The sequence below is a fragment of the Pholcus phalangioides genome, unplaced genomic scaffold, assembly GCF_987345545.1.
Source record: "Pholcus phalangioides strain wild (caught in Gottingen) unplaced genomic scaffold, Ppha-v1.0 ptg000007l_1, whole genome shotgun sequence".
Lineage (NCBI taxonomy): Eukaryota > Metazoa > Arthropoda > Arachnida > Araneae > Pholcidae > Pholcus > Pholcus phalangioides.
This window is the reverse complement of record NW_028301600.1, coordinates 57,313,635-57,431,141: the sequence shown is the minus strand read 5'-3', so window position 1 is coordinate 57,431,141 and position 117,507 is coordinate 57,313,635. Positions and strand designations below refer to the sequence as shown.

The following is a 117,507-nucleotide window of genomic DNA, read 5'->3' as shown; positions in this document are numbered from 1 at the left end:
ACCACCCTTCCCTGGCCTGCTCTATCCCCAGATTTGTCACCAATCGAGCATATCTGGGATCATTTGGGACGGCAAGTTGGACACCCTACGAGGTTGGTCGAACTAGAGGCGCATTTACAGCAACTGTGGAACGAGATGTCTCAGGACATCATACGGAACTTGTATGCCTCCATGCCCGCTCGTATCGCATCGTGCATTCGCGCTAGAGGGGGTCCAACAGAGTACTAAAACTTCTGTTCATCTTTACTTTTTTCTGCAATAAATGATCCTTTTTCTTGGATTTTCTTATCACTTACTTATATCAACGTAGTACTTAAATGTGTAAAATTTCGTTTCATTTTGACGACTTCTTCTGGGTGCGCAAATTTTTATGGCAATGAGTGCAATTACAGATCACTTGAGTGGTGCGTGGCACAGTTCCCAGAACACTTAAGCGGCCCAGACACATTTCCAGATCACTTGGATCCGTGAAACATTTAGAGATCACTAAAGTGGCTGTGTAGGGCACTTATCAATAGGGGGGGGGGATATGTTACTTCAACTGCCCACAAACTATCGAAAGGTTTTTCTCATTTTTGGCGCACCGAGTAAGATGCTATTAAAAATATTTCATATTTTCATAAAGGGTAGTTGATGACGTAAGCATTATCCAAACCCCCCTCCCCCCTTGCCATCAAAAGTCAGCAAATCGGAAAACCCCTTCTCCCCTCCCCCCCAATCAATGATGACGTAATACTTGAACGGCCCCTAAGCACTATGCATGTAGTTAGGGCTTTCTTTCATGAATAGGTCCGCCAGGGCAATGCCTATTTCCGGGACCGAAACTAGATGCTTGGTCAGTCGGGGTAAGGAAGCATTTTGGCACAACCCTTTGTAATGTTGAAGGAGATTTTAGAAAAGAAATTTGCACCCTTCTGGTCCGGCGCCCCGACGACCTCGGATATATAGGAATGAGGATCATGGCCCCCACAAGGGTAGGGCTGAATGGCTCCAGCCCAGGGGCCCGGAACGATTATTATTTTTTCACGCTATAAATTTACTACAGAGGCCCGTGAAAAGTTTGGCCTGGGGACCCACCAAAGACCCTAGCCTAGGGACCTTCTGCTGCAGAAAGTAGGAGCCGTGGTGATGGACATTTTAAAGCATGGACTACTCGGGCATAGCTCGGAGCCTCAAGTGCAAAGAAGGTCTTCTATGCAGAACCGCCCTCAGGGGTGTGCGACAGGTGCGGTTGCACCGGGCCCCGCACTTACGGTAAATTATTGGGGCTTTCACCAAGTCTTAAATTATTTCTTGCATTTATTCTTAATTTTCATTAATTGCGGAAGTATTAATTTCATTAATTCTTAATTTTCTTGAATCAAGGCATCCCCCCCCCCCGGTAGTACTGAATTTTTATCAATTCTGGAATTTGGAATTGTTTCTTTCATCAGTTTTGGAAGTACTATTTCTATTGGTTTTGAATTTTTGTTAATTCTGGAATTATTCCTTCCATTAATTCGGAATTTTCATCAATTCTAGATTTTTTTCTTCCATTAATTCTGAATTTTCATTGGCATTGGAAAAATTATCCCCACAAAATATATAAAATCGGGGCAAAGGGGGTCCTAAATATGTGTGATGTCCCAAAATTATTGAGACGCACTTGGCTCCACAATTTTTTTTTGCACCGGGCCCCGCGTGTAGTAAGTGCGGCACTGCTACTATGATAATGAGACTTGGTTGTATTTTTCGAGTGCAAGTAATATGATAAATTTGAAAAAAGGCAGTTACAGCCAGGTGGGTCTACAAAAAAATTACTTTCATGGAGTGGCTCCCAAGATGCTGTTAATAGCTACAAGATGCTACTCTGCTAATAAGATCTAGTACTGTGATTTTCAGAAGTATGTAAATTGGTAAGGGCTGGTACTTCCACTCGGGTGTAGGGGCCCCATGACCTCCCACATCCTGGAGCAGGGCCCCTAGGCTGGGACCTTTCATGGGTCCCTCTTAATAGTGAATTTATAGCGTGAAAAAACAAAAAAATAATGAGAATCGTCCCGGGGCCCCAAAGCTGGAGCCCTACCCTTGTGGAGGCCATGAGACCCCATGATGTGAGAAGCACCTATTCATTGACTAACGAAACATATTAGACCTTAATCACAGGGGTCCCAGAAACTTAACTTTTTCCGGGGGGACCCGTATGTCAGGCCCTGTGGCCTCAGAATCAATTTGCGGGGGCCACATGATGCTGTGTATATTGTCCTATCTGCAGGGCCGTCTTAAGAGCATCGCGGGCCCCCGGGCCAATTGGTTTTTCTGAGGCCCTACCTTGCAAATTCTAGAAAATTTCAATCGGATCTCATTTTTGTGAGGCCCCCGGGCCGTGCCCGGGTGGGCCCATGCGTTAAGACGGCACTGCCTATCTGTAGTTGAGTATAATACGATTCCAAAGCATGAAATACTCATACAAATGGAGAAGAAACCACAATATTACCCATTCTTATACACACATATAGCGCTTAGAGGAAATCGTTTTTTCTCCCGCTAAATTGCATTGGACATTAAAAATTTTCAAATGAGATCATCTTGGTAATATAGTCTATCTGCAACATTATTTGGCATTTAAAATTAACTCGAAATTTAAGAGAGGCTACCGAAGTTTAGAAAATTCTCATAGAAAAGCATTAAGCACTTGCAATGCTTGTGCTGAATGGAAACGCGATAAATGCCAGGAAAAGGCAACCCGAAATCATTTGATCTTTGCCGCGTTGCCATCTCTACTAGGAAACGTTTGTTTATTTTCGCTGTGCTTACCTGCTACAACTGAATTATACTGCTTTCCCTGTCTGCTAGGGCTTTAATCCTGCTTAGTGAAATAATATTGCCATGTTTCGGGTTAAGGTGAAAACAGAGTTGATATTGCCAGTCCGGGGGCAGGGGCCCCCTTTAACGGCCGGAGGAGCGAAGCGGGACGCGTTCGGGTGGGGACGAAGCCATTTGCGGGCCCCAGGCCCACGCCGAACGAAGTTACGAACGCACGGCTACAGGTGTATTCACTGATAAAGTATTCGGAAACGTTCTTTTTTGTGTATATATTACATTATATACCCGAAAATATATATTTGCAATGTACATTGTATTCTGGTATTCATTTTCTTAAAATTAATATTCGGAGTTGAGACGTCATGACAAAAGTAAAATTCACATCTATGGTTATAGCTGTAGGAATTTTACTACGTTCCCTCTTACGTCTTATTTGCATATTCGCATTCATCTGTGTTAGCGATTGGACGAAACATTTTCTGCGCTAATGCATTGTTGAACTACGTGTCATTTCACTTCCATCGCGCGTTGTTGCAGGATATTCCGCTCACAGTCGCGTTTCAGCACCGATTTTTTTTAAACTCTTCACACTATTAAAGCTAAATAATACCAAATAGCTTCTCTTGGACCGAGGCCTAATTTATTTACTTTATTTATACAATATTGTTGGCCCTTGGGCCTATACAAGAGGATGAGATTGAGAATAACAAAGATATTGTTTGATATTGGATAAAAAACTAGTGGTAGTGGAAGATTCAACAATAGAGCTTGGGAGTTTGTTCCATTCACCAATAATAACTACAGTAATAACTACAAACAATTCGGAATTTATTTTCCAGGTGATTTTTGACTTCGTATTTTCGTGGTTTTTTTTTTGAAATTCGTTAGTATGAGTTTACCAGCCGTTATGGTGGCCGAATGGTCATAATGACGGACTCGCATCGCGAGGACTCGAAACCGACCATGACCCCCGTTCTACCCCCATAAGGGATATAAGCTGGTCACCCAGAGGGTTTGGGCCATGGTGGAAGAGCGATGCAACGTCTGGAGCGCTAAGCACCGAAAGACCACCAGCGGGTAAGAAGACAAAAAGTTGAGGTTACATGGGCAGGTGCATACGCACGTCGCCAGCATGCTCATCGCGAGGACCCGGGTTCAAACCCCACCGTCACCATAGTGGTGGTCGGCTGAAGTTGATTTTCTGTGGTTCCCAACTTCAAGGCGCGAATGCAAGCCGATCTCCCCTTTAAAAAGTCTCGCGACAGAGAGCAACAGACCTACAAACAGTACAAATGTAGAAATGAATTTTGGGTTTGATAATACAATTGAATAATCAAAGTTAGATTTACCCAAAATTCCAAAAAAGTACACGGCTATACGCGTTTCGGAACTATATGAAATTCCTTCATCAGTAGCAGAAACAAAAAAGAAAGAAAATATTGAAAAAACTCCGTATATATAGCGGGAGTTTTTTCAATATTTTCTTTCTTCTTTGTTTCTGCTACTGATGAAGGAACTTCATATAGTTCCGAAATGAGTATAGCCGTGTACTTTTTTGGAATTTTGGGTAAATCTAACGTCGATTATTCAATCGTAGTACAAATGTAATTCAATCATAATACATCACTCACTCCTTTTCTGAAATATAGATGGCAGCACTGAAAAATCAAACACAACACTACATATGTACTCAGACTGTCAGGTACACACAGTTGCACCTCCGGCACAACTAAATAGGTAATAAATCGCCCATAGATGGTGACAGACTTGAGTTGTGCTCGGTTTGAACGAAAGGAAGTACGAGTTTACCGCCCATTCGATTCCCTGTGGATTATTTCGATTTATAACGTGCATTTTGTATTATTTTCACATGTATGTGCCCTAAGGATTATTTCGATTTCTAACGGATGTCCGGTGGAGGATGGGGGGGGGGGGGACAGGTGAGCAGTGAAAAAAAACTTTTTTTATTTCCCTTTCTCCTTCGCGGGGTTACAGTAGACTCGTTGTATACTGCTTTGGGGCCGTTCAAGCAGCATTACTTATTACTGTTATTATTACGTCAGAAAATTTTTAGTCAGTTTTGACCCCTTCCCCCCTCTTGTCAGCACTGCCCCCTAGTTCCTAATGCATATTGGTAGGATAAAAAAACGTATGGGGGGGGGGCCTCGTGTGCCTCCCCCCGGACGGAAAAACTTTTTTAATGTAAAAAACATTTTTAAAAAACTAAAATTTCGAAAGAAAATACCTTTATGTTATTATAATCGATTTCTGTTAATTTCAATGCTATTTGAACGGTAAGAACTAAAAATTTCTGTTTAAGAAATTAATTGCGACCCACCCTTTAAGCCATACACTTAGGGTGACCATACGTCCCGTATTTCCCGGGACAGTCCCGGTATTTTCTGTTTTTTTGGCTGTCCCGACTTTTTAGCAAAAGTGTCCCGTATTTTGCACGAAGCCTACTTGAATTTTTATTCTTTATTGAAGTCAAAGATTGAAATTATTTTCAAGTTATAAATTATATTATGATAACTACAACTATAAATGAATCTCCCACATTTGTCTTAGTGAAATTTTTTTTTCGTGGAATTCATTTTAATCCACTGCAATTAGCAGTAATGCTGCATTTCCCGTCATTGTGATTTCTCCATTATTTCAACAATATTTGGCGACTTTGTTCGGTTTTGGCGTCATTTTTGGCAATAATTGGCGATGACCCGTATTTTCCCGTATTTTGAATCCCAATGTCCCGTATTTCTCTTGAGGAAATATGGTCAGCCTACATACACTGTAAACCCTTGACAAAATGTGGCCCATGAAGGTTATCTGATGTGGCTTGCCCCCCTCAAACCCAATTTCGTAAAAATAAACTAAGTAGCACATTTACAAATCGCTTAAATGATCCGTGGCACAATTCCAGAGCATTTAAGTGGCCCATGGCACATTTTCAGATCACTGAAGTAGGCCTCAAAGATCACTTTCACATTCAAAGATCACATAAGTAACCCGCGACACAGTTCCAGAACACTTAAACGATCCGTGGCACATTTAGAGATCCCTTGAGTGAAATGTGGCACAATTTTAGAGCACTTAAGTGGCCTCCCAGTGCGGTTCTGCATCACTCAAGTTACCCGCGGAACATTTCCGGATTACTTAAGTGATCCGCGGCATAATTACGGATCACTTGAGTGATGCGTGGCACAGTTCTAGAGCACTTAAGCGGCCCGGATGCATTTCCAGAACAGTTGAAGGATCCGTGAAACATTTAGAGATCACTAAAGTGGCTCTGTAGGGGGACTTATCAATAGGGAGAATGTTAGTTCAGGTGTGGCCAATAACTATCGAAAGGTTTTTCCGTTTTTGGTGCACGGAATAAGATGCAATTAAGAATATTTCATATTTTCACAAAGGGTGGTTGATGACGTAAGCATCATCCAATCTCCCTCTCCCCGTTTCATCAAAAGTCAGCAAATCGGAAACCCCTCTCCCGCTTCCCCCATCGATACTGACGTGATACTTAAATTACCCACTTTTCACCAACCGTTGCCAGTCTCCCAACTTTTTTTGTCCTATCGCCTCCCCCCCCCCCCACCCGCATCTAACCCATAGAATCCTATGTTTTACCCGTAGCTTCTACCGTCCCCCGGAACATTCCATCTCCCCCGGAGGGGGGCCTCAACGCCCACGTTGGAGTCACTGACCTAAAGCATCATTTTTGACAATAATCACCTATTGCCCGTATTTTTCTCGACGACATATAGTCAGGTTATTTATGGGTACTCTACTTCCAACCATTGGTATGCATTGACGTCAGTCGTTACTGACAGGAAGTTACTCCATCTAAATCTATCTATCTCAAAAACGTATTTTGAAATGGCGTTGAATGTCTTGATTCGAGGTTATAATAAAGTAACAAACAGCACGTTGGCGGGAAAATACTGAATGCAAACAGCTTGATTTGTTTTGAAAGTGAGTAGAGTATTAGAATATCGAAGGTTTTTGTATGAAAAATCCGAAAGAATGTCAGAGAATAAGGGTCCGGGTACTCAGATGAAAATCGACGCTTTTTTAAAAGCCGCGACAAAACCGTTAGCGGAAAATTCGCATGCGCCCGACAATGAAACGGAAAACACTAATGAAGAAGATCCCGAAATGTACACGATGGATGAAGTTCTCCAAATGATGCAGATGGTAAACGCAGGTCCCGAAATGGACACGGTCAACGGAGGTCCCCAAATGGACGCGGTCAACGAAGGTCCCCAAATTGACGCGGTCAACGAAGGTCCCCAAATTGACGCGGTCAACGAAGGTCCCCAAATTGACGCGGTCAACGAAGGTCCCCAAATGGACGCGGTCAACGAAGGTCCCCAAATGATGTACACGCTCAACGAAGGTTCCCAAATGTACGCGGTCAACGAAGGTCCCCAAAGGGACATTGTCAGTGAATGTCTCCAAATGATGTATGAAATGTCCACCAACGAAGAAGGTTCCGAAACATACACGGTCAGTGATGCTGAAATAAATGCGATTTTTCGGATTTTGTTTCGCTTCAAACTTTGGCGGGATGGTTGTCCTCTTTTTTCAGACTCTGATGATTCCATAAATTCAATTAAGAGAGAGTGTCAGTTGTTTAAACATCTACGGAATGGTCGACCTACAATCGCTCTATTCAGAGATTATTGGCATGCACATCAAAAGGATAATGAAACACCTTTGCCTCTAAACGAAGATCGTTGGTACGTACCAGAGAAAAATGCTGCAAATACAAGGGAGTTCGATACCGCAGTTTTGAGTCTCCACGACGATTCAGACATAGTGATAGGTCATTCATCTGATTGTGAAACAGGTTCTATGACTTTGAGGCCAATCCAAGATTGCCCAGCTGCTGAGGAAACCACTAAGTACGAGAGTGTGAAGAGTTCCATGGTTTTGACCCCAGATGCAGAACCCCTGCTTCCTAGGGAATCTACTTTGTACAAAAGACGATCAGATTCTATGGTCGTGAGACCGATCACAGATACCCCAGCTGTTACGAGTCCCAGCAAGTACAAGAAACTCAAAATCTCTGAAGAATGGCCAGTTGCACCTCTGGGAGAATTGCAACCAATTACTTACTATGCTAGTAGAGCAAATTCAGGTACGGATGAAGCTAATCGTTCAGAATATAATGATTGCTATTCAGGTTTCGCGAAATATTTGGAAGAAAATGGTGAAATGGATAACGAAAATAGTGTTGCTATTATGAAAGATTTTGAAAAACATTCAAAAAACTTCAAATTTTCTTTAGTCATGGAACAGGGACTCAGAGGAGTTAATAGTAACGATGACTCTGAAGTGGATGATTGCGATGAAGGTAAAACGAGTAGACTATGTATGGGATGTCACACAAATGAAAAAATGTGGGGAAATGAATCCAGCTATTTACTATACAAATATGGATATAGAGCATCTGATAATGATTTTCAACAACAATTGAGCTACAGGGAAGATGAAGCTGAGAAATTTTATCCATCAGAAAGAAAAATAGACGATGAAAATAAAAATGAATATCCTGTAACACATTCACAGTACAATAGTCATCTTCAAGATGATAAAAAAGAAACAAATGTGGAATCATTTGATAAATCTGATGAAGTGCTTGCAGCAAAACAGCCTCATAATGGTGATTTTGAAATGACAATCGCCAGGAAAAATATTTCTACCAATGTGCCAATTGTGAGGTGTCTTCAATCTCTTGAAGATTTGACCTTGTTATGCCAGAAAGAGGGATTAAAGTTCAAGGCTGATCCACAGAGCTATCTAGATACTTGTAAGAAATCACCTGGTCGTAAGTATTTGGTTACTCATATTTTGAAATCAAACTTAAAACATAAATGATATAATTCCTTTTTTATGAGAAAAAAGTTTCAAATTGATGAAAAAGGTCAATTCAAGATGGCCGCCAAAGAACATATGCAATTGGACGGCTTTTATACAAAAGGAACCAAGCACCATTAAATCAAAACTGAGAAAAAGCTATTTAAAGTTATCTTTGATTCAGTTATCTCTTCAGTTTGGTAGTTGGTTCAAGTGCACACAGACTGCATCACAGCCTACTCTTAGTTCTATTTAAATAAAAAAAATCCCACCCCTTTCAATAGTTCAGATGCCTGTATATTAGGGTGGAACGAGACAGGGTGTTTTTTCACTTTTTTTGGAAATTGATGTTGCCTTGGTATTAAAAAGATGCCTTTCAAGGTTTTAAGAAGTTATACCAAAATCTAGGAAAATATTTTAATATCTTGAGGTTCCTCACAGACCCTAAAGGTCGAGCAAAAAGACTTTTCTAAGTAGGCCTACACATTATAAAAATCTTTTTAAACATAAACAAAGTTGATGATTTTTAAAAACCATTCTCTAAAAAAAGGAAAAACACTTAATTTAAAAGTTATTCAGTACATGAGGCAAAACTGAATATATATATGAACCCAGAGAAATACAAGTTAAGAGTTCCAACTGACAAGCGTATTTGCTTATTTGCAGCGGTCATGGCAGTTGAAAGGAGAATTTTTCAAGCACTCCGAATATAATGATTGATAGAGGGAGATGAAAATAAACCCTTTTTTTTGGGGGGGGGGACAGAACTATAACCATGTTCCAAATTTTAAAAAAACATAGTTTGACGATATATGTGTCAGGAGAATACCTCTATTGCTTTCTCTGTTATCACACTGTTATTACAGTTCATTTTTTGCAAAATAATCCGTTTTTTTTTTCAAACAATGGAAGAGTAAGTTCCTTGATTTTATTCTGGCTTGAATGAAGCATTCACGACTCTCGGTTGTTGATACAGCAAGAGATGTTTCAGTTACGCACCGTTCAACTGCTTGTGTGTGACACGGAAAATTCGGTATAGATGGAAAATCAGGTTCAGATTATTTTTGTGGGTCCATTTCCTGATTTTTATAATAGGTGGTTAAGTCACTCGCACTTGATCCCATGTAATTAGTTCCGAATATTGCATAGCAGAAAAGTTTATTTTCGGAACATAGAATGTAAGGATTTCTGCTTCTGATAATCCTTCATTTCTAATTTTCAGAATTTTCTTGATTCCCAGTTTTTTGTAAATGAGATTCTCATCTGAGAGTAATGAGAGCAATAAATTCTGTGTGTGTGGGTGGACGTAGAAGTTTTTTCTCCCATCGCCCCCAACAGAATCTAATCCATAGTATCCCATGTTATACCCATAGTTTTTACTGCCCCCCAGGGGGTGTTAACTCCCATGTTGGGAATCACTGATCTAGATGCTTCACAAGATCCCTTAGAGGTAACTCATTAAAGTGAAAAAAAATAAATAAGCCATTGCAAGGGATGGTCTATTTCTTTCTCTATTAATTTGATAACACCATTTTTATAACCAGTATTGGTAACAGTTCCGTCGCATCCGATCACCATCAATTCTTTCATATCAAAATCTTCCTTCAAAAAGTCTAGGATTGATGACTTTATATCCCTGGCTCTACTGCTCTCTTGAAGTTGTAACATTAGCTAAGGTTTTTTCTTTTCGACCATCAAAATACATTTCTTGCACATTTTGTTCTAGGAATTTTATCTTGCAAAAGAACTCTGCGATGCTCTTTCACGCCCTATTTTCATCCGGTCTATTGTCATATTTGGCTTCTTTTTCATCAATAACCCAACATTTTCCAGCACAGCATTCATAATAATTGAAGCTGATCGATCAGACACACCAGTTCTATCACAAGCAAGAGGAACATTTGGTAATTTAGTTCTCATCTGAGAGGATGATGGTAGAACTTCAAAAGCAAATGAAGTACTTGCTTCGGCATCGATTGATAGACCAGCTTCAGTACTGGTAGATGGAAATGCTAACTTCAACGGTAAACTGTTTTGGCTCATATAGATTACTTTCCTCAGACTCGTTGGATATAGATGAGTTTTCAGTGGTTGATGAACTAGTAGTTGAGATGACTTCAAACGGGATACCATTTTCATTTTCTTTTGTTCATTTTTTTCAATTTCTTTGTTGTTAGGACATCTACTCGACCAATGACCATCTTGCCTGTACTTCTTTGATCTTGCAAGAAATCTCGCTCTAAATTTGGGACCTTTCTCAACTTGTCACACTTAAAGTGCATGCTGCAATGTCGAACAATTTCTGTGCTTCGCACTGAAAAGATTTCAAGTTCAACTTGAAAGTTTGAGAATCTTTCCTTGCTTTCATATTTTTCTAAAGATTCTTGTATTTATAGTAAAAGTCTTTGAAAATTTTGCATATCCGTTGGTGAGAAACCGTAGGAATTTTCTAAGTATTTTTATCTTTGGCACGATAATTTCAAGAATGTCTGCAATAGCTGGATCTTTTCTTGATTGTTGTGCCTTCATATTGTGTTGAGTCAGCAAATAACTAAGCTTAACATTGTCATAGGTGGGCGAGACCCGAGAATCCCACTCTTTAGGGGATTTCCTAAAATTTCACAACAATAAAAACCTCTGGTCATCATTTTGATTGCTATACACCCTCTCAGTTAAGGGGTAAGATTGCAAATGAATACTGAAAACAAGGGAAAACATTGAGGTCACTGAATGAATCACGTGTTCGGGGAATAGGAAAGCCTCTGCCGCGGTGTCATGTTACAGAATTCCACACGTGCGTAAAACTTCAGGGGCGATGAGGAACCTCAAGAAGTTTGAAAAAAATTTGGAATGGCATTTCTTCACTTGAAGACATATTTTAAATTCTATTACAATGTCGAATTTTTTTTTTTCATTCCACCCTATTGTATATCTCAAAAATGTTAAAAATGACGTTTGGTTCCTTTTATATAAAAGCCGTCCAATTGCACAAGAAAATCAATTACACGAAATCAAGCTTATATGCGGTAATGTCTGATAATCAATTGAAATATGTGCAAAAATTATACACAAACAATTGAATTAACAAAATATGTGGTTGATTAATGTGGTTCCATAAAGGGTTGCCAAAACTAGAAAACACTGTATCGGCTATCAAGGTTGCCAATTTTGGTTCAAAAAAAAGTTGCTGCTGGCTTATGCTTATGTAAAATTAACCTCATTTTTAACGAAAAAAAGTAAATTCATGCCCTTGGTCCAAGGCATTGCCACCAGATCCCATACCCTAGTTACAGCGCTGGGGAGGGGAACCACACAAACCCTGATAATGTTCTTTCAGAGATGCCACTGTACTCTAATTTACCTGGGTCCCGTGACCCATGTTATTTGAAAAATCAGGGTCCTTATTGAGTGAAAGTGGGTCTTTCTCAAAAAAAATTTATCTTGAAAAAAATTAAGGCCCCCATAATTCACTGGTATCTCTATGAATTTTCTTCCAGCATGCCCCAGGTCTTTAATCACCTGCTTATATTTTTTCGTTGAGACAGCGGTGGGCCATGTTCTGGGTAGGAGAAGGAGGTATCTGTGAATCGAGTATTAATTCATTTCTAAAAACATGTGTTCTATCCAAAGGTTCATTTACTTTCATTGTTTACTAGTAAGAAAAGCTCGCAAAGAAGCTCATTAGCATTGAGAATTTAACGTATGGAATTCTGCATATGTAATAAATCTAAAACAAAAATATCAGTTGATCCCTCTTAAAACGTTTCTCCCATTTAGAACTTTTTTCCACTTGGTACAACTTATTTTCATGGTCCTAACAATAACTAATTCTCATTAAGGTTTCCCGTTTAAAGTGTTTTCCTATTTACAATGTTTTTATGATGGTTTTTGGAAAACGTTAAAAGCAGGATCCACTTTAATTAACAGTTGGAGGCACACATGTATATATTTGCTGATAAATCAATCTATAAATTCCCTTCTGATTGATTTTACATTTCGTTAAAAAAATCTTAGCGCTTTCAATATCTTCTGATAAAATTTAAAGCAAATTAGATTCTCTCCTCTCTCAGACACTTATCTTCTGATTCCCAGTCATACTTTGCTTTTCCTGGTAAAATGATTTTATTTTCCTTCCCTGATGGTCCACCATTCTGATCTGTCGCCATTTATATATGTCTGTCACTACATATTTTCACACCTGAATATGAGAGCTATGTCAGAGATTTGTGTTGGAGAAACTTAACAGTGTGCTTATGTGTGTGTGTGCACCTAGCATTTGGCATGTTTTGTGTTCAGTAGGTGGTGCCATCTATCTAGTGCTGAAATAGATACTTTCTCAAACGGGGGCAAGCACACATTTTGGCACACCCATGTGATGTAGAAGCAGCAGTTATAAAGGGTGAATTTGATGCCCCCTTTTCTAGTCTAGAGCCTGGGATACTAGACTCATCTGTCCCTCCCCACCCCCTAGTTGCAGCCCTGCATCTATCCTCCAAACTGGCAATGCGTGCATTTGAAGTTTAATGTATACATATTTGTGTTGTAGGTCTGTGTGATCGCTGTGGCAGCTAGAAGTTTTTTTTGAAAGGAATAGCCAACTCAAAATTTGAAAACCACATTTTTAGCCGATTACCATTGCGCAATCGCAGGTTCCAAAACCGGATTTTCACCAAAAGCAAAATTTTAGGGGGTTATAAGGGGGCCTTCCCCCCCCCCCCAGATCAAAAATTAAAAAAAAAAAAAATTTGTAGAGAATTAAAATATTGGAATAAAATAATTTCTTTTATACTGTTAATTTAAAATTGTTTTTGAGTGTTAGTGACCCAAACTTTCCGTGAAGTATTAGATCCTTGTGCTCCTCCAAAAGCCAACTCTGCGTACACAGCCTTGATTTTCGCGATGTGAAACGGTGACTACCACATAGCAATGAACGCCAGGGTCTCTGCCACCGGACTTATCCCGTTGCCGAGATGTCTTCCAGCCCAGCTTCGTGGCAGAGTCTGGATCAAAGTGAGTGCACCTAACAGTCTGAGTAATAGCTAGTGTTGTGTATGATATTTCAGTGCTGCCATCTATACTTCAAATTGTGAGTGAAGTGTAATGATTGAATATTTGTAACGTTGTAGGCCTGTTGCTCTCTGTGGCGAGACTTTTTAACGGGGAGATCGGCTTGCATTCGCGCCTTGAAGTTGGAACCACAGAAAACCAACTTCAGCCGACCACCACTGTGGGGTTCGAACCCAAATTCTCGCATCGCGAGTCCGTCACTATAACCACTCGACCACCACAGCGGCGACTACCACATAGCAGCTTGATGACAAAACTGCCAATATTCAAGGTCCAGTTTTTATAGAATCGGTTTTTTTCCACGATCTTGGGAAAGTTTTACAATTTGAACTGGAGTTCCGATCCTTTACAATTAAAAAAAATTCGCATGCGCAATATTCTAGGAACAAGGTGAATTTAAGCCTTATAGACACTGTCCTTGAATGACAGCAGATAGCCACGAAAGTACCGTAATTTTCGGCAGGAGAATAAAAACTCAAAAATTTGACAACTTCACAGCCTCTCATTCAGGGAACCAACTGGATATCCCTCATCTTATTTGTCAACAACCCGCATATATATCGATACAAGTGTACAAAGTAGTAAAACCATTTTTTCAAGGTTGCGCGATCATGATACATGGAAAAATTTTGAAGGTTTTTCTCTGCTTTTTCTTCGTAGAACTAGGAAAGACAGCATCCCTAAGGACGCTTGAACAAAATTTTTACGTGTCCTTTTCCGAAATTCTGGGTATTTGGTGTGTTATAGCGCGTCAATGCCATCTCTGTTCTTTGCCGGAGATTGGCTAATCAAAAATATTTGGGCCCCAGTTTTCTAGTTGGGGACAAAGTTTCTTGCTATCCCGTGGAACATCACGATTTTTTCTCAGTGATCAGATTGTTTAACCACTTAACAGTTTTTTGTCCGAACACTGTTCGAGTTCTGCAAAAGCCAACTTCAAGTAAAAATGTAATTTTCTTGATATCATCATAAATCAATAAATTCAGTATGTGTAACAGTCTTGACTGCTGATTTGAATTCATAGATCTGATTGAATACAAAATTATTTATCAAAAAATATGTTTGTTTTTGGACAATAGCCCTAATGGAAGAAAAAGAAACTTAAGGAGTTAATCAGTGGTCTTGGACCACGAATGATTTAAAACGCTGCTAGATTCTGCATTCAGTCTAGAACATTGTTCTCTCTGCTTTCATCTGTTTTTTTATGTGACATCCTCTTTTTGCCTTTGGTGATTTTGTATGATCCTTATTCCCTTGCGAAAACAAAACATTGCCAAAAAAGAGTTACTATAACTGTTCCATGAAAAGTAGATGGCTGAGGTAAGTATCATCAAAAGCTATATTGAAAGCAGGTTTTTTTTGTATCCAAATCAACTAAAATTTAGTTATCGGAAAAATAGAGGATATTTTTAAGAGGTAAAATCTTTTTTTTTCTTCTTTGCTCAAAAACATCTGTACTTGTAAGCAGGGCTTGACAAATCGCAAAATAATTTGGCCAATAGCCCAATTTTGTAGAAGTCAAGAATTTGTTTCTTAAAAAAATAGTCCAAAATAATATTTTTTTCACCCTTTCATAACTTGTTGACCTCCCTCACCTTTCCAAATTGAGAGATATGCTAATATAAATTCCGAAAATCTTGTGTTGTCCTCAGACCTCTATTCAATAATCATACATAAAATTTAGGCGCCTATCTCATTTTTTTAGTCGCTGTGGGGACCTGGTGCCTGGGATTTGTCAGCCCTGCTTGTAAGTAAAAAAGACGCGATTTCTTCAGGCTAAGGCCAGAGATACAAGTACATTACTGTAGGTAAGTCTCTTATTTCTTGGCACATTTTTAGACTAATCTGGCACTTTTTTTTTCCAAGTTGACATAAGACTACATTGTAAAACTAATATTTTCAAAACCTTTTTTGTATTTTCTGAGCAAAAATGAATACACCCTCCCAGGAAAAAGAAAATGTGCCCAAGTAAAACTTGATATTTTGGATTGAAACGTGATTCAAATCAAATGTTCAAGATTTATAAATGAAGAAAAAAGTTTTTTGTAAATTTTCTAGAGTTTTTAAATGTTTCTCATCTGCATTATGTTTATTGAATATTTCAATATCATTTTATTGAGAATAAGGACTTACTGTTAGACTGTGGTCTGCTATTTCTTTTGACGTTTCTCTCTCAGCTGTAGCACACATCTTCAGAGGCGAGTGTGGTACTACAGAGTGCCAGTGAGGTGCTCTCATCAACTTTTCCAGCTCCACTTGATATACTTGTAGATTGTTGTGATTGGCTGGTTTCTTCATGCTCATTCAGATTGGCTTTTCTTAAAATTCCATACAATTGAGCTCATAATTTTAAAATTAGCGCCTTCAGTTTCAAATATTCATTTCAGTTTTAAATATACACCCAGTGCTTTTAGTTGAAAATAAAATTGAGGATAATTTTAAATTACACAAATTGATCTTATACGATTCATTATTTTACTAAATATATCTGTATGCTAGAGGTAAAGGGCACCATGTTACAAAAGGAAAATTTTACAGAAAAGCTGTTCAAAGATTTTTTCTCAATATGTCTTTCTATGGAGCTCGCTTGTTTTATAAAGTGAATATCTTGGTTATTCATTGAAATAAGACTTAGTTTCCCATACCTATATGTAGCGTAAAGAAAAAGTACTGCAAATTACTAACGTTATTGCAATATTGATGAAGATGGACATCACACCAGTAAAATGACCTGGAAAATTCAGACTCATATATCCATGTGTAATATGGTGAAAGACAACAAGTAATTTAGTCTTTTGAGCTCTTAGGCCTTCCTCACATGGGGAAACTAAAGTCTGGCAACTTATAAAAGAAACCGTTTCCTGAAGACGAGTATGTATATCACTCTAGACGCTCTCACATGAGGAAATTGGTGTATTGGCGACTATCGAATGTGACTCAGTCACTTGGCAACTGGCATGCTAGTCGCTGCCAACTTTTGTTGAAGAAACCAACAAACCGCCTCTAGCATTCCTTCATATTTTTGTCATTCGAGTAAATTTAAAACTAATCCAGAGTATATATAATTATAATTATCAGTTTTGAAAGGATATAATGAAATTTCGACAGAATTTCAGCGCACGGGTAAATACACGATTTCTTTATTTAAATTGGTATTATTTTGAAATTATAATAAAATCAGGGGCGTCGGAATTGTTTCGAAACTGTGGGTGCTCGTATTTAGTTTTATATCGAAAACTTCAATTTCTGAATCAATTCTAAGGGTGCTCAGATCCATGCCACAAATTACCACAAATTACCAAATGGTGTTATAACCAGAGGTGCTTGAGCACCCCTGGTTATGACGCCAGAGAATGAAATAGTAAACCAGGCCTGTCATTTCAACTTTTTCCGGGAGAGGGGGGGGGGCAAAGAACACATACTCACTGTATATATATTTACCATTTCTAGTGTATTTTTGAAAGTCCGGGGGGGGCGGCGGCAATAGCCCCCAGATGACGGGTCTGTGGTAAACACATGAGCCCACTCAGGCACGCCCTCCCCCTGGGCATTTCAAAAGAAGATGGGCATCACGAAAATTAGATCTGGTAAAAAAATTTCAGGAGTAACCAAGTGAATTTGCCAAGTAGGGCCTCAGAAAAAAAAAAATACATGGCTCGGGGGACCATGATGCTCTTAAAAGACGGCCCTGGGTAAGCACCTCTAGAAATTTTCAAAATACCGTCTACTTTCACATGTACCAAAACAAGCACGTGTTCTGTAGGGATGTTCCCTGATTTTACCCTTTGCTTGGAATGTCTGTAATCTAGGTCACGTACATGCACATCTGTGTGTGGGAGTATTCAGGGAAATCATTCCCTTAAACGTAAACAATTCATGTTTGTCTCTAGTTTTGCCTACAGTTTATTTTTTGTCTCTTGGAACCGTAGCTTTCGCTGTTTCATCTAATGGAACTACTCAAAATCCTATGTGACAATATTTAACTAATAAACAATAAACTTATATAATAATCAATCCAACGTATACGTACCCGAGAGGCATACTTATTGAGGAAAAACAGCCATTTTATTGCAATTTTTTTTCCATTGAGATCACTCAAAGCAAATGAAATTATACTAAAAAATTGTATAATTTTTTACCATTTTATTTTCATTTCAAAATGATATCATTTTGAATAAAGAAATTGCGTATTTACCTGTGAACCAAAATTCTGTAGTAATTTCACTTTTAGAATAGAAACTATTTTACTTATTTCTTTGTAATGATTTTTATTTAAATATAAATAAATTTCGATTTTTCCTATCCCGGTTAACAAGATAGTACCGGAAGATAAGAAGGAGAACTATAGACTGCTGGTTTTACTCAATTTCCCGGGCTTTGAATATTTTTTTAGTAGCACCGTGTGAGGGAAAACGGGCAACTCAACTCTCAAGTTGAGGCAACTCGGGTTCGATTTTAGTTTACACGTGTAAGGAGGGCCTTACTTTTTGGAAATTGTATTTTCCCACTTCATGAACAGACACACATTTATTACATAGGCCTAGCCCTATCTAGTTGTGTTCCCAGCTAGATGCAGTGCATCACAATTTAGTTTTCCCTGTAAATTACTTCATCCATTACATTCGGTTTGAATGTTACTGGTAAAACTTTTTAAATTTCTCTGCAATTATTTTTTTGCCTCCTCCTATCCCCTGCAGCTTAACGATGATTAACTGCTGTCACCAGTGAAGTTTATCCCTCGTCAAACTGCAAAGATCATTGCAGAGAAATTAAGCACCCACTATTTGAGTTTCTAGACACAAGTGATAAGCGAGTTCCTCATGAGCTGAGCTCAATGAACAAAACATAATTGATAGGAAGTTTGCACTTCTTTTTACTCTTTTTTTTCTAAACTGAAGTTTGATCATTTTTGTTGTACCATAGTCATTTTCTGCACACAAGGGCTAATTAGACCGAGACCTACAATTTATTGTCAATTCTGAACAGCTTTTTTTTACTTACGGAGCGGTTGGTGCGCTAACCCTACAGAGGGCAAGGTTGCCTTTATAACCGCTAGCACTGCAGCCTCTTCTCATCGCAGATGGCTCTTTCTGCTATGCTACTGCATAGCAGTGCTTTTGTGTCATTCATGATTTTTTCCCTTTCAGATGGTCTTATGTTTAGACCAAGCCTAAGGGCAACTCACTCGTCTGCATCGGGAGGCTTGTCTAGGTACATTCTGCGGTGTGGGAATTCAGCAGTGTAATAGGACATGTTCTATTGTTTCCTTGCTCATCCTGCAGGGAGAGCATGTGACATTCATGTTCGAAATGAACTTAGCAAGACGGTGGTTTGTGTCCAGTGAGTGACTTCGAGCCTTGAAGTAAAGTGTTGCTGCAAGAGATCTGTCATACGTGCTCTCCCAGGAAATAGGCCAACTTCCTGGAATAGTAGTTTAGTGATGATTTCTGTAGAACTTCTTGTCTCCACAATTCATGGGCCTTCTTGTGAATCGATGTTCTCATCTTTCGAACAAGTTGCTGGATGTTTTGTAGCACTGGTGTATTATATTTTTTCCCAAGGAAATTAGTCTTAGGCCACCAGAATGTACTTTGGAGGCAGTAGAAAGAGTGGATGAAGAGTTTCTTCATTCTATGATCATCCAGTGACCAAAGTCGGGCAACATATGATAGCTTTGCTCTTGCTTCGTTTCCTTCAAAGGTGGAGATATCAACTTCACCCTGAATTGTGCACGTTGCTGCCAATGGGCACGTCTCTCTGAGGGTGAATCTACAAACCGAGGTCTGAGCAGCTTCCAAAGCCCTTCTGGTTGTTTGGTCTGAGACCAGGACGGCATCTGTACAAGAAAGAGATGGTGGACTCTCTTAATGTGGGACTCCCTGTGGTAGCAATCTTTTTCTGTGATCATGTCGCCATTTCTGTTGTACCTAGAGAAGTAAAATTCTTGAGACTAATCTTTAGGAGAATGTTGTCATCTAGGAGAACATTCATGAATATTCTCTGGAAGGACTACTATTATAAATAACTTGAGAATAATACTGGAGAATATTCTTTGAAAGGTGACTATTTTATTTAAATAACGTGAGAATATATTCTTGTTATTCTCTTGAATATTCTCCAGTTGTTTTTATAGATGTAAAATTCTCTGTAATAATCTTTTGAAAGATTCTAGAGAATATTCTTGAAGTTACAATAAATAACTTCACCTTATTTTCACTTGGTAATGAATGTCTCTAAAGTTAAAAAAATAATAATATACATGTTTATAATATGCCAAATGTTTTTGAATAATTAAAATATTCATAAACATATAGTGACATATACTTATTGAAATATATATACAGGGTACATAGCAAAGAGTGGTTATGGCATTATACTGGCGAACCATTAATCCCAGAGGTATACTTCCAATTAGAAAAGTTTCCAATAACATGTAGTTCTCCGATATGTCATTCATGTTTCAAGGGGTTGTATAGTTATTAAAATAAAAAATTAACTTTTTATATAGTCCCTGTATGCCTCAAAACCCAATTAGGAATTTTTTGCCTGTCTCTCCTGATGCCAAAAAAAACCCTGTTTCCAAGTGAAATATTCATTGAGATATTTTAATTCAAGAAATGGAGGAAATTTGCAGGAAAATAGCGTTGGGCGTGGTAGGCCAGGTCGATAAGATGCTTGCCTAAAGTACCAAAGGATGTTTAGAGGTGTCGTCGGGAGTTTGATATCCTGTTAGAAAATATACCCTTGTCAGAAAACTTTCCTGACACAGGGGTACAACAAAAACAATGACAAGACTGCAGGAAAAAAAAATTGCTACCGCAACGAGTCCCCCATCGAGGAGTTAGCACACCAACCCATCGGCGAGTATAAAAAACAAGCCTGCCGTTCGGAATCTGCAATAAATTGTAGGTCCCGGTCTAATTAGCCCTCGTGTGCAGAAAATGACCGTGGTGCGACAAAAATGATCAATGATCAATAGCGTTAAATGCGGGTGAAACGGTTTTTTTGCATTTAGCACTGTTTTCTCCCAAATTTCCTAGTTTTCCGAATTTGCATATCTCAATAAATGTTGCACCTTAGAAACATTGAATTTTTTTTTGTTGGCAGAGAGAGAGAGAGCAAAAACTTTCTAACTGGGTTTTGGGGCACACTGGGACTGTATAAGAAGTTAATTTTATTTTAATAACTATACAACCCCTTGAAACAGGAATGACATATCTGAATACTACAGGTTATTTGGAAACACTTTCTGATTGGAAGTATACCTCTAGAACCAACAATTCTCCAGTAAAATGCCAAACCCCTGTTTGCTATGCACCCTGTATAATATCAAAAAATAGTAAATTGATTATATTTACATTTGTGAAAGAAGGATTTTGTCATTTTCTTGCAAACAAAAGTACTATACAAAAAATATCCCCATTCTCAGAGGACACAGAATTGTTGAAAATGGGTATTCAGAATAATTCACAATAGCTTGAATGGAGTATAGAAAAAGCAATGATATAAAGGCAAAGGATGACAAAAACCTTGATATGTTCATACATAACAAATTAGCTAACTTGGTACTTCAAAGTACCATCAGTAGGTAAAGGGTTAAGCAAAGATAAGCATGGATCAGAATTTATTCACCATTTGGCAACTGCAGAAGATATGCCATGTAAGAGGGAATTCTACCCAAATACTCAGAAAAATAGGACTTTAGGACTTTCTAGAAAGATTAATGTTATAGGAATGCTGCAGAAAACATTGGTGCTGTTATGTGGTGGAAAAGAACGTATATTGGAATGAGTTTGATAGAAGTTGCATTTTAAATTTACTGCAAGAGCTTTCAGAACCTCATGCAAACAGCATAAAGGAATTGCCAATGGAAAAAAGAGGAAAATTATATAAAGTTAGCAGCCCAAAATATTAAACTTTTAAATCAACATGGAAAATGAAAACAACATGGCTGAATTGAACAACTTGCAAAGAAAGAGTGATAAAAAAAAATAATATTGAGTCTATGTTCATTGCGTTTATTGAAGAAAATGACACCGTTTTCTACTTTAGAATGAAGGTGATCGTGAGAATAACTCTCTTTGTCAATCAACTTTAAATTATTTTCTGCTTTGAACTTATTTCTGAAAATTTATCTAATTTTAAAAGAAATTTTTTGATGTTTCAATATTTCCAAAATCTCCATAACAAACTTTTGTTTTGAAACCTCTCACCACATGACAGAGAATATTCTTAAATTCTCTGTAAAACTTGTCATTATGAGGTGGTTATAGCAAAATATATATATATATATATATATATATATATATTTCAGGCAATGAAAACTGAATTATATTTCATAATATAAACAAAATTAGTAAAAAAATTTCATTTAAAAGAAAAAATAATATTCTTGGTTATTCTCCAATTTTTACTCCCAGGAAAATATTCCCATACTCTGAAAATATTCTTGCATCACATTTCTAGTTGTACCCCCGTGTCAGGAAAGTTTCTGACAAGGACGTACTGGTATCGAACACGTGACACCTCTAAACATCCTTTGGTACTTTAGGCAAGCATCTTATTGACCTGGGCTACCACGCCCTCTAAACTGAGAAGTGGCATGCACCTAAAAACTAATATTGTATGTAAGTAAAATTGAAGAAGGTAATGATGACTGCATTCACTATTTGTTCTTGAAATGTGATGAAACTACTTTGGTTGCTTTGCATCTAGCTAGGAACACAAATAGTTTTTAACAACCCCCCCCCCCCACAACCATCACGGATAAGATATGCAAATATTGATACCAAAAATGCAAATGAAAGTAATTCATTCCAGCTCTTCCTGTTGTTTTTTACATCTTTTCCCATGACCGCTTTGTAATCTTATGAGTGGAAGTTCACTGCCGTCCCTGTTCTTTCTATACTCTTGTTAAGAGTGATTCCCCACTAATAATATTATATATATATATATATATATATATATATATATAACTATACTATATATATATAAAAGAGAAAGATAATACATGGAGGAGGGTGAGTGCGAAAGAAATCTACTTAGCTGTTTTTCTCCTTCTAATTATTTTTTTTCTATATTTTTCTTTTTCCTTCTTTCTTTTTCTAACATAGGAAAGGTCCAAAGGTGTCACCCTCAAAAAAATTATGAAAAAATTATATTATGAAAAAGTACATTCATCACTCAGAAACAAAAAAAAAAAAATTAGAGGTGGAATGCAATTAAAGCTATAAAAAATGACAACAGTTGGCCACTTATCACCTTTCGTGTTTCTTGGTGATATCTATGAAAAAACTTCTTTTCACTCTTTCCTCAGAAGCGGATAATACTATACTCTTGTTCTTTTCTCCAGCATTTTCCCCTTACAAAATCTCTAGTTATTTTTCTTTTCTTTCTTTCAGTGTTTGTGCTAAACCTAATCATGTGTTGTTTAAATGATGTCACTCTAAGGCTGTAGGGTTGCAGGATTTTAAAATTCATTTTTAACCTATTGGCATTTAGAATATTAATATTTGCATTTTTGTTTGAGTGACCCATAATAATTCCTCCAGATATTTTTATATTTTTGTGAATGGGTCATTCCATGTCAAATCACCCAGCCATGACACCCATAGTCTCAGATTTCAATGATTTTTTTTTATTTGTTGCATTTACCATCCTTATCAACCATGTGAAATATTATTTGCATATCTCTGAAAGTTTTTGAGAAAAAAAATGTTGAAATTTATCAAAAACTGATGCAGATGACTTTTCCGAGGCTCAATTTTTAAGTGGCATTGTTTGAGAAAATAAATCATAACTTTTTCAATTTTCAGTATATTCAAGTGAAATTTTCACTAAAGTGTTCACAAAAACATACAGAAAATTAATAAAAATAATTCATACACTTACATTTGAAATTTACATGCAAAAAAATTATTTAAACTTTGTTTTTGTGGAATTTTTAGTTAGAAAAAATACAATTTTTCAAACATATTTTTAGACCAGAGGCACAGCAGTTACCAAAACAACTTTTATTTTAAATTTCTCCTAAATATATGAAGTAAAATACTGGAGAAAAAAAATAATGGTTTTTTGACCGTTAATATGTTCATTCTGGCTCGCAACACAAAAGTCATCGAAATAAGGCTGGATCGTTCCGATTTTTCAAATCATTCAACTAGATACTGAAATGCAACCCATCATCCCGGATTCCAATTTTAATTTTTTGTTCATTGCTTCTACCATGCTTGTTGACCATGCAAAGTTTCATGTACATATCTCAAAAACTTTTTGAGAAAAAAAATGTTTTCTAACCTCACGAATGACGTCTCTTAGGCTAACCCCATTCAAGCAATATTATTTGTGAAAATATATCATAACTTTGCAGATTTTCAATACATTCAAATGAAATTTCCACTAAAGTGCTCACAAAAAAATTCAGATTATGAATAGAAAAAATGTAAACCTTAGAGGAAAAAAGTCAATTGATAAAAAAATTAAATTAAATTTTTATTTTTATTTTTAACAGAATGTTTTAAACACTTTTTTTTTTGGATGCACAGCATGAATTTTCAATTTTTTTTAAATTTAATCCTATTAATATATTAAGAAGACTGTAGAAAAGTAAACATTACTTTGACAATTAATACATTTGAGTAACAAAACACAATTGTACTTATGACTACATTAATTATATTTGTACATTTTGACTTAATATAATGATTCATGCTTAGTAAAAAGAAATGTATATTTTATTTTTCATATACACTTATACATTTATTACAGTATTCACTAAATTAATTTTCATGAGTAGTTAATGCAATAATTCAAAACAATTAATAAATTTTAAAATTCTAGGATTAAATGAATTCATGAAATAATTAGAAATGTTAATGTAATGTGTCAAATGGGAGTTGGTGAAAAAAAAAAGGTTTTTGGTGAATAAAATAATTTTTTAAATTAAACCTTCATGTTCAGATTCTTAGAAGTGTTCAAATTCCAAATAATTAATTTCACTTTTAATTGATCTATAAATATTTCTTATGATGCAACCAAGACAAACTTTTGCAATCTGATATATTTTTGCATAAAGAATTCATCCATTCATCATTGCAAATCCAGATAATATTAATCATATATATATATATAGATTAATTTTTGAAGTTTTTTAACATGCTTAATTATAAAGTTATTTTACCCCAACAGTGTTAAATTTTTTTAAAATTACTTTGACTTTTACAGTATATATTTTAATAAACATATATTTAATGTATATGATAAATATGAAATGGTTATACTTGTGTGAAAAAAAAAAATCTACATTATAATATTTAACACAAGCCTCTATATATTTTTCCCAAGAAATAATTTAAAATTGCTGATAAAAAACCAGAATAAACTGCCCCCCCCCCCCATCAAATGATGCAAGTCTCAATTATGATCTTGCTGAAGACAGAGAATGTGCTCCATAGAGTAGCCTACTCCGGGGTTAGCAAATTTTTCTTATGATAACACAATTTCCATTTGAGCTAAATATTTTATATCATCATTTTGGAATTCAAAGTAAAATGTGTCAGAAAAGACACTTTAAATTTATAGCGTTGGAAAAAAAACTGGATCTGACTGTCATAAAAAGTGTTACGGAAAAGTGTAAAATCTGTTATCCATTACATCATTGGACCCATCGGACATCAATATTGAGGAGTAGAGCAAGTTCTGAACATTTATCTACTGTGTGTTTAAGCATCATAGAGCTTTTTTCTCAAAGTATGAAATATATCCGAAAGCATACTTTAATCCTTTAAAATGTCATAAGAAAAAAATAACAAAAGGTTTAAGGATAGTAAACATGTATTTTTCATGTATAAATGAAATAAATGGTTGTACAAAAATGGTTTGTACATTCCAGGGAAAAAAATATGCCATGCCTGTAGGGACAGTGAATATAAACAATAAATTAGGTGAAGAAACTGAATACTGTGAAAAGATGAACAGTGATAGTAATGTAGAGAAGTAACTTGGAAAAATGTCAATTATTAAACAAGAAGCACTTGAAGAAATAAATTCATCTCTACAGAACATAGAAGAGTCACCAATTAAACTTCATAGGGTAGCTCCACAGTGCAAGTCAAACAATGCCAAAAAAAAAGTTGAATCTGCTTGCAACACTTTAAAATCAAATGTTTGTAAAGTTTTTGAAGAATTACCAGAAAATGAATCTCAAAGCACACTTAATGAAGATATTAAACAGAAAGCAAATATGATTATTTTGATAAAGTTAATTAGAAATAAGACTCAATTTAACCATCACAACAAGGGGAAAACTGCAAATTTTAACTCTGGCCCCTGCGTTAAGAAAGGGGAACAAGGAAAAAATCTGAAGAGTTCAATGTCACTGAATATGCTGTGCATAGTTCACTCATTTACAAAAGCAAGAAAGCTTTGTAAATTTCAAATGTAAGTGTATGAATTATTTTTTATTAATTTTCTGTATGTTTTTGTGAACACTTTAGTGAAAATTTCACTTGAATATACTGAAAATTGAAAAAGTTATGATTTATTTTCTCAAACAATGCCACTTAAAAATTGAGCCTCGGAAAAGTCATCTGCATCAGTTTTTGATAAATTTCAACATTTTTTTTCTCAAAAACTTTCAGAGATATGCAAATAATATTTCACATGGTTGATAAGGATGGTAAATGCAACAAATAAAAAAAATCATTGAAATCTGAGACTATGGGTGTCATTTTGGCATTTTGCCGGGTGATTTGAAATGGAATGATCCGAATATTTTAATGAGTAGCATTAGTGGTAATTTTTTTTTGAAACTTTTTGAGGATAACACCTTTGGACCCTTTCCTTGTAAGATGTAAACAAGAAAACCAGTTTTTTTAGAATTATCAACATTTCTACTTTTAATAGAGATCACCCAATTTTCTAGCCAAAAGCCTAAACATGAAGGGTTTAAAACATGTCTACAGATCTTTCTACAATGAAACTTTATAAAGAAACAGGAAATCTCTCTCAAAAGCTTGCAAAAATATATCAAATTTTACTGATTATATTGGCATAATAATCAAAAGAATTAAAAAAAGCGGTTTATGTTGCTTATGATAAGTTTTATTTAATCATATTGAAAAATTTTAAAGGAAACTCTAAGAAGGATTGTGAAAATATGAAAGTTATAACATCCTGAAGTTAACTGGTTTCACTCATCAACTGGATATTGTAATTTTTGTGATAATTCAAAAACTACTAATTTTTCTATGCTTATTAATGAACAAGGGTATGTATTTTTATATGTCAAAAACATTTCTCTGCATATTAGTTTTGTTTTTGTATACTTGTTAAGTTTTATATATATGCAGTATGTATATATTTTCTCACAGCTTTTTATGAAGTTGACAAGATAGTGGATGATAAAATAAAAAAGGTACGTATTATTAATTTATGTTTTAAAATGTTTGATATTTTCAATGCTTGTCATGGAAATCCTATTGCTACTGGTTTTTGTGAACCCTTTGATTTTAAATGATAAATGATTGTCTATTCAGGTAATTCAGAAAAAATTGCCAATCAGATGATCTGTGGCTTGTACTATACATGGAAGAAACTTTTACAAGGCCCTATATTTGATCGGAGTATATGTCATTAAAGTTTCATCTCGTACAGGAAAAACAGTTTTTCCATTTGTTCAATCGATTCTTTAGATTTGGTGTCTGGAATTTGTCATACCCTGACATAAACAGCACAGTGATACCTTGGCTAACAGAGATAATTCATTCGGTTACATTCATAAGCCAAAACGTAATGTTACATACGTTTCTATGGAAAATCATTAGATGAGTTCCAAGTAATGCTCAAAATTTAAAGATAAGTTCTATATAATACTCACAAGAAGCACTGAAAAAACTGACAAATGACTGAAACTGACCCAATGACTGAAACTGACCCAATGGCACAATTGGATGTACAGTATCAGATGCACCGACATGAAGAAAACATTGACGGGGCTGAAAGTTGTCAGTTGTCCCATATGCATGGGACTGTACCCCGTATGTAGGAGGGGAGGAACATGTTTCATTGAAATTCATTAATTAGTATGGGTGGGGTGGGGGGGGGGCTGAAATAGCCTCCGGCACCTATGTACAGGATATGAGAATTTATAATATGATGAGAAACTGAAGATCTTTGATTTTACACTATGTACATAACCAAGTTAGGTTTTTTGGTGTCCCCATCCATTTGCGTTTTGATCAGCTCATTTCTGTATCTCATACTTCATTTATTTTAAAATTAAATGATAAAAATCATGCTTATTGTCCAACAAGATTAATTTTCCTTGATAACCAATGAGTTGATTTGCATTAAAAAATTTGATTCAAATTAATCAGTTATTAAAAAAAAAATCATGATTTCATTCCCTGAATCATGTGAGTGTCAGAGATTTGTGTGACTTGACCCCTTAATTTTTTTCATTAAGCAATTCTTGAACTTTTTGATCAAACCCTATAATTTTTAAAATAAATCTGAAGTGCTGCAGCTGTTTATTTGGAGATAAAAATGTATATCTCAGTTTAATTCATCTTTTTTAAATCTTTATATGTATATATAAATCTTTTCTATAATTCTGTGTGTTTCAGGGTAAAAAGTATTATCTTGTTAAGTGGATTGGATATTCAGAATATCATAACACATGGGAACCAGCAAAGAACCTGATAGAATGCAAGGATTTAATTCACTCTTATATCGAGACAAAGAGGTGGGCTACATCAATCTCTTGCTATTTTCAAATTGAGTGAAGATACTAATTTACTATGTTACTTTAAGAGTGGTAAATACTTTTTATTAGTGAAAATATCTGGTGCTGCCGAGAAAAAAAGAGGTAGCTGCACGCAGTCCAGGCTCTATCGACTACAGTCAATTTTAGCCATTGCCCTTGTTAGGCCAGGTCAACATTCACTGCACTATGCAACAGTTCAGAACGCAAAAAACTGATAGCAATTGTTTTCACGTGGAGCAAGTGCTAGTACTGATTATTACTCTAAACAGCAATGCGTGTCGGATGAAGAAAATGCTATCCAAATCGAATGAGCCAAAAACTTTTTTTATGTACTTACTCCCCTTGAACCATGCTCTGATGAGAGCAGGAATATGTGGTGTTGCACTCCTTGCCATCCATATTGGCTGCGCTATGCACATCCACGCTGTTAGCAGTGTCGCTCAATAAAAACCCAATTTGAATGAAAAAGTTTGTTGCTTTGGGGTTAAGCCATTGCAAGGTCTCTACTTGGCATGTCATGTTGCTGCGTATGTTTTAAAGGAAGAAAGGTCATGTCTTTGTGATATAATGGTCAGTGCACTTCCCAATTTGCAAGAAGTCGTTCAAGGTTTGATTCTCAGTTGGGGACAACATACTTTTCTTCCCCACATTCACCTCAACATAATATCCAGAAAGTCTCTTGATTTGAAATAGTATGGAAATTTTCAATTTCAGTGTTTCAAATAAACTCATTGAAAGGGGTGTTCCATTTCCTGCATATGTAAAATATATCTGATATTATGCCAAGGTGAACTAGGACAGGAAGGTCATCTGGTCTCTGCCAGACTCGAACCCAGGCTTTTTCACAAACTGGGCATGCATGCTACCATCTAAACCACTGGAGACATGACCCTGCCTTCCTTATTTCATGCTAAAGTAGAGGCATTAGTCGCCTCTTTGAACTTTAGAAAATTGCCCCCCAAGTGGAGGGACGGTAAATTGAGATAGTTTTTTATAGGGAAAAAAAGAGCTGTTTATCTCTATCTGTGAGAATTCGAATAGAAATAGATTTAAAAAATTTTAATATAAGATACTTACTCTGGCCCAGTGAATACGATTTCGCCGCAGAAAAAATATATTTGCATATGCAAAAAATGAAACTCTAATTGTTAAATCTAACTCTAATTACTAAAAATTATTAAAATGCACTTATATATATTCAGATTATTATTATAGAATATTCAGAATGTTATTATATTCACAGCTGTAAAGGATAAACCATTGTCTCATTTGTAATGGTATCTTGATTTAAATCACATGATTTTTTTAAAAAAAATCACTGATTTAAATCAGATACTTTTGGTATTTCAAACAATTTTAATATTATTTTTTTCAACTTTTATGATTAATACAAGCAAGAGATAGTAAGATACATACTTTAATTATTTATTAACATAAATTAATATTCAAATAAATGTAAAAAGATATTCGTTTTTTGGGTGAAGAGTCAGGTTGTTAGAATTAATTCAGTTTCCTCTCAAAAAAAAAAAAAAAAAAATGATGATTTTAGAGACAGGTTTCTCTAAAATCGATTCCAAGAACTCTTTCCCATGGAAAAAGTGAAGTTGTTAAAGAGAGTTTTTATCCCAGGAATTGAATTTTTACTAAATGCTTTTCAGAAGTAGAATTTTACATTTCATGAATTTTTGCTGCCCTGCAAAAACCCAACCCTGGTAGGAATAATTGTCACAGTTCGGAAACAAGATATAATAAAAACTTTTTCCCACAAATTTTCCTCTCCATGCTTTTTTCTATCATGTTACAACATAGAGAAATTTTTCATAGCTTGTAATGAACACTGTTCATTCAAATTGGTTCTTTATCAAAGAAAAGTTTATAAAAATATTACTGTGATATGCGATATGATATATGAAGACTTTTCTTCAGAATATTTTTGATTAAATTAATGAATGTTAGTTGCATATGTGATTTTGTGCTTTTAATTTTTTTTTATCAAGTATAAATTTCAATACTGTTTTAAACGTAGAATGATTTGTTCTTAGATGACATTGTGTGGGGTATGATAAATAGGATTTTCAGTAGATTAGTATGCTAATGGGATTTTTTTAAAAGCAAGATCTCTAGAGCTTAACATAGTCTAAGTTAAAATGAGAACTATAACTGTTATGAAACTATTTAATACCCCTAATAATATAGCATTTTAAACTTGGAATTAAAAATAAGTAAATGTAGAATTCAAATAAAAAAAAAAAATCTGATTCAAATAAAAAAAAAAAATCTGATTCAAATAAAAAAAAAAAAATCTGATTCAAATAAAAAAAAAAATCATGATTTTTATCAATGCTGGACTTAATAAAGGATGAAATTAGCAGAAATTTTATAACAATTTTCCCCTTATGCATATAAATGTCTGTTCCATGTATATGACTGCATTTATTTTATTATTTATCAAGTTCAGTGTTGTCAAATTAGCATTGGGGGTCCGATCTCTATATTTAAAAAGCATACTTATCTTTAGAATTTAATATTGTTCAGTAATATTTTTAAAGACACTACATTTAAACCACTAACTGTTAAAATAAAAATTAGATTATGTTTTATTCTGCATTTAAGTTAATATTTTAAGGTGAAAATCTGATTTTAAAAAAATGTGACTTTTATCAACCCTGATTTGCTGTGAAAACTGTGGCAGTCTTCAGAGAATACAACATATTCTGCCACTTCATTGCTAATCATAAAAATTGAAATTATGAATGTATGTTTAAATATGTCCAGCCAGCCAATTTTTTTTGGCATGCTCCTAAAAAAGTTTGTCCATCACTGACCTAGGTAGTGAAAAATTAATATTTCAGGAGATGAATATCCAGTATAATTTTCGGGATACCATTACCCTCTATGGTGCTTTGTATATTTCAATATCAACATGGCTGGACAAATTCCAGACGCCAGGTCGCCATAGCGACTAAAAAAATGGAATTGATGCTTAAAATTTTCTATATATATGGTTGCTAGATTAGGGTCAGGACAAAACAAAATTTTTGGAATTTTTGTAAGCATATCTACCAATATGAAAAGGGGTTGATGTTCTGGAAAAGTTGAAATATTTTTTTACCTGTTTTTCCCTGAAACAAATGTTTAGCTCCCTAAACATTTTTCGAAATTTATTCCGACACCTAGATTTTCTTGTGATTTGTCAAGCCCTGAATATCAGTACACATGATCAAAAACCCATTATACCAATTTCTCTTCTAAATTTTTGTGGTATTTTAAAAGTATATCTCTTAGTGTTATTTCAAGTTTTCTTTTCTGCACTATTTTTTTGAGCTGCTGCTGAAATTTTATGGTTTCAGAGATTTATAAAATCTTGTCAAATTTAGGGAATTTGAAATAAAATTTGAAATAACAACTATTTAACTTTGTCAATCAAGATTTTATCAGTTTATATAGATAACAGTAAAATTAAAGGAAAACCATGTTTTTTACTCTTAATTAACCATTGTAACTAATTAAAAAACTAGTTAATTTAATTGCTGTGTTGATGTGTTGTTTCAACTAAAATTATTTTAACAAAACCCATTTACATCTTATGAAATATTTATTCGTGAAAAAAAATTTTCAATACCTTTCCCATAATGGGGAGGTGAACCATAACATAACATAATTTATTTGTCCCCAGTCAATTACGATAATACTGTACAAATTAGAGTTTACAATTAAATTACATATTTTACAATATTTGAAAGAAAATGCGAGAGAAAGAAAAAATATTTGAATGTACACGGTAGAATAGTTAATTCATAATGTGATGAAGAAAGCTGGGACAGGGAAGAGAGCAGTAGCTAAAAGCTAGTAAAATGCTCTCGACCCTATGGCATCTCTGTTCTTAGAACACACATAAATCTTATTTTTTTTGACCTGAAAGAAAGATAAAAAGAACGAAGTATATCGGCCCAATAGGTGTAAATATATTTATTAATTAAAGTGAAAGTAAATTATTTAAACCAAAAGCTGATATAAAAGAATTTCATACTACGGTTTTTTTCTCTTTAATTCAATGACAAATTTTTAATATAGAAGGGAGAGAAAAAGCTAGACAAAAATAAAAATTAAAATATATAGAATCTACACTTGATGTTAACTATCTACATAACCAAATAGTTATTGTTTCCATTTAAATTTATCTGTTGAATTATTTATTATTTGATGTAGGAAATTTGATATCGGATTAAATTAATTTTTTCATTTCATAATAGTTGTTTAAATTTCATTTATTGTCTTCCCATTCATTAATTTGTTAATGTTACATTGCTATTGCAGTACTTTACTAACCACAATTAATGAACAGAAGGAAAGTTGCTTTCACCATCAAAGGAGTTCATCTGAGTTTCTGTGAAAAAGTTCATAATTTGGTTGTGTAATTAGTTCAGAAGAATGAGTCAGCAAAAAGAATAATTTTTTAAGAAGGACCAAGCAAGTCACTCCACAAGGCTAGTTGATGTGGGGGGGGGGGTGAAGATAAAAAGGTATGGATAAAGTAGTGGTACTGATGAGGACAGGAATGGAAGACCCCCATGCCGATTAGTTTTTTTTTCAACACCCGTTCTCCATAACCAATGTATAGAGGGAGAAACATTTACAAAGATAGGATAGAATTGTTTTTTGGCGGGGGGGGGGGGTTGAAGGAAATGAAAATCTTATCAATGATAACAAGTGCTTTTGTACATATGTACAGACAAGCATGCGTGCACTGTTCATTCCAAGGGATTTTCATTCAGAAGATGGTTAAATACAGTTATTTTGAACAATGCTAAGGATTTATTTTGAACACTCAATGGCAGAGAATTCCAAATGTGAATAACCCAGAAGAAAACCGTATTTTTCTTGAAATTAGTTCTTGCTGTAGGGGTCGGGATACAGTTTCTGGAGGAGAATCTTGTTGGATATCTGTGTGCAGACATAGGGAAAGAGAGAATATGTGTGTTGGTTTATGTAGTGACTCATACATTATTATAGCTAATCGATAATTTACCAAGCTATCTAACAGAAGAATTTGCCAGAGTTTAAAAAAGAGGAGCCGTGTGCTCATTAAATGAGGCAGAGCTCATCACCCTCAATATTTAGAGGGTTATATCCTATAATATATAGAGGGTTAATATCCAGGACAAAAAATTAAAAAGTTATTTTTTCTTTTTTTAGGTATCAGAAGTCCAAACCAGGTCTGAGCCAAAAAGATTTTTCATGTTTCTTGAAAAAAGTTACTCAGGAGAAAGGTGGAGATATACCTACTATGATGAGGTTGTGTACTCTCAAAGGAGGAACTAAAGTTCCTTATCCAAAGACAGATGCTGCTGTTAAAATCCTAAGGAAGACTGTCCTTATGATGCTGAAATATTCATCAACAAGATTGAAAAAAATTGAAACCCAGTTATTTGAGATTTTGCAGTTTTCAAAGGAGCGGGAAAAGACATTGAAAGAATTGAAGAAATGGAAAAAAGAAATCCGGAAAGCTTCTAATGGTAGTCCCCCTATTGAAGTCACAAATGATGTAGACTGTGAGGGAGTACCACCAGATTTTAAATATGTGACTGAATACTTGTTCCAGAATGCACCAATGGATATTAAACCCATTCTTGGATGCTCATGTAAAATTTGTGGAAAAGAATCTTGCTGTTCAAATTTAGCTGGTGAACAATTGGCATATGATGATCAAAGTCTGCTGAAGATTCCATTTGGTTATCCTATTATAGAGTGCAATAGTAGTTGTAAATGTGGACCAAAGTGCATTAACAGAGTTGTACAGAAAGGGCTCAAGGTAACTAAATACTTTTGTGATGGAAAAATTCTTATATCATTTGTCCTTAATTTCTAAATATAGTCAGGCCTCTGAGTGAATACCAGATGAGAGGATAGAAAAAGCAGATATTTATTTTATGTCACATTTATATATATCAGTAGAAAAGGGGAAAAAATGAATAAACACATATCATATTTGGTAGAAAACAATTGCTCAACTGAATGCCTGATTTCAGTTCCAACTCTTTAAACATTATGTAAATCACTCTTCTGTACCATTTTTTTATATTCATTCTTTTGTCTAGCTGTTTGCACATAACAAGTAGAAAGCATATTTGTAGCAAACATTAACATCTAAAGTGCTAAATTTACATAATTTTATAACAAATAGTAAGTATATACACATTTAATAAAGCCATTTTGCTGTATTAGAATGACTGGATAAACTGCTGCGGGGGTTTGACTGCATACAGTTAGACTTGCTTATAACAAGCCAGTTTTTAGCGAGGGTCTGGATTTAACGAGCAAGTTAATGCTTGTTTTTGGTATTGCTTTTGTTTGGTATAATGCTAATTGTATAGAAATTCTGCCACTTTTGACAAGCAAATAAATGGAAGAAGAACCACCAAACTGAGTTGCTTCCACTGCTCTCATAATATGGATATAATTCATCTTGACAAAGGATAATTGTCACTCAAATGGTACGACAAATGGTTCATCACCCTTTTTGGTTTCTTGTCAATGATAATAAATAAAAACAGTTTTTCCAGATGGGAGGCATTAGCATGAAATACTGGTATAAGAAACTGGCCGATCAGAATTGAAAAAAAAATTCATTTGTTGCTCAACTTCCAATACAGACTGTGTGTCAAAACAGCGGTTCTCAACCTGTACTCTACGGAGCGGAGCACTTCTCAGGTTTTCCGCAGTTGATCTGAGAAAATAAAATAAAAATTAAACGAAATCAAAATTAATAAATTTGCAAAATTAATTTCCATATCGCAGGGAAACATAACATTGTATCATTCAAACGATTTAAATACTAGATTAACTTCCCTTCAAATTTTTTTTATAATTGGATAGCTTTTAAAAAGTAGCATATAGATAAAAGAACAAAAAACAGTTTTATAATTAAAGATATTCAAGATTAATCTTAATTAAAAGAATTAAAAATAATAAAAACCAACAATGACAAATAAATACAACTATTGAAAAAGTAAAAGTTATTGGTAAAAGAACCGAGACAAATAATTGTTCCCAAACTCTTTTAATGAACCTAAAATTGTTAGCTTTTAATTACATGCATGTCAGGCTTTCTCATAGAATTGCTTTGCCAATTTCCAGGTACAGTCGATGATTGGATTGTTAATTGGGAGTATATTCTGGTTTTTTGTGAATGATGAAGTTGGTTATTCTTGTATTCTCTCCTGCTGTATTTTCTTTTAGACATGGATAGTTGAAAACAGATTCAGTAGACTCCAGACTATCTGACCTAATGTGGCGGAAGGGTGGAACTGATAACAGAAAACAAAGCTGGACAGACCAGAGTTCTATAAATATAGTACTCGCTTTCTATGGTATGGGTAGGGTAGGAAGCATCTTTTTGTACCAAAACCTGCTTGTATTCATATTTTCTGACCTCAAAGTACGGGCGAGTACTTAATAAATGTTTCTTATGTACTTCTGAATAGTTCTGTTTTAAAAATTTATTACAGAAAAAGGAAGTCGAAGAATAAAAATATTCCATATATTTTAAGATAAACTTTATAATGTGTAATATAATTGCAGGATACAAAATCATGTACACTATATAGCAGTGTTTTTAAATAGATCCCTGTAGGACCATTTTCATTTTACTATTATTGCATTTAGTGTTATGAAATTGTAATACAGTGATACCTTGACTAATGAAGATAATTCATTCTGGAATCACATTTGTTAGCCAAAACATGATTTCCCAAAGGTTTCTATAGAAAATTGTTTAATTTGTTCCAGATGCATGGGGTGCAAGAGCTGCGCCGAAACAGTTCTCTTGCTACATGGTGCTGAAGGTGCCGAATCCCTGCGCATTTGCGCCAATTCTTGTTTGTGGTTCGCGGAGGTACCGCTAATGCACTGTAGTGCGTCAAATATCTGGAATTAAGGAAAAAGAAGCATGAGAATTTTGTTCACGGGACACATTCTATCCGAGACACGGAAAAAGATACGGAGAAAGAAACTTCAATTTTTTTTCACTTCCCACCATCTACCTCAATCGCGTTATCTCAAGACCTTGGAAAGTAGTTCTACTACCTTGAAGTATAAAGTCCTATACTGTTATTGGTTAAACGGCGGGCTATCAAAGTCCCTGAATGAATATGCAGAATTTTCCGATTTCGGAGAGAGTTTTTTCTCCTGCGGGTTATATACTGAAAATAACGGTAATTTCTCCGCTACCAACCTGCGTTCAAAGACAGCGTATCTACGTCGTAAATTCACTTTATTTCCCGCAAGATTGCACCCGCGCCTTTGCGAAGAATCAAAAAGGGACATTGGTTTACTCGTTTAAATTACCAAAATTTTTAGGAGATCATTGGGAAAAAACGGGATCTGTGAAAACTCCAGCTAAAATATCCATAGTTTTGTCGTCTAGCCACTATGCGGTCGTGTGGTTGCCGATCGCGACAATTTCACATTGCGAAAATCCGTATTTGGCGAACAGGGCCCGGCTCGAGGAAAAAAATCTCTACCCCATGCAGAACCTATTTTTGGTCGACAAAGCTTTTTTCACCTTTTCAACTCCATTTGGCACCTCTCCTAGAGTAGTGCCCAATATGGCCGCACGGTCCGCCCCTGCATTGGTGGGGGAGGGGCATGCTCTTAACAATAATCAAAGGAAGGAGTTTATACTAGGAGCTTGCTCATTTTATATATACATAACTTCTGTGAGATACCAATTATATATAAATGTCCTACCTTTCCAAAACATGTTGGAGAGAATGAAATATTTGCACCCTCTCTTGTTTTTCGCACTCCCTCTCGTGCATTGCTGGGATTGTACATTACTCCTTCACGTATTACTAGGATGTTGCTTAACATTGCATCGCCAACAGAACTATCAATTATGAGTGATAAATGGGTTGCACCACAATGCAAAGAATTACAAGAAGTGAAATCAGTTCAGAGAATAGATAGATATTGGGCAGACATATTGAAACTTTGTAACCTTGAAAGCAGCACAAAGTTCAAAATTTTGCCAGTTTTGGTGAAGGCTTTTTTATCTTTAGAACATGGTAATGCAGACAGTGAAAGAGAGTTCAATGTTAATAAAAGTCTGTTTGAACAGCGAAGAATCTGTCCATCCAACGCTTTAAAAGAATAAGACACACAAAATCTTATGTTCAATGCTATGAAAAATTCGAAAAAAATTGTCATTAAGATGTTGAACTTCTGAAAGCTACTCGTGATTTAAAATATTGTAAGAGGCTTCAGGCTGAGAAGAACAGCAGAAAAAAACATTTTTAATTTATTAACATGCTATTATGTTGAGAAATCATTTAAGTAAATAAGGTATTTACATTTTTCTCATTTTTTGCATTTCACTTTTAAATTTAATCATTTCTTTAAATTCTGTGAGAAGCTAATTTCATGGAAACCCTTATTATATTCTACATGCACTTTTTTTTTGCCATATCAGGATGAATAAGATTTTGGTGTTCAAGCAGCAGAAATTCTTGCTGCCTAGGTTTTCAGTATGCATGGTGCTTAATTTGAAAAGAGTCTAATAACTTTTATTCGTCATTTCAGTAATTGACATTTTAGTAGTGACAGATAAGATACTTCAGAAAAAATTTAAATAGGCTTCAATTTGCGAAGGAAATTTACTTAGAATTTATTCGTTCCAACCATTTTTGGCGAAACTTTTGGCATTTCACAGAAAAATTACTCCTTATATTGCAGATACAGTTAGTTTTTAGTTCTGCTCCATTTTCAAAATTTCTGCTCCAAAAATGAAAGTTTCTGCACCTAAATGGATGAGGGACGCTTGCACCCCTGCATGCGGAATCTCTTTGGCGCTACTAACAACTTTTTTTTGCTCAACAAAGTTTTTTTTACCCTTTCAACTCCATTTGGCACCCCTCCTAGAGCGACCCCCCAATATGGCCACATGGTCAAATACGGCCCAATATGGCTTTAGTTCGTAGGTCTCCCCATCCACATTCGTGATTTGGTCAGCTAATTTCTGTGTGTGATACGTGCAGATGGAGAAGATAAGCACCAAAAATGTGCAGACTGTTTAGTTTAATGCTCAGAGTCTTGCACTGAAAGAACATGGTCTGAAAATACAGGCTCCTTTTTTCAAATTCATTTTCTATTAGCGGAATCCTTCACTTTACATGAAATTGTCCAAAAACTTTCAGGAAGAGAAGTGGGGTTACAACCGGGAAAAGATTCTAATGTGAACAGGAGTTAATCAGACTTGAGTGACAGTCATTCCAAGGACGATTGGTGCTAAAGTTCAGCTCACAATGTACCTGTTTTATAAGTGCATGCTTCTATATCAATGAAAATATTCGTTAGCTGAGGTATGACTGTATACCGCTTCAATTTTTTTAGATATGCAAATTATAAAAACAACACATTATGGATTTCATGGGGAGGCAGAGGGGAAAATTGACTGCGACAGGGAGTCCGTGGTGCTTTGACCTTCACTAAAGGAGTCCATACCTAGAAGAATATCTGCTGTCATCAAAGCCAGAGGAGGTTATACGATATTCGTGGCGAGTAGCAGGGTGTTCCTAATTTTTTACAAATACAATGCCACAACAGGCAAAATGCCCAACGAAGTGGCTGAGAAAAAGATGCCCATAAAAATATGGATGTCATATATTTCAAAAATATAGCAACCCAATTAAAAATGCAATTAACACAAATTATAAACAATATATACACATGATAAAATATTACACAATGCCCGTAAAAAATACTTATGGTTGTCTTATTCTAAGAATGGATAGCTTCTCGATTTACCCCAACATGTTTATCGTATTTCTTTTTAAACGTGTCAATTGTGTTACAATTTACTACCTCCGGGGGTAAGCTATTCCATTTATTAACAATCCTATTAGAGAAAAATTCCCTGCGACACCATAACCTTGCATTGTCCTTCACCAATCGATACTGGTGTCCCCTTGTAAAAGCAGTCGATTGGCGGTGTACTAAATGCTCATGGTCCATCCTACCCATCCCATTGAAAATTTTGAACACTTCGATCATATCTCCTCGACACCTGCGTCCATCCAATGTAAACATATTCAAAAAATGAAGTCTCTCTTCATAACTCAAGCCCTGTGTGCCAATAAGGACACGACACACGTAGCTCTTCTCTGCACCCCTTCAACAAGTCTATGCCTCTCTGTAGGTATGGCCTCCAAAACCTTACACCATACTCCAGTCCAGGACGAACTAAGCCTAGAAAAAGCGGAAGAATGACTTTAGGAGAACACGAAGAGACCTTTTTGAAAGTGAGACCAAGCATTCTATTCGATTTTTTGACCACCGCTGAAAAATGTTCAGAAAACCTAAGCCGCTCGTCAATGAGAATTCCCAAATCGGTGACCCTAGTTGCATCCGGAATAGTGACACCATTCAACTCATAAGAGAACCGTGGGTTGTTCGACCAAAATGAGCGACCATGTATTTATCAACGCTAAACGTCATGCTCCACTCATTTGCCCATGCTGCAATCCTGTTTAAGTTGGTCTGGAGCAACTCCCTATTGTTTTGATTCCCGATTACCCCCATTAGCTTCACATCATCTGCGAATTTGCTAGTAATCCCATCGATACCCTGATCGAGTTTATCGATAAAAGTGAAAAAAGTATTACTGTGTGTACTTGTAAAATGTACAATTTTAATAGAGCATAGCATAAAAGCTGAAGGAAAAGTTTTGGTCACTTAAACAGGGCTCGGCACGGGTCACTTTTTTCCCTAAAAGTCACTTTTTTAGAAGCTGGTCACTTTTATTACCTATTTTCGGGCCCAGGTCACTTTTTCCACTTTTTTTAGCAAGAAAACCTGTCTCGCGCTCTTTTCCGCTGTCAGTGTTTTTCTTTTCTTCAAGGAGGAACTTTACCGGTTCAAGGTCGCTAATTTTCTCCCTCCCTTCATTGAACTACGATCGTACAAGGAACCCCTATATATATATATGAAGGCGTCTTTATCTTCCCGGGAGCATACCGTGTGACGTCAGCATAACTTGATTTCAAGGCGCTTGGAAAGAAAGCTCCTTATACTTGTAGTTAAAGAGTCGTCATTTTATGGAAAAGCCGGTCGGAAAAAAATAGCGTAAAAGGCTTATTTACAACAAAGAATTTTTTCCCCTCCTCTACTACCATTCTTTCTTATTTCCCCACTCATTCTTTCATTTTCATCTTATTTTAAAATTGATCCTTTATTTTATTTGTTTTAAAAAAAAGTTTTAGTCCTAAGGGCAGAATTCCTTTCTTGGAGCATCGAGCAAGTTACATTTGTCGTTTGTTCTATCGTTACTTTTATTAATTTTTTTTAATATTTGAAATGACGATTTAAAGGCTCATTTACATTGAGCGAGTTTATAAAGAGAGCCCGTGCAGAAACTAACTTACGCGCAGCGGGAGAATACCAAAGCGCGCCTATTAAAGATGCGTACTATTAATACGTATTAAGCGTATTATTAGTACGCTTTGGAGAATTGAATTTCACTTGTAGCTGGCCAACGTTAAAGAAGCTCGCAAGTATTTTGAATTTACTTACAATAAAAAAAAAATCATCCGACTGAAAAACGCGATCTATCTAGAAATAAAATTCGTACTATTTTTCTAACTGGATTTAAATCTCAGCAAGAAACTGTAGCCCCAGATATGATCGAAAGGAGAACTATTTATGAAAAGATCACAGAATCCTGCAATTCAACGTTTATGGAAGGATGACGTCACTCTCCGCTACCATACGAAGGTTTTTAACAACTGGCTGTTGCGAAGATATATTTTGGAAAGAGAAAATTCAACTGCCCCTGCTGGGAATCGAACCCACTTCCTTTCACTTTCCGGTCGAATTTTCTCTTTCCAAAATATATCTTCGCAACAGCCAGTTGTTAAAAACCTTCGTGTGGTAGCGGAAAGTGACGTCATCCTTCCATAAGTCGCCATCTGGTGGCAGCGTCAGCAGTTGTGAGCTTGGCCTGAGTCTGGTCTGGCCGTCCATGTACGGTCCTTTTCAGTGTACACGAGCTCCAAGGAAAGATTGAGAGATTCGTTGCCTCTGTAGTCTAGTGGGTTCGATTCCCCGCAGGGGCAGTTGAATTTTCTCTTTCCAAAATATATCTTCGCAACAGCCAGTTGTTAAAACCTTCGGATTCAACGTTTAGTTTAACCAAATAAGATGAAAATTGGTCATCAGGCTGATGAAAACTCAGTTAATGTGCATGCGAGCCGTACATAGAGGTGGATTTAACGGTGGGCACAGCGACCGCGCCTTTGGCCCCTACTTTATACTTTTTTCCTAATTTAAGGGGCGTAATATTAATTTTTTTTTATGCCCGGGGCCGTCAACAACTGACCTTTATCCGCCTCTGGTCGTAACTTAATTTAGAGCATCTTCACGATGCTGATTGTTGACTTAATATCGACATATTGCGCTCCATTCTCGGTGTTGTGTAAAAAAAGCCTTTTTAGACCTCGGAAGTTATTACAACGTTTTTGTCTCGAGTCGCTGTTATGACCGCAATAGGAGAGGGCGGGGTCTGGTTCCACGGGTGTTGAACGAGGAAGGGTGCCGAGTTTACTCTTTTTCCGTTAAAAAAATGGATACCGGCCCCGGGCGATAGTAAATTTTCGTTCGTACTTGCGGTGCGGGTTGCTACATACCGTGATCAAATCCAAAACACGGGGGGGGGGGGGGGGGGCAATTCCTCGAATGGAATTTTTGATGGAATGGTATATTTAAGAAAAGGAAATAAATTCCTTTGCAAAATTATCGAATTTCACAGTCAAGGGGCAGTAAAATTACGTTTCCCCTCCAGAAAAAATATCGTATTACGGCCATGGTAAATCGTGTGCCCCGGGTGGGGGTGAATTCACTGTTTTTGTTCGTTGAAAATTACGGGAGGAGTCAGAGCTAACGTGGCGACTTAAAATAGGTAGCCCTGACAGCGGCATCCATAAACTGTATCAACCGCATTTATAAACCCCGTATGTCGTTGATTCGAATTTTGTGTTCATTTTATCCTAATTTTCCGTATTTCCCGATATATTTCTATCGATTTTCGCATATTTGGTTGATTCATGTTATAAATTATATATTTTTTTGTAATTTTATGTGGCCTTTGTCAGCCATCTTGAATTGACCGCCGCAAAACGGCGATTGGTTGGCGCGGAAAAAAGTCGCCACGTTGGTGCTTACAAGGTTCATGGGAAATTTACCGGGGAAGACCGCGGAGTCTTTTTCTGTTAAAAATTACGGGGGGGGGGGGGCAAAATTATATTGTTTCTGGGTAAAGTAGTAAATGTTTTTTTTTGCTAGGGGTGTATGTTGTGTGTAAAAAAAAAGAAAAATATGTATTTACAAATTTTTCTCTCAAAAACCAATTTCAAAACTGATTTATTTTCTCCCTCGCCCAAGGGAGGGTATTATTTTGGAGCCCCCTCCGTCTGTAAAAGAGTAGACCCACCCACCCTTCCCAGTCCAGCCATAGGTGCAGATAGACTTGAAGGTCTTAGAGGTGCGGCAGATGACAATTGATATACATCATGTATACATCAGTAGGCTCTGCCATTGACGTTGGGGGGGGAGGATGGATTGCCCTCCCTCAACGTATAAGGGGCCGTTCAAGTATTACGTAAGCAAATTTTTAGCCATTTTTGACCCCCCCCCCACTTGGCAGCAAAATTTCTTCATCAGCTCTGCCCCTCTGAATCCTAACTCATATTTTCATAAAGGGTGGTTGATGACGTAAGCATTATCGAAACCAACCCCCCCCCCCCCATCGATGATGAGGTAATACTTGAACGGCCCCTAACAATTAAAATAATTTAGTTAATTTAATAATTTAAATAATTTATTTAATTCAGTAGTTTAAGTAATATTTTAATTTAATAATTTAAAATATTGTTTAAAATGTAATTTTAGTTTTTTTTTAAATCAATCATTATAGTAAATTTCTTAAAATTTGTTGGAAGATATTATACAAACCTAATTATGTAAATCAATTTGTACTAGTTAAAAAAAGTACATTTTGTATACTGTCATTCATAGCATAACATGAATGAAAAATCCACTAGAATGTAGATGGGACAAATTCTCTCATCAAATTTTGTGTTATTTCATTTTTTTTTCCTTCTTTGAATGTGAAAATGTTTTCTCGTTTTGAAGTTTTTCCGGCTTAAATTGATTTTAAGATGGGTTGTGGATAGCAATATGGGGGCCATTCAAGTATTACATAAGCAAATTTTTAGCCATTTTTGACCCCCCCCCCTCCCGTCAGCAAAACACTGACCCCTCTCCCCCCCCCTGTCAGCAAAATTTCGTCATCAGCTCTGCCCCCCCTGAATCCTAACTCATATTTTCATAAAGGGTGGTTGATGACGTAAGCGTTATTCAACCTCCCCCCTTGTCATCAAAAGTCAGCAAATCGGAAACCCCCTCCCCCCCATCTATGATGACGTAATACTTTAACGGCCCCTATGGGGAGGGGAAAGGCATTGCTACTGTTACTTAGAAAGGATGTAATGTTACTCTCTCACACATAGTTGTTGATAAATTTGATAAGTTATTCAAAACTTTTCTGGTTAGCAGAATGCATTCGAGTTTGATTTATTTCACACTATTATGTAAAAAAAGCAATTTCGATGAGCTCCATTGAAATACAAAGTTTAGTGAAAACTAAATTCAATTTCAATTCATTCAATTTGGTAATAATCAAAATTCATTGTCCATTTGGTCTCTTTCTAAAATTATTTTGGTCACTATTGGGTCACTTTTTAAACATTTTGGTCACTATTTGCTCACTTTTTTAAACAATTTGGTCACTATTTTCACTATTTTTGAGGCCATGATCCGTGCTGACCCCTGCTTAAATTCACTATAAGTGAGATGCATAATCTGTCTTCGCAAAAATTGAAAATTTTAATATTGTATTAATTATTGTAATAAATTGGTATTTAAAAGTGAAAAATTGTAATATGTAAAGAGAAAATTCGATTTCTCATCATTATATGTTATATACCTATTTTATTCAAAACATCTTCAAAGCATCATTTAAGTTTTTGAGTTTAAACCAGTTTTTGATGTCAAAAACCCAACCCCAATGAAAATTAATTCTGTTTAATCAAGAATAGTTAGAATAAGAATTGCTTTGGTCTCTAACAAGGACAACCTTTAACACACTTGTCTTTGTTTTTAATGCATATTATTACAGACCTGCCGACTCTGGATTTAGGCAGGAGACTCCGGATTTTTCATTTTTCCTCCCGCTCTCCAGATTTATTAAAATTTCTCTGGGTTTTGGCAGGAAATGGGATTTTACACGAGCTCTCACGTTGTCGTGACGTCAATGACTGCTGTCGTCGTTAGGAAAACACCTATAGAAGGTGGTCATTTCCACCGAGCAGCCGTAAAAAAAGTCTTGGTGACCACATTTAAGCAACTGGCAAAGATGTGACTTTGTTTATGTACCCTTTATCTGCAATCATTTATCAGGGGCATGACCTTGGTTACCGAAATTCCTGTATAATTGTGATTGTATTCCATTAACAGTAGTGCGGTAAACATAAGTTTTAGTCAGCAGCTTTGTATTTTAAAAAACTGAATAGCTGCTGAGGGGTGTAAAGTACACAAATAAAATAAAATATACATAAAACAACTTTTAGCTACTAATCACATTATGCACTGAATGAATTCATTTTGGCAATAACATCAATGATACTCATTAGCAGAGTAATAAAATTACACTATTTCCAACAGGAATTCCCTTTTTTCTGTGGTTTCAATTTTATGTGTGCATGGTACTCAAGACCTAGATTTTTTTCTTATCAACTGAAAAAATTATTATTTTGCTCACAGTTGAAAGTGTAATATGTGGTAAAATAATGGCGCCCCATATCATCCAGCAGGGCCCCTGGGCTGGGATATTTGGTGGGGGTCCCTCTATAGTGAATTTATAGCGTGAAGAAACAAAAGATAAGAATTATCTCTGGGACCCCAAGCTGGAGCCGTCCTTGAGTATAATTGTGAAATTTTTTTTTTTCATTGTGCAGTATAAGTTTTTTCTCGATGGGGAGGCGATTACGCTCATCGCTCCACGCTCCTCTGTATCTGTGCTTGTGGTTGGGATATTAAACTGTTGGAGAAAATCATGAAAAAAAACTCAATTATTTTAAAATTTGTCTCCGATCGGAAACACGTTCTCAAGGATCATAATGTGTGAGAATGCTTTACATAGCTTTGAATATTTGAATAATACAAACTACACCAATAGATAGATATATTCTTAAAAAATAAGCCATTCAATTAGCAAAGATTTTGTGGAAAATCAGATTTCATTCTTAGCAGAGGCATGTGTGGGGAAAGTGTCTTGGGGGGGGAGGGCTCATGTTCGCCCCTATGACACTGAAGCCGCCAAAAATTTCATAATTGTTTAATGTTTCTGTGAAAAATTAAAATATCAAAAGAAAATACCTTTATAAATTTAAATACTTTTTGAAGGGTGGTAACTCTCAATTTCTTGAGGTTTTTTTTTACATTGGTTATAAAGATTTTTACATTTTGGTTATAAAGATTTTTACATTTTGGTTATAAAGATTTTTACATTTTGGTTATAAAGATTTTTACATTTTGGTTATAAAGATTTTTACATTTTGGTTATAAAGATTTTTACATTTTGGTTATAAAGATTTTTACATTTTGGTTATAAAGATTTTTACATTTTGGTTATAAGGATTATTAGATATTACAAATATTTTTCATGGTCCCATACAACCTTGTTGTATCTGGGCTTGATTGTATATCCTTTATTTAACTGTGACTACTGTTCCTGTGGCAATCGCTTAATCAGAATAATGCTTTCAAAAGATGTGAACAAAATTTTAACCCTCTATTTTTATGGCTTCTATCATACATAGGCTTTTATGATTATTCTTAAAGATTTTCATTATGACTAGAGCCCGGATTATATGCACTAAAAAAGTGGCGAAATATGCTCTAAAAATATGCAAATATGCACTTAAAAATGCTAAAATATGCACTCAAAAATGCCAAAATATGCATTAAAACCCAAAATATACACTAAAAAGTCATGAAAAGTTACATGTAATCAAAAATGAGAAAATATGCATTTACAAAAATCACCATGCAAAAAAAGCAGATATGCTTTTGAAATGAACATTTTCTATTTTTTAATGCATATTTTCATTTACAAAAAAATATTCCCGCATATACACCCCCTGCATATTTCTACACATTTTTTATTTAGGCATTTTTAATTTCCAGTTTGTTGTAGTTGCTCAGTAACGAAATACCAATAACAAAATAATTTTGACACCATTTCTAAAAAAATTGAACGCTTTTGACATAGCTCTGGAAATAGACTTAATAATAGAACACTTGATATTTGGAAAATACGAACATCTCTATTAATTCACTAAATTCCACCTGCGGTAGAAAAAACCTGTTATAAAAATGCAATGAAACCCCTTTTTAACGGACACCCCCTCAGAAGAAGGGCGGTCGCCCTTCTTTTAAGGCCCAAATAATATTTTCCCATTTTATAATAGAAATATGCATTTCAAATCCCTGATGAAAGGTCACCCCCTCTTTTACGAACGAATTGTTTTGTCCCGCCGGTGACCACAAAAGAGGTTTTACTGTATTATTAGCAATATTTATTTTGAAAGATTATAAAAAAAGTGATTACGCTTAAATAAACTTTCAAAAATATGCACTTATTATGAAAATTCTTCGATTTTATGCATTTATATGCATTAATGCTAAAAAAGGCCAAAATATGCAAATGCATATAACCCGGGCTCTAATTATGACAAATTTATTCAAATGGAAAATAAATTTATTCAATTCAGGAAAAAACCAGTAATTTTGAATCAAAATTTCATAATTTTAGGTTGAACTAGAAATTTTCCGTGCTGAAGATGGCAGAGGATGGGGTGTTAAAGCATTACAGCCATTGAAATGTGGACAATTCATCTGCGAGTACATTGGTGAAGCAAGTATCATTCTTTTTATTTAAGCCTATGTTTACACATAATACTCACATGTTCAAAAGCTGACAGCTTTCAATATATAGCATTCTGTTCCAGAAATAGTGTCACATGTATTTTCTTGACTTTTCCTCAACTTCGGTTGGATTTTTGTTTTAAATCAGGGTTACCAAACTTATTAACTTATGTGTTTGTGTGCGTCTTTGAATTACTGCTTGGAAGTTGAACAGAACAATCAAAATAGGATAGGACACTATATGGCTTTGTGTGGCATAATGTACTACAATTCGTAAAATTCAGTTAGCTTCTAGGAATGGTTTTTGGTGGAATTCTTCTCTTGTATTTAGTCTATTTCTCAGTAAAAATGTGCTTGGTGTAATAGCTGCTTCAACAAGGACACTTCATATGGAGAAGTCAGGTTTGTGATCTTGTTGCTATACCTGTTATGCCCTTTATATTTCAACTATCTCTGAAAATTCAAATTGATCTAATATTGATATTTCTGTGTCAAGTTCTTCCTTTCTTGTTATTTAATCTGTTATTTCAATATAGTTTTGGCATTTCTTTAGGAAGTAGAAATTATAAGAATGTTACATTCCCTCCCAGGGTTGGCATGGTATTTACCTTCTTGATAAAAACATATTTTCCCGCAGTTTTTAGTACCTAGGGAAAACCTATAGCTTTTTCCATTTTTCCCGAAAAATTCATAATTTTTTGATACAATGCTGTGTGAACACAGAACACACAAAATTATTATATTCTTACTAGCTTGTATATTGAATTATAATATGCTAATTTGCGAAGATTTTTCAACAGTTGGCTAATGCAAAGATATATTTAGGAAAGAGAGAAGATTCAACTCTGTCCTTGCAGGAATCGAAGCCACATCCTTTCATTTCCCGGGTGAATGCCCTAGATCACTAGACTACAAAGGCAACGAATATCTCAATCTTTCCTTGGAGATCGTGTGCACTGAACAGGACCATACTTGGACAGTCGGACCTAACTCAGGCCAAAGCTCACAATTGCTGACACTGCCACCAGATGGTGACTTATCTGAGGATGATGCCACTCTCCGCTATCCATACAGAAATTTTTTTCACCTTAGAAAACCTTCGTATGGATAGCGGAGAGTGACATCATCCTAGGATAAGTCGATATCTGGTGGCAGTGTCAGCAATTGTGAGCTTTGGCCCAAGTCAGGTAGGTCTGGCCATCCATGTACGATCCTGTTCAGTGCACATGAGCTCCAAGGAAAGATTGAGATATTCCTTGCCTCTGTAGTCTAGTGGTCTAAGGCAGGCATCTTCAACCCGTTGCTCGTGAGCATCATGTTGCTCCCTGAAGTGCTCGATGCTCATGCCCGATTTCATGCTCGCGAGCACTTGATCAACATTCCAATTAAACACCTTGTACATATTGCATTCAAGGATTGAAATCATCCTGATTTCATGCATTCGTATTTTGTACTTACCGTAAGGGTGCTCTTCATTTGATGATGGGTACAGGCAGGGTTGGCAGTTTTTGACAGTTTAGGTTCCCAACCTTTTGGAACCAGCGCCCCCTTTTTTAGTGCATGACTCCATAGTGCGCCTCCCCCCTTCTCCAGGTAAACTATATTGTACATAGTATATATTGAAAACAAGGACAAATTTTTAAATTAATTTATTAATTTATGAGAAGATAATGATATGTATTTTTTCTCACAGTATTTGATTGAAAATATATATGCTATTTGGAAAAAATGAATATAATATCATTAGTGAGATATCTGAGCTTGATGTGATGAAACTAATTTCTCGATGTTTGGTGTCATTTTGTCATCAATAATGACAATAATCTCCGCGTTCCACTATTGACAATCTGTTTCTTTTCTTCGTTAATACACTGGTGACTATGGTAAATCCTCTCTCAGCTGAATATGATGATGGGAATGCAATAAAAACTTTTTTGCTGCATCTCATAAGGCCGGATATAATGTTTGAATTTGACTTTGTAGCCAAAATTCCTGATACCCTTTTTTCTTAATTTTAATTTCAACTCTTCATTTGTTGAAAATTCTATCAACTCTTCCTGCAGCGATAATTCTGTTATTAGAGGAAGGTTCTAGGACCCATTCTGGAATAGTCATATTGACTACATCCTGAAATCTATTCGTAAAATCTTCTGTCAGTGCTTCCAAATGCTGGCAATAAACCAAAATGTCGTCATCAGTTGTTTCAATTGAAGAAAGCATTGGGGGGGGGGGGGGAACTGATAAAATTGTCGTCTACCAAAGTTTTGTTTGTAAAAAGCAAGTTTTGACACAAACGCTGGAATAATTCCTTTTGCTTTGATAAAATTCAAATCGTTACCTTGGAGTTGTACATTCATTTCATTAAATTTGGTATATAAATCAGCCAAATAGGCGCAATATCACTCTTAAATTTCAATAAATTCTCTCTTAATAAATCATCCTTGTTTTCAAAAAACTATGTGGCTGATTCAAAGAGTTCGTAAAATCGTTTCAGACAGGCACCTTTTGACAACCAACGAACTTCTGTATGTAATAATAAACGATTGAAGTGTCTTCATCGTTTTCATCACAAAGATTTCTAAATATCCTGTCATGGAGAGCATTGCTTCTAATCTTGTTAACTGCTGTAATTACATATTGTAGCGAGTGATGAAAGCGAACACTAAGATTTTTTGCGATCAAATGTTGTCGGTGAATCATAAAATGCACTGCCACTAAATTTGGTACGACTTTTTTCAGGAATGAAATGAATCTTCTTCGGTAGTGTCCAACCATTGCAGGAGCACCATCGGTTGCAACGGACAAAATATTAGTCAGAGAAATTCCTTTTTCTTCAAAATAGTGTTCTTAAACGTCAAATATAGATTTTTCCTTTAGTGTCCGTTCTAATGTTCTGGTGAATGATAGTTCTTGACAAATGTTTTCATCTTTTATGAAGCGAACGTGCGCACATATGCCAGAAGTAAATACCCATTTGTTGGTAAAGTCGATTCATCGAGTTGTAAAGAAAATTTGGTAGTCGTCAAAAAATCAGAGATTTCTCCACATCCTCGGATATTCCGTCAATTCGTCTCTGCACTGTATTATTACTCAATGGAATTTTTTTAATAATATCAGCTGCTAGCTTATGCAGCACAGTATGCAGGACTGCGTTCACAGCTGGCAGTATCAATTCTTCGCCAATGGTGTGCGGTTTACCTGCTTTAGCAATGAGTAAGGAAATGTATGATGCTTGTAATCCATAATTTTCTTGTTTCGATGTTGTCGAAAACATATTAGTCGAAGTTGGACATCTTGAATGTTGATCTCTTAGCATTTGAAAGTAAGATAAATCTTTATCTTTTCTGTCAGGATGTATTTTGCTCAAATGTTCTGCTAATCGCAAAGGTTTCATAGCTTCCTTTGAAAACACCTTGTGGCAAATCAGGCACATTGGTAATGTCTTGCTTGTGGGTGATTGAATAAAACCATATTTTAAATATTCGAGATTATATTGTCTGCATTTTTTCTTTGACTCCATCATGGATCTGTCTGTAGAAATTACACAATAATATGAGTATTAAGAAAGATACATATGCGCGGAAATTTTGTAATAAATACTATATATTTTAGAGATTAACAATCCGGGGTGGCACATAAGAAACAAATGTCATAATTTTAGTAAATCCAAAAATATGTTTCGAAATTACGTGCTCTATTCGGGTGAAAAATTTTGTGGAATGCATCACTTGTTTTTTTTTTTTTAGTGGTACCAACTATTACCAGTCCATTCAGCAATAGCAACCTCTATGCTTGTAAAATAGTTATCAAATGTTATATTTTGATTCATTCTGTAATATGGTTTTTTTTGAAAACGTAAGCAACTCTTAATTTTACGAGTAAATTAATTTGGAAATGTGCCGGTTAGACACTTATGGGTTGTTAAGGGATGATCCCCATCACATCAGGTATGCAAACATGACAATTAAATTACTAGTTATTTGATTTTGTGACCGGTACACTTTTGATTTGTTAATATTTAATTTTTAATTCACCTTCGCCTTTATTTACCTCATGATGGAGATTAATATCGCCGGAACATATTGTGTTTATTACAATGAAATACCTTTATGATTTTACCAGGGTTATTAAAATCAAAACAAGTAATAAACACTTGGCAAAAAAATATTGCCATGAAAATTCAAGGTCTATATGACCTTGAACTTTCTGCACATTATCAAAAGGCTGCACCTTCAACGCCAACTCAATAGCCTTTACATGGGAAATGAAAAAATAAGAGGAAACCGCCACCACCAAAGCCAAAAAATTTTTGTTGAACCGGGAAAGCCGGCAACTCTGTGTAACGTTACCGATTAGGCCCCGTGGAAATCGTCCTTTATTCTAGTCATTGTTTATATATTTTGTCGCCGGGATCGACCGGCAGGATCGCGTGTCCGCCGATCGGCCGTCATCTTGTTATGTTTGGTTGCCAGATTCAATATTATAATGTTTACAATATTTTCTTTTCTCTCATGAAATTATGTAAATTAGATACAAGCTAATGCCGCACCTTCAATCTTGTGATTGGTTCTATCGTAGAGCATTATGGGAATGCTGCTATATAAAAACCAGCTCGAGATGTGCTTCACTATGACTTACGAACAATTCTACTACTTCCGACTAACGACTTGTCTTAATCAGTAAGGCGTCACGCCCTGTTGAGGTGTGAGCTAGATAGTCTCCCAAATACAATGAGTTAAAATTATAGAAGTGTGCCTTGGCACTTCACCCGTCTCATCGCTTGACTTCATGCGAGGATTCAACGTCGTCGTGATCCTGTGGATTGGTTAGTGGCCAGACCGGCTACCCGCTGACTTTCGCCTCCTGTTCCATGCGCAGTGGTTGATCTCTGATCTCAACGTGTTTGAAGACACCAAACCCGCCTGAAGCTGGTGCCGGGGAGTCTTTGGCTGTGAGGTAGACACCTGGGAGTGTTTATCGGACGATGTGAACTAACACGTGAAAACCTGGACATGGCGGTGAGACTGATCCCTTTTATTGTTTCTTTGTAATATTGAGAGAAAGGCCTAACTGTGATAATTGTTGATGAATCGTTACATTAATAGTTTAATATATAATTGAATAAATGTTTATAGTTTAATCAAAATCTTGTCTGTTTCATTGTTGTCATCCACTCAATGGTTACTGAGGGAAAAAAATGTTAAAGAATCCGGGAAGTGACGATCATCGTTACATCTGTTTCCTTATTCTGCAATAGCGAAAAATCGCAAAGGATTATGAGAAATAGGCATGCACCGCAAAAATCCCCAAGAGGATATGTAAATACAGTATTTTTCCTCCCCTTTCTTTACTCTTCTTTCCCTACGAGGGAAAACAGTCATCAAGCCAGTGCCGGAACTCTCAGTGATACCGCAATATTGAACATGCAAACCGGGCTAATATGACTTGAACACGAAATGCCCCCCTCATACTTTTGAATGCCCCCTCAGTATAACTTGAACAAAAACGCCCCCCTCAGCGCCCACGTTGGGAGCCACTGGTATAAACTCACGTCAAACCCTGTCAAAAACCTAAACTATTGCTTTTCAATATAAAAATCTCCATTAGAAATACACACATTAATTGCATGTAATGTTTAAAAAGTGGCTGTTATACAAAGAATAAATTTTTATTATGATTGTAAAATAGTTTTCTACTCTATAGAATTATTTGGACAAAAAAAATATGTTTTTCTCTTATGAAATATACAATTTGAATAAAGCATAGCATAAACGCTGAAGGGAAAACTGGAATGATTTAACATTCTCTGATTCAAGACGATTCTTGACCTTACAAAATTTCTTCAACTGCTTATATATGTGTGCATTGATATAAACCATCTGCTATACTCTTTTTACAACAGATTAGTGCTTAAAAAGTTTATTATATCATACACAGTAAAACCTCGATAAGTCGTCACCTCAAGTTATCGAAACATTATGACGACTTAAGCGGAGTGACGTCAGTTTCAATGTGCAATGTGAAAATTGTATAAATTTAAAGTAATATGAAATTTATTAAAGTATGAATCAAAATACAATATTAATAAAATTTATAGATTGCAAAAGAATATAAATAGTGATTTTTTACCTTTTTTTTTATCTCATTACTTAAATTATTGTGGTAAAATGTACTGTACACTTTGAGTTATACTAGTAATTTTTAATTTAGACTAACAGTTGCTCTGTTAGTTTAAAGCTATAAGTAGCTTTTCTTCATAATAGAGGTCTCTATTGCACATTAATTTTACATAGACATCAAATTTAATTATAGTATTTTAATTCTTCATCAGTAGTTCATGAGACAACTACAAAGTAATGTCGAACACTTTTGACTTGGTGGAGGGGCCCTAGGCAGGGAAAAGTAGACAGAAGACCTCAACTTGGGAAAGAATATCCAATTTTTTTGAACAAAGATATTTTGTTTTAATTTCAAGCCCTAAATTAGTAGAGCCCATGCCTTCTATTATTATTTATTATCCGTGCCCGTTGCACTTTGACTTGATTAATTTGATTCTTTGATTTACATAATTTTTGATTTCCTTGCACTGTGTATAATCTTTGACATATCAACAAATTTTGGTTTTGCCGGAGATGCCCTGGGGTGGGGGTGGGGGCGAAGTGCTTACGTTGCTTCTTGCGACAGAGCCTGGGTGTCTTGCAGTTTCTCCAGTAGAGCCCATGCAGAAATGACATCTATAGTTTGTTTCAGGTTAACTTTGCAGTGGAGAGAAAGGTAGAGAGTGTATTCCTTCGCCGCAAAATATAGTTCCCATACATCGGAGGTTTCTGATGATCATTTATATAGAATATTTCAAATTTTTTTATGATTTTGAAAAAGATACTGAAAAAATACCGTTTTGAACCAATGTATATTCGTTTAAAATTTTTAAATTAGAAAAATATTGGTTACCATTATCAAAAATCCATGGCGAGCTCAAGAACATTTTGGCGCGATTTCCAAGAAATTTTCCCCGCCAATATTACTATCGTGCTTTTTTTTTTTTTTTTGATTGCTCAGAGAGAATTATATATATATATTATATCGTCATTTTGTTTAATTTTTTCCGATACAATTTTTCATTCAGTTTTGCATGTAGTTATAGGCCTACACACCCAGACGAATATTCAATCAGGTTTTTTTTTTCTCGCGAAAATAACCTCCAACGAATTCAGATATTCACTCATAGATTACAGGAAGTGTCCCTCTTTCACGACAGCGCCGATACCGTTGTGAAGGCTCTCTTTATGGGGGTAGGTTACGGTTCCAGACCCCCTCCCCCTTTTTTTAAAATATCTATTTCTTGCCGTGTTCGTAGGATAGGGGTGGTTTCTGAATTCCAATAGCCGATAGCGGAGAGTGTTGACATAAGTAATGTCTCTTTTTCACCCACACCAACTTCCTCCCCCACAACAGAGGCTGTTCCTCCAGATGACCCTTCAGTGTCTCTCCAGATAAATATAAATGAGCAAGAGAGAGAGAGAGACCCACAATGGTTTAGGCTTGCAGTGTATTTTTTTCTTCTGTGACAGTTGTATCTTGCTTTTCACCAGAGATAGACACGCTAAAACGTTCTCCGTTCCTTTTTGGCAATAATGCATAAAGCACGTTATTGAAAAAGAAGAGGAATTTTGGATTGCAGGTGGCCTGATGGAACACATGTTGGAGCAACAACAATTAATAAGTAATAGAGAATCCGATAGTTCTACAACGTCAAGTGAGGATTCCATAGAATGGGAATCCGTGAAAAATGACTAAAACTGTAGTGATAACAAGTCGCATCGACGTATATGCGTTCGGGTGGATGAGCGACGGAAATTTCGGCAAGAAAAGTGAGTAAAAGAATTCTAAATTTTGCCTTATCATTTTTATTATTATTTGGGGCTATTCCCAAATTCAAACGTGAAAACCGGGTTAATAGGAGTTACTAAGATACTTTTCAATAAAAAAAAAATGATTTCAAAAATCGCAACTTTGATTTCTGAAAGTATCGACAATGATTTTTTTTTTTCATTAGCTAATTTTTTGTTACTAACTGACTGCAATTTTTTCTACAAGCATTACGTTACACGTAAAAAATATTTTTTTCTGCGAGATTGGCGAGAATCAGCCATACCTCACTGAGGCCGCGCATCGATACACAGGTTAAGAGGCTTTCGTTGTCATAGCAACGAGTGATGCGGTTCCCTCGTAGCTTCCTCTTCACTGCAAAGTTAACCTGAAACGGACTATAGCTTGAACAGTCCCCAAATACCTTATTTGGCAAATGAACTTCCTCAGCGTAACTTTCGTTACTTAAACTGTTCCATTTGGGTATATAGGATTTTATGGTGACTTTTAAGCATATGGCAATCTTGTTAATATAAGCTCTTTTTTAATGGGAGCCATAAAAATAGTCTGTTCCTCTTTCTCAAACTTTTTCATAGTGACAAGTTAACCGAAATTAGCGACGAGTAAACGGGGTTTAGTAACATTGTTGTCTACGAGAGGTGGAAGGGCCTGAAGAGAAATGATGACTTAACCAGAGTGACGACTTATTAGGGTGACAACTTAACGAGGTTTTACTGTACGTAATGTTGTGATTTCTGTTATTATTAAATTATCTATATAATCACTGATACTTAAAACGATACTCTTATTGTGTATAACATTGAAATATGTCTAGAGATCAAAATACTAAATTGTAGGACTAAAATGCCATTTAATTTGGCAATGCTAGCTTGTACATGAAGCTTAAGAAACTCCTGTAACTTATCCTTAGTCAAACTTAGTTATTCTTACTTTTGCACTATGATATGGTATATTTACTAGCATTTATAATGCAATGGTTTTCCAATTGAAGCTGTATTCAAACATACAAAAAAATGCTTTGGGTATGAAGTCCTATCAGCTCTGCTTTGGTTGAAAATGCTCTTTAAAACTCTGAATTTATACACACTGAGCTAAGAAATTTTTAGGGAAAATAAATGAGTTTGATTAGTGTATTAACAGATGCTGCATGAGAATTTTTATATGGAATAAAATTTTGAGCGGATCAGAAAATTTAAAATATCAAAATAGAGGTATTTTTCTTCAGTAATTATAATTCTGATAAAACCCTTTAATCTACATAAAAGTAAGTGTTTTGTTATTTAACATATCTATCAGGTTAACAAACTATTCGACATCATTGACAGCAGGGTTGTTTGGTTTAAACCAAGTGGTTTTTTTAAAAAAAAAACAGTTCAGTTTTTTCAAAAAGTCAAAAGTGGCCTAAATATCATTTATTCCTTGAAAAATATCATATTGGTTCATTATTAGCCAAAATTTTTCATTTTTACCACATTTTATATCCTTGGGGTACATTCTGATGGTATATCTTTAAATGACATAAGATTTTACAAGTGGTTTTTTTCAAAAAGTCTCATAAAAGTGGCCAGAATATATATATTTTTTTCACATGTGAAGTTTCGTAGTTATTTAAAGTTATATACAAAAGCCAAACTTTTTCATTCTTACAACATTTTCTAACCTTTTGCTACATTCTGATGCTCTATCTTTAGCAAATTCATGAATAAGGATTGCATCACGCATCTAAATGTAGTGGTGTATTATCTCACAGGTTTCTTTTTCCCTTCACAAAGCAGCAGCAACAGTAGTGACACCATCATGCTAGGGGCAGGTGGTCCTATAATCCAATAGACACCAGCTGTCCTTAAAGGACAAAGACTAGTGTACTAGTAGTTAATTACCTCACATATATTTTCATTTTCTTTCCCATAAGAAATAGCATATCTCTTACTGTATAGCTCCCAGTCTTAATATTCAATAGTCTTTTTTTTTATACTTTCATGGTAAGCCCAGTTAATCAAGGTTCTACTGTATAATAATAACAGATTTAGGAAAAATAATCAGCTATATACAGGGTGATTATAATTAAAATTTTGATTCAAAAACTATACAATAAGTACTGGTCAGAATGACTTGGAAATTTGCATGGATATTCCTGAAGCAATTGAATTTTCTTTGGCGAAAGAAAAAAGTGCAAGTAGTGCAAAATGTTCAAGTAGATGATGCTGTACTTGACCAGCAGTATAATCTATTGTGTGCAGCCACATCATTTCGACACTTCCACAGCATCAGTGTGTGGATAGAACAACTTTTATCAAGATGCACATTGCAATACCAGCAAAGCAGCTGCTGAAGACCCATTTTGACAATAACAGGATTGCACGGTTGGCCAGCCATCAGTTCATTTGACCTTAACCCTTGCAACTTCTGGCTGTGGGGGGTACCTCAAAATGTTATGAACAGTGGTCGGATTGCAAACTTTGGTGAATTGCAAGCTTCAGCACATCCCCTATATGTTAGAAGTTCCTCAGGAATATTAATGTGGGGGCGCGCTTGATTTAATAAAGGTGAATTGCAAGCGCATCCACATCATGACCATGGCATACTCTGATCTGTTGTTAAACAAGAATTTTTGTGCTTTCACCTCATAGCCAGAACACGGTGGACAACATATTTAACATTTCTTGAGTAAGTTGTAGTTATTTTTTCAATTACTTCACTTTTTGTGATGTTTCCATGAATTATGAAATCGTGTAATGTTATAATTAAGTTCTTTTGCCATGATTGGCTATTGTTTCCATTCTGCAAGCAAATTTCCCATGTGTTGGATGATGTCATTAATTTTATATTTTAAAGTCTTTTTTTCCCTCCTTTACTTGATAAAATTATATTTCTTCAGGAATATTCATATCAATTTTCAAGTCATTTTGACAATCAATTTTTGAGAAAAAAAAAAAGAGATTTTTTTTTTTTTTTAACAATTGCCACCGTTCATCTCAGTAATCGTAACTTGCATAATATTTTTGGTTATTCTCAAGGTTATTAGGGGACTACTTATTGGCACTTTTACCTTTGTAGTAAAACCATCCCATATATTGATTGTTGCCTTTTCTCTTCCCTCCCCCAAACAGTAAGGATTAGTTTTGTAATGATGTGAGCTTCCTTCCGTTGAATGGCAGAACTTATCTGCAAGAGGTTTATGGCCAAAAAAAAACAAAAAAACCTGGTCCTTTGTCTTTAGAAGTTACTGATATTTAGTACTGTTTCCAGAAGTGGGCATAGAATACAAAGAGTGCATAATAGAAAGGTCCAAGGGGTGGTAAAATCTGCAAGTGTAACAGGATCTTATTGGTTAGCTTGAGTTAGGGGCAATGAGAAAAAATTTTTTTTAGGGGAAACGATGGACCAAAACGTTCGGAAACCTGTGATCCAGAGTTATGCGCTTGGACAATAATCATGGCTCCCACATCCTGGAACAAGGCCTGTAGGCTGGAATCTTTGGTGGGTCACCGGGCCAGACTTTTTAAGGGGCTCTCTAGAGTGACTTTGTAGCAGTAAAAAAATGAGTCGCCCCATGTCTGCCCCCTCCCACTTCAAGGGGTCATGACAATGCTATAGTAATAGTATAGTTGCTGTAACATTTTAGTCAGTCTACACTAACAATGAACGATGTCTAAAGATAATGATATGCTATAGATATGTGTTTAAACTAATTTAAAATTTTAAGAATTAAAATATTTAATAAGAAGTTTTCGGTTTTTACTTTAAAAAACGTAATCTCGGCTTGCCTCCCTCCACCCCTTGTGTACTCCAGTGTAACTATACAGGAACAACAGAAAAAAGCAATTCCAGATTTAAGAATCAAAATGGCTAAACCAAAAACGATTTTTAAAAGCGACAGATACTGTATTTCCTTGACAAAAATATGGGAAAGTATCACCAATCGCAACCAGAAATGATGCTAATGCTAAGCAAAGTTGCTAAAACACAGTTGTCACCAAAGGCAGAAAATGGCTTACCATTGCATTGAAACAGTGGATTTAAATGAGTTCAATGGGGGAAAAACCATTTACATGACAAATATGAGATGAATTATTATATTTAAAGCTATAATCATCATAATATAATTTATAAGGGTTGGGAAAATAATGCTAATACTTAATTTCAGTGAAGAATGAAAATTCAAATTTTCTTTGTTGAAGATAAGGGAAACAACAAAACATTTTTGTGACAAAGTTTGGTGGCCAAAATTACATGAAAATATGGAAATGTTTCAGGAAATAAAGGTCACGTGGGTCACCTTGCATGTACGAATACATGCTTTGATTTTTTTTATCAAAGGTAAATTTTAAAACACTTTCAAACATATAGAATGATTTCTACTTTAATGTCATTTGTATACTAAACTACAATGGTTATTTTTTTAAAGCAAGATCTTTAAAACTTAACATTGTCTATACAAGTTGAGATGAGAACTATAACTGTTTTAAGAATTATATATGTTTGATAAATTAGCATTTCAAACTCAAAATTTAAAAAAAGCTAATGTCGAATATAAATTTTGAAGAATCCAATTAATTTCATTTTTTGAAAAACAATCATGATTTTTATTAACCACAATATGAATGTCCATGAATTTTAAAATTTTGCTTGGAAAAGCGCTTGAATAGTTTTTGAATTTTTTTATTTGCAAATAGTATGAACCATGTTTATGATCATTTTGTGATTGATTTTAAAATACAAGCAGCCATAAGTTCTACTTGCCAAATGCATCAAGTCAGGTGGAACCCTTTACAACTAAAAATGAAATTAATAATGAAAAAAAGCATTTCTACTTTTTGGTGTGTACTTTATTATATACACAGTAAACCCCCTCTTAATGGTCACCCCTCTTTTAGGAGCAAATAATTATTCCCCCTTGCGTATAATGGAAGTATGCATTTCAAACCTGATTAATGGTCACCCCTCTTTTACGGATGAATTTTTTTGTTCATCCAGTGTCCACAAAAGGAAGGATTTATTGTATTTCAAATAGTCATACATATTCATCCACACATTATGTTTATAATATTTTAATACTTTTCAGATTATACCTATAGATGAAGCAGAAAATAGGAGAGAAGGTAATTTTTACCTTTTCGATCTTGATTACAATGAAGAAGCAAAGTATACTGTTGATGCAAGAGAGTATGGAAATGTAGCCCATTTCATCAATCATTCTGTGAGCATTTACATTTTGATTATAAGAATGTAGCAATGTTCTCTTATAAATATTTTGTTTACAACTATGGCAAGCAATAGTACACCAATACCTCGAAGTTATGCCATAGATAAGACAGACAATACCAACCTAAGTTAGGGTGCAATTTTGTGTACAAATATTTATAAATATCAGTTAATTAAAACTAAAATTTAGAAAAAAATACATCTTTGCCCTTCTCACTATGGGTATACTGCTATGGTACTTTGATACGACTTTATTAAATTGAACTTGCTTTCTGACTGCTATCCAGGCCTTACTCAAAAGGCTGTATTTCCTAAAATCTGTGCAAATGAAGGTTACTTGTTAAACCCTTTGAATGTTTTGATAACACCTTGCAGTGTTCAGAATAAATTGATTGTGGAAGAATTCCCTCATGGGAGAATCACAGACCCTCAGTCCTTTTATGAGGTCTCAGCCATTTGAATGTTGAAACCTAATTGCTTATTGGTATAAAAAAAAATTTCGTATGATTAGTGGAAAGTGACATAAACTTCATAAATGTTTATTGCTGTAAAAAATATTTAGAGAGCTGCGTCTGCCAAAAAATTCAAACATTTATGTGAGTATAACTGATTTTGATGTGCCACATATATAATATTTGCAGTAAGTTGTGCCTCAATCCTTTAACATATATTTAATCAGGGTTGTTTGGTAAAACCATGTTGGTTTTAACCAAGTGGGGTATTTTTTTTTTTTAAAAAATAGCATAAAAATGCGGCCTAAATATAATTTTTTTTTCACTTGTATAAAATATATTAGTTCTGTATTAGCAAAAGTGTTTCATTCTTACATTTTATTCATATACAAGTGGTTTAGTGTTTTTTTTTTCAAAAAATTACATAAAAGTGACGTGAATATGAATTATCTTGTTGTTCTTCAGATAAGTTATTTGAAAGTATGTTTATATATACAGTAACAAAAATTTCGCATTCTTACCACATCTTCTAACCTTGGGCATCACTTCTGATGCTCTATCTTACCCTGGCCATGTCCTTAATTTGCTGTACTAGATAAAAAGTGTAACTAACGACTGCTACCATACCAGGTCTCTTACAAAGTGATGAGCGCAACATTAGGAATCAAGATACTGTAACAGACCCATGGCAAGTGGAAAGGGATCACCCCATTTTTAAGAAGTGCTCATTGATTAATATAATTCTAATAGTGATTTTTCTCACCATATATCGCAATTACCCAGTATCTCTGATGTCATCGATTGTGATGTCGTGCCGTCTTCCAAAGACGGCCATCCGATTGTTCCGCCTGAATCGCATTGTGTTGCTACGTCATCCTCCCAAAGTGAAGGGATTTGCAAGATATGTAAATCTGGCATGATCGGCACTTTTTGGCCACCTTCTCCATAGCTGCTGCTATATAACACAATGATGAGGTCATCACATGGTTTACATTTCCTGATTGCTTCTGTTCTCTGATGATCATGTAGTCGAATCTCGGCTCAGCCTAGGGAACCTGTGCTTCTAAGCTATGGATTAGTCCTCCCGTTGATTCCAATCCTGTGTCCGCAAGTGCCACTTTTCAATGTGGGGATAATCGGATGAAAGAACAATTTACTTTTTGTTTGAGGACTCTGAGATGATGCCCAAAATATGGTCAAGACTGTACTTTCCATAGACTGGATTTGATGATTGACTGATCGTATCCGAGGACATGTGGTGATAAATTTCATTTTGTTAAATTCAAAATTTTTAATCTTGATTGTTAAATTCTGTTAATTAAAAGTAATTTACATTAATTTTGATCTCAACTTTTGTTGTGTTGGATTGAATTGTAATGATCATTTAGATCCCAGGTGTGACAAGTTAGTTCGTCACAATACATGCGCATCTGCACAGGTGATTACTGCCTTCCCCTACCTCTACTCATCATACGGTAGTTCAGATGTTGTCCTTTAGAGCCGAATACAGAGTATATAAACCAACATGCAGTGTCTAATGAGATGGAAGCGAGATGAAAAATTCTTAAGTTTTATCATAACCAAAAGTTAAATCATGCAGGCTCGCTTTTGGTTTACCCCAACACCGCATCTCTTAGTGATATCAATTTTATGCAATTGTAGTAATGACAGCAGTTGTAGTACATCGTTTGATTTATGTTGTTATGCCCTTCATATACAACACAAAAATTTAACACTAGAACTGTGCACTGGGTCAAATTGACCCAAACTGTGAAGAAAGTGTTCCGTAACGAAAACAGGAATTTATTTTCGGTTCCTGGGTTTTTCCCTACTCCTATTCAATGTTGTTTAACTGTATTCCATAATGGAAAAATATGTTTGTGAATATGAAATAGGCTTTAAAATTTGCTAAAAAACATGTAATTTATTAAAATAAGATTTTGTACACCGTTCAATACAAAACTTTTTTTTGATAATTCCTTTATATGACAAAAAAGATGTAAAACAAGCGTGTCAAATCAAGTATGAGAAAGTCTATAATATGATCCTGTTAAAATTAATATCGATTTCTTACTAATAAATGGTTTAATCATTTATGATGAGCAGTTTGGAGCAAATTATTTTTTCGATTTTTGTACTTTTTCGCATGTTGAAGCTGCACAATCCATGCAAAAATTAAGATTTGTTTCCACATTTTGATGTCACATAAAATCAGACTCGTTTCTTTCTTTTGGTGGTTAACGAAGTTATGCGATCAAGACCACACGAACGTGTCTTCTTGTGTAAGGGTGTACGCATCTCTTCAGTAACATTTTAGAGGAAATGCTTTCGAAAAATAGTTTCACCGTTCTGTACTATTCTATACAAAATCCAAGATCTTGTTATAGTGAGAACCAGGATGTAGAAAATGTCGACAGAGGCCACCTCCGTGAGACTGCCTTCAACAATTATTTTTTCGGTCATTTTATTGGTACATCTACGGCAAATTTTGTTGAATTTTAGTATGAAATACACTGGTGGAATAAATTAAGAGAATTTGCATATTTTATCGAATTTCATGAAAGAACTGAACTGAATGTAAAACCACTGCTTCTAGACAAAAATACAAATCTTGTATGTCAAATACGTAAGCGTACACGTGTGTGTAGGCGGAGCCAGTAGAGAAACAGGCTTTATAAGCGCGCATAAGTTAAGACGCATTTCATTCGCTAGCATACCTTGGCGAATTTCTTGGTGTTATTTTGCAGCAATCGGATAATTTCAAATTGTGACAGTAAAAATGAATAACCACCAACGTTTAGATGATGGAATGAGATGGCGAATTGTAGAGAGGCTAGAAGCAGGCCAATCTCAAGTTCAGATTTGTAGAGAGTTCAATTTAATGCCCAGCGTCGTGTGTAACTTATGGAAACAGTTCCAGGATACCGGATCCATCAAGAGAAAGCCTGGGCAAGGTCGTCCAAGAGCCATGACGGCCAGAGAAGATCACCATTTGTCAATTATGGCGAGGCGTAACAGGAGTGCTACAGCTTCTCAGCTCTCTCGTGACTTGTATGCAGCCACAGGAACCCGTGTATCAAGGGTGACTGTTTCCCAAAGACTTCATGAGAGAGGGTTGTTTGCAAGAAGACCTGCTGTTTGCGTCCCACTCACTTCTACGGACAGGAGAATCCGTTTATCATGGTGCAGAGAGCATAGAGATTGGAGTATGGATCAATGGGCGACCGTTCTCTTCACTGATGAGTCCCGGTTCAGCCTAAGCACCGATTCTCGCCGTACGTTCATATGGAGAGAACCAGGGACCCGCTACCTACCCTCCAATGTCCGCGAAATCAACCATTATGATGGAGGAGGAGGATTTAATGGTCTGGGCAGGCATCACGTTGGATGGCCGCACACCTCTCCATGTCTTTGAAAGAGGCACTGTGACTGGTGTGAGGTATAGGGATGAGGTCTTGGAGCCCTATGTTTGCCTTTTCAGGGGTGCAGTTGGCTGTGAGTTCATTTTAATGGAAGATAACGCGAGGCCACATATAGCTCTTCTGCTCGATGATTTTCTAGAGAGTGAGGATATTCGCCAGATGGATTGGCCAGCCAGATATCCAGACCTTAACCCTATAGAGCATGTCTGGGACGCTCTGGGGAGGTCAATTGCAACTCACAACCCCCCTCCGGGAACCATCCAGGGAATGAAAACGGCATTGCTGAACGAGTGGGACCAATTGCCACAGGAAATGATAAACTGCCTTATTTCAAGTATGAAATCACGCTGCGAGACCTGTATATCTGTAAGAGGGGACATACCCTCTATTAACCCATTTTTTTGTTTATTCTGCAACCGCTGTTTCATACCTTCCGACTCCAACGAGTGTTACACACGATCATGCATGTGTGTATTACAATTATTGAATGGTTATTTGTTTTGTATTGTATCAATGTATGTACATATCAAATTTCATTAAAATCGGTACAGTAGCTCTAGAGATAATTGACCAAGTCTGCAAATTCTCTTAATTTCTTACACCAGTGTAGTTTCTGGGACTGTGCTACTGTCGATATCAACTGTCAGATGAAGCGTGCTGACTGATGAAAAGTTTTTTTTTCCTTGATAAATTTTCATTATGATATCATATTCCAGTAGTGATGTTTTGTGCAACTGTAGTTTCACCATCTTTATATTGTGTTGGGTACTTCTCTTCGATTTCATCTCACTGTCCCTACTAAACTTGTATTTTTTTGGCTTTTAGCATTTCAGCTAGTTTCAGTGTAGTTGAAAAAGTTGCCAGTAGTAAGATTTCTGTCCTTGTTCTCAAATGGCTTGATCAGTTGGATGACTGAATGAGTCTTACCTAGATTAAGAAATCAATTCAAAATGTATTTGGTGTCCACCTCAACAGCAAGCCAGAATTCTATTCCCTTTGTGTGACATCGTTTGCGTACAGAAATTAAATTTTAGCTTCATGTTTTTTCTCGAGTTGAGTTTTTACTTTCCTAAAACCTTTCTTGAGTTCCATCAGAATACCAGGTATTCATCAAGTTTACAAAGAAAAAGAAATATTTAGCTCTACTTGCCATTTCTTCATTGAAAAAATATATATAATCTCATCGGACAATAAATTGGCCTTGACAGACCTTTATTCTTCACTATCTTCTTTGGAAAGGAATAACCATTTGAGAAAATTCTACCCCTCTTTTTTCCCATAGAATAGTACCCAGACCGCAGTTCTAGGCATAAGTATAGCTTATAGCTCTGGAATACGAAATGTGAAGAGAATAAAATTTTCATGATTCCATTAAATTTTTTTACCATCTGCGCTTAAGTTTTCGAGATAAATGGAAATGAAGTTTGATTTGGGTCAAATTGACCCACTCTACAGTTCTAATGTTAACAGTGTGATTATGATTTATATTTATTATATGATTTCAATGCAGACCTGATGCAGGTGTGACATATTTTACTTGTGTTAATTCCAAACACCAATGATAAAATTTCATACGTATTAACTATTGAAATGATATACTTGCAAAAGCCAAAAATTCTTTCATTATTGGATGGATTTCCATCATAAAAAATTCTCTATATCACACCTAAAAACATTTTACGAACATTAGTACCTCATCATAAATTCAATAGAGAAATATAGCATTTAGTTTTGCTTGTATAAAAAGCTAATTTTTATCAAAAGAATAAATGTCTTCAACACTAGAAGGACCTCACCAATCATTTTGACCATTTTAGATCTCGCTCAATTTTCATAATAAACCAGATTGTTTAGATTGCTTAAATTTCATGACTTTTTTAAAATTACTGTAACACTATACTGTCCAACTATCGTAAACTTGAAAAAAAAAGACAAATATTTTTAGTTATACCTAAAAGTTATACCTAAAATGTGATGTGATGATTAGTGATGTGACTGGTAACATTATAGATGTTACGGTCAATGTCCAAAAAATTAGCCAAATTATTGACCAAATGATTAAATATTGACCCGACCAATGTCTGAAATTCGAACACTAACTGACCAGTTCGCGAAGTGCCTGGCAATACCATGTCAAAGTCCAATAACAAAAGACATGATTTGGGATCATCATCAAGTTGACATATTTTTCCGTGATAATTATGCTTGCGTTAGTTATGGTAACCCCATCAAAGTGCAGTTATGATTCTGCAATCATTTTTGCCCTCCAAAATTTGGCAAAAAACTACATGTTTATATTTATTTATACAATATTGCTTGGCCGAGGCCTATACAAGGGAATGCGGTGGTGAAGTTTGACAGAGACGATTGATATTACAAAGGAAATCAGAAACTGTTGTACAATCAATGTTTGACAGGAGGTTGTTTCAGTCAGTTATTGTTCTAGGAAAGAAACTAAATTTGAAACAATTGGTGGATGCAAAGATGGGTTTCAATTTTTGGGAATGGTTAATTCTTTTTGAAAAATATGAAGCTGTGGAGTTAGAAAATTGAAGGTGTCGATATGAAAATGGCCATGAAGGATTTTGAAAAGGAAAGTTAATCGAGAGATATATCTACGGGTGAAAAGCGGTTGCATATGGAGTTGGCACTTGAGCTCAGTGATGGAGGCAGAGGATGACCAACAATTAAGAATGAAGCGGGCTGATTTATTTTGAATAGCTTCTAATTTGTCTATGTTTGAGAGTATGGGGGTCCCAGATTTCACAGGCGTATGAGAATACAGGAAGAATGTAGGTTTGGATGCAGAGATGTCTGAGGTGATGGGTGGAGTTTTTAGGTTCTTACGAAGAAACAGAGTTTTTGGAGACGTTTATGAAAGACTTAATCAACATGGAGATGACAACAGAGATCGGCAGAAATAATTACACCCAGATATTTATAATTAGAAACTTCTGTGATTAAGGAGTTATTGATAGTGTATGAAGACTCGCAAGGGAATTCTTTTGCAAGTAATTTTCATAAAAACTGTTTTTGAAGAATTAAGGGGTAATTGCCAGGACGAGCACCATTCTGATACAATGTTGAGGTTATTTTTGAGAGATGCTTGGTCGGATTCATTGTGCACTGTTTGGTAGGTGACGCAATCTTCTGCAATGAGTCTGATATGGCAATTGATGGAATTAGGAAGATTGTTTATATACAACCTCTGACAATAAAGTTCGGTGAATAGTCCTGTAACATTAACGTAGATGAAATGTTAACGAAAGTTACCTTACTGTCCTTCGAAATAGTCACCTCCCATTACTATGCACCGCTGAGATCTCCTATACATGTCCTGGAAACTCTGCCAGAAGTCTTCTTTTGGGATGGAGTTCAAAAGCCTCTTCACGTTTCGTTGGATGTCAGGAATATCGTCAAATCTCTTTCCTTTCAAAGCGAGTTTGAGTCATGGGAATAGGAAGAAGTCTGGGGGATTGAGATCTGGCGAGTATGGTGGATGTTTAATTTGCACCACCCCCTTTTTTGCCAGGAACTGTTTGACGATATTGGCTGTGTGAGGGCGAGCATTGTCGTGAACAAGAAACCATGAACCTTGTTGTGCGTACTGAGGTCGTACCCTGCGTAGACGTTTCATGAAACGGGTCAAAATTTCAATGTACCTTGCAGCGTTCATCGTCGTTCCCTCAGGTAGAAATTCCTTGTGGGTAATGCTTTGACTATCAAAAAAGGTGATTAGCATCATTTTGATGCATGATTTTTCTGCTCTGACCTTTTTCCGACAAGGTGATGCAGGAGAATGCCATTCCATGCTTTGCCATTTCGTTTCAGGGTCGCACCTGAGACAAAACAAAACTTTAAATTGATCTTTTGTTCGTTCATTTTCCTGTTCTCGGCGACCAATCACGATGGCATCTCTGATTTGTTTATATTCCGAATTTCTTTCATCACTGTGGAATCATGATACGGTAGCAGTAGGGATGACATCATTTCACCACAAACAGTCAGTTGGACATCTCAGGAGCAATATTTATAGAACGAACCGGATCGATGTGTATTCGATGTGTATCATGACAACCTTGGGCTGACACCAAATGACCTTACTCGTGATATTTAGGTGAAAATTACAAGGGTCCTACTTTCCAGTAAAATGTCATTCTTTTGTCTTACTTTTTACCACAAATCCCATCAACAGAATATGTGTAATTGATTTTAATCCAGGAGAATTATATTGTAAAATATTACAAATGTAGTAGATTGCAATTAATGATTCTGCCAAAGCAGAAATTGTATAATTTTTCAGGTTTTTTGGGGATGTATGTGGACCATTTGGTTTATTAATTTTTTATTCACTTAGTTTGAGGGTTCAGCAAGTAGAGTAGTCTTTAAAAACTTCTGTGTGGATGGAAAAAATAATTTTGTGTTTACTACTTCATAATCTTGGACAGTAACAATGATCCTTTAAAATTATGGTGCACATTTTGTGTATAGGTGAAATAACAGTTCGCATAACAAAGCAGTTGGATACATAGGCCTATTCTAGGTTTAATGATTCTGATGCTACCAATAGCATTCATCTTCTATATTTTCAGAGTATGCGGAGGCATAAACAATATTTACAATGCTCAGCAGAGTAGAAATGAAAGTGTTTCATTTGTCAAAAGCAATAACACTGGCATCGAACAGTAAAATGTAAACAAATCTCTAAAAAAGGATGGACAGTGTGGTAAAACCATCTGATTCATCTTGACTTATTTAAATTGGAACCTACAATTTAAACATTTCACACTGTGCTTTTGAAAGTAGTCTCGAAAGAGCATCATTCTTAAAAAAAAACTTACATGCCTTTATAATTTGCTGTGCATTGTCGAAGAGAGTTGGCAGACTCTGCACTTTAGAAGACTCCTCGAAAAAAGAATATATTGTGAAGAGAGACAAAAAAGAATTATCTGTGGTTCCTAGTACACTGTTTTCGCCGAAAATTGTTTTTGCTACCAAGTCATTTCTACCATTTTGCTTTGGCTCAAGTCAATTTTATAGGATACTGAAATAGGGTTACAAGTTTTTAAAAAATAAAAATTGAGTTTTTTTTAAAATTATGCTATAGTTATGTTGTCTAAGTGGTAAGGGGTACCCACCATCCTACTTTTTAGGTCTTTTTTCTAATTTTTTGAATGGAGCCCTGGAATTATTCAATTAATAACAAAAAGTAATCTTAGAGCACTTATTTAAATGTGATGGTCCCTCTCCACCTGCTGCAGATTCATACAGTCACAACCGGAAAAACAGCGATGTCAGATCCCACTATGCAGTCACATAGCAAGTTGTACATTTTCAATGGGTATAAGAAGTCTGCAAATGGAAAATTCATTTAGAATGTAATACAGGTATCAAAAATTGGAAAAAGTGGGATATGCAAATGCAACTATAGTTATAATGTTCCGGCCATAGAGCATAGATTGTGTTCGGTTTGAAAAAAAGAAAAGCTGTGATGTTCAGAGTATCAATATTTTTTATTGTTATGAGGAATTTTTTTTGAATTCAAGATAAAATTGAATTATGTAATTTCATTTGAAAAAATCTTAATAGTTCATATTTTATTGCTCACCTATACTTGTGTGCATTTAAACATGATAAAATTTATGAAAATCAAACTCTGGTCATTTTGACTGGTATCAGTTCTAGGTATAACATAGGCCTAACGACTGTTGTCCTAGTGTTAAAGGCACTCAAATAAATTGATATTACAATGCATACATTTTTGATTCCGGAGGTGTTTTTTTTGGATAATTATTGATCAATTTTTTTTTTTTTGTAATTGTGCCATACAATAAAACCAACAAGCTTTTGTTCAGACATAAATTATGTATTCTTTCAATTATAGTGCGATCCCAATATGGATGTCTATTCTGTATGGATAAATAATCTTGATCCTCGACTTCCAAGACTGGCATTTTTTGCAAGGAGAGATATAAAATGTCATGAGGAATTAACATTTGACTACAGAATGGACAGTACAAAGAAAAAGAAAGAGAGTAAAGGTAAAGAAAAATTCTTCTATGAAACTTATAAAATTGATATGTAGCTGAGATTAGGTTTTTGTGGTCATCAGATGAGAGGGGAATTTTTTTGGATTTAACACTTACAGCGGCAATCTCGAAATATCTCATCTAACTTGATCTGCTTTATTTTGGCAATCCCAAAATATCTCGGTTCTCATTGACAAGCCCACACAGATACCATTCTAAGTTTTTTCTCCTGGTAAAATGTTTTCCTCCCCTCCCTTCTTTCAATCAACTGCCAGTGGGTAGAGTCGGCTTTTGTTTAGTCTGATAACAGAAGGGGAGAGAAAGGATGTTTTCTCTTTCCCTTCAAGGTAGTATACAATAAAGCATACAGCATAAATAAAGAGGCAATCCGAATTTGATTTCGATTGCCTCTTTTGAATTAGATTCACAGTCAATTACAGACAATCCCGGGAAAAAGCTTCTCATGCAAAGAGGGTGTTAGTCTAAATGGGTTTTTTTTACAACTGAAAGGCAAAGCACAAGGATGGTGCAACTTCAGATGTGGTCATGTGGCTGCATGACTCATTGGCTGGACCAGTGTCATTCCCTATTTGTGCCATTCTCATTGTACTTTGGCTGAAAATTCCCATTCGTCCTGTATATATGGGACTTATAGTCCATATGCAGGAGGCGGAATAGTGCATATTAATGAATAATTGGAGGGTACTCAGCCTCCTCACAAAATTTATTGGGGAGCTCAAGTAGCCTCAATTCCCAGGTTCCGGTGCCTATGGTACTGTATTGCTTACATAAGTGAAGCCCAGTATATTTGTGTGGCTATGCAGCTGCGTAAATAAACATGATTTTTTAAAATTCAGTTTTTGGCACAGATAATATGGATGTATATCTGGTACAATGGAAATATGTAAGTACACTAGTCATTTTAAACAAAAAATATGATTTTTTTTCACAATTTTATTTTAAGTTATGTTTTTTTAGTCCCAGCAGTTTAATCATGTTTTTCAGTTATCCATGATCACCTTCCCCACCATTAGCCCAAATAATCGAGGTTCTACTATGATCACAGATTAAGAATTCTTTTCACAAAGGGAGTGTGTACAATTTAGTCTGAACAAAGCAAATGTAAGCTCTAGATATGCTTTATGTCGAATAGAAATAAAATGATAAAAGAAAAGGATAAACATTTTAACCCTTTTCGTACGATGTCTCCATAGTGGAACCACCTTTTTTCACTTTTTCTATGGGTTTTGGGTAAATGCCGTTCAAAGGATTAAGAGATGAAACATTTTTTTTTTTGTTAGCATTTTGTGTACCGTAACTATATCGGCATGAATGTTCATTTACTGCATCAGTTATCAAAGGGAAAACAACGGTGTTAGTAAGCCTTACTTTACTCTTTCCTTCAAAATAAAAATCGCACTAAGTTCAATAAGAGATACATATTTCATTCTGGTGAGACAGTGAAACTCTTCAAAGGTGGCCTCCTGGGAAAGCATGGATGTCTGAGCTGACCATAGAATGGAGGTGGCCATGATCATCGAAAGTAGTACTTTCTAAAATAGCATTACTACTTTCAAATGGTCATACTTTCAAGGTAACATGATTATGGTAGACATTTGAAAAAAAAAAGTACTGAGGGGAAAAATGCTCACTCATCTGAAAACATGAATCAAGTGAGAGGGATGAATAAAAATTTTTTTATGCCCTTTATCTGAAGTTTAGGGCACTTGATGTGCTATAGCATTTCAGTGACATCACTGTAGTTTTTTCGTTTGCAATCTATTCCACGTTTAAGGGAATCTTATACACTCTGTATAGTAATTGTGTGGATATTTTGCTTTTGAAGTTTTTAATTGAATGCAAATCAGATATATCAATGATATCATGCTAATTGAACTCACCTGGGTCCTCTGAGTTAAAGTGTAAAAAACAGTGATATGTGAATTAAATTTTTATGCATGCTCTGAAATTTTTGTTAGTGACTTCACTGAGTATTTGAAAAAATTTCTGGAAATGTTCTTTTGCCACTTACATCTGGATCTGTAGGTTCACGCCATCTAAAAGAGAAACTGAAAACTCAAGTCCAATATTCTTTGATAATTGTTTTAAGTATGAAAGCTGTTGGGAAAACTTGTTTTGTATTTTTGTAAAATCTGTAGCTTTGATGTTGGTCTACATTATTTTGATCATTTATTACATAGGCAAGAAACGTCCAGCTGCATTCACTGAAGTAGAGAAAAAGTTAACCAAGACTTTGTCTAAATCCACAAAACTGGGTATTGTAATTTTTTTCCATGTAAAGTACAATGTGTGATGAACTTGCACTAGACCATAAAAAATATTTATTATAACAAACAGATACACAATAAAGATTTGAGCTCAACCCTTTGGGGCTGCACAAAGTTAGAAATATGCTTTTATGTATGTAAGACAAGAATACCTTTATTTTTCTTTGTATTATGAATCTTCAAAAGGTGATGGAAAAGGCTACCACATTCATTATCTTTATGCGATGGAAGGAGTTTAAGGGTTAATGAAATGCATTTACTTAAATATTTTAAAGCAGGCATTCTTCATCCTGGTGCATGGCAAGCACAATGTTACTTCACAAGGGACTTAGGGGTCATTCAAGTATTATGTCAGCATCGATGAAGGGGTTTCCGATTTGCAGACTTTTGATGAAAGGGGGAGGGTTTGGATAATGCTTACGTCATCAACCACCCTTTATGAAGATATGAAATATTCTTAATGGCATCTTACTTGGTGTGCCAAAAACGAGAAAAACCTTTCGATAGTTTGTGGGCACTTGAAGTAACATTCCCCCATTGATAAGTGCCCTACAGAGCCACTTCAGTGATCTCTAAATGTATCGATGATCTAAGTGATCTGGCAATGTGTCTGGCCACTTTAGTGATCTGGAATTGTGCCATGCATCACTCAAGTGATCCATAATTATGCTGCGGATCACTTAAGTAATCTGGAACTGTGTTGAGAGTCACTTAAGTGATGTAGAACCGCACTGGGGGGCACTTAAGTGCTCTAAAACTATGCCACATGTCACTAAAGGGATCTCTAAATGTGTCACGAATCGTTTAAGTGTTCTGGAACTGTCCCGGTTATTTAAGTGATCTGAAAATGTGCCACGGGCTGCTAAAATGCTCTGGAATTAAAACATGAGTCACTTAACAATCTGTAAATGTGCCACTTAGTTCACCTTTACAAAATTAGGTTTGAGGAAGGCAGGGGTCTCATCAGATAACCTCCAGGGCCATATTTTGTCCGCGGGCCAAGGGCCTTTATGCGATTTACCATATATGGCTTAGAGGGTGGGTCTCAATAAATTTATTAAAGATGAATTTTGAGTTCATAGCTTTCAAATAGCATTGAAATTAACAGAAAATGATTATAACACATAAAGGTATTTTCTTCAAAAAATATTTGAAATATTTAAAAAATTTCGGATCTCTGGGGGGCACTAGCCCCCTATATGCACCCCCGCCCCCCCTGTGTATGTCTCTGATCCCAACAATATGCATTAGGATTCAGAGGGGCAGAGCTGATGACGAAATTTTGCTGACGGGGGGGGGGGGGGGGTCAAAAATGGCTAAAAATTTGCTGACGTAATACTTGAACAGCCCCTTAACAACACTCAATATTTGTGCTGAATTTCATGCTTCTGAGTAACATCTTGATCAAATTACTCCAGAGAAAAAGTCTGAGTATGAGCATATGCTTGAATTGTCATATGGTTGCTCTTTTGTGCTGGATATGAATTGTGCCTGCGATTCAAGATGTACTTAAACTTGATGCTAGACTGATGTAGTGTTGTTTGAAACTTGTTCATGTGCATTATATTTTAAGTAGGGTCCACATCATGCATGGTACATGTCTTTTAGCTATTGCTGATCCAGTTAATGTGAATAGGGTGACAGGTCATTAGGCACGTTAAGCCTAGTTTCTTTCTAAAATACTGGAAATTATTATTAAAAGGAAACTTGTGAAGTGAATGGAAGAAAATCAGATGGAGTTCAAGAAGGAAAAGTCATGTGTAACTAACCTCCTTTGCTTCTATGATCAAGTCCAAGGCTTTGGGCTAAGACAAAAATGTTGACGTTGTCTATCTTGATTTCCAGAAAGCATTCGATTGGGTCCAATATAGTAAACTCTTGAGGCATTTACACGAGATTGGAATTGGGAAAAACTGGTTGAGTTGGGTAAAATAATAGTTACTGGATATAGGTCATAGAGTGGATTATGGTGAACTGGGAATTTTCTGATTGGGCAGGTGTCAAAAGTGGTTGACACCTGTTCTCTCAAGGAAGTGTGTTCTTGGTCCCATACTCTTTTCAATTTTTATTGATAAACTTGATCGGGATATTGATGGGATTGTTAGCAAATTCATGAATGACATTAAATTAATAGGTGGGGTTCAAAATCAAAGCAATAGAGACGTGCTCCAGATTTGCCAGCTCCATCATTGACAAATGCATGTCAATGCTGAAAGTCATACACCATCTGGAGCACCTCTTTATTTTCATTTGAACAACCCAGGGCTCGTACAATCCTTGAAAAAAAAAGTTAATTTTCAAGTCTTTAAAAGTCCTTGAAAAACAATCTTTTGTGTGAATTTCTTCCATCAGTTTTTGTTTTTCCCCCTCAACTAAAGCCCTCCCCCTTAAACCATGTTCCACTGGGGCGAAAATGATTGGAGCAACAATGATGAGTGATGAGACAATGTTCGAAACAGGATATATGGTTATGCATACCTGAGGCATTTCTGTGCTTAAAAAGATGTTGCGTAAAAATCTGGCTGAAAAACTGCGCTTAAGATATTGGTTCAAAATATTTTAAACTATCGAATTAATATATTAATTAATGTCTGTTGTATAAATGTAGGCTGACCATATTTTCTCAATAAAAATACAGCAAAATTGCCAATTGTCACCAAAAATGATACCAAAGCAGGGGTCAGTCCTGCCAAAATTCTGGGCAGTTTTCCAGAATCTTCTCAAAAATCTGGATCTGAAAAATGGACCATGTAAATTAGTGAAACCATAAATTTGGCATTTCATTTCTTTTGTGATAAATTAACTAGATTATTTTGCTTCTCATAAAATTTCTCATTTTTCACAAAATTAATTACCCTTCTCATGAAAATAACGGAAATTTTCACAAAAAGGGGACTATAAATAGTCTGGACCCTTGTAAAAATAAGCAAAGTTCCAGTTATTGCTAAAATTGCCAAAAAAACAACCAAAGGCAGAAAATGAAGCACCATTGTGTTGAAACAGTATGGATTTAAATTAATTCTATGAAAGAAAATTATCATGATAGATTTTTGAAATGAAAATACAGATTTAAAGTCATAATTTATAGAGTTTGAAAAATAATTTGAATACTTAATTTCAGTAAAGAATAAAAATTCAAATAGCTTTGTTGAAAAATCAGGAAATAACTATACATTTTTATGAAAAATCCAGGATGTTTAAAATTTACATGAAAATATGGGTCACAAGGTCACCCTACATATATGACTATGTGCTTTCTGATATTTTTATCGAAAGCACATTTCAATAGCGTTTTAAACATAAAATGATTTCTGCTGAATGTTCTTTAATAAAACTAGAATATATATATATATATTTTTTAAAGCAAGACCTTTAGAAATTGATATTGTCTACAAACAGAAATTAGAACTATAATGGTTTTAAAAATGATTTATCTTTAATAAATTGGGACATTAAAATGAATAAATGTGGGATAGAAATAAAAAATTTAATATAATTTTCTGAAAAAATCAATTTTTATCAATCACTATGTTTCCTTGAATTTTTAAAATTTGCCTGGAAAAGTGCTTGAATAGTCCTTGATTTTTTATACTTTCAAAGAGTATGAACCATGCAACCCATGTTTTACTTACGAGTCTGTGGTAAAACTATTCCAGCTGTAACTAGGCTCACCGATTTGAAAATTCTCATTGACAAGCATTCTTTATATAGAAAAAATTTAGCATTGAAATGGTTAAATAAATTTTTAAGTCAAGACTGTTGATAAGCAATCAACCCGTGGCTTGATTGGTGAAAGGAAGCTTTACCGTGCTTTAGAACAAGTTGTTTATGTATAAAAAAAACAATGTGCTTGAATATTCACTAATCAGGCCTAAGCACTTTATCAATGTGCATCCAAACATATTTAAAAATTGTCTTTGAGCATTTTACATTGAAAATTTTGTTTCCTGTGCTTATAAAACCTTAGCTTTGAAATTTGTCATATGTATATAATATTATATTATTGTAGTCATTTTTCATTTTTGTCATGAAAGGTTCTGCTTCACCTGCCAAATGCCGAAGTGTGCCATCCATGAGTTCTTCACCCAAATCCACAAAATTTGGTATTGTATAATTTTTGCTATATATTCATAAAAACAGTAACTTTGAAATGGCTATTATGTATGTATTATATTATTCTGATTATTTGTCTTTAGACATGGAAGCTTCTGTTTCATCTGACAAATACCAGAATGAACAATCTACAAGGCATTCATCCAAATTTGCAAATAAAGGTATTGTAAGTTTTTGCTATAATCCTAATGTAATAATCATTTTTATCTGCACTTCAATTGAAAAAAAAGAAAAAGAAATGTTTCAGCATTTTCAAAATAATATTGTAGAGCTATTGCTAACTGATTGAGGGGTTCTCTCCTCAATTCTCTTCTTGGATTGTGCTCAATTTTTTTTTTGTTGGATATGCCGAACTCTACAGAAGAAACAGGTATGTCTTCTGAATCAGAACTTTTGCGTGTTTTCTTTCACGCGCCTTCAATTTGGAAATCCCATGTCAATCTTTGGTTCCTTCAGATTGAATTGAACTTTAAAATAGCCTGAATAACTGGTCCTAAAACGCAATTTCACTGTGTTGTGACAGCTCGCGATGTTGAAGTGTTGTCATACGTTAGTGATTTGATCAGAGCTCCTGTTACAGATGATTCTTACAACCAGTTAAAATCATGCACTTGTCAACAGTTTTCGCTGTTGGAAACTTCCCGCTTACGAGTTCTACTCCAAGAGCACTCTTGGGGATAAGCGACCCTCTCAGTTGTTGCACGAGATGTGCGACAACCCAGCGTAACTACACAGGATTCTGATCTGGCGAAATCGGTGCAATTGATACACAATAAGAGAGACACAAATGATTTCAAAAGAATTTCTAGATTTTAACATAAGTAAATTTATTAATACTTCTAACAATTAAGTAGGTTAACAATTAACAGAATTATCACAAAATTATTTCTCAAATTCATACCAGTCCCCAATGCAAGTCCGTTGACTCATCGATATAGTCCAACTACAGGAGTTTGACGATCTTTCTCGAGTCACACGTGCCGTGACGTCATTGACCTTGATGGAAGGTCATGATCTGAGACAAAGCCTCATGTGGCGGCAAGGGCTGCAAACTCAACCGCAGAGGTGGCGATCTGAAGCAACGGTCGATGCGGAACCATAAGACTGACAGATGAACGATGACAGGGACCGGGATGACAACGATTGACTAGAGAGGAGGGCATGATGTATCCGGAACCAGCCGGCGATGTGTAAGCACCAGTGAGACAAATTATTTCATTCTTCGGATGACTCTTCCAAAGGCGTCCACCTTCACCTTAAGTGATGTATACTGAATTGAAAGCGAGGATGAATGCGAGTGAAAGCGAAGTGTCTCTGGGTATTTATACCTAAAAAAAGGAAGTTCAGAACGGTCCAACTCCTGGGACCAATCATCTCAAAAAAATACACATCAGAACACGACCAATAGGAAAATACATCTAATTTGCATAAAGAAATGACAGATTTTTTTATAGAAATTTTCACAAAATAAAAATGGCAACAATTTAAAATGGCGATGTGATCAGGATCGCACATTTTTCTGGACTATGAGCAATGAAAATATCACCGACTAATTAAATCATGCACGGTTATTAAAGGTAAGAAAACATAACAAATTCTATTAAAAATTATACAATTACAACTACATAAACATGTTTCAAAAATAAGAGATAGAGGCAGGTTTGGCAAATTCCCCAAAGGTTCCCAACTATTGTTACAGATGCATACATTAGCTGGCAAGAAAATTTCAAATGAAGTGCTTAAAACCCTTTGGTTACAATGTTTGCTCATACATGCACAGCAGATACTTTCTGTTAGTAAGGATACATTGCCAGATTTAGCAGAAATGGCAGATTTCTGAGGGCAACCATAATGAAACCATCAACTTGCAATCACTTCAAAGTCAAATTTAAACTGACCACTGCTGTTGACCACTTATCCCGCTATAGAGAGAAAAATTTTAACAAGGGAAGAGCTCGTTCTAATTCTTGGTCTAGTAATGATGGTACATCAAAACGTAAACCTTATTGTTGGTACCATTTCAAATTTGGTAGAAAAGCATCAAAATGCATTAAATTTGTATAGATTCGCCCTACTTGAAAATTTTATCTAAATTTCCTAATCTAATGAACCCTTCTATGCTTGGGGCTACTTCTAAAAAACACTGCATTACACATTGCATTTCTACGAAAGGTTCTCCTGTCTTTACCAAAGTCTGCAGACTTTCTCCAGAGAAACTTGCTATAGCAAAGTGCAAACGCTAATGGATCAGGGCATACTAAGACCTACAAAAGTCCATGGGCAAGCCCGATGCACATTGTTCCTAAACGTAAGGGAGAATACCGTTTATGTGGGGATTACAGAAAACTTAATTCTATAACGTGTCCAGACAGATATCCTATACCACATGTTCATGATTCAGTTATGGTCTGTCTGCAGGGAAAAAACATTTTTTCTAAATTGGACTTGGTTAAGGCTTATCATCAGATTCTTGAAAAACTGCCATTATTATCCCATTCAGACTTTATGAGTATTTATATATGTGTTTTGGATTGTCTAATGCGGCCCAATCATTTCAACGGTTCATAGATATTGTCTTAAGAGACTTGAACTGTTTTGCATATTTAGATGGCGTACTAGCTGCATCAACAACAGAAGAACATCTTAAAGATCTAGAATTAGTTTTTGAACGTTTAAACAGTTTTGGTATAATTCTTAATCCTGATAAATGCATATTTAGGAAATCTGAGATAGAGTTTTTAGGAATTTTGGTTAACAGCAACGGTATTTCTCCTTTGCCAGAAAAAGTGACATCTTTCTTAATTATCCACAACCAAAAACGGTTGACGAACTTCGATTTCTAGCAATTCTCAACTTTTACCACAGTTTCTTGAAAAATGCAGCATCTGACCAGGCTCCCTTGCTGCCCTCAAAACGTGTAAATATGCTATTACCAACACCACACTTTTGGCTCATCCTAAACACGATGCTCATCTTTCGTTGACAGTCGACGTACCAGATTTCGCTCTCAGAGCTGTTTTACAACAAACTTCCTATGGTGTCGTCGAACCACTCATTTTTTTCTCGAAAGTTAACTAAAAAGAACTATAGTACTTATGATCGTGAATTGCTTGCGGTTTATAGTTCTATTAAACATTTCAGACACATGTGAGAAGGTAGATTACCTTCTACATTTACAATCTACAGTGATCATAGGTCTCTAACTTATGTTTTTCACAAAGTTATTGATAACAGCCTTCCCAGACAACGTCGTCATTTAGAATATATATCTCAATTTTCTACGGACATTCGTTACATTCAGGGTGAGCGAAATATTGTAGAGGATGCTTTTTCCAGATTGTCCGAAATTAATTTACCTGACTCGATGGATTACACAGCTATTGCTACTTCACAGAGTACAGATGCAGAATTAGTGGCACTCCAAAAACCAGGTGCTTGATATAAAACCTTTAAAATTTGGTCCTCACGGTACAGAACTTTTTTGTGACTTATCCACTGGAATTATCCATCCCTACGTAACAGAAAAACACTGATATCATGTGTTTACGGTCCTTCATAACCTTGCCCATCCAGGCGTTAAATCAACTGTGGACCTTGTTTGTCAATGATTTGTGTGGAGTTCAATACGTAAAGGTGCTACACAATGGACTAGGGCGTGCATCGAGTGTCAATGCTCAAAAGTGCATCGGCACTCTCGATCTTCCATCGGTGCATACCCTTTGCCTCAATGCAGATTCTCGCACATTAACATAGACATAGTTGGTCCTCTTTCTCCTTCTCTGGGTTTCACCTACTGCCTTACCTGTGTGGATCGATACACCAGGGGGGTAGAGGCTTTCCTGATGGAAAACCAAAAAGCAGAAACTGTCGTAGAGACATCCGGCCTCCAATGGCATTGTTGAAAGGTTCCACCCGCAGCTCAAAAGGTGCCATACGCTGCCATGCCATGAAACGTTGGGCTGAAGTGTTACCTACCATACTTTTGTCCATCCCAGCCAGCATCAAACCGGACATCAACACTTCTGCTGCTGAGATGGTTTATGGATCACCAGTGCGCCTACCTGGTGAATTCTTCCATAGTTCTGATCCTCAGCCAATGCAGCCGGAATTTCTACGGCTCTACGAAATCACAAACACTTTACGTCCGATCCAAACTTCAAAGCATGGGATGCATGTTTTTGTTCATAAAGAACTTGCTGTTTCTTCCCATGTGTTTGTGCGGCTGGACACCGTACAGAAGCCTCTTCAACAACCGTATTTGGGACCATATGAAGTGATTGAACGATCTCTAAAAGTATATACAGTAAACATGAAAGGCAAACTAATGAAGATTTCAATAGACAGATTGAAACCAGCATTTTTGCCTGATAGCACTTTTAATCAGCAATCACCATTCACTGAACCGAAACAGCCTTATGTAACTCGTTCAGGGCGTACGGTTCGTATAAGAATTCCTTGATATTTTTATTTGCACATTTTTTGAAATTGATAATATTGTTTTTTTTTTGCAACATTTTTTGAAAATTAATATGTTTTGCAAAATTTTCATTCTTCAATTTTCTTATATGTATAAATAATAATGTCTATTATCTATTCTAGTAAACGTTTTTGCATTATGTACATTTACAAATTTTTGACCATTTGTAATTTATTTTTTGCTCAACTATTAATTTGTGCATATGAATGTTTCATTACTTTTGAAAAAATTTTCATATTGTGTATTTTTTTGCAATTTTCAACAAATTTTTTTTGCACATGTCAATGCTATATTAGTTGTTGCCGTAACTATATTATTATATATTTTTTACATTGTGCCATATGCCATCCTTCAGACTCATGGGAGAGTACTGTGGCGCTGCTTGTCTTGTGCAATTTTTATATTTTTATGTTTTTTACGCCACTCACTAGCTAGGCATTATCTAGTGTCTTCTTGTATTGAGTGCAGTCTGGCTCTAACTGTCGACCAAACATGTTGTAAAAATCTTTCTTCTATTAAATAACTTAAAAAAGAAAATGAGTCATGACTGAGTATGTTTCCATAGCTGCCAAGTCTCCCGAATTTTTCGGGAATCTCCCGAATTTTAGCTTCATTGCTCGACCTCCCGAAAAGTTCTTAAATCTCCCGAATTTTTACGAAAATCACAAAAATCCCTAATTGTCCCTACACATTCCCTACTTCATTAAAAAAAAATCCCCGCTTATGAAAACAATCCCTAAGAAATTTCTTGTGGGGCATGAAGCCCTTTTTTTTTTCGAAATGATGTCACACGTCGTAAATGGGGAAATTCCCTTTTTAATGAAGTTTTACAAACCCTCTGATGGTAACAAGAAAGTTGTTTGTCATCCTGCAGGGAAATTTCTTAGCAGCTAATAGTCCTGGATAATAATTGAAGATTCTAGTGACGCGTATATGGTCAAAATTTCTTTTGTTGAAGTTACGTACGTGCAATATAACAAAGCATGAATACTGATAAGCAAAAACATATTTAATCAATTTTAAAGATACTTCCAGAAGAGGGCGACTTTTCCTTTTTGTACAAGTTGTGTTACATCGGTCATGGGAAGACTGACATAATCACTCATGTGAAATGAAAAAAAAAACCATCAAGCAAGTGTCACAAAAAGTCAGTGTTCTTCAAAAATTGACGGTGTTTTCCTTCATCTTCCGATGATTTTGGGGTCATTCGCGCAGAATGTTTGTTCACAGCGTTTCTGATTGAACACAATATTTATTTTTACATCACTGAAGTTTTGGCCTCCAATTTCACTTGTTTTTTGCGTAGGAATTTTATTTCCAAGGGTTTAACTTCCATGTGAGTAAAATCCCTATTTTAATTTGACTAGTTTTTAAGTAGGGATTTTATTCCCTACGCTTTAACTTTTATGCTTGGAAAATCCCTATTTTATTTGGAAAAATCCCTATTGTATTTATTAGGGAGTGGTTTTAGCATAAAATACGGGTTCGCGCGAAAATCTCCCGAATTTTCATTTTCAAAAGTTGGCAGCTATGTGTTTCCAAAATAAGGAGACCTCCACCAGCACTCACGTCCCCACAGTCATATGAATCAGAGATGTATAAACAAATTTTCACCTATTGTATAAATCTTTTCATTCATTCTTCTTTGGCTTCAATGATAGGCAGGCATTTGTACGAATTTGAAAATTTTATATTAATTTTATTTTAATGTCTAAGTATTTTCAAAAATTTATGGTTAAGGTTTTCGAAAATTGTAGAAATGTACATTATGGAAAATTCTATGAAACACTATTTATATTTTGCAGTTGATAATTAACTAATTTGGTGCATTTCATTCAAAATAATTCTAATAGGAAAATTCCAACGCAAGCTCATTCCAAAACAATTATGGGAAGAAGATGTCGATCATCTCAAGTGTTTATGTGGCTCAGCAAAGTGTCGTGGTTATCTTTTTTAATTTCTATAGCCATGTATGTACACACCATTAATATTGTTACATGTTTTTCATTGAATGTTTATTATCCAGAAAATTCTGGATTATATTATAGCCTCAGTATTTTTTTTCCTTGTCAATTTCTTAAGATTTTTCATGCTTGTAAACAATAGTGTATCTACAAGATTAATAGAGAGACTGGTTATTTGTGGAGATGAAGATTACAAGGAAGAAAATTCATCACTGCCCCCCACAGGGAGTGATTGACAAGTGGAGAGGACGTTTCTATATGAATAGTGTATCTTTTCAAGTGTTTATGTGGCTTGAAAAACAAATTGTTGTGGTTTTTTAAAATTTCTAGACACGTATTTACACAATACACGTCATTATCAATGCTGCAGGTTTTTCATAGTGCAGAATTTGAGAATTTTTCATGCATGTAAACAATAGTGTATCTACAAGATTCATCAAAAGACTGGTTATTTGTGGAGATGAAGATTACAAGAAAGAAAATTCATCACTGCCCCTCACAGGGAGTGATTGACAAGTGGAGAGGACGTTTCTATATGAATAGTGTATCTTTTCAAGTGTTTATGTGGCTTGAAAAACAAATTGTTGTGGTTTTTTAAAATTTCTAGACACGTATTTACACAATACACGTCATTATCAATGTTGTATACAAATTGTTGTGGTTTTTTAAAATTTCTAGACACGTATTTACACAATACACGTCATTATCAATGTTGTATACAAATTGTTGTGGTTTTTTAAAATTTCTAGACACGTATTTACACAATACACGTCATTATCAATGCTGCAGGTTTTTCATAGTGCAGAATTTGAAAATTTTTCATGCATGTAAACAATAGTGTATCTACAAGATTCATCAAGAGACTGGTTATTTGTGGAAATGAAGATTACAAGAAAGAAAATTCATCACTGCCCCTCACAGGGAGTGATTGACAAGTGGAGAGGACGTTTCTATATGAATAGTGTATCTTTTCAAGTGTTTATGTGGCTTGAAAAACAAATTGTTGTGGTTTTTTAAAATTTCTAGACACGTATTTACACAATACACGTCATTATCAATGCTACAGGTTTTTCATAGTGCAGAATTTGAAAATTTTTGTTTTCATTGAATGTTTATAATCTAAGAAATACAGATGTAATAAGCTCAGATTTTCTTTTTCCTATTTCTATTCCCTGTATAATTTGATAAAACTTTTCATGTGTGTGAACAGTATTGTGTCTAAATTTTTCTTCACAAGTTCTTTTCATTTATATAATTAAACATGTTTATCACTTATGAATGTTTATTACACATATATGTTGAAGTAAAAATTTTGTATATCTAAATTTATAATAAAAATTATATTCATTTTCAAGTGAAGTATTTTTGGCAATTAAAAGCAGCTTGCAAAATAATTTATTTTTGATTATAAACTACAGTGCAACTCCTCTAAGACAACCATCTGCGGAGGTGACTGCTGAATAGAGGTTTTATGACAGGAAAAACATTTCAGAGAGAGGGAGCATGTTAAAAAAACATTTTAATGTCACAAAAGATCGTATGCCCAATTTATTTACAATGCCCAAAAAACATACTATATACAGTGAAACCTCACTACAGCGACAGAATTTTTTCAAATTGTGTTTGGAATAAGATATAGTCTGTAATATTAAACTCCTCTTGACAATGATATCCTTTGCTATGAACCCCTCTCTAACAATATTTGTTTAGGAGGATTTTAAAACCGCTACACCATTTATTATTTTAATTTATTTTCCACTCTAAATATCCTTCAGTATATTTTTTAATTCATCTCCTGTGTTTCAGTTTTTCAGAGGACATCTAATAATATCAGTATTGGACATCATTTAATCACTGAAAGTGTTTGGTGTATCAAAGTATATTGCGATAAATCCCTTTACGAGGGCAATACATTGAACTGAATTTCTTTTATCAGCTGATCAATAAAGTATTTTGTAGTGAATAAATACTCAAAAGGGTATTTTTTTCTTTTTTGGTGATACAGTAATAAGAATGCCAATTTAAAGAAGTTAAAATTTCTCTCACTGTGTATTTTATACAGAACTTGAAATACCAGATCATCCGATCAATTCCTTAATCTGTATTATCAGGCAACTGTTCTTTCATTATAACAAAGTACTGTAAGTGTTCTTTCCTCACATTTCTTTTACTCCTTCAATGTTGTTCTACTGAATCTTTAGATTCTAAAAAGTGAAGAAAGTAGCAGCAAAGCCACAACTTCCAAATCCTATGTATTCAGTGATGACCATAGGTTATTTTGTCTAGTTTAGCCTTTCTCTCACCCTGGGTGCAAGTTTTTAAACTGTCTTATGAGCTAGCACCAATCATATATGTAGCATTAGTCTTTGTCGTCCTATTTACAAAAGTTTCCAACCTGATGGTGTCACACATGAACACACAGTACAATTAATGCAAAAAGGTGTTTATGCTGATGTATAAAGACATTAAAAGGTTATACAAAGAGAACTACCAGTGCTGAATGCATTGCAAAGAAAAAAAAAGCACAAAACTTGTTTTTTTTCTATGGATTGAAGCTTTTTTTTTTTTTTAAAACCGAGCACAACTCAGGTCTATCGCCATAGGCAATTTACTACCTAGCGAGTTGTGCCGGAAGTGTAAGTACCTAACAGTCTGAGTGCATATCTAGTGTTGTGTATGATTTTTCAGTGCTGCCATCTATATCTCAGAAGTGAGTGATGTGTAGTGGCTGAATATTTGTACTGTTTGTAGGCCTGTTGCTCTCTGTGGCGAGACTTTTTAATGGGGAGATTGGCTCGCATTTGCGCCTCGAAGTTGGGAACCACAGAAAACCAACTTCAGCCGACCACCACTGTGGCGATGGTGGGGCTCGAACCCGGGTCCCCGCAATGCGAGTCTGTCACTATGATCACTCGACCACCTCAGTGCAATGGCAAATGGATTGAAGCTGTGTAGCACTGCAGGTGTGGATCCATCTTTAAGTTGGGTCCACATCTGCAGAACAAAAACTGGTTTTGAGGTGTGGCTATCACAGCGCGGTTGATTTTGCATAGCCACACCCAAAAACCAGTTTTTGTACTACAGAGTTCTGCGCGTATGGATTCGTCTGCATGTTTCGGAAGAGCACTGCTATAGGCTTTTTGGGAAAAAAATTATGATAAAAGTCATACAATTACATTGCTTTAGGCCACAGATACACATGCTAATTAGCAGCATAAAAGTATGCTACGCTGTTTTCGAGCAGATGCAACCAATAAGCTTATTGGATGTGTTTGCTTGAAAGTAGCGTGCTGCTTAGTAGCATGTGTATTCCAGGCCTTAGCCTCTATGATAATTTGTTTTATTGTATGATTTTGTGTTTTTTTATACCTGATCGTTGAGTAGTGGTGCAAACAATGTATGTATATTTCCACTGCTGTTTTGCAAGACATTTCAAATGTTATGCCAATTTAAATCAGCTTAATTTCGTTTCTTCTTATTTTGGCATAGAATCTTCCTGATTAACTCACAAATACTGCATAGTTATTGGATGTGGGGCATAGAAATCGCAAATTCTGAGCCCAATCATTTCTTTTCCTCACAACCATGATACTGGCACGAGCAGGGAATATTTTCTCTCAATATTCTGAGGGAAAATGGACTACTTACTGACATCAGAAGGCCTCTACAGTGTCTGCTTGTATCTCTAGGAGGTGCTGCTTGAACTCTATGCCTTAATTACTGATTGAAATTAATTTTAAATGTTGTACCAATATAAATACTTGTACTTGAAATATTGGGCTTAAAATTATATTACAAGAAGTTAAAAGTTTAGAGTTTGCTCATTTTTTTTTCACTAAATCTGTGAAAGAATAAAAATGTCTTAATTATTAAGCAACATCATGCAAGTCTGAAACACATCATAACAAATGCATCCGTCACTTGCATAAGAAACAATCTGGTCTCAATAGTTGTTTTTTTCAGTTGATGCTGAATGACCCTTTGGTTGTACATCGAGTGAATTGAGAAACCTGCGCCATATGTGATATTGAGTTGCCACCAGGCATTTCCTTTAACACTAGAAAGATGGATCGCGAGAGTATAACTAGAAAGACGGGGTGAGATCAAAATGACCCCCCATAGTTTTTTCGCAATTTTTGAATACCTTAATATTTAAAATCACAGTATATCATTTTTAAAACATAGAGTTATAACACAAAAAACAAAGGGTGAAACCACTGGCCTGTTAATATATATTTTGATTTTATCTAGCACTCAAAGGATTCTGTTCAAATCGCCTCTCTCAATGCACATTTGTCGCACACTGGTTTTTTCCATTGCGTACAAGATTGAAGTGTTTTATTGAGTATGCAGTTCCTTCTCCATTGGCATTTCTGTCGTTTTTTTTTTTGTCTCCATTAATAGATGTTTTGCATATTATCGCATTTGGAATTGTAATTTTCAAGTTTAAATGCTCAGCACAGAGTTCTTCACATAACTGCAATATGTAAGTTCTCCAAGTGATCTTTGTTTTTCCTGTCACTTGTTTGTACGAAATCCAAGCGTTTATCACTGACATATCCAAAATGTTAGAAATAACATGCATTGGCCAGCGACGACTTCCAGTCTTGGTCTTGTATAATCGCACCATTTGATCCACGATGTTGACTCCATATTTAGTTTTGTTATTATAGGCAACTGTTTCTGCGGTCTTTTTTTCGACAAGGTATCATTTCTCACGATTTTACGTTTCTTATTTCTCAATAGCGTTCTATTTTGTACCAACTGATGTACCGTTGGAGAAATAAGTTTATTTTGATTTAAAACTTTGTCATCAGAACCGCTACTTGCTTCTCCACAGTTCGGCATAGGGTAGATCTCATGCTCTTCTGCACTTTCATCATCATTGCTTCCAGAGTTTCTCTCATCTAATCTTTGCAACTCCTGAATGTTATATCGAACCACTGGAAGAATATATATATATATATGTAATTATCTAGATTAACCCAGGCTCCTAGTGGTCCAATATACATTTAGAATAAAACGATGACTCATGAAAAGAAAGAATCAGTTAAATTTCAATAGCATTTAATATTTAATCAAATGATCATATGAAAAGAACGAGTTATATTTACACAAATAAAAAGTCAATTAAAAAGAACCATTTCCATGATACCAAAATCTGCATAATACATAGACAGAATACTATATGTTCAATTATAATAATTTTAACTCGATGTTGGAATAACTCTCTTTTAATCACTCTTTATACCTAATTTCGCCATCTGCCCCCTGTTAATTCCTCATAATTTAGGTTTTAACTAAACGTCTATAATTTACTAAAAATGTGGTAAGAATTTCTTTCCTCCATCCCTTTCATCACGGATGATCGCCGCTCCTGATGCTAATCGATTGCAATGTGTAAAAACAAAAATCGAACTACATCTTTTCTCAACTTGATTTCTAGCTTGCACTGATCAATCTGCTTTAATTTTTCAAAGATTCCAAAAAGTAAAGTTTTGAGGGGTACCAACCCCCTATTTCTAATTGGTAGTCCGGCTTCAAAGAAAGATCCTTCCATTGGGTGATGAGGATTACATAGGTACAAATTAGTATTAATATTGACATCATTGGTCAAGGTTCACCCCCTACGATCTTTCGAAGCATATAGGAGGAAGATGTTTTTTTCAGTGGGGGGGGGGGGGGTTTGTATTAAAAAAAGAGAAGGAAAAGAAGAGAGGGAGCAAGAAAGTCAGAAGGCACATATTCCCAAGAAGGGATGCCTACAATAGATGAAATAAAGTCAATTGCCTGCAGGTGGCAATTACAATGGTCAAGAGCCTTCATTATATAGGGGAGAGAGAGAGAAAAGAAGAATACGGAGTGGCTATTACGCAAACTTTGAAGGGGCCCTTTAAGTAAGTGGCCATAAAATTAAGGAGTGTTGATGGAGAGGAAAGAGCATGTTTTGTACATTTAAATGGCTTAAGTCCCCTTTTCTCTTATTATATTATATTGGGCTGGAAATTGGAACTCTCCCGCTTCATCTGATAGCGATGGCTATTGACGCTATAGCATGAAGTATTTCTTCTTTCGGCTCCGACACAGCACCTTCTAGAGATAAAAGGCCTCCGCAGTCTGCTTGTAACGTCAGTAAGTAGTCCATTTTTCCTCAGAATATTCAGGGGGAAAGAATTCCCTGCTCGTGCCAGTATCATCGTTGTGAGGAAAAGAAATGATCGGGTGGCTCAGAATTGGCGATTTCTATGCCTCACATCCAATCACTATGCGGTATTTGTGAGTCAATCAGGAGGATTCTACGCCAAAATAAGAAACGAAATAGGATGCTGTATTTCAAAATGTGGCAAACTTGCTAAGTAGTCTGAATGACGTTTATGGCACAGTGCAGAGGCCTTCTATCTCTAGAAGGTGCTGTCTGACATCGGTCAAACTGGGCCGTGAGTGGTTTATTATTTCATTTTTACCCATTTATTTCTCATTAATCGTGTGTATGGCCGGGCCTTCCAATCAAGAAAAAGAAATCAACCGTGCCGCGGGATTCCAAAGGTTGAGAACCACATCCTGTCGTAGGGCCCCTAAGCTGAGATCTTCGACGGGCCCAGGCCAGATTTTTCACGGGTCCCCGTATAGGGAATTGATAGCATAGCTGCCAAGGCTCCCGAGTTTTGGCTTCATCTCTCGACCTTTCGAAACGTTCTTAAATCTCCCAAATTTTTACGAAAATAACAAAAATTCCCTACTTCATTAAAAAGAATCCCCGCGTCTGAAAACAATCCCTAAGGAATTTCTTGTGGGGCAAAAAGCCTTTTGTCTCTGTTTTTCCCCCCTTTCGAGATGACGGCACACGTCGTAAATGGGGGAGATAGTGGGAAATTTTTCTTTTAAGGAAGTTTTACAAACCCTCTGATGGGGTAACAAGGTAAGTTGTTCGTCTTATGCAGGGAAACAGCTTAGCAGCCAATAGTCTTGGGTAATAATTGAAAGTTATAGTGACGCGCATGTGGTCAAAACTTCCTCTTTTGTTGAAGTTGCGTATGTGCGATACAAAACATGAATACTGATAAGGGGTCATCCAAGTATTACGTCAGCATCGGGGGGGGGGGGGGTTTCGGGTTTGATGACAAGGGGGGGAGGGGGGTTTGAAGGTTGCTTACGTCATCAACCACCCTTTTTGAAGATATGAAATATTTTAAGCTGCTGACAAGGGTTGGGGAGGAGCCAAAAATCAGCTTACGTAATACTTGAATGGCTTCTAAGCAAAAAAATATTTAATCCATTTTAAAGATACTTATTCCGATGAATTTCCTTTCATCAAAAAAAAATCCAGAAAAAAAGCAGACTTTTTTTTGTTCAAAAGAAAAGGTCTTTTGTGTTAAGGATATAATCATCAGTCATGGTGGAAAGACTGACATCATCATCCATGTGTGTAAAATTTCTTTTTTTATTTGATTTTAATTTTTGAATAGGGATTTTATTCCCTACGCTTCAACTTTTATGTGTGGAAAATCCCTATTTTATTTGGAAAAAATAATTGTCGCTTTTGTATTTATTAAGGACTGGTTTTAGTATAAAATACGCGTCCGCGCGAAAATCTCCATAATTTTCATTTTCAAAAGTTGGCAGCTATGTGATAGTGTGAAAAAAAGAAATTTAGAATTATCTCGGGTCCCCGAGCTGGAACCCTGTCTGCCCCCTACTGTGCTTCCCTGCGCGGGTGAATGGGGCATTGACTGTCAAAATTGGGAAATCGGTCGGACTCTTTGTACTCTTACACGATGGTTTCGGCTCCCGTATATAAGAACGTCGTTTCTTTTAATTTTTTTATTTTACCTACGCCAATATGTTTTGTCTGCTCGCGGTATGCAATCAGTAAAAAATGGGCTCATTCATGCATTCTATTTAGACAACGTTTTCTTCTGATGTATATCCCTGTCTGGCTATGAGCGTCGATTCCGACGGCAAACTGCCGATTTCGACAGTCGACACCGATAGTTGAACCGATCGAACTAACTGCTCGATCACTTACATTTCGTCCCGTTCAACGTTGTTCGGCTCTTTCTCTGTTTTGAGTCACACTATTGCTATGCTTCGCTATGCACCTCGCCTGTTGTGCACACGGCTAATATCGATCAAATGTATTCAGCAGTTTTGCATTCGCAGGACGCCTCTTCAACTTGCGCTGAAAGTTTCGTCGTAGGTGCCGAAGGAACTCCAATACGACTCAAAAACATGGTGGTCTGGGGTTGCCAGACATCCATATATACGACCCACAAGGACGTGTGCTGGGATGGATTGCATTGGATATTTATGATCTACTAAGGGCTTAGGCGACCTCGCAAAGTTGGTTGAAAGCAAGGGTGGGAATATAGAGAGGGAGGGCGATAGGGACGATTGCCCCCACCTCCCCCGATTAAAAAAATTATTGGCATAGGCAAAAGAGCAGAAGATGGACATTTGTTCCCCTCACTGTCCGAAAAACCTGTAGCCACGTATGCTTTTGAGGGGGCGGCTTATGTACCTTGAGCCCTTAGGGTCCAGTTCCTATGTGGTGTTTATTCAGATTCAAAAGTTTTTATAAATTTAAAAAAAAATTTTTTTTTTTATTTTTTTTTTTATTGTGGTTTTCCCCCACCCCATCGTGGTGAAGCCAGGGGTGGGAACTCTGCGCCAATTGCGCCGCACTGTGCAAAATTAACATTTTGCGCTATCCTGCTCCACAATAGTTTATTTTCGTATTTTTCTGCGCCAAATAGCGAATTTTGCTTCAGTATGCCCGAAATTTCGGAAAGCACACCAAAAGGTTTTTGTTCCTGCTTGCCGCAAATCGATTCTTTCCGAGAAGAGCGTGTTTTATTCCACTGTACTTAAACTATCGCCTTATTTAAACTATCGGCCTCTCCATCGCGAAACCCCGATAATATCCATGATCGTGCAACTGAAGATGGTTTGCAATGGTCTTTCAGCTTTAAAGCGCAAATGGGAGTCGGTTTCCGTTTTCAAAAAAAAAAAAAAAGTCGCCACTGGAAGCAGTAGAAATTACTGTAGTTGATCGTCATTGCGTCAACTCCCGATGTTTCGTGAAAAAAATTTCATTCCGGGAGTAAAAAGAGCATGTCCGCCGAATTACGAATGCTAATTTAGAAACTTCGCTGAATAACGAGCGTTAAATCGCAAATATCTCCGAATAACGAGTGTTAGATCGCCAATCTCGCCAAATTATGAGTGCTGAATCGCCAAACATTGCGTTGATTCTTCCGAAATTTTCTCTCCCATTTTGCAATAATTTCTTTCCGAGTTTAAAAAAAAACTGAAAATTGAAGTGCTGCTGTTCCAGACAGCAAATAGTGCCCTCAGTAAGTAAAAATCATCTCAAATAGACTGGTGTGAAAAATTTTATGACAGCCGCTCTTTCAAATAAGGTGTCGAAAGCCAAAAACAAAAACCAAGCTGATGAAAAGATGTTTGATAACAAAAGACAGCGCAGTTGTTTTATTTTGAAAAGGGGTGAGGGTTAACGAAAATATTCTTGTAAGTTAATTTCGCTGCTCCAATTTATAAATATCTGCTCCGAGTACTATATTTTGCTGCTCCAATTTATAAATATCTGCTCCGAGTACTATATTTTGCTGCTTCAATTTATAAATATCTGCTCCGAGTACTATATTTTGCTGCTCCAAAACTGTTCCGAAGTCTGTATTCTGCTGATCCAAAGTGGACTTTGTCACTTCCCATCCCTGTGAAGCTCAACATTTAGCACTGAGAAGCTTCATGCCAATGTTGGCATGTTTGTATGTGTGTATATGCATTTGATATCTTCATCATGCTCTGCGGAAAGTTTCGAAGGATTAAATTAATTGATTTCTTATCAAATGTTTTTATTTTGTAAATTCACTCGCGTTCCCCCTTTCATTGACCCCCCCCCCAGGTGGTCATTACTCACAGTTTGAAACCGCTGATATAAGAAAACAGTCCATGGTTTATTTTGTCGAATGATAAAAGATCACCAAAAAGTCACCGAATTCTGCTTTTGGTAGACACCCTGATATAGACATATGCCGTGCATCCCAAGGTGGACATATTGAGCACCTTTAATTTGGTTGGTAAAAAAACTTTAATTTTATGTTACATGGCTAATCAATCTTTAGTGTCTACGTGTTCGATATTTTTCGTAATATACGCATTTCAAATCGGGTGTGATTCTTTTTGAAACACTCTGTATAAGCCCGATGCTTTCAACCGCTCCGGAAGAAAAAATGCTACCGAGCCCAAAGTTGGCATAGTAGATAAACGAGTTTGAATAGGAAATTAACGATAACGTAAAGAAAATGTTTTCTGCCACTTGTTATTAACTGAGAGAAATATATGACATCCATTTGTTTTGGCATCTTTTTTTTAGCCACCTCGTTGGGCATTTTGCCTGTTGTGGCCTTGTATTTGTATTTATAGGTCTCACAGATCTAACCCGTGCAAACAAGGGTTAAAGGAAATAATTTGAGTGCGCATGCGTGAAAAGATATAAATTTTATTTTTCACAGTTTGATTGCCAACTATATAGAGCAGTTTTTGTGAAAATTACAATTGAATATCAGGAAAAAAACAGAAGATATCGACGATACAGTGTGAGCTATATTCCCAGTCACTTCCCTAAAAATACTAGATAAGGGATTTTTCATACATTGATAGTTCAATTATTTTCTGCCATTTGGTTATTTCGAGAATAAGCTTACTGCATCATGTGAATGAGAGAAGACGTTCGAGCATAATAATGAAAAAATAAAAAAACTGAAGAAAATAAATCAGATGACAGAAAATAACTGATATCAATTTGTGGTAAATCCCTTATCCCGATGTTTTCAGGAAATATCGAATACAACCGTGACCTACGTGAGTGACAAGGCCAACTCAATCCCCATCAACATACCTCTGACGTCACCAACCTTGGGGCTAACCGGATCGGAAAGACCCCTAGTCAAAGCTGTATTAAGAAGCTTTGCCCCTAGTAGAAACAGGTTCTTCTGCCATAATGTTAAGGAAACTCCATTACTCTGTACATTTTCCTTCTAGTTCTACGACACAAAGCATGTTGAGGAACATTTTTTTCCATGAATTTCCAGTTTAAACATCAAATTAATAGTTGTTATATATGTTGTGAAATATGCCACAAACTTGTTCAGTAGTAAATTGTAGGGGAAACTACAAAAACGGCCCCAAAGTAAAGGTGTTCGGTTTTCCGAAAGAAGAGCAACTAAAAGGCAAGTGGTTGAATGCTATAAAGAGGAAAGACTTTACTCCAACAAAAAACAGCAAGGTGAGCTATGTATTTTTTTCTTCACGTGAAAAAAAATTATTACGCGCATGTTTTTTTTCTTTTAAATTGATTACGTATTTTATATTCTATCTCTATATTCTGATGTGATGTCCTAGCAGTAAGGGAGGATCTTCTGGGACCGGTATATAGTAAATTTATAGTGTAAAAAAATTTACATAGGCCTACTTAACACTGGCAATAGTGAAATATAATAATTACAATTTTGTATGCATTTACTTAATGATACGATTATATTAGTTGACATAGGCGTACGCAGAATTTTCTCGGGGTGGGGTTTAAATTTTTTCTTACAAAATAACGCTATAATCTCGGCCCCCTTTGCGTATGCCAATGTTAGTTGATAATTATTGTTGATTTAATGATAACTCTACAATATATTTTCATTTTAAACGTATAGGTATGTGAGAAACATTTCAAAGAAGACGATATAATCAGTGAAGTGACGGAATATGATCCTAAATCAGGAAAGGAAATCACAGTGAAGCTTCAAGTGTCACGACCAAGAGCAGGAGCGATTCCCACAATTTTTCCTGATTGTCCGAGCTATATGTCTTCCTACAGTCGCAGTAGAGAAGCACCAGAAGAAAAGAAAAAAAGAAGAGAGTTTCAAAATTTCAATAAAGCTATAGAAGACAGCAGAAAAGAAAAAGAAAGGTTTGAGAAAGAACAATTTTTGAATACTTTAGATGATTTGAAATCAAAATTAAGTGTTATTGATAGTAAAGAGTGGAGCACAATAGTTAAAGAAAATAGTGTTATGTTTTTACTGATTGAGCAATCACCTGCTCCTCAGATTAGCTCATCAGTTGTAATTGACAATGAGTTAAATGTTTCTGCATATATTAGAAATGTGCCTGTACCAAAAATTGCAAATATAAATTTACCGGTGAAAATTAGTAGCTGCCAAACATTGAGTGAAATTTTGATAGCCTTAATTGCTGTGTGTAGCATTTCAAAATCTGATACTGGCAGTGATAATATCATTCTTCTTTTGAAAAATTTATTGGAATATTTTCTCAAAGAAAATTCTAAAGATGAGTTCTTAAATTTTTTTTATGATCAGATAGTTTTGAAATCGTCTAAAAAACCAATTTATTCCCCAGAAATGATAATATTCAGTACCTTGATTCACACCCTGTCACCTCATACACATAGGCGTAAACTTCTATAGGGCCCATGGGCCCGAGCCCCCCCAACATTTTTGAAGACGCGGCTCAGCCCCCCCAAAAATTCGTATGAATATGGCTTATTCATTTTGCAATGATGAAAATTTTTTTTTTAACCAAAAGTTGTCCTAATTATGAATTAGTTAATGGAAACAATCTGCACAAAATTTTAGTTCTTTTAAAAAATCTGGATGGTCTTTGGCTTTCTTGTTCCATGACAATACGTTTATCTCATTTCTTCCCTGCCGTTCAATCCCCAATTGCACCCTCCATCGGTTCCAATCGGTCTCCATCGGTTACTGCCAGAAGGCACGGCTGAGAGGAAGATTCTTTGCGGTGTTGAGGGGGGCTCTTTCTTCTTTGCCTGTGGCAAAAACTGAGTGTCTCTCGATGGAGTGTCTCTTCTTTTGTTCACTGCGACCGGAGGACGGCCATGGCGCCGACATGAAAATAAGCCCAAAGATGCATGGTGGGGGGAGGGGGAAGGTTGAATATTGGGAAGCAATGATATTGAAACCGAAATAAATTACACTCTATAAAGAATAGGTGCCAGAACCTAGAGGCTGAGGCCATTTGAGCCCCTCCCCCCGCAATAAATTTTGTAAGGGGACTGAGCCTCCCAGTAATTACTGAAAAAAACCATTGTGCAATGCATTCTCCCTCTCCTTTGTACACGCTTGAATCCCGTATATGCGGGAGGACCAATAACTTTTAGGCCCCCCCCCCCAATGTTTTTTTGAAAAATATTGGGGAAAAAAGCACATTCTAATTGCCCATTCATAACAGATCTTGAGGACCGATGCCGAAACATTTTTCAAGCCCCTTTATAACAAAATTTGACTGGGGGTGGGGGTAGAACATAGGCGTAAACTTGTATCCGGCCCATGGGCCTGAGCCCCCCCCCCCCAACATTTTAGAAGAGCCGGCTCGGCCCCCCCAAAAATTCGAGTGGATATGTTTCTCACACTTGGCTCAGAAAAAACTTTTTGACAAAAAATTTCTTTAAATAGTAGAAATCCATCTGCTCGAAATTTTATTTTTTTACTTTTTTTCAGAATCTCAACGCACTTGTTCTGTGACAATAGTAGTCTTATCTCCCAATCAATCCAGCATCCATTCATCCTAAATTGCGTCCTCCCAGAGTGGTGCCTGAAGGCACCAGTGTAGATAACTTGGGGGGGGGGGAGGGATCCTTTCTCTTGCTTGCACTGTCGGTAAACTCAAGAGCATCTCTTCCTTCTTTTGTTGAGTGTGACCCTTGGGGATGGGGGCATGATACAACACAAAAAAAGAAAAAAAGTGGGAGGAGGTAAAGTGAACAATGATTAAGCTTATTAACAAGTTCTTCACAACAGAGGCGCTGACATGAAGAAATTAACATTGGGTGGGGAGAGAGCGCTGAAAGTTGCTGGCCGTCCCCTATATACGGGGATGAAATGAAGCACATACGCAGGAAACAGAGGACGCACTGCATTGTTCTTCTGAAAACTATTGGGGGGGGGGGGCTCAACCACCTTACAAAATTTTTTGGGCTCAAATATCCTCCACTCCTAGGTTCCGGTGCCTTTGAGGGGAATCAAATAAATAATAGTAAAATAAAATTAACACAAAAAAAAAAGAAAATAAGAAATGAATGGAAAATTTCAAAGCCCCCTGAGCCGGGTACCATTGCATTCTAATACTAGGAATATGAAATTTCCTCCTTATAAATCAGGGATTCTCAAACTATCTACGTTAGCAGCACTCTTATATAGAAATTTTAAATACGGTATTTCAATAAATGTTGAAGAGAGGTTAAAAGGTGAAATTTGCGTCCCCCCCCCCTGGTCCGGCACCCTAGACATTTGACCCCTCCCCCCAGCCCTGTTTCCAGTACTCCAACACTTAGGTAGCCAGGGCCGGAACTAGGGAAGAAGGCAGTTTTCACAGGCGGAATTCTTGTGGGGACTGCTAATTCTGGGGGGGGGGGGTGGAAGACGAAAAATATCGTTTCGATCGTTTTTTTTAGTGGAAAGAGGGTGAAAAAATTACATACTCTTCCCTCCCTCCACGACTAAAATGATCCTGTCTCCGTTGGACCGGGCTTTTGGACAGATCTTTCGCGAGGACCCCGATTTTTCACAGGGAAGTGCTGGGTCCGGTGACCGCAAAGAGGGGGTTTTACATACCCTGTTTACGTTCGCAGCACTGTTAGAAATTTTAAATATCTTGCGGCATCACAGTCGATCTCAAGGAGGCATTTCGATGCTTTCCCCCCCCCCTTTCCCGACAATAAAATGATCTTCACTCCTAGTTACAGCCCGTCTGTGGCATCTAGTGGCGTGTTTCCCGGGGGGGGGGGGGGCATTCAGCGAGCTATAAGCACGGCCATGGACTCCCACATACTGGAGAAGGGCTTCTAGCCTGGGATCTTTGGCGGACTTTTTATTCCATGTATTTTTTTTTTTTCATGATAAAGGGGCCGCACCTTCTGCAGCTGTCGAAGAGCATTTCAATAGGGTTCAGTTTCGGCTGCTTCAATGCAAGTTTACTGAATACAATCACCATTTCCTAATTAGAAGGACGGGGAGTGTATAGCGTGTCGCTTATGTGGGGAATATGTCACCTGGAGGCATCCGTCCATATGGGGACCCCCCTTCTGATAGTGAAAACTACATTCTTCTTGACGCCGCTGGTCAAGGCTTTAAAAGCTTTTGTGCTTAACGGATGGCCATCCGTGAAGGACGCCGACATAGATGATCCTAATTGGAATATAAAGAAATTACGGTGGTGAAGAAAAATCTAGACGAGGTTTGTGATTCTGCAAAATAAGAATAGCTGTGTTTGGAGCCACTTGAAGTAAACTCCTTGTTTTTCCACTGAACCCCCCCCCCCCCACCACAAATGTTGAGATGGACAGTTCCACAGTATTTTATGGTTTGTGTGGACCACATTCGGTTGTGCACGTACAGTATAACCTTCTGTTAGTAAAACATGTTATATTACAAGAAAACGGAAAAGTTCCTCGTGATTCCGCACAGTTTCCTGACAGAAAAAGTAAACAATATTAAATATAGCTACACATTTTTGATAAATTCATGCATTTTAAACATTTTCTTTAATGATAATTTATTCAGAATCTTCAAAAACAATCTAGATTTTGCAGCCCTCTAATACTTATAATCAATAAAGCGTAGTATAAAATACTTTTTTTTCTGTTAGACATATCAATAAATTAATAAAACTTACCATGTTTTATTTTTTTCAATCATATTTAAAATTTATTTAAGAAAAATTTAAACTCCATTTGGCTTGCATACTTGTAAAAGTGACAATATTTGAATCGAGTTTTTAATAAGAAATTTATTCAACTAAAAAAATTATTATTTTTCTAATTTAAAACCTGATATATGACTCAATATATGAGAGTAAAATAAATCTTAAATAAGTGACATGTAATTTGATTTTGGGGGAAATATACACTGTATCATAAAATATAAATAAATACAGGGCTCGACAAAAATCATTAAAAAATTTAGGCACCAGCCAAATTTTGTAAGAGCCAAGCATGGTTTTTTCACGAGAAAAGTATCTTAAATAATCTTTTTTCAACCTTTCTGGGAATTGATGACCCCTTCCCAGGGCCGCAACTGGATACTTTGTCATCTGGGGCAATTCGGAATTTTGGCGCCCCTTGCATGTAGAAGAAGCAGTTAAAGGGTGAATTCGACTCACATTCTGGTCCAGCGTCCGGAGCACCAGACCCACCTGCTTTCTCTAGTTGTGGCTCTGCTCCTTTCCATGTTGGAAGACAATTATGAAATCGGAAAATTTTGAGCCATCACTAGATTCTGATTTAGCAATCACATATACAAAATTTTAGGCGCGAATACAGATTTTCCAGTCACCATGGTGACCTGGCACTTGGGGTTTGTCCAACCCTGGAATAAATAAAGATGCATATACTGTTCTGAATATATTTTTTGTATATAGTCATTTTCATGACCCCGCCCAGGGGATTTCGGGATTCATGAGATCTGGGGGATCTTGGGAGGATATACGCAGATTTACGGCATGACTAGATCTGAATAAATTGCCTATGGCGATAGACCGGAGTTGTGCTCGTTTCAATGAGAGAGAGAGAATGAAAGTATATTTTTACTTGGACCGTGATCAAACTAGAATGGGGCTCAAGGGCAAAGGCTACGCCCCCAACAATCAAATAAATTTTTGTTAATTAAATGCTTTTGGGAAATTGGCACCAACTCAAAAATTCTCTGGAAGAAATTCCGTGTCCCCCCCCCCCCCCAAATAGATTGGTTTTCTTGGGTACGCTCATGCTCAGGGGTAGTCCCATTCCAAGGGCGTAGCGAAGAGGAAGACTTGGGGGTCTGGTCCCCTCGTCCGAAATGTGAGAAAATGACCGAAAAAAGGGAAAAAGATGACCAAATCTATTGTTCTGTCACTTTGGTCCCCCCTGCCGAACGAAATTTCTGGCTACGCCCTTGTCCCATTCACTTTGGTAACAATACATTAAATGATTGTTATACAGTCGAATATCCTGTTATAACGAACTCCAAGAAACCGGAGAAAACACTTCGTTATAAAGAAATTTCAGATTGTTTGCATTGTTCCTATGTATACTTATTAGAGGGATTAGAAAACCATTCGTTAAAACGATATTTTCGCTGTAACGGTATTCGTTAAAACGGGATTCGCCTGTAATTAGAGCCCGAATTTTCCACTTAAAAAAAATGGCTAAATATGAACTAAAACTGAGAAAATATGTGCTAAAGAACAAATAACCAAGCAAAAAACGCAAACGCATTTTTAAATGCATCTTTTCTATTTATCTCGATGCATATTCATTTGCAAAAACATTCTCATGCAAATGATTTCTACATGTATTTTATTTAGGAATTTCTAGTTATTAGTACTGTAGCTGCTCACTAATAGAAAGAAAAAGTTGCTCGAAAAAGAAGCAAACTACACGTGCACACAAGTAACAAAACATGAATAATGTCAAAAATGGGCGGATTTTTCTCCTGAGATTTTACTTCTTTTTACTTGAAAAAAAAGAAATGACAAGCAAATAAAGCACCCGGGCTTCGGGTATGGTCCATGTAGCTAGAAGGTCCTTGGAGTTGAGCAACCAAACTATTTGAAAATATCGAATTTCCGATTCGATAAACGATGTTGCCTGATCCATAAATCCATGGAAGTGAGCATGAATGTAATAAGTTCAGACTTTTAATTGTTCAGTTGGTCATCTAAACCGCTTTGATAATACGAAATTCTATGGAAAACATCTTATACTCTTAGAGAATCAACTGATTTGAGATCAAAAATCAATTTCACATGACTAGAGTTCCGTCAATCGTTAATACGACGTATTAGAACGAAATGATCTCAAAGACGTCCCAATGCAGATAAAGCAGCAATTTTCAATAATTTTATGTCCTTACAGAGCGAAACGTGAAAATTCGTTTATAATGAGAACTACGTTACAGCGAAAACTTTTCTTGTGGTTGTGAGCTGTTGTTATAACGAACTTTTATTGTATTTATGAGCAATATTAATTTGAAAAATTAAAAAAATTTAATTAATCTTCCGCACAACTTGAAAATTTGCACTTATTCTGAAAATTATTCAATTACATACATTTATACACACATTAATGCTAAAAAGAGGTTAATTTATATAAATGCAACAAACAGGACTAATCATAACAAATTTATAAATAGTGCAAAAAAAAAATGAATAAATCAAAATTAAAAAGGTCAATTTCCCGTGACCTTTCATTAAATTAAGTTGTATAATAACCAAGAATGGCCACTGAAGCTGTGCTTTCCAAAGTGTGAAATATCGACCCCTGGGGGAAGGGGTCGATGCAATTGTCCAAAGGGTCGATAGAAGCTATGGGTTTAGTATAGGATCCTATGGGTGGTCTTGAGTTGGGAGAAATGAGAAAGAAATTTTTTTTAAAGAAGAGCTATGGAACACAAAAATTTTGGGAAACTTTTCACTGAAGCAGCTGTTCTCAACCGGTGCTCCGTGTACACTTCCCGGGGGCTCCGCACCCACTCGAAGAAAATAAATCAGTAAATTCGATAAATGAATATAAGAGGAGAGCGTACGGGGCTCCACCATAGAAATTTTACGCCGAATAGAGGCGGCCACTGATGCATATTTGTGTTTGAGTACAGGTGATCATTTGTGGAGATTTTACTGTATTTAGGAAAATGTAATGGAACCCTTTGTATATATCTCCCTATTACGTTTCTGACCTTACTTATTTGTACGAGGTTTTGCTTCAGTTGCTATACATTTCTATACATTATCCCTGTATACAGGGCCTAATTTCTTCATGGGCAAATGAAGCCTTTATAACTTTGAGCCCCCGAAATTCAAACAACATACATTCACTGACCAATTAACATCTTTGACTCTTGTCGCAAGAGCCTCCTAATTCCTGCTTTATCCAGGGCCCTGCCTGTATACACTTCAATTAATCAACGTTTTCACTTCGATTCGAACTCCCAAGTCTTTGGAAAACACCTTTTCTATCAATCGAATCACATAATTTTTCAATTGGTGAAAACGTGTCACTGAAATACAGTGTTTTACGGTTTTCAAAAACCCATCATGAAGAAACGTTTTAAGCGGAAAAACTAAGCGGGATCGACTGTAGTTTCTCATGCATATTTTTTACTGAAAAAGTAATAAAATTTAAGATGATTGACTGGTTCAATCAGGGCTGCAACTAGATGCTTGGTTACCCGGGGCAAGCGCGCATTTTGACGCCCCCCCTTGTAATGTTGAAGGAGAGGTTTTAGAATGAAATTTGCACCCCATCCGGTCTAGCGCCCGGGGCACGAGACCCGCCTGCTCCTCCCTAGTTGTGGCCCTGTGTTCAATGTCTTTTGGCAGGTACTGAAATAATTATTGAACGGGCTACGGTATGCTGATAGCCAGGGCTGTAACTGGGATTTTTGTCGCCCCCACATTCGATAATTTTGTAACGGTGTTCTGTAAAGGACGTTTTACACAACGTTTAAATAACACTTTTTTTTCTGTTAAATCTTCAAATGAATACCGTAAAATTGCTTGAGACTTTAGCAACAATAATGTTATGATAGTATTATAAGTATATTTCTTCTCAAGCATAAGATTTTGAATCAAAACGACAGATTTTCACAAATTTTTTTTTCGGAAACGTCTGTAAAAAAAAAGTGGGGGGGGGGGGTAATTTTCGGAAAAGTTCGTTTTTCAGTACTGCTTTCGCATTTATACGACGCGTCGTATAAACGAGGTTCCATTAGAGCCTGAGCCCCCCCAACATTTTCAATAAGTTTACGCCTATGCTCATACATATAAATTCATTAGACAATCAAACAAACTAATTTTTCCCCATACATCAACTATTCAAAGGTTATGCTCAGACTCCAGCTTGAGTCCTCATAGTGAACAAAATGATTCTGACTTTCTTAACTATCTAAAACAAAAAGTACCACATTTAAAACCACCTGATCTAAACATAATCCTAATGATAGATGAAATTCATTTAAAATCATATTTGGACTATAAAGGAGGAAGTATTGTTGGCATGTCTCATGGGGAATGGGAAAAGATGAAATGCACTACAGGCATGTTAACAAAAGAAACACACACTGCACTAAAAGTAACCACATATGCTATAATTGAAATAACATCATATTGTAAAAATGAGCTCAATATGGATTACATCCTTCCAGGAAAATTTCAGACTGACAATCTCGAGCTCAGATTCAGCTTATATCGACAAATGGCAGGCAGTCATTATCATATAACTATTCGTCAATTGTTTGAATCTGAAAACAAGCTGAGAATTCGAGCAAATATGAAACTAGGCATCATTTCAAAAAAATATACAATCCCTGTGAATGACATAATTTTAAATGATAATTTTGGAGATATAAATTCAATTGATGAAAGATCTGAAATAACCAATTTTGAAGTAGATGAAGTAAGAGAAAATGAAATTGAACAAGCACATGAATATTTACCTGTTTTGGCATACATAGCTGGGTACTGTGTATTCTCAGTTTTGAAAAACAGTAAATGCGATAGCTGTAAAACTATATTAACAGTCGATAAAGAATTTGATTTTGAAGAAATTCACAGTTTAATTATGAAATTCGATCGTGGTAAACTTCTTTTTCCATCATCTGCAGTAGTGAATGTGGTGTTATATAGTTATCTGATTATTGATAAATTACTTAGCAATAAAGAAAATGAATTATTGAAAAACAAAAACCATCGAAACCTTCTATTCAAGGTTTCAAAGAAATACATAACTGATGAAAATCTGTTTGTGTTTGATGAGTTTTGTTCTTTTGGACACAATGCAGCAGAAATTTTAAGTAAAATTTTGTGGTCATCTACAAACATATTTTTGAACAACTTCTGTAAGCAAAGAAACGATTCTTCAGTCGAAAGAAAAAGTCAGAAGCGAAAATTAAATACTTTAATTTCGCAATAAGATGCTCTAGATGGATTCTTTAATCATTGGTGCTGTTACGTAATCGGTTATAAATACTTGTATTTTTTGCTTGTAATTAATGTGGTTTTTGTGCATATTGTATATATAATATTTTATTTGTGTGTGTGTAACAGTAAATAAATTTCTAAATTTGAAATTTCAGATGTGCCAAACATTTGCTTTTATTATCTTGAAATAAAAAGTTTGTTATATCTGATCATTGATGTGTTTTAGTTTACTTACTCAAACATAATTTAGAGAGCTTTAAAATGCATATTGTTTTTTCAAAAACTGATATAATATTCTGACTATTGTTTTAATGTTCGCATTTATACACTTCTCAATCCTCTATAGCAGCGATTCTCAACCTTTTCTGACTCGCTTTTCAGTGTATACTTTCTATGGCGGAGCCCTGTTTAGTATATTATTTATTGGCGGTACCTTTTTAGGCCTCTTTTTTTTGTTAGTTTATCAAATTTACTGATTTATTTTATTATCGTCGAGTGGTCGCGGAGCCCGCACCGGTTGAGAACCGCTGTTTGGTGTATATCTGAATATACTTGGCAAATATATAGTCGGAAAAAGAAAACTCATTATACCAATTTATTTTAACGTATACGCAAATACAATACTTTTCATCCAGAAACAGTGGATCCCGTGTTGGCACATTTTTTGAGATTTTGCTGTTGCTAAGCAAGATTTTATCGATTGAAAGATAACACGGTAAAATAAAGGCAAACTGTACGTTTCATCCTCAAAGCCATTGTAACTAATTAAAATGCCCATTAAACTTAATTAAATTCCTGTGTTGATGCAAGGTTTAAATTGGAAATATGCTATCACAAATTTCATCCGTATTTGAAGAAATATTCACTATGTTTTTATGGAAGTGAGCCACACACATCGAGGTTAATATTCCGTCAAAAACACAACCTTAAAAAAAAATCCAACAGCTAAAGAGAGAATTTTTCCCTGTCCAGCGACGCGATGCCCCACGAGTGCTGACGTCATTTTCGATTGAGGGGGCCTTGTTACTTTCGAAGGTCACGATACAACTCACTGCATCGCTCAACATTTTTGAGAGTGCAGGCCACTTAATTGGTTTGAAAATGTGGCGTGGGCCACTTAAGTGATCTGTAAATCAGAGGCGGATTAAAGCAGCACCTAGAGATAGGACTCAGCAGTCTGCTTGTGACTTCAGTAAGTAGTCCATTTTCCCTCAGAATATTCAGAGGCAAAAACTCGTTGTGAGGAAAAGAAATGATAGGGCTCAGAATTGGCGATTTTTATGCTCCACATCCAATCACTATGCGGTATTTGTGAGCCAATCAGGAAGATTCTACGCCAAAATAAGAAGAAACGAAATAGGATGCTGTGTTTCAAAATTTGGCAAACTTGCTAGGTAGTCTGAATGACGTTTATGGCAAACAGTGCAGAGGCCTTCTATCTCTAGGAGGTGCTGATTAAAGTCAATTGAGGCCTTGGGCACAGAAGAAAGTATTGGGCCCCTTAAATTAAAAAAAAGTGTAAAGTTGTGGCTTTTCAAAGACGCCATTAATCCGCCCTTAGTGAATATTCGTATACTGCGGGTCACTTAAGTGATGTGGAACTGCACGGCGGATCACCCAAATGCTCTGGAACTGTGCTGCGAATGACTTAAGTGATCTATAAATGTGCCGATTAGTTCATTTTTACCAAATAAGGTTTGAGGTCTCGGGCAACACCAGGTTATTCCTAGGGCCACATTTGGCCCGCTGGTGGAGCATATGTGCTTTATCGCCTATATCTTCCTGTTTTTTCATGAGATTCAATTGCAGTTTCAAAAACAGTTGCTCTATACAGAGTGTTTCAAAACTCAACGTGCAAACTTTTAGGGGAAGGTAGAAAACACAAAAACAAAACACAATCATATAGGAATATATGACCGGGAATTTCAACCTGATCAGCTGGAGGATAAACGAAGATGCAGAATGACAAGGCAATAATGAGTGGAAAAACTCTTTATTTAGCGATACTTTACACGAGGACGCGCGTACACCTTAAGTTTCACAACAAGTGCTCAAAGTTCTTACCATCCACAGTTATGCACGCTTCACAACGGTGACGCATTAATTGTCGAACCTCTCAAAAATACCCGGCATTTCTCGCAGAAGTATGTAGCTGCGACGGAGATTCTTACGACGAGGTTGATGTCAGAGTCAACGGGCGTCTCTTAGATCATGGTTTTCAGGGTCCCCCACAACAAGATCCAGGCTAGATTAATCGGACGATCGTGGGGGCCATGGGATGTGTCCACCATGCCCAATCCATCGAGGCACAAACACACTGTTTAAGTAATCACGTACGACTGGAGCCCCATTGTGCTGGAACCACTTTGCACACCGACAGCGATTTAGTGTGCCTTCTCGGGGCCTCTCTTGAGAGGGATATTATTATGCAAAACAAATGTAAACTTCTGTGGGGCCCCAATTCAGCTCAGGGTCCAGGGGCAGCGCCCCAGTTCCCCCTGCCTGATTACACGGCCTTGCACGCCGAACAGACATATTCATTCATTCAAACCGAGCACAACTCCGGTCTATCGCCATAGGCAATTTACTAACGATTGAGTTGTGCCGGAAGTATGAGGGTGTCCCTCCCCCCAAATCCCCTGAGCCACGAAAGCTACTATATACTAAGTGTGCATTACACAAAATACTTCAGCTGCCTGACACCTGGCCAGCCGCCGCCCTTCGAGCAGCCGCCCAACCGGCATGGTTTCAAGGGAGCTGCCTCGCGACCGTTGCCTACAAGGAACAGCTTTTGCCCTTATTTAATAGAGTCTAATTCGTGACTTTTCCTGCCTTCCTCCTTCGCCTCGTGCCGAACAGACACAGGAACAATGTCGAGTAATTCCGGCAGTACCTCCTCCAGCAAAATGCGATATTTCCGGCCATCCAGTCGGGGTGGTAACCGGTATGGTCCGATTAAGTTATCACCAATAATACCCGCCCATACAGTCACGGAGAACCGTTTTCGGTGAGCATGTGGGTTCATACTTCGTGGATAGGCAGTAGCGGAGGGAGGGGTGGACTCACCCACCTCCCAAAATGTGAGAAAATGCCTATAAAGAGGGGAAAAGATGGCCAAATCTATTGTTTTATCACTTTGGTCCCCACCACGGCCGTCATTTTAACTTTTTCAGGGGGAAGTGGGGGAACACGTACTCAGTCTATGCATATATATACACACACAGTAGTGTATTTACAGGGGGGCTAAGCGGGCTATAGCCCAGAGCGGCAAATTCGGAGGGGCGGCGAATTTTAGTGTATAGAAAGAGGGGAGAATTTTTTTTTTTTAATTCATGTTTCGTAAACGTGTGGAAATGCCATGTGCCATTTCTATCGTAAATAACAATTATTAAACCATATTGCTTATCCTCGTTTATTTTTTGTGTTTTGAGAGTGGCTATGGTTGACCATTTGGGGGATAGAAATAGTGTGGAGTTAGGCTAATAAGGCCGAGAACTGACTGTGGCTATAATTGAATGGATGTAGTGGCTTTAAATCAAATGGATGAATTCGATTACAATATGATTTTTTTTAAACTTGTTTGCGAACTGAAATGGGATGAAGCTGGTCAATCCAGAACAACATCCGTTTGCAGTCACTAATTGGAATATAAAGAAATCATAGTAAAGAATGGTAGGCGGACTGGTCATGGTAGGCGGAAAGCTCTCCTTATGTGACGTTTTCCTGAAAAAAAAGGGAGACAAATGTGGAGCTTGGCAGAACCCACATTTTTATGAATTGTATACAGTATTACAAAACTACATTCGGTTATAAACGGAGGATTACCAACAAAACGGAAAAAAGCTCCTCTTCATTTTACACTTTCTTGACGAAAACAAAGTAAGTAAATATCAAATATAGCTACTCATTTCTGAAAAGCTCATACGTTTTGTATTTTGCGAGTTTTTCATTAATGATAATTTATGAACAATCGCCACAATTCAATCTTAGGTAATTTGGAATCCTCTGTAAGAGTATGATCATAATGCGTTCATATTTCCGATTCTGGAAACCCGATGTTCATTTTCGCTTTAAAAAGCAATTCCCAAGACATTGGCCTATTGAATCACGTGATATTCAACTGCCAATTAATCGAGTAGCATTTTTAAAATTGGCAAGCATTTGATAAGCATTACTGAGAATTTAGCAAGTATTTCCGAAATTAAAAATAAGCATTCAATAAATTTTATATCACAAATTTGCGGCGGATGCGGGGCTTTATGTTAAGTTCATAAACAAAATGTCGTTCAAACTGGTGGTTTTTTTTCCGACAGCGACGCATACGTTCATGTGGTGATTATTCCAAGAAATGCGGTACTGTATTAAACTACATGCACTGCAATAAAAAAACATAAGCAATGAAATATAGAAACAAAAGACCACAATAAACTATATATTAGTTATTGCACATTTCGTTTCTAATTCTAAAAAACAAATAATTACCACTCAATAAATCCCATATTAATTTGTATTTAGAATCAATTTAATATAATAGTAAATTTGAGTATTCAGACCTGTAAAATTGAAATTTTGAAAAATTGTCCGGAAACTGATGAAGTTTCGGGGCGCATTTTTGGTCACCGATTTTTAACGTGGCTCATTTTTGAATATCACGTAAAAAATTTTCACAAAAATTGATTTCGGTATAACAGAAGAAAATCTATAAAACTGTAAAATATGTATTATTCTAACCTTTTAAATACTAAATTAACTTTTCAAAGAATTTTTTACATATATAATCTATACTATTATATTTTTTTTTATTATGTTGCTTTCAATATAAAAGTAGCATAGGTGAAGGAACAAAAGCAGTTTAATAAGAATTTTCTTGTTTCTAAGTATTTACTGAGATATTTGATTTCAAAAAATCTGGAGAAAAAGCGGCAAAAACTAACGGACAACGCTTTCTTTCCCAACTTTTCTGCAATTTTTGAATTCAGATTTATCTGCGAATATTGCACTTAGAAAACGTGGACATTTCTTCGTTGGCATCAGAAGAGACAGGGCAACAACTTTTTAATTCGGTTTTTGAGCACAGGTTGTCCATAGGAAAAGTTAATTTTTTTAAATTTTAATAACTATACAATCCCTTGAAACATGAATGACGTAGCTGAAATTCCTGACTTCGCTCATTTACATTCCGCAAGAATGACTAATATCTGTCACCGTTTTCTTGCTATTCCCATTTCGAAAACCGCCAGGTGACTGTGGGACACTCTGTACATTCAATTAATGCATATAATCACACGAGTGCACAAACCACTGGCGGGCCCCGTCAAGAATTTTATTTGGTCAACGAAAAAATTTTGAAAAAGTATTTCACTATTTCAAAATACACTTTAGGACGTGCGGTTAAACGTAATATGTATAGATATTACGTAATACGTTACCGATTTTGTTGCTAGACTATAACCAAGTACGCAGAAAGTATGCACCATACATTCGAATTAAATTTTATCAGTGTTTTTCATCGATGTGTGTAGACGCCTACAGGCCGGAGATTGAGCACCCCCCCCCCCTTATATGGCAATTATTATGGATCGAAATAGGATACGAATACAGGACAGAAAAGTAAAATTTAGGCGCAACCATATACAGTACCACTTTTTGCCTTTTGTTTGTTTATGATTATGGCATTAATGGCATGGGACAGGGGGGGGGGGGCGGGCGGCAAAATTTGTATAGCCCACAGGCGGAAGAAACGTACATACGGCCATGTATACACACAGGGTGTTCTGGTAATGGACCGACAAACTCAGAGGGTTGTTATTAGACATCGAGAGGAACAAAAATTGCAATGGAACATGGTGTCGCACACCACGTTGAGAGGGTGAAAATCGTGAAAAACGCATGCAGGCTCCGAGTCCAGAGTAGACGAAAGGTGGATGCCAGTTGATCGCTGAATGCGTTCGCTCACCATATCTGACGAAAGCAGCGTCGCGAAACGCATGGGCTGGGGTAGGATCACGCGCTGCGGACGACTTAAATTAGCGCTATTGCGGTCAACGCCTCATCGGATTTTGCTGTTGGTACATCCGCAGTACTAAGTGCCCATTGCCATCTGCTCAACCGTAAATCAGATGCATATCAGTGTATTCTTCGTTCGTGTAGTGAGCCATCACGATACTCATTAAAACAGACAACTAACTGCTATACGTGTTTACTACCGCAATAGCGTTAATTTTCTAAGTCTTCAGAGCGTGATCCTACCCCCAGCACATGCGTTTCGCGACGCTGCTTTACGTCAGATATGGTGAGAGAACTCACGAACGCATTCAGCGATCAACTGGCATTCACCTTTTTTCTACTCTGGACTCGGTGCCTGCATGCGTTTTTCGCGATTTTCACCTTCTCAACGTGGTTTGCGACACCATGTTCCATTGCAATTTTTGTTTCTCTTGGTGTCTGCTAACAACCCTCTGAGTTTGTCCGTCCATTAACAGTCCTTGTGAAAAACTAATATGGAAAAGTGTTTTCAGTTTTTTGATGTGATCCATAATTATAATGAGTTATAACGCTTTAAAAATTGACGACGTCACTTCAAAATCATGCCAAATTCACCGAACGTACACCAAACGTTTAACTTGGCATTTTTTTTAAACTGAACAATGATATAACCCTTAGAAATCGAGAAAGTAAACCAGGTATATTTTCCTTTTTTTTGTATATGTGCATGTGTGCACTTTTCAAATTTTTAGGTGGTTGTAAGATTATTACGATTTTAAAGATTGCAGAAGTTTTGAGTTCATCCGTAAATCAAAAACTTCCGCCGCCCCAAAAATTCTGAAATTTTGTTCAAATGTGTTACTCCCCATGTGCTAGTAAAATGAATCTCAGATTTAGAAGTTAACCAACCCGAGTATTTTTTCAAAGCAAATATTGAAAATTCTCAGATTTTTGAAAGTTATAAAGTTCATAAGATTCTAACGGATGATCAAATATCGAAGTTCGAGGTTCATCTTACTAATATCATAATAACATAGTTACATCCTGAAGTGTGTCTCCATTAAGAAGGGTCCCGCAAAATACAATCCAATAAATACGCTCCAGAATAAACCTTCATCTGAAAAAATGACCAAGTTCTGCGCGAATTATGCACACACAGACTGGAATAAATTTCAAAGTAGCCCAAATCTTTCTTGTGAAAAGGTAAAGTAAAAATTTATTAATATTTCTCAGCACGATAAAAAATAAATTGTCAAAAAGGAAATGAAAAATTTTATTTAACATTAACACTTCATTTCAACATGCAGAAACGGTATGAAAATGCGGCTCGATGAACAATCAACAGAAAATATCCGAAACCACTAATTATTTTGAATATGTTAATTCATAAGTTTCTGATCGAATCGTTGTTATTATTTTACTGTTTTTACAAGTCAGTTTCGTAAAGCTACCATTTTTGCAAATAGTTTTTTTACACGTGAATGTTTCGATGAAGTTTTAAAATAACCCAAAAAATATTGCCGTGTTTCATTGATGAATATGTAATCTGATTAAAACGACAGCGTATAAAAACGATCGCGTAATAAACACAACGCACTGTATGCACCTTTTCTCAAAAAATTTGACGATAGTGAAAGAGAACAAATTACCACATTTTGGCAAAAAAGTATTGATTCGGTTAAAAAATTTAAGTAAATCTCATTGGTCGAACACTACAAATCTGGTAATAAATTTGCCAATATAGTGAATGAAACTAACACGTAATTACACGTGACAACAAGGTTATACTACTATCTCACTACATTGAGTGAAAAAGCGACAATCGTGAAAGAGGGCCGAACTTGGCTTCTAATAGGATTGAATATTTCAGTTCATTTTCAAGAAGTGACAACCTGCTGCTGGCAGAGAAATTTACTTTCGTTGGATGTTTGGCACGCAACTGACCGTTAGAAAAATGAGGTCACAAAAATTCAAAGCATCATAACTCATTAAATATTCGTCGGATCCTAAAAAAAACAAAAAAAAAAACGTAAAATAGTTTTCCGTATTAGTTTTTTACAAGGAATCACGTGTGTAATTATTGGGCGATCGATAGTTACCACCCTGCATATACACCATTTCTAGTATATTTTTTAAAGCCGGGGGCGCCGCCCCCGACCCCCAAATGACGGACCTCGGTCCCCATCCGAACGAAATTTCTGACTAGGGGTCTGCTTCGTGGGTTGCCGTGGCTCCACACATGAACATTGTGGTGATGATTAAAGATCTCTTCACGAGAGAACATGGCTTCATTCATGAACGGAATTGAGGTTGTTAACGCCAGGTTCTCGTTGCATTTGTCCAAGTACCAGCGCACGAATTCCACACGTCGAGGATAATCTTCAGGCTGCAATGACTGGACCCGTTACAAATTATATGGATGTACAGTAAATGCTCCGTGTAATGTGCGCCACACACTGGATTGAGATGCTGCAATATCACGGGCAATGGTTCGTGTGCTTGTACCAGGAGCTTCCCCTCTTCCAAGGCAGGTATACGTGTCGTTCGTGGCCGCTCTGTACCATGCTTGCTGCTGCAGAATGTCCGGTATTCATACAAGTTACGGTACAAATTCCCGAACATTTGGTGATGCAAAACACATCTGTTCGGGTACGTTCAGCATACAACCGTGCTCTAGCCCTTCCGTTGCCATCAACCGCATCATCATACACAAGATGCATGTCCGCCATTTCAGAGTTCGTAAATTGTTGCATGCTCTCCGTACGCAATCGGAACTTTAAATTAGCGCGGCATTCCAACTACAGCGCCCTCAAGCATGTATAACTGTGGATGTGTGTGGTAAGAACTTTGAGCACTTGTGAAACTTAACGTGTACACGTATTGTCTTCGTGTAAAAGTATAGCTAAATAAAGAGTTTTTCCATCCATTATTGGCTTGTCATTTCTGCATCTTTGTTTATCCTCCAGCTGATCAAAATTGAGGTTTTCAATCATACATTCCTGTATGATTCTGTTTTGTGTTTTCTACCTCCCCTAAATGTTTACGTTGAGTTTTGAATCACCCAGTATAATTGGCGATCAAATATTGCGAAAAATTAAACTAATATCGTTTGCGGATGCGTATTTACAAATTAATTTCCTTTAAATGCTTATATCTCATGAAATATCATAGGTTTCATTTTAAATTCTGATATAATACATAACTTACGTTGACAAGTTTTTTGCGAGTTTCGTAGATTTTGATTGAAAACACCACTTGTTTTAAGCAAAATACGTGCCATGGAAAATAAGCCACAGCGTTTGTAGCTTACATATCATCTATAACGAAGTTCTCATAGGAGTCTCACGAAAAAACAGCTCCAAGAATCAACACAAAAGGTACTGACTTAAGTAGCTAGAATGGTCCAGAAAACAGCTGCTCATATGAAGTAGCATTTAAGACCATTCCTACGTAATTAATTCGTAATTACACGCACACAATGTACCTTAAATAGGACAGTGTCCCAAGTTTATACAAACTTGACCTTTTCCTACGTAAGCCGATCTGTAACTAACAATAATGGCGTTGGACCCGACATTCGATCGGGTCCAACATGGCAAACACTTGAAGCGTTTACACAAGATTGGAATTGGGGGCAACTTGCTGAATTGGATAGAATCGTGGTTAAGAGATAGGTCGCAACGAGTTATTTTGAACGGGGAATTCTCTGGTTGGACAGACGTCACAAGTGGCGTACCTCAAGGAAGTGTCCTTGGTCCTATACTTTTTTCACTTTTTATCGATAAACTCGATCAGGGTATCGATGGGATTACTAGCAAATTCGCAGATGATGTGAAGCTAATGGGGTAATTGGGAATGAAAGCGATAGGGAGTTGCTCCAGACCAACTTAAACAGGATTGCAGCATGGGCAAATGAATGGAGCATGACGTTTAGCATTGATAAGTGCATGGTCGCTCATTTTGGTTCGACCAACCCACGGTTCTCTTACGAGTTGAGTGGTGTCACTATCCCGGATGCAACTAGGGTCACCTATTTGGGAATTCTTATTGACGAGCGACTTAGGTTTTCTGAACATTGTTCAGCGGTGGTCAAAAAAGCGAATAGAATGCTTGTGGGGTCTCATTTTCAAAAAGGTCTGTTCGCGTTCGCCTAAAGTCATTCTTCCGCTTTTTCGAGGATTAGTTCGTCCTGGACTGGAGTATGCTGTAAGGTTTTGGAGAGCATACCTACAGAGGGACATAGAATTGGTTGAAGGGGTGCAGAGAAGAGCTACGCGTGTCCTTATTGGCACACAGGGCTTGAGTTATGAAGAGAGACTTCATTTTTTGAATATGTTTACATTGGATGAACGCAGGTGTCGAGGAGATATGATCGAAGTGTTTAAAATTTTCAATGGGATGGATAGGATGGACCATGAACTTTTAGTACACCGCCAATCGACTGCTTTTACAAGGGGACACCAGTATCGATTGGTGAGGGACAATGCAAGGTTATGGTGTCGCAGGGAATTTTTCTCTAACGAGGTTGTTAACAAATGGAATAGCTTACCCCTGGAGGTAGTAAATTGTAACACAATTGACACGTTTAAAAAGAAATACGATAAACATGTTGGGGTAAATCGAGAAGATATCCATACTTAATATAAGACAACCGTAAGTATTCTTTATGGGCATTGTATAGTATTTTATCATGTGCATATATTGATTATAATTTTTGTTAATTGCATTTTTAATTGGGTTGCTATATATTTTTTGGAAATATATGACATCCATATTTTTATGGTCATCTTTTTATCAGCCACCTCGTTGGGCATTTTGCCTGCTGTGGCGTTGTATTTGTATTAAACAAAGATTTAACCGGCATTTTAAAGAGCAGACACTACGTCGTCTCCGATTGGTTAAAAACCCGAATTTCAAGTTAAAAAAAGTTGAAATTCGGGTTTTCAACCAATCGGATTAGACGCGGGTTTCCAGAATCTGAAATACGGACGCACTATGTTCACACCATAACATTGTTCTCAATCAGAGAAATCCCAATGTCTAAGCGTAACTGTGGGGTGCAAACTTTAAACAAATTAAAAACTTTTCTACCGAAACACGTTCTACACAACTGAAACTATCATGAAATGATAGTAAAGAAACGTGACAAACACACTAACAAACAAGCGTGATGACCTGCTTTAAACGTAATCTGCAACAACCGTCCAGGCTACCAACATGTTAAAACAAAAATCCCCAAGTTAGGCCGCTGTCTCAAGTATGGGCACTTCACTATGCGGAAGACTGGATAACAAGCGGAGATGAAGTCCGTATAGAAAATTCACATGCTTCTGCAGGAAATCGAACCTCCGTCTCCTCGCAGTCCGGGCGAGTGCTCTACCAATTATTTAGAGGGTAAACATTTTTCCCCCCAGAAAGTATACGTACAATATTACCCAGATTTTTGAAGTTTTTTAACTTAATAACTGAAACAGTTGGATATAACGAACTCCGATTCAAGAAAGCACTCGATTCAGCGAATGCTTTCTGAAACTCCGACGAAAACGTGGGGTCAAACCCCTATTTAAAGAATAAAAATCTCGATATAAAGAATTTTTTTCGAACTATCCTTAATTTTTTAATTCCCGACACCAAAAACCACAATTCGAAGATGTGACTTCCCAGGATTTGACCTTCAGCTCTTCTTTACGGACAAACGATAAAAAAGGGGAGCAGGAACCCTTTCCTTTTTGAGCAAAGGAAGCAATAAAGCTATTCAGAGTGGTCCTGGGAAGGTTTCAGTTGCCAATTTGTGCAGTCCGCATGTGTGGATTTCTGTAAAGAAATAAAAAAAGTTACTCCAGGTTTGTGCTCTGTCTAGACAAGCAAAGAATGGCAGGTCATCTGAAGAGAAAACGTTTTTTGGTAATCGAAAAATGACAACTTCGACATAATTTGATGAAAATATTGGACGTATCGTTCTATTAAGCGATTTTTTCATGCATCCTATAATTGCATTCTCAAGTTTATATATTTTTTTCAATTGTTGTCGGAAATAAGTTGTAACAGCAACCTTAAAGTAAGTAGCTTTCAAAATTTACAATTTCGGATGTGTCTATGCTCCTGATCAATTCGACTCCGATTTCTTCGATTTAATGAATGATATTGTTGGTTTCTTACGATTCGTTAAATCGGGGTTCGACTGCATATCATGAAAGCGTATCGAGAAAAATGTAAAAAAAAAAAAAATCGATATTTCAAAATAAATAAATTTAATGTTTTTGCATTAGAGAATTGGCTTCGTTTGATAATTATCACAGATGAACCACGTGATCTTCAGATTAAATGAGATGCAACGCATGAGTTTGTATCATGGAGCGTTTATGTATATATATTTCGAAATTTTTATCTCCACGATTCAGTTACGTAGTATTCTTTTCGGAGGAATTGTAGCGCACGTACGTAGCCTTGTGAAATAAATGCTTCATGTTTCGTAATAGGTTCCAGCGTGGGCGTACGAAGTTACGGCAAAGAGAGAGAAAGAGAGCGGCAGCTTCTTCCATTTTTGTGAATGAAGGGCGCGAGACGCCCACGCAAAATCCGTTTTCATTATGTGACGTCACGATCGATTTACGTTGGCCATTCACATTTTTCCTTGTACAGACAGCAGCTGAATTGTCCGACTGTTCGTGAAAAGCTATTTTCACGTATATTTTCTCATTCACCAACATTATGTATCAACAAATACACGTTATCGATCGATAAGACAATTTTGTGACAGCTATTTTCCATTTTATAGCAAATATCCGTTTTTGTAAACAAACTATCTCTAGCACTCCATAGATTACGACGACTTACTCACAGTAAATTCTTATATAATGCGTGTACCTGTACATCTAGTTCGTGTGTAATAATGCCCGTGAATGCATAATGTTATGGTGGAAAAAATAAACCGATGGTTATAGTCTCGGTAGGTTTGAAAGAAAAACAGATCTGGAAGAACAAAAGCACATCATCAATTTTGAGGATACAATTGTTTGCTCACCAACAGCTATTTCCGTATTCTGAAGAGGGGAGAAGGTTTCCTCTTCCATAAAAAAAATGAAAAAATAGGATGCAAACAACACTCAATGCTGATTACTATGGCGAAATCGCCTCTGGCAAAAAAGC

General features: G+C 36.2%; 2 protein-coding genes across 2 annotated transcripts; both read left to right on the top strand.

The window, feature by feature from the left end:
- Positions 1-6,653: 6,653 nt before the first annotated feature.
- LOC149085539 (uncharacterized) lies at positions 6,654-84,744 on the top strand. The gene is made up of 11 exons (XM_089233605.1): positions 6,654-8,632; positions 27,099-27,142; positions 28,353-28,471; positions 33,689-34,304; positions 47,418-47,519; positions 60,486-60,620; positions 70,384-70,540; positions 72,730-72,804; positions 76,851-76,919; positions 77,013-77,090; positions 83,260-84,744. Exons 1-11 carry the CDS (start codon positions 6,826-6,828, stop codon positions 83,361-83,363), a joined length of 3,306 nt encoding a protein of 1,101 aa, XP_089089731.1. The 5' UTR covers positions 6,654-6,825; the 3' UTR covers positions 83,364-84,744.
- A 9,499-nt stretch (positions 84,745-94,243) lies between these two features.
- On the top strand, positions 94,244-95,986 carry LOC149085538 (uncharacterized). The gene is made up of 2 exons (XM_089233604.1): positions 94,244-94,678; positions 95,097-95,986. The coding sequence occupies exons 1-2, from the start codon at positions 94,526-94,528 to the stop codon at positions 95,868-95,870; spliced, it is 927 nt and encodes a 308-aa protein (XP_089089730.1). The 5' UTR covers positions 94,244-94,525; the 3' UTR covers positions 95,871-95,986.
- Positions 95,987-117,507: the final 21,521 nt, after the last annotated feature.

Bases quoted from the DNA above. Each gene is read 5' to 3' on its own strand.
- LOC149085539 (XM_089233605.1), top strand. From the start codon at position 6,826: ATGTCAGAGAATAAGGGTCCGGGTACTCAGATGAAAATCGACGCTTTT. The intron at 8,633-27,098 runs GTAAGTATTTGG...ATTTTCTCACAG, and splicing joins TTGTAAGAAATCACCTGGTC to CTTTTTATGAAGTTGACAAG. The intron at 72,805-76,850 runs GTATTGTAATTT...TTGTCATGAAAG, and splicing joins GTCTAAATCCACAAAACTGG to GTTCTGCTTCACCTGCCAAA.
- LOC149085538 (XM_089233604.1), top strand. From the start codon at position 94,526: ATGCCACAAACTTGTTCAGTAGTAAATTGTAGGGGAAACTACAAAAAC. The intron at 94,679-95,096 runs GTGAGCTATGTA...TTAAACGTATAG, and splicing joins CTCCAACAAAAAACAGCAAG to GTATGTGAGAAACATTTCAA.